Source organism: Aythya fuligula, chromosome 13, assembly GCF_009819795.1.
Source record: "Aythya fuligula isolate bAytFul2 chromosome 13, bAytFul2.pri, whole genome shotgun sequence".
NCBI classification, from domain to species: Eukaryota; Metazoa; Chordata; class Aves; order Anseriformes; family Anatidae; genus Aythya; species Aythya fuligula.
Genome location: NC_045571.1, coordinates 4,757,352 through 4,879,247, shown reverse-complemented (window position 1 = coordinate 4,879,247; position 121,896 = coordinate 4,757,352). Strand labels below are relative to the sequence as shown.

General features: G+C 42.4%; 4 protein-coding genes across 7 annotated transcripts; 3 read left to right on the top strand and 1 right to left on the bottom strand.

Annotated features, from left to right (window-relative positions):
• The first annotated feature begins 3,374 nt into the window (after nucleotides 1-3,374).
• Nucleotides 3,375-11,672, top strand: LOC116494491 (homeobox protein CDX-4-like). Its single transcript, XM_032196406.1, has 3 exons — nucleotides 3,375-3,807; nucleotides 8,668-8,813; nucleotides 11,466-11,672. Exons 1-3 carry the CDS (start codon nucleotides 3,375-3,377, stop codon nucleotides 11,670-11,672), a joined length of 786 nt encoding a protein of 261 aa, XP_032052297.1.
• Nucleotides 11,673-22,046: 10,374 nt separating this feature from the next.
• CHIC1 (cysteine rich hydrophobic domain 1) lies at nucleotides 22,047-44,207 on the top strand. 2 transcript variants are annotated; one of them, XM_032196327.1, is made up of 6 exons: nucleotides 22,047-22,228; nucleotides 29,052-29,106; nucleotides 35,882-36,037; nucleotides 39,218-39,274; nucleotides 39,507-39,566; nucleotides 40,323-44,207. In XM_032196327.1, the coding sequence occupies exons 1-6, from the start codon at nucleotides 22,047-22,049 to the stop codon at nucleotides 40,371-40,373; spliced, it is 561 nt and encodes a 186-aa protein (XP_032052218.1). In that variant the 3' UTR covers nucleotides 40,374-44,207. The 2 variants fall into 2 exon arrangements, with proteins under 2 accessions (XP_032052218.1, XP_032052219.1); XM_032196328.1 differs by lacking the exon at nucleotides 39,507-39,566.
• Nucleotides 44,208-47,467: 3,260 nt separating this feature from the next.
• Nucleotides 47,468-74,007, top strand: LOC116494380 (pre-mRNA 3'-end-processing factor FIP1-like). The gene is made up of 16 exons (XM_032196251.1): nucleotides 47,468-47,661; nucleotides 47,978-48,017; nucleotides 50,994-51,078; nucleotides 52,368-52,474; nucleotides 53,795-53,853; nucleotides 54,922-55,032; nucleotides 57,582-57,712; nucleotides 58,509-58,633; nucleotides 59,609-59,714; nucleotides 61,139-61,337; nucleotides 63,037-63,063; nucleotides 65,607-65,664; nucleotides 66,277-66,332; nucleotides 67,679-67,877; nucleotides 69,799-69,957; nucleotides 72,422-74,007. The coding sequence occupies exons 1-16, from the start codon at nucleotides 47,568-47,570 to the stop codon at nucleotides 72,552-72,554; spliced, it is 1,689 nt and encodes a 562-aa protein (XP_032052142.1). The 5' UTR covers nucleotides 47,468-47,567; the 3' UTR covers nucleotides 72,555-74,007.
• A 2,272-nt stretch (nucleotides 74,008-76,279) lies between these two features.
• On the bottom strand, nucleotides 76,280-108,105 carry LOC116494390 (ligand of Numb protein X 2-like). 3 transcript variants are annotated; one of them, XM_032196262.1, is made up of 10 exons: nucleotides 107,819-108,105; nucleotides 95,239-95,701; nucleotides 92,458-92,684; nucleotides 90,859-91,055; nucleotides 89,258-89,626; nucleotides 86,557-86,739; nucleotides 84,889-85,063; nucleotides 84,516-84,726; nucleotides 79,722-79,880; nucleotides 76,280-78,443 (listed from the first exon to the last, which is right to left on the bottom strand). In XM_032196262.1, exons 2-10 carry the CDS (start codon nucleotides 95,625-95,627, stop codon nucleotides 78,308-78,310), a joined length of 2,046 nt encoding a protein of 681 aa, XP_032052153.1. In that variant the 5' UTR covers nucleotides 95,628-95,701; nucleotides 107,819-108,105; the 3' UTR covers nucleotides 76,280-78,307. The 3 variants fall into 3 exon arrangements, with proteins under 3 accessions (XP_032052153.1, XP_032052154.1, XP_032052155.1); XM_032196263.1 differs by having other exon boundaries at nucleotides 107,992-108,105; XM_032196264.1 differs by lacking the exon at nucleotides 107,819-108,105 and adding an exon at nucleotides 107,408-107,546.
• Between the last annotated feature and the right edge of the window lie 13,791 nt (nucleotides 108,106-121,896).

Here is a 121,896-nt window from a genome sequence, read left to right as displayed (position 1 = left end):
AATTGCAGCTATAATAGCTGTCATTAAAACACTCAACGGCATGTTTGTGGTTATACTGTTATTACCAGGTTTGGAAATGCTCTTGAGAACACCACACATACTAGAGTATACCATCTACACTGTCTGTACAAACAAAACTTTCATAGTTTCAATAGTTCTCACCACGCTTGTTATTACTACTGCATTTCATTAACCACTTGTTAGCAAACTAGGCAATCTTCCTTAAACATCTTCCCCAAAGATTAAACGCACATAAAGTATGTTTAATTTTACATGCACACCCCTTCACCCCAACGAAAGGGTGAGGCAACTCCTGTGGCTGCTACATAGATAAATTTTAACAGTTGGAGAAAAATGGAACATCATAACCTTGGAGCTCAGTTATCAATCAATCTCTCTGAAGTACGCCAAACAGCGCTGCGATCCTGCTGCCAATACCTTACGGACCTTTCCTATCCTGTCTCTACCCCCTCAGCTGAAAGTCTCCTAAGTACAAGCCTCCACGTGGATGACATTTCTGGACTTCCTGCCCCTTTCCCACCATCCCAGAAAGTCAAAGAGGGACCATGGTGACACGACAGCTCCACAATTGCATTAAGCAGTCATAAACCCATAACAGTCCTCCCTGTCCCACCAACAACTCATTACCATCCCCTCACCATGCCCCCCCGCCTCACAGGGGAAGGCCAGTGATCTCCCTCGCATTTGACAGCGATGCCCACGAGAAATCTTCCCAGAACTACAGGGTAAGTTACTGATACACACTGAAGAAGCAGCGAGGCTCTGAAGCTACTGACATGCTGGATTTGAGCAGAATGACACACGTATGGCTGAGAAGCAACTCTTGGGAAGGCAGACTTGGATTAACAGTCAATTAGCTCTCAAAAATCATCAGTCCCAAAACTTACGGTACCCTCAAACCACTAGCCTACATGAAGAGATACGGGTCCTTCCTAATAATCCACACAGTTCTGCTACACTAAATGGAAGGCATAAGAGTGAGGGTGCAGCAAATCATTTCTATGCTGTCATTTTAGTTATCTTATTCTCACTCTGGTGTTAAAAATCTGCAGTCTTACTGAGCAATCTTATCCTCCTATGTAAATTTTTTTTTTTTTTTAAAAAAAAACAAACTGCCTTATTCAAAGCTTACTATTGTTAGCCGATATCAAATCAGTACAGCAATTCACCATCAGTGTATCTTGATCTAATTATGTTCTGGAAAGAATCGAAATAGATCTAAAGAAAATTCAGATAATGGAACAGGCAAAACAAGAAAGGGAAAGGAGGAACATAAACAAAAGATAAAAGAACAGAGAATGAAGGATAAAGCTCTGAGATACAAAAAATGGGATTAGGTGATAGTGAAATTGTGGGGGGTAGGAACAGAGGCATCCCACAAAGGAAGAGAATTAAAAATTAAAAATGCTACCACCATCTAACATATGCTATGAAATTAAATGTCATTCACTGAGATGTGAAAATGGTATGCATAGTCAAAAAACATGCTTGATCTAGAAGCTATGAGCAACCAGTGCTCATTTGTAATATGTCGATGGCTTGCAGATAGTTGATGGAACTGAAACTTCACCCTCCCATTGATCTGCCTCTGACAGATCTGCATTCTGTATTTAGCAATATATAGAAATTGAGCTGCTGGCATCATGCTCACAAATAGGCAAAAATGCCAGCGATGCTTCCAGTATAGGAAACAACCTTGTTCAATCTGAATGACACTCAGTGGAGTCCAGAGATGTTTTGTTAGTGGTTTTGGTTTGTTTTTTGAATAAGGGGCACACCTATTACAGGAGCCTTACTTTTTCCATGTCCTATCCTGTGATGCAAATTTCTTCAACATTCTCAAGATCCTTTGGGATTAAGAAATGAAGAAATCTGCAAATATAAAAAGTGGCCTTAAAATCTTTGCTACAGTTATTGACATAAAGTCTTTCCTCAAAAAAAAATCTTTCTGAAGTACACACTTAGAATCCTTTAGTGCTGGAATTAGAAGGGACGTGTGAATATGAGTAGTGTCAAAATACAAAGGATGCTGAATGAAAATCCACACCTTTGTAAAGGGAAACAACTCATTATAATTTGCACCTCTTTTGCAAGCATACCCCTTGACAAATAGCTCATTGCAAAGAAATTTATCCAAGATAAAAAAAACTGGTATCAAATACACTCTACAAATTATAACTAGACAACCATATAGAGGCAATTCCCTAGTCATAAGGTATGGCTTCATTCTCCCATGTTAATATCACGCTCTTAAAAATAAGATAAAACCAACTTTAGAATCATTTCTCTCAGTGTGGAGGCTTACCTACCCAGTACCTGTGTGTCAGGCACTTCACAAACAAGCATCAGGGCAGTTCTGATCCACTACACTGATATTCCAGACATTTCTTGTTGCCCATTTCACTTAATTGCCACCACCAAAAACAGTCTGCTATAAAGGAGTTTCAGAGGAAGGCCTTTCAGGTGCATAAAAGCCATCTTCAGTTTGAAACTGAAGCCAACAATATTGCTGGGCTTGATCAAAGAATTTCTTTGCTATTTTTTTCAGTCATTTTGCTTGTTCTTCTGCCACCATCTTCGTTAAGAGGATTTATTGTCTACTTCTTAAAATTTATTGGTTTGCAACAGCCAACAAATGAAGAGATCTCTTTAAAGCACGCCATATGGGGAGAGCATGAACATGTTCATTACAGATAGAGCCGTAATTTCTCCCATGCTGGAAAATCACTTATAAACATCAAGAACAAGGGGGAAATTCTTGAGACACGTGTATTATTCAAACTGACTGTATCCATTAATTTCAAAAATTTTAATTAGATTTTTTTTTTTTTAGCATCTGAGAAATTAAGAGAGTAAAAGATTTACTTGTTGGTTGACAATACATCCTAAAATAGTCTGGACAAGAATCATTTAAACATTGAACATTTTTGTTACAACTTAACACTTTCCTTTTTCTTTTTTTCTTGTTTTTTAAAGGTCTATATACTAGGTTTTAAATGCAAGCAACAATTGCATCACATTACAGCAGTGGAATCACTGTTGAGTATCAGTGAAGGGTAACAGGATAGATAAAAGCTCTGTAAAAAGAGAAAGCACCAGAACTAGCAGAAAGGTGGGGTTGGTCAGCCCTTCATTTGAATGTAAATGTAATTATGAGGCAGGCAGTTTGGCTGACGTCAGACAAGATCTTGGTAAACCATTACCACCAGCACCTGGTAACACAGTTGATAATAAAAGAGGATGAAGTAGTAGATTCCAGGCAGAGTGGCATTATTAGGGAAAAAATCAAGCAATTATTTTAAACGGCGAAAGAAAAGGATGTTGTGACAACACATTTACGATCTGTGACCATCATGTACGTGAGCTCTCTCTTGGATAAAGAGAACAGCATGTATCCAGGACCTGCAAGGGGTAGCAACAACAACCTGCCAGTGCAAAACTTCGCGTCCGCTCCCCCCTACTCAGACTACATGGGCTATCACCATGTGCCAGCCCTGGACAACCACGGACAGCCTGCGGGAACCTGGGGATCCCACTATGGCCCACAGAGGGAGGACTGGAATGCTTATGGCCCAGGACCTTCCAGCACCGTGGCTGCTGCACAGATCAATGGCTCGTCTCCTGGGCAGGTCTCCTACAGCTCTGCTGATTACAGCTCCCTCCATCCTGCTGGATCCGGGGGGTTACCTCCTGTAGATACAATTAATGCACAGCAAATCTCTCCCAACAGCCAAAGGCACAGCTCTTATGAATGGATGAGGAAAACGGTGCAAACCAACACTACTGGTAAGCGTATGCTACATTATTTTTGTTTACCTCAGAAAGCATTTTTCTGCTATCTCTGATCTCATAAATAATTAACTTTACTTAAAGCACATAGGTTGGTGGGTCATTTAGGACATTTATTTAACCTACTCTTGTTTAATGCAATTTTAACTGAATTTGCACTAGTTTCACTTTCATCCCATTAAGGTTTTATGTGACTGTAGCAGAATGGCTGTTGTGTCTAGATATGGCTGCATCTCACTCAAGCCCAGGTATCTTTGTTCTAACATTGCGTAAAGTATTTCTGATGAAAAATATGACACTCCTGAAAATGTTGCTTTTAACAGTTGCACACAAAAACATGGAAATTATTCTGCATCACAAGGTAAAGATAAATTTTATACTGAGCTGTTTTATGTATTTAAACCTTTAAAGACTTTTCAGCAATTTTAAAGAAAATTACGCTATGATCAAGCTGTATCAATTACGCGATTTCCTCCTGATTTGCCTGTTTTTCATTATTCTCACGTAATAAATCTACATAGAAGAAATGCCCCCAGACAAATAATCTGACTCAAATTATCATTGTAAACAATTTTGTTTGCAGACCATGTCTCATCAGCTTTTGCTTCATTTGGTTTCAAACCATATTTTTCAGTATTTTCATGTACCAGAATTCTGCAGTTTGCTACAGTTAGACAATTAAAATTCACTTTCTCCCAAGTGTCACTCATTGATGTGCCCGTTTTTGTCACAAGCTGCATGCCAGAACTTTTCTGTGTATATTCCCAAGGTGTAAATTGTGTGTAACAATAGATTTAGCAAACCTTGCTAAGGTTAAAAGTAGTAAGTGTGTGTTAGAGAGCATCAAAGAAAATGCTCTAAAGAAAGAAGGGCAATTACATCTGGAGCAATCCTAGCAGACACGGAAAATCAGCACCACCACTTCAGTAACAATCCTTCAAATGGTTATCCCTCAAGAACAAAATTAGTCTAGTAATTGTTTCTTAGTTATAAAGTAGATACAGACTGTTTTCCCATTGTTACTAAGGATAAAATGCCTAGTGCACATTAAGATACCACAATGCCACCCTTCCACTTGGGGTCTTCACAAAGGCCTTCAAAGCCAGGCAGATTTAGAGTCTGTTCCTCCCCCCACCCCGTCCTTATGTATACTCATGTAAATCAGCAGTAACTTCATTAACATCACTGGAGTTTTCCAGGTGTAAAAGTGATGCAAGACCCGAGCACAGACCAGAATCAGTTCCAACTACTGAATGTCAGTGAGGCAACCCTGTCGCTGTCACAGCACTGAGGTTTAAATGCATTAGTATTTCCAAAATCTAATTCCTTGTTTTACACTAATTGCACAGACAAGGCAGACACCGCAAAGTTTCACACATGCGTGCTCAACTTCATAAAATGTATATGCAATGCAGAAAAGCACTCATCTCTGGTCTGAAAAACACAGTTTACACTCATGCTGAAATGCTTTATGAACAATTCTGGACAGGTGAATCAGGGCCTGTCCACAGATAAATGTCCTGAGGCTTTACATTCCTAGAGCCCAATGCTTTGAAGTGTTAAAAACAGCTCAAGACTTCACTGAATTTGGCCGAAGACATCAATCCCGCTTAATAAAAAGGGCTTGGGAAAGTAAAACAAAAATGTGATGTATTTAAAACAAGGGAAGTACCAAACCACATTTGGCTTTTTGTCAGTGTCTTTAAAATAATATTAAGTGTAAGAACTGGAAAACTTTAATACTGACACAAAAAAGTTATAGGGAATGAAATTCAAACATAATTGCAAGAGTAAAATTAGGCATGTAACTACACGTTAACAATATTTTCTCTAGAATGTAAGAAAACCTACTTGACATCATTATAGCCACTCTTCAAAGCAGAATTGTTTTGTTTTTCCTTTTGCCCAGATTATTATGCATGCTATAAAGTAGCTACCAGCTCCTCCCCTTCGATACTATTGAAGACTAATACAGTCCATTGGTCCAAAATTTCAGAACTATACAGCCCTGAACTTCACAAATACATTTACATACATATATACATGTATACCCTGAGCAGCATGGAGTAACAGAAATCAAAACACTTCTAGTTAAATGAAGGAGCCTACTAAAATACTGACAATGGAAATTATTTGGGAGAAAGGGGTGTTAACGTCTATTTACTCTGTTTCAATATATTTTCATTTTATACAAACTTCAGGAAAACTGAAATGAAAATTTACCTGACAAAGACAAGCCTTAGGATGGAAAAAAAAAAAAAAACTATCTGCTTTCAACAGCTCAAATTTGGTTTGAAATTTTATACTTTGTATCTTCTAATTAAAAAACCATTACTGCATATTTGGAACAACCCTTTTTGTCAAATATACAGACATTGTAGACATATTAGGCAATAAGAATTTTTTAAAAACAGAAACCCAAAGTGGGCTTGGTAAAGTTATCTTCCCAGATGAGCTACAAAAACAAGAAAAAGAACACTTGCAGTATGCCTTACAGTCTGATCCTGTTCTCACTAAAATCAATGTAAAAATGCCCTTCCAACTTCAGTTACGAAGACTAAAACTCCAAACCATTTCTAAAACCTGCAATATTATGTGCAAAATATGTAATTCTATGAAAGTGAGTCTTCAATGAATGAAACTTAGCAAAGAGAAAATCTCTAAACAAGGGTCTAGAACCTAAAGTCTTATAAATCTTTTTGTGAAACTTCAGCTGGGAATGACCTTTCTCAAAAAACAGGATGGACTTTAAGGAGACTACACAAAAGGAAAAGATTTATATATACACACACACATTATATATATATATATATATATAAATAATGTGTGTGTATATATATACATATTGCAAGGTCAGCTTTAGCTTTTTTTTTTTATTATTATACTCAACACATCTGATGTCATCACAAGCAATGATGTCCAAGTAATTCATATCACATCACAGCAGAAACACAGCTAGAAAACAAAATAGAAAAACAGGGAAAAGGGCCAGGTCTCTGCTTTCATGCTAATTTATTTTGCTTTGTAAACTAGTTGTGACATCTATTTTCCACTGGCCTACATTGTTTTCAGTTTTGAGGCCTATCTGTCATATTGAGGCAACAGACCCTTTCAACACTTCTCTTTGCTTTGATATGCAGTCTTGTCTTTTCCTTCTCCCTTTTTTCTTCAGGAGTTATATTGCCGGAAAGGGTGATGATTTTCACAGCAAATAAAGAGGCCTTCTCCTAGCTTTATTGTCTTCAGAAGAAATGCTCTGTGAATTTTATGACCAAGGGGAATGGGGAAGACTGCTCCTTTTCTCCACCCCCTTAAATCGTGGCTATATTTGCTGATTATATTGAAGCCGGAATAACCCTGTTGAATTTTAACTTCTTTTCAAAGATTAACTTCTAAGCCTTCAGTTTACAAGGAACCTGAATATCTATACTATTGTTAACATTATAACTATCATCCAGAGCAAATATTTCAAAGCCAACAATTTGTAACTTGAAAAAAATGATGAACTTAAGTTTGATGAATGTTGTAGTCCTGCAAATTTAACCAGGAAAACCTCATACACTAGAAGTCAAAGGGGAAGAGAATTGAGGAAAACATTCTTAATTTTGTGTATTTCAAAAAATCTAGCTTCAGATAAAAATACCTCAGTCTATCCTCAATGTTGGCCCAAAATTGAAGAAAACTGAAGAAAAATATTCCTTCATTTATTTCTGTCCTTTTTTCCTCTGCTAAGATGAAAGAGTCTGACATTTGTTTAGGGCTTGTAAATTCCAAACCAATTGGCTTGTGTTTCTGAATGTAAAAGGGGTTCTTGATAAGATCTCCTTGTCGCTCTTTTGTGTGGCGTGTGCTTCATCTTAACACCTCAATGGATTTTAGGGAACCACTTTAAAGGAGTCTTTGTCTTACAGTTTGTCCCAGAAAACTCACATCAAAAAAAAAAACTAAAACTGGGAAGATCAGACGAAAAAGGAAAACTATCTAGTTGGGCTGTTGGAAGTGCAAAAGAGAAAAAATAAGCTTAAAAGTGATCTCCGTATTATTATTTAAAAAAAAAATTGTTGGAAAAAGTCTAAGAAATGAAAGATATGTTCTAAACATTATGTTACATTTCTCTTAAGTAAAAGAAGTATTCTTAGATGAATCTGTTGTTAGAGATCCTTTTATAAGTATTTTATTGTCTAGGTTTATAAGATGCGAAGTGCCTTCAATTCCAAATGGAAACTCAGCTCACTGAGTACCCCCAGCACCTTGCAAGACCTTTTTGGAAAAAAATACATATATATTTAGTATATATGTATATAATATATATAATTATTGAACTTATAAGCTTGACCAAACACAGACTGTAAACAGATTGCTAGTTGACATTTCTTTGTGTTGGAGAACTGATCTGAAAAGCCCAAATACAAAATTAGTACAATTAGTCACAATTAAAATTGTGACTGAAAGTCAGTCTTGAGAGCCTGTGATATTTATGTCCACGTATACACAAGTCATTTAAATGAACACTGTAATGAAATTCCCTTTGAGGTCAAATATATTCAGTACCAATTATGTATGCTATGAATTATTTAACATGCTTCAGGGTATTCTGCACTTAAGCTTTATATTTAAACATGTATTTACAGAGAGATAAAGAGGGAGAGAGAGAAGTTTGATAGCCAAATGTTATAAGAGCATATTGGTTATCTACTTATTCACTCTGTACCTCATATTCCTTCTCTGTAACAGAAGAAAACAATCCTTTGCAAGTACTCTGCAGCTTTATTAATAATGCCTGTAAAATATTTGAGATGTTTGAAAGAAAGATGCTATCAAAAATCAACATATTAATAATATTTCTTTCTCAAACAGGTAAAACAAGAACAAAAGAAAAATACCGAGTTGTTTACACAGACCACCAGAGACTAGAATTAGAGAAGGAATTTCACTGCAACAGATACATTACAATAAGGAGAAAGTCAGAACTTGCAGCAAACCTGGGACTATCTGAAAGACAGGTACACAGACTGTCCCCCATACTCACCCATCCACCAGACACTGTGGCTGTCGGAGGGCTCAAGCAGCATTCATGTTCTGTAAGCAAAGTAGTGCCAAGGCAACCAGGACAGTTTGCAAGTGTATTAGGCACAGAGAATACACTACACAGTCACAAATTAATAAGTAAGTTAATTGGACAGAAACCTCCTATTAAGGGAAACTAAACATTAAGACATTCATCTATGATAGAAGTATGGAAAAGTTCTTGTTCTTACTTGCATAAAAGCTTGCTAGACAGCTTGAAATTAAACACTTCAGCTTCACGTTATCTTCACCATCACCATAGTTATGGCATTCTCCATTTTATTTCTTCTTGCAACCACACAAAATGGTGGCCAGTAAAGATGTAAAGCATTGGATACACTACAGCTGTAAGCCAGGAAACTGAAAACTCAACATTCAAAGAACAATCAAATGAGATTATCTGTGTACATCTTGTTACGTATTTGTTACCACTACTGCCACATGCCATATCCTCCCTCAGTGAGGTTTCAGCATGTTTTCAAGGAGCCTTTATAACCTTTGATTTTCAAGTCAGGATTTCTTTTCACTATCATGCTCACAGGTACTAGAAACAACTATTATGTACAGGATGCTTTAGGCTATAAAACTTGTTGCCAAATTTTTATGCCACTTATGCATGTATACATAGCCAATACTATCTGCTCACGAAATTTCCAAGTGCATACTTAGATTCATTGCTTATTTGAAAAGCATCTCTGTGTTCAAGTTACGCACATATTCAAACACTGTCTTGACTACAGTCTCCTGAGCAGGGGCCTAGGTATCCGAGCTGTGTTCATGCAAAGACTAGAGGAATCTGGGATAAAGAATTTCCTAGTCACTGTGTTGGAGAGCACATTTAGGAAACACGGCTCTGCTGAATGCAAGTATAGCAACTGTTGTATCCAGCCCTCTTTATACAACAGAATTTCAATGGCTCTGCTACAGTTGGAAGATAAGGGAAGATTTGGTGATACTGAATAAAGCACCTCATACCTTAGCAACCAGACTTATTGCCCCCAGGTAAATTTAATTTAGAGATCTTTCTTTTTAGAATTTTACAAACGATTGTTCTTTCTGAATATACACATTCAGTTCTCTAAAATATCCTCCTCTTCTTCTGCATTCAATCTGTGAAAGAACATGGAATAGAGAGGGACCAATTGAAGCTGGAAAGTGTAAGGATGCATAGATAAGTAATAATATTTTAGGTTAAAGCACTGGGTCTTTAGAATCATATTGTAGTGCAGCGATGTTCAGTCTCAGACCCCAATAGTACACAGATTACACTTCGTAGACAACAATTTGGGTTGGATATTAGGAAAAGGTTCTTCACTGAGAAGAAGTGAAAGAAAATGGTCACAGCACCAAGCCTGCCAAAGTTTGAGAAGCCATTGGACAATGCTCTCAGGCATATTCATTTAATTATTAGGTAGTCTCCCTTCCAAATTGGGATATTCTATGGTTCTTAAGAGGCTCTGGAACATAACTAAGAAAAACAAGTTGATCATCAACAAATTCCAACGTGTTTTACAGTAGGATGTAGCTCCATTAGAATATTTCCAGGGAATTGCAGTTCTAAAAGATTCAAATTCCTGCTCTGATGTTACGCAACCTAGCTGATTTAGAACACAGCCATACCTGGGTAACTAGTGATGCTGCATAAAACCAGCTGTTAGTTTCTTTTTACATAACTGCTGCTCTTCTCTTAAAGCTATCCAATTTCTGACTCATAAATTTCCTTCAGGCAAAACACAGACAAAATACATACCCTATCTGCATTTCTACATGACTCATAACTGACAAAGCTAAATGCTTCTTATTGTCATTACCTGTAAGATAATAAAGTAAAACCTACTTGAAAAGTAATAGAGATTTTTTTTCCTATATAATATTGTACTCAATATACCTTAAAGGATGTAACAGACTATGAAGTGAGAACACTGAAAAATAATGATAAGGAAAGCACAAATGTGGTTTTCTGCTCATTCACACAAGAAAATTTAGATACCAAAATAGGATTTCAAATAGATAGGGTTCTTTCAATACAAACAATTCACTTTATTGTCATTAAGTAGTGCAGCTGTAGCTATACACCTGACATATATATGCATAATACATATATAAATATATAGCCTAAAACAAAACAAGAATGCAAATACATACACAAATCACTCGATATAAAGAAGGAAATGAACCCTCACCACTTGGGTTTGAATTAACCTCTAACAGAGATGAAAAAGAAAGCTGACAAATTATTCTATAATTGCATGTTCCTTTAAGTATGGCACATACCACTGCCAAAGCTTAGATGATGAACTAGGTGGACTCTGTCTACATGAGAACAGTTGATTCCAATGTTCCTAAATATAACACAAGTTCACTTTAATGCAGGTCTAAGTAAATAACAAGCTTCTGTTGATTATGATACAGAAAATGAGTAACTGAAGAATTTTCTACTGCAGAAGTCCAGTGTTGGTGTGGGTTTGTTTTTTTGAGAGGGGTAGAGGGGATATTTGCTTGCATACATATATTTTTTCATTGCTACTATTGCTGTAAAAAGTTGAGCGCTGCCTTAAACTGATCAGACATAACTTATAACATTGCAGGTGAAAATCTGGTTCCAGAATCGCAGAGCCAAAGAAAGAAAAATGATCAAGAAGAAAATCTCTCAGTTTGATGGCAGCGGGGGCTCAGTTCAGAGTGACTCTGGTTCACTCAGCCCAAATGAAATACCTGGCCCCCTGTTCCCACCACCACACGGAATAAATGGATTACAGTCCACTGACATTCATCAGGTCATAGTTTCTGAATGAACAGTGGGGGAAAATAAAGAAAAAGCAAAAGTAAGAGTGGAAAGTAAGAGTGGATTTTTCCCCTCTTGAAAACTCAACTTTGCAAAGGACCGTTCTTGTTTAACTACCTTCAGAGTGCTGACTTCTATGTACAGGATCTGGGACTATTCTCAAAATACTACAGAAATCTCAGGGAACTCGTGCTGCTAAGATTCGTCGCTCAATCTTTTGAGTAGGAGGTACTGTACTTCACATACTGACCCAAAGAATGATACCACTGAAGATTCAAGTAAACACAGTTCTAGTCTCTTCATATATACACAGAAAATTGTCTGTGAACTGATTATAGAGTACTATTGCAGAAAATGTAAGATGTTGGATGTATTTAGTTTGTTACATTTTATATAATTAGAATAAACTGTAGATGTTTATAAATATTCACACATAAGTGGACTGAAATTTATGGTAGTTTTTGAAAACTTTTAAAACACTTAAACACTCAATAAAAGTTGCTATGACAACATATTAAATATAATAAAATTAATCTTCTTTGTCCTCCATAATTGTATCCAAGCATGCCAATCTCCTCAGTAATAGTTAGAGATAAATAATAGCACCCCAAACTTGCCAAGATTTGTTCAACTGTAAGAAACACAATCTGTTGTGCACATGACTAAATACTAAATAGTATGGAAGATGTAAATATTTCTTTGGTCTTCAACAAATCCATATGTAACTGCTCAAAAATGTGAGGACAAACATAATGGAGCCAGAACTATTACTACTACCAAGCCACCAAAATCAAATATAAAAAAAATTAACATGTCTCCAACTAAGTCAAAGAGCAGTACTGAGCAACCAATTTTGTGTGACACCTAATTCAGGATGAAGGCAAGAAACATCCAAAAGTAAATGAATTTCTACTTCAAAGCTGTTATCAAGCAGCATTCAGAGTCACAGCACGCATATTAACAGAAGTGTCCTCTCCATGTGCACACCTGAAGGAGCACAAATTAGGGATAAATGTGCTCACAGTGAGATTATTTTTTATTACTGTCATGTGAGACAGTATTGATACCTAGAAGTATCCAACTGATGAGGCTGGAAAAAGTACATAAAAAACAAAGTGCTAGAAAACCCCAAACTCCTCAGTAGTCCTATTTATAGGAATTTCATAACATGACCTTTTCTGTTGCATAGAATTAAGTGCTCTAGTGAAAAATTTTAATTTTATTGAAAAGGTCATCAGTAGCAAAGGTAATAAAAAGAGAAAGAGGAAGAAAAACAGAAAATATCATTATCCTGCACGTGAGTCATGCATCGCTCCTTACTTCAATAATGTCAAACTCTCAGTCTCAGCAGCAGCAGATCAAATTCTGCTTTTCTTAGTGTCATGCAGCATTGACAACACACTGAGCAACACAGGCAGAACCTGTCAAAGCATTCGTTGTCTGGATTCAATGCATTAGGCAACTTAAAGTTGAGGATGCGCCTCACTGTTTCCCAGTTATTTAAAAAGAACTCAAGAGTCACTCTATGAAAATAATTCTGGTAGGAGATACTAGAATAACAGTTCATCACGAAGCATTTTATAGGTGTTTCTCCAATATATTTCTAATAATTGCCCATTCATATGATTCAAATAAATGGGCACATATGAATACAAAGAAACTGCAAACAGAAAGCCGCGTGCATGTAAATATTTGTAAAAGTCAGACCTTTTAGAAATTGAGACTATGTTCGGATATCTTTGAGGCATTCAGAATATTCCAAAACTGCGCATAGCTATTAGTGCTTGTACGGACATTTTAGAAAATAGGGCAGCATATTATAGAGCATGCACACAAAACATCTACTTCTGTTTCTATGAATAGAAGCGTATCTGTCCGTAGACAGCCAGAAACACAAATGCTGCTCTGCATTTAAAGAAATACATATTTGCTCTACAACGGATCTGGGAGAGGAGGGTTTCATAGTTCCACTAGCCTCTCTACCTAAGTTGTCTGTTTATACATAAAGGATGTAAATTAACCAAAAAAAAATTCCAAAATGACTCATGAAGAAAAAAGCCATCACACTTTACACATACAAGAAAAAAAATGGAGGAGGACCTTCACCTTGCTGCTCAAATCTCCCATCAAAAGACCTACTTCCACAGAAGAGCAGGTGACACTTTTTGTGAAGGTATTAGTGAAAGAAACAGAGACTGAGAGAATTTTTTTTGTTTCTGGTTTTCAAATGAACAAGGAAGAATGGCAAGAGCAGAGCTATAAACATACAATACATTGTTCATTATATTTGCATGCCAAAAGCGCATGGCCTAGCTTTAAACTTTTCCTTCTAATTTATCTCAAAAGCTTACATGGTTATTTACCAGGGCCACATTCACATAGTCAAAATTATCACCCTGCAATTTTTAAACAAGTTCCAGTCTATCTTTCAGACTTGCCAGGCAGCAAGGAAACACCAAGCTGTTCTGGCAAAGTGGGCAGAAGAGCTGTTGAAGGCAGAACTTCAGAACCACCACTGTTGATAAAGGAAACACCTTATGTAAGATTTTATTTTAGACTTCAAATGAGAGTTTTTGAATGGGATACAAAGCATTTCCTGTAAGATGTTTAAAATTAGCCTTGTCAAAAAAAAAGTGTTCTTTTTCATAAACTCCAGTGCTTTTTTCCAACACATCTACTTTAAATGGCTTCAAAGCATGTCAATAAATATTTGGTGGAGACAGTCTTTCATGCTCTAGATAATGATCTCTATGCCTAAAAACTGTATTATATTATCTTTCCTGGCTACTGCTTAGTCGAGTAAAAACTTATTCCCCCTCTCTTGCACTGTGCAGAACTACCTCCATCTAGATCAGTGTCCCTTTAACCAAGTGTAGTAGCACAGCCATTTCTCAAAACAATCCAGAAAAAAAATTTAAACCCTTTTAGACTAACCCAGATCATTTTCACTAAACCAGATGAGAAAGCAATTAATATGCAGTCCTATTACCAGACGAGGATAGCAAGCAATAAAGAGGGAAGAACTGCAAGCAAACAAAAAAAGAAACTTCTTACTTTGTCTCTGATAGGGCAGCCTGTGCCATTTTTTGCCAAAAAAATGTGATCCTAAGTCAAAATACAATTCAAAATATGCCAGCATGCAGTTCTAATGGTCTGTCACAGACTACATGACAGTCTGCCAAAAGTCCATCCTATATTCTTGTTCTGCCAATACCAACATGGGGACACAGGGATCAAAGTACCCGAATATACATGGGCTGAGGCAACAAAACCATTACAGAGTTCCTACATCGCTACTATTTTCCGGGGAGCTATGTTTGACTCTCGTACATTGCTTACTTAAAGGAAAAGCTTCAGAAGACATCATCCAGTCCTTCAGTTTAATTTTTGTATTTTTGCGGGTGAGAAGAAACACTGAAGGCTATATATAATGTTTTCCAATAATTATCTTTCCACCTTTAAAGACTTCTCCAGGGACTTTAATTAGACACTCCCTTAGCAACATTAGGCAATTAAAATAATAAATCAAACACAATCCTTCTCACCCAGTGGGCATTTTCCCCAAGCTGTTTCCTGCCTTTTTCCCTTCAAGTAAATAGAAAACCACCACACTGTTTTCAAGTCAGCTGTTTGAGTGGTATTTTGAGTTTGCAAAGTAGTGAGCCACTTTAACACCATGCTGGTATCAAAAGAAAATTCTGCATCACACAACTGATTCTAGCAGCCAGCAAAACCCTTCTGACATTTACTTGAATCATCTTTACTCTTATGAGAATACTGTAGAGATGCCAAACCTTTGGGAACAACTGCCTTTCTCAGCCAAACTGTCTATAAATACTTAATCAAGCGGCAAGATTTTCCCTCAAACTGTTCATGCTGAGACTGTACGAAGCACCATAGTGAGCTGGCTACATTAACTAAGTCCTAAATAGTGGTCCAGGGGAGGAAGATACACAGATTTATCTCATTCCTGTAATGACACTGCATTTATAGTAGAAATCAGAAAGGACACTATTAAAATATACTTTTAAAAAAAGTAATTTATAGTCAAGAGCATAATTCAAAACATAATTTGGCTACTAGTAGTAGCAGTAATAATACAGGCGATAAAACTCTGGATCAGTAACTTGACAACCTCCTGAAACTAAGATTACTTGTGCAAATTGCCCTACCTCTACATTAGACATCTTCAGTATAATCCGCAGATGACCAAGCTGTAAACTTGGATCTGAAACCCATTACTAGCCACTGCTTCTCCTGTGCAATTGAGATTAAAAATGTCTGAAATGCCTATCAACTTCATACATTGATTCCTGAACTGAAACTCCCTAAAACCTGATACCTTCCCTAATGTCCCAGATATCAGAAGAGGTGCAAATAAAACACAAAACATCTAATCTTAGGGAAAATTTAGAATACCGCCCATGGGTACCTCATACAGAGGCATATACATAACAGCAGACCAGTAAAAATATGAACATTTCATATGGTGTTTCTCTGCAGGAATCTTCTCTGAAGCCCCTTACTACCAGCTCTCAGGCAGCCAGCGCAACGTTCTCTGAATTATACAGTTCTGCCTCAAGACACTGGGAAGAGCACACAGGGTTTTAGCAGCATGCTTTTTACGTGCTGCCATCTCATAGCTGCAGCTTGGGAAGACGAACATCGCAGCATCTACGGTAACTGGCTACGGTAACGGAGACAGCAGCAAATGTCTTCCCCACCTCAGCGCATGGCTGAACCAAGAGGGAACAACAATGTAGTAAGGATGAGAAGGACAAAGAACAGATTCAGACACATGCTTCACAAAATACTCTTGAACATTTGGTGTTTGACAATCCCAATCTGAGTGATGCAGCCATGCAGGACTCCCAAATATCATTATGTATCTCATGGTTCTCAATGGGAACAGCCCAACTTCTTAAGGCTTCTTCCACTAAACCTGTATCTCTTTTTTCATGGAATAACTTGAATCAGGTTCCTTTCTCCACTTGGGAAATGAACTTGTACTAGTGAGAAAATTCTTCAGCAGTATTTTAGAACTCCAAAATAGCTAAAGACATTTTCAGGGAAAGCTGGGCAGAGCCCTCTTGTACTGCAGAGCTGGTTCATCAACATGAATAATACTTTCTCAGTGCAGAAGCACAGGTCTCACAACTGCATTAGTGAAATTTGTGGAATCATCTCTCTCCTGCGCCAAGGCTCAGAATCAATACACAAAAAGAAAGTAAACCTCTGTGGTATATGAGCTATCATCTTGTTCAAAAGCCATTAAAAAATTTTACAGGAAAAATGGTATTTTGAGTTTTTAATTATAAAGATCATAAACACATGCTTGCAGTCACTTTGTGCGTTAAAATTCAGCATGTAATAGAACCATCCCACGTCCAGTTACTAATAAGCTCGTTTCCATGCTAAAAACTCAACAGTTTGGCATATATCAATATGTTGAAGAAACCTGGCCTAAGTCTTAAGTAAAAGGGCAGCAGAGCAAATTTGTGGTTTATAGCAAGGTTTATGCACCACGTACTGGCAGAGGAATTAGAAGTGTTTGGATATGAAAGAGGAAATGGCGTATACAAGGAAAAGCTGACACACAGAAGAAAAGTCAGAACTTGATTACAAGTACCTGAATACAAATGATCTGGACAGAGAAACACACAACTGCCAGGGGCAGGCTTTGAGTAATGACTCTGTACTGAAGGCGCCAGCACCACAGGGCAGCTGGCAGGTTCAAGACTTGAAGGGGGCAGAAGGCTGCCTGATAAGGTGACACTCTTCCTACAGTAGTCAGTTCAGTTTTAAGGGCTCTCAGCCTCTAGCAAAAGAGAACAGACTCTCGTTCTTTAGCACATAGCTGTGTATAGTCACTGACCTTTGTCCTCTTGATGTCTAGCTCATCACCCACGTCCAGCACAAGCACCCCTTGATATTCTGTCCTGTATAAAGCCTGGCCAGATAGCTGCAGCACAGATAGACTGCAGCTTTCATATTTAACATATTTGCAGATCGCTTTCAGCCTTTGTCCGTGGGCAGTTCTATGTGCATTCCAATACAGATTTACTGTTTACTTCCATGGCAAATTCTTTAAATGTGATGTGAATAATGCACTCAGATGGGACCACTTACTGCATCTTCCCCTCTTGGTACAAGAGAAAGTGCAAAAATCCCTTTGGAAGGTAACAAAAATCACCAGCAGCCCAGCACATGCAGGGAAGTCAAGAAAACAGCTTAGCTGGAACAGGTTTGAAAACAGCACTGCAAGAAAGCGGTTGTTTGCCAAGCACTACAAAGCATAAACACCAATGTTCTGACATTACCACAGCTTAGCTTGCTCCTGTGTCAAGTTAATCCTGACTCCAGCCAGGGTAAATTCTCCACAGCAACTCAAGTGTCACTGAAATGGAAACCATTCTTAGGAAAACTGCTCTTTTTACATCAAACAATAAGGCTTACATTAACGGAAATAGTTTGTACTAAGAAACACCTCATTTCTAACCACCACATCCTACCAGTTGATTTCGTCTACAAGTCTATTTCAGTTTTTCCACAACTTTTCATGCTAGAAACTGAAAAAACATGCTAGGCAAGCAAAGAAATAAAATAAAGCCAACACACACACACACAGCTTTCAAAAGCCTGTACTTTGAACTTGTTCTCCCTCTCAGAAAAAAAAGAGGAATCTAATTTCAATGTCAGATGCGTTAACTGACTAGGAAATGGGGTGCCTTATGGGTGAGGTCTAATACTGTTTATTCTGTTCACTCTTTTTAAAAAGAGTATTTCTGCTGTAGCAGAACGGGGGCATTCTAAACCCCAGTCAGGTCCTCAAGTCCTAAATACATTCTCAAAATTGCAAGCGTATATTCCTATTCTCCAACAACCTCCTCCTTGGCTGAAGCACAGTCTCTGAAATGAGTGAATTATGACAGCATGAGATCATCTGTGGCATATTCTTCCTTCTGAATGATTATGATGAAGTTTTATGAAATAAACAATGAAAATATATATTGAGAGAAGACTCAGTATCTCTCAGGTCCATACTAGCATTCACTTTCCATGTCCTCTCCACAGCACTTTTATTTAATACTGTGCTTTGGTTTAACTCTTACCATTCCTGCACTCTTTTAGTGCTTCATGCCAGACCTAAGAACGCTTTTTCTTCCAAAACAGGGTAGTGATTTGGATAAACATTGCCAGAGACAATCATCTGTCCACAAATTGAGTTTTTGCAGCAAAATTATTTCATCTAATAAATGGCTTCCAAAAAAAGTAGCGAAAGTAAAGCATCTAAATACTTCATCCTGAGAAGCCCTAATTCTTGATAAATCATACTGAAAACATTCCCTAGAGTACTTACATCTGAAGTCCAATATTAAGCATGCATCCTCTAAATACAAAGTACAGTTACAAAACACGTTTTTTTAAAGTGATCTGTTTTTACTTCAGATAGTCATTATTCCTGCTAGGAGTACCCCCACAAAAAAAAAAAAATCTACAGAAGCTTCAGCTGAACTTTGACATTAACCTATTAATTAAGAAGTAAAGTAGTTAAATATGAAGTTAGTATAGCAAAGTATCTTTTGCAATTAAAGAGACTTCCTTTCTTGGTTTGCTAACACCTCAGACGCTCATTATAAAGAGGTCACATAGTATTTTATGCTGAGACTCACGCCGGTAGCGCAGTGTCATGACCATGTGCAGCCCCTGCCTACAACTCTCACAGGTTGACCCTTCTACTCTCAGTTACATCAGCAGGCTGTGCACTACTCTCAGCCAGTTTGAACTGCCTGTGCTCATGGTTTACTTTTGTCCCTAACATTATTTGGTATTATACAGAGCAATGGGCATAAATTTACAAAACGAGGCTGAAATTGGTTTAACTCCCTCACCCTCCTTAGATCCACCCAGCAAGACACATCAGTGGTAAACTTTGACACCCTCCTACTCCCTTTCCTAATTATACATTGACAACATTTGTGGTATTGGACTCCATTACAAATCTTTCCTTGCTGTGAGGACTGTCCTTATTACTGCATTTTCTTTTCTGTTTTCTAACTGGTCATTAAGCTAGCAGACCGCCCTCGTCTCACTTTCAGCAGCAAGACTTTTTATAGAAAACTATTCTGAAATCCAAGTACCTAATATCAGTAAAATCACTGCCAGAGTTCTGCTAGTTTTTTAAAAAATACACACTCAAAAGCACGCGTGATTTAGCAAGTCAGGACAGGATCTTTCAATTTATAAGGTTACCAAGAGGCTGTTCCTTGTGAAAATCAACGTATGTATTTCAAATGCAAGAAATTCTTACTGCTGATATACTCACAATTCCATTAACGGGAGCATTGCAAAGCCACAGTCCAGATGAAATAATTATATCAAGAAGTACAGCAACTATCCTTACAACCATGCCTTAATCTAATTAAGATGATGACACATGATACCCATCTGGGTAAGAGTTTGAAGCCCAATTTGTGACCTGTTGCACTCTATTCAAATTATTACTTTGAGCAGGGAAGCACCTGTAAAAACTCTTCACTTTAAACTTGTCAGTTGAAAAATATTCTAAGAAATAGGAACACTGCTGATATACAAAATCAGTGTAAATACTCATACAAACCCTTGACAAATTAAGTGTTGCATCACCGTGAAGAAAATAAAGCAACTGTTTTCCCTTTTATTTGTTTTAAAGTTCCAGTAGGTATAGTGCTGGAAAATGTTCCCGTAATAAAGACAGCATTTCTAACTGTTCCACAGATTGCTCTGAAATGCTTCCAGGACTGTCTGACTTCTGCTCAGCAACAGCATACAACCTTGAACCCAAGATCCTACATTTAGCTTGCTCTCACAGGAAATACTGGACAAAACGACAGTAGGTTACATTCCCTGCAGTTATATTTTAAACTGCATTACCTTTCTCCTGGACAGTTTGCCAAAGTTGACAAGAACAAAGATAATAGCTAAGTATGAAAAACGTGTAATACCGATGCACTGCATCAAACACATAGTTTCTTACAGTGTGCTCAGCTATGATTAAAAGTTATGTTTTTGACTTTCAGATCAGTTAAGAGTAAACATCCCAACTTTAACTGAGAATAAAATAAAAGCCCGCACATTATTATAACCCGTACAAATCTTTATTTCAGCAGTTTAAAGACTTTCGTTCCATGGATTATGAATGGTAATCTCAAGTATAGAATGGAAGCTGAGTAGAAAAAAGTTTAGATCATCAGTTCAAGTGTTATTTTCACCTTTTCAACTTGTTTCTAAACAGGACAACTTTTTAACACTTGATTAATGACAGCAAAATACCTTCTGCCCCACACTTACTTCTTCTGCAATACATCCGCAATATTAATTACTAATAAATTTACTTTAACTCATATTACTTTTTTACTCATACCATTTAATGAAATCAAAACAGAACATATAATTTCATTGAGAAAAAACAAAAACAAAAACCAAAAAACTTCTACCTCAGTTATGTTTTTTTATTTTCCTCAAGCATCAGAATGTGATTTACCTGCAACTCCATGTAAGTTGTGCAGAATGTTGAAATAGAAGTGTATGGCACAGATAAAGCTCATACGTAGCTCATACAATTTTGATTTTGGAATCAGCAAAGAGTTTCAAAACCAAATCAGCTGCTTTTTGCTACTTTGTAGAAAGTCCTGAAAAACAGCAAAGAGAATTTATGAGGAAAATTCTTTCTCAAGAATAGCAGACAGGCGCAGAAACCCATTCTTCCCCTCAGGTAGGGGATAGGTGAGCTCCCTTCCTCAAAGACGCTCTAAAACAGAAATTCAGATTTGGCCACACACTAAACTAAATACATCACTTCAGAATACCTTCACTAACACAGTAAAAGGAAAAAAAAAAAAAAGTCAGAACTTTATTTCTGATTCCTAGCTTGCCGTTCAAGACACCAATACTTCTCTTTGGCTCACTTCTGACTTACAGGAGGGGACTAATTTAAGTGCTTAAACTTTAAAATTAAACGCTTAAATTGTAGACTTCACAATAATCACCTGCATACAGGTGAGAACAGTCTGAGATGTTCTTTTACTCGCTTCTCAACAAAAATTTAAAAGAAAAAAAAAGAAAAAAGAAAGAGAAAGAGAATCGTTTGAAAATAATATTTGAAAACAGTATTTTCGTCGGCAACCCGCTGAAACGCCTCCGCCGCTCTAACTCCCCCTCAGCCTCACCTCGCGCCCCGCTGCGAAAAGGCGGGAAGGGCGCGCGCCGCCTCACGGCCGCCACCACACCTGAGGCGCCGGGCTCGGCGCCAGTGCGCCTGCGCGCCCGCCTCTCCCCCCCCCCCTCCCGCCCGGAGGAGCACTGCGCATGCGCGCGGCCGGTCCGCGCCGGGGGTGGGCTGGCGATGAGCGTGCTGCTGCCCAACATGGCGGACTTCGACACCATCTACGAGCTGGAGGAGGAGGAGGAGGAGGAGGGGGAGGAAGGAGAGGAGGAGTCCGGGCCCGTGGTGCGCAGCCAGGAGCTGCCCCGGCCCCGCGATGCGCCGGATCCCGTGGCGGTACGGGGCGCCGGGCACATCACCGTGTAAGGAGGGGGGGCGGCCTGAGGGGATGGGGGCAGCCTGAGGGGGCTGTGAGGGGACAGGGGCGGTGTGAGGGGACAGGGGGCAGCCTGAGGGGGCTGTGAGGGGATATGGGGGGTGTGAGGGGACAGGGGGCAGCCTGAGGGGCAGGGGACTGCCTGTGGGGGCTGTGAGGGGACAGGGGCGGTGTGAGGGGACAGGGGGCTGCCTGAGGGGATAGGGGCAAGCCTGAGAAGGCAGGGGCCAGCCTGGGGGGGCAGGGGGTGAGGAGGAGCCGGGCCCCAGCCATGCACCCCCCTGGCTGTGTGAGGGGGGAGCTGTGAGGGGCCGCTGCCCTCCGCCCCGCTGGGCCCAGCCGTGGTGGTCCTGGGGCTCCCTCCTCTGTTTTCTGTCAGAACCAAGGGAAACCCGCACGGTGCTGGGCCCAGCCCAAAGGTTTGTGCGCTGTTGGAGGGATTGTACCGTAACCCTTCTCTGTCACAGCGGAGCCACGGAGTCCCCGTGCTGCACTGCAGAGGAGGCACGTGGCTGTGTTGTAATTTATCTCCAAAGTTAGTTGCGTGTTTTGTTGGGTTTAAGCAGTTTTTGTCATTGGGATGTAACGAGAGCTGCAGTGTGTTCTGCTCACAGAAACTGGTGGGACGCAGGATGAACAAACTGACATAAAGATGCAAAGTTTGCTTAATTTTGGTTTTGTTTTTCTCGCTATTCCTACTCCAACAAGTGGAGGAATTAGTATAACAAAATACAGCCACAACAGCTCAGTGGTGGCTATGTTCCTTTACATGACAAGGAGGGAGGTACCAGAACTTGTATCGCAGACATCCATCAAGCTTGTGTTGCTTTGGGTCTGTCTTTGGACTGCATAAAAGAATGCACATTTCTCTCTGTGAATAGGTGCAGTGTGATCTAGCTTTCTGCAGCAAAGCTCTAGGTGGGGAAGGCTCTCTCATCCTAAGAGAACTAATGTTGGATTTGGTACGGTGTCTGTCATGTAAGTCTAAATCAGGTTTGCATTGAGCTAGTGCCAGTGGGTAGCTGCTGTGCTGCACCGCAGTGTGCTTGCTTGTGTTGATGGAGTTTTCATTCAGACCTGACCCCACAGAGCATGCGGCCTAACTAAAGGAGGGATGTAACAAGCAAAATGCTCAGAATAGCACCTACCCGTTTATTAGCTCTCTGTCTTTGAGCACTAAACAGAAAAACATTACACACCTCTTTGCTTTGTCTTCTGTGATGCTTTTTGTGTATTAGTGATGGTACTTAAAGCTCTTCTGGGGCTCCAGCATCTTTTGGGGATGGGCGGGAGCATCTCCAAGAGCTGTCAACTAATGATATCTACATCAAAAGAAAGTAATAATTTTAAGCGATGGGGGAGACATGAGCTAGAATGTATGCCCTGAATTCTCATCCACCTTACTTTCCCTTTCTTCTACTCCTCCTAGGTTTCTTGTAACAGATATACCTGCCTGCTGGTAGAAGGCAGCTTTTCTTTCATCAGTTCATGGCATCATTTAAAAAAAAAATCTCCTTGAACTAGTAAAAACAGTTAGTGGACATTATCAGTTAAAATGGGAAAAAAAAAAAAAAAAACTGGACACTATAGTATATAATCCTAACCTCCTTAATAAATGGGGAATATTTGGCTTCCTAAAAAGAGTTTCTGGTTATCAGTGTGTACCCGCTCTGAAATTCTGTCACTGTCCGATCACACAGATGCTGCTGCTTTTGAAATCAGTTGGCTTCAGGAGCAACCTGCTCTGCTTGCTGAAGTGAGAGACATGTCGTTCAGTAAAACTTGTGTTTGTTTTCTGAGCCTGTCTAGAATGTTGCTAATAAAAAATTCTGTCCTGACAGAAGTCAGACACTCTTTTTAAATAAAGGGAAAAAAGGGAGAAAGAAAGAAAAGCAGTTACTTAAAGAGAAGACAATGCCGTTGTTTTGTTTCAGATGCCTTCTGTTCCTCATCTGACACTGGCCTGCTTGGATACCCTTGTTCTACGTAGAAGGGATGTTCTCTGATTCCAGGGTCATCTTCTGGTCCAGCTTTCCATGGGCATTCCTCTTAAATACTTCCAAAGTACTAGATTCAAATTATGTACTAGTTTGTTGCATGAGAGTTTTTATTCCTGTAGCCTTGTCAGTGAGCTTCTGACCCTAACACAGTTACACTGCAGTATCCAGCTATTTGAAATATAAATTCCAGGAATCGCTTTAGTAAGATCTTGCTTTTTCCACTGACTGTTTTGCTAACCCTTCACCTCTGTGCATGGTAAGAGTGACTGTGTAAAATGTATTTGTTTTGTTTTTCTCACAGTGTTTGTGAAAGCAGGTAGCAAAACTTATGCTCATCTCGTTCAGTGCTCTTTCACTCTGGAAGATTCTAGCTTTAAAAACAAAAAAAAAACTAAGCATCATAGTTACTGTTTTCAGCAAGCTTTTGAATTTTAGCACAGAGGAATTACTGTGACGTAGTGAATGTCTTTTCTTTGCCACTGAAATTCCGTGCAAGTTTGTTGTTTCTTGCATAGCAGTGTTGCTTTGATGGCGTGTCAGAATATCTCAGCATAAACGTTTTTAGTGAAGACTGAGTCATATGCCCACCAGAGCAGCAGCAGTAACTTCCAAAAACATAGCAGTAAACAAATGCCAACTTAGTTATGAGTTTTATTTTTTCTGACATACTGTTTTTCCACATCATTAAGCATATGGGGAGGGATAGTAATGAGGTAATGAAACAGCCATTAAACATCTTTTTGCCCTTAGCATTCAGCTTGTGATTCCTGCTTAAGTCTGCAAACTTTCAATTGTTGGGTACAAGTTAAGTTTTATTCTTCCATTATGTTTCCTATAGGAGTGCACCAGGGATCCACAGTCAAGGCGCTGATGAAAAGCGTGTTGTCGTGAATTAGGGAAGAGCCAGGTGCATTTAGTTGTGATAAGACATTTGGTTGTTGTCTTCTCTTACTCCCAAGCTACACATCTTCCACGTATTTTAAATACCAAATGACCTCAGCCTACCAGTAGTTACAAGTTAGTTCTCCAGAGTATCATCCCTGAGAAAAGACACCTTTTAGTTGTTGGGTTGGTGGGTTTTTTTTTGGCTTCATAGGACAGGGCCGTAGACTAGACAGAAAAATTTCAGCTGAGGGCTGTTGATGAATGTCATCTTTACTTGTATGGAGTTGTACATGTGATCTGAGTTCATCTGTTCAAGATAAGTTAATCTTAAACTGAATTAGGTGTGGGGAAAGGACCCATGGAGAAAGGAGACTGCAGAGCCTATCCTAGGAGAGTTGATTAAATGGGTTTAGCGTGTGTAGTCTAGTAAAACTGGTAACCATCTGTAAGTAACGAGTGGGACAAACAAGAATGAAGGGCTATTTCTATCAAAATGACCAAAAAAAAAAAAAAAAGTGAAACATCTGTAAATAAAAGAAAGTGCTTTCCTGAATATTTCAGTTGCAGTTCTGGGGACTGAAGACCTCACTTCCTGATAATGCTTTGTGAGGAGCTCTAATGGGATACCTGTTGCAGCTGGGGCTTGCAAGTGATGATTCAGGGTGTTCCTTTCAGGCTTTAATTTGTGAGGGACTTAGGGCAGCTGCCTAGGAGAAGCTGTGTTCCCTCCGCTTTGCAAATGGGGAAAATGATGTGATGGGGCTTTTCTCAGGTGATACTTTTAAACAGGGAAAGAGAGAGAGCATGTGACAGCAGAAACTGATGTCATCCTGGTTCTGTTCCAGCGGTGGTGCCCGTAGGTAGCAATGCCAAACTGCAACTGAAGTATCTGGGTGACTTAGGTGAATTTCTAAACATTGGGTCTTGTGCAGCTTAAATCAAGAACTCAAGAGAGCGTACCCAGGAATAAATATGATGCCTTAAATACTTGAAAGGGCAGGCACTGCCCTTCATTTTGCATAGTAATTTGTAAACATACTGAATTTTAGAAGACATATAGGCAAAGTCCTGCTAGATCAATCTTTGCTGTGCATTAATCTGTTGTAGAACGTCTATGTTATCTCTTAATCAAGACTTTGTCTTTTATTAAACATTAATGTGAAAAAAAACTTTAGTACTTTTTCATAGATGCTCACAAAGCTCTAGAACTGTGTAATGTTCTGCTTTTACCATTGCTCTAAGAAAAGCTATTTTTTATTTGGCTCTTGAGTCTTTGCCCCCCGTCTAATATGAGTTTAATCCTTCTCAACTATGTGGTAAATCATCAAGACGCTTAGCTTGTAAAACCTCTGGAAATACTTCAGTAAATCTGTGTTAAAGCCGTCAGTGATGCTGCCTAAATGTGATATAGGGTAGCATAATTCTGTCTTCAGTATGCTCCAGGCCTTTGATACTCTTCTAGCCACTTGCGGGTGTCAGTGTAAAATAGATGCATTTCTGTAACTGAGGTTTCTTGGTTGTGTTATAACTGAATGGAATATTTTGCAACTGATAAAAGGGTTGCTGTTTTTATATGGTTCAGGACATTATCAGCCTTCAAATTTAACCCAATAAAATCCTCTGTGCTATAATGTTCTTAATAGATCTAAACCAGAAAGCACTAACCTATTTTATTCTAGGGGGAAATTGGTAGTGCAGTGGCAATCTTATTGAGTGTATCTGTGACAGTGAGATGAAAGATGCTGCCTATGGCTCGGAAAGTTTTTGAACCGTTTGAAGGCCTGAAGGCTGTTCTGGGGAAATGGCATGGTGGACCTTTGGCATGATCTTGTGGAATTAGCCTGCTATATGGGTAAATAATTCTACAGTCTTACCTGAACTTTCCAGTAGTTCATTTATTATATAGTTACTCCATTGCTAATTGCTAAAACTTCATCATTTCAGGTAGTTTCACTGCCAATAAACAGAAAAGTCAGTATTCCTCAAGAAGAAGCTCATGTATATGCTTCATATAGTTGTTAGTGTTTTCTGTATTTTTTTAAAACTGAAAAGACTTCCTTACTAGATTAACTCAGAAGATTTCATCCTAAAAAAAAAAAAGACAACAAAAAAAAAAACTACAAAATGTGGAAGCCAACCTGCAGATGATATTGACAGAAAATGGAAATGTGCTTATACTAGTAACCTTTGTGCATGCCTAAAACCTTTGTGTTTTTACTGCTTGCATTTGTAGCACTAGTTTAAAATCACAGCTTTAGCGTTCGCTTGGATGTGCTGTGCTGGTGTTCAGTTCAGGCACGTTGACTTCTAGAAAATTTGTGATGAAGACATTGAATAAAAGCAACACAAATGGATGGTGATTGGTTGTAGTGCTTAGGGCAGCTTAGGAGACAAAGGCTGATGAATGCTTTAGTGAAGGTCTCAGCTTTGTGTTTTTTTAATGTTTCCACAAATAGTGCTCCAATGTGCTGTTTTTTCCAAGTGTCAAGGCTCTAGCTTAAATTAGCCATTGAAGATCTCTGTTAGATGTCACTAGCATCATTGATGAACATTTTAGTTAGCTTTACTGGGTTTCTATAGACAGCACAACTTACCGTGCTTCTCTCTTCTTGAAGGTTTATTTTTCATGTCATTGCAAAGCAAGTTACATTGCCAGGCCTAGGTATCTGAATTATTTCTGGGTGCGCATGAGTACGTATGTATCAGGTAATGGCAGAGGACTGACGTTTGGCATCCTTACTGGTGACCAGTAAAAAGCAATTAAGGTGTCAGTTTGCCTCTAAACACTCTCCCCAGAAGGTTTGGTTCTACAGTAATTACTACAGTACCAAACATATTCATGCTTTTCTTTTTGGCTGTGATCTTTTTTTTTTTTTTTTTTTTTTTTTTAACAAAAATATTCAGGAAATGATTTAGCAAGGTTGACAGAACTTGGTGTACAATGTATTTAACTTTTATGGACTTGACAGTAAGCTTTGCTCAAATATAGAGATAGCTGAGAGGCTAGGTGTTGTTATTCTGTTAAACTTCTGAATTGCAAAGGTTAAAAACTTCCAAGGAGATGGAGAGAATGGGTGATTTTCGTTCCAGAGCAGCTAGCAGGTATGGCATCAGAGCTTAGTTAATTTCTTGCTTCCATGCATGCTTCAAATACAGTAAAAAAGCCAGGTCAGCCATCAGTATCCTGCTGACCTACAAAAGGAGCTTTTGGAAATATCAGATGGTTTGGTAGATGTGTGAAGTTCCTAAACTCTGGAAAAAAGTTCATAAATTCTGGAAAACTTTGGTCTAGCTGTCTGTCACTCGTCACCAGGAAGCCTTACCTCATGCTCAGTAACAGCGCTTCACTGGAGAAGAGCCACCATTAACAGTGTTGCCTAAGATTTAATTTTCTTGAAGTTCATAGTTGGTTTTAAACTGCTCGATGTGTAGACCCTTGCATATTTTGCATGAGAGTTTAACTCAGAGCAAACCCTTTTTTTTAATTGTACAATTGTAAACTTTCTAAGAAGGGTTCCTTTATAACTAGCTTTATCTGTTGCATGTGAATAAATTGCATGAATTAAAAAATAGCAGTAGAAGGATTATCAAACCTAGTAAAAGTGGAATTTAATAGGTGGAGGTTTTTGCTTCCTTTCTTTAAGGAAGCAAAAATGGAAACTTACTGCCATCAATTGTAAAAGAACTTTTCTGCTTTTAGTGGCTTGAAGGTTTTAAAGTAAAGCTCCGAGCTGTATTTCTTTGTCTTATGAATGATATAGAAGATCTGATATAAACATAGATTGAAAGCTCGTGAAATAAAGTAAATGTAAGGGCAAAAGAAATAGTTTTTCTTTTTAAAATGCAACATCTATTACATTTTTTATTAAGGGAACCAAAATAAGTTAGGTGGAATATATTTTGTTTGTCTCTTTTGTTTTCAAGGTTTGGCTTGAGCAACAAGTTTGATACAGAATTTCCTTCTGTTCTGACAGGGAAGGTAAGTGTGAGATTAAACTGTTCTTTTAAATGGAAAGATGCAGTGCCTCCAGTGGCTTCTGTGTTACAAATACATGCTCCTGAACCCAGACAAAACTGGTGGCAGGCCAGCACTGCGCTGAGGACTGTTAAATTTAACTTTGTCTTGTATGGAATAGCTGGTCAATGACCAGTCCCTACAGAAAAAAATAACTTGCAATGATTGTTGTCTTTATTGATGATCTAAATATGGCATCATACTGCTTTCATGCAGGCAGTCTGCATGAAAGCAAAACTCTTACCCTTGCTTTATAGGTGCCTGGAGTTTGTGCTGCTTCTGGCAAGTTAAACTAGACCTTTTTACAATGTGTCTGTCAAGCCTTGAGTTCATTTTTAGAGAGATCTCTGGAAGAGAATTTGTTTTATCTGAAGCATAAAGGAACAAAACATGATGGTGTTAAGCATTAAAGGTACAAGTTGAGTAGGTTTTTTAGGACATTTTCAAAAATACACTAATTATTTCATTCTGAAAATTGGTGGTGACAAGTCTCGATTTCTCTGCAGTTTTGTTCTGTTTCTAAATGCAAGTTTAATAGATACTCATTTGTAGCTATTAATGAAATCTTTTAACAAAATTCTCTGCTGTTTTATTTTCATAATTGTGTATTTTTGAGGCTTTTTAATTTTGGAATATTTTTCCTTTTGACTGTTTTAGTCTCTAGTGCTTTTCCTGTGCTTTGTTTTGTGGTCCCCTTGTGCATTTTTTCCAGAATTTGTGAGAAAAAGATACTCAGCTTTTACTGCTTCCTCCAATGACATACCATACAGCTGCAGCTTCACAGTCCCTGCAGCCTAACTTGCAGTAGCTGTTGAGTCACAATACGTTGAAATGCAGCCGGAGGCTGTGGCATCTTCCCTCCTTCGTTGGCATCTCCTGGTGCTGCCAAATCCATCTGGGGGTTTCCTCCCTTGTTTTCACCCCTGAGCCTAACAAGTAAAATACTCGTGTTCAGTTTGTCCAACACTTTTGACAGCAGTCCAACTGTTGTTTGAAAAGGTTGTTAAAAGACAACCTGGGAACCCTGGCCGTATTTCAGAACCTCACTGGGCTCAAAAGGATGCATATTCCTGACTTAATAGTGCCTAGTGTGAAGGCCAGTGATAACACCATCTCCGTCTCGATACTTGGCATTTCTAAGGTTTATTTTCCAGAAAGCACTTTCAGGTCACTGAAAAACCATGGAATACTCTGGAAATAAGTTTTCATGTTCTTTTAATCAAGTGGTAGTTTTCCTTAAGTAAGCACAGCAGGAAAGCAGGAAATGTCAGAATTAGATTGGATGATTATTTCATCTTTTTATTTCTGTTTCTCTCTTAAAATGTGTGTGTATTTAAAAAGAAGAAAAAGGGGGGGGGGGGGGGCGGACATGACCCTCTGCTTTCTAACACAAGCGTCAATGCCTGCCACATTTTCCACTCTGTTGTCTTCCTGTTAAATAAACAGTGAACAATTGACTTTACTACAGGATCTATAACGAAAGTTTAAATTAAAGTTCAGCTGACTGCATGAACTTAATTTAGCAAAGAGAAAAGAGGATGTTCTTTTCTGGGCTTACCTGGGTTTACCCTTCTTGTTCTATAGGTCTAATCAGTGACAGCAGAAATCACATGAGCTTGGTGTATGGAGATCACTTGGTGTGTAGAGATGCTTCTTCTGTTGAGATATCCCGATACCTCTTTTTATATGTGGATTTGAGGGGCTTCTTGAGAAAGATGACTTTGAAAATAATTTGTTTCCATTTTGCAAGGGGAAAGCACCAATCAAATGAGGTAGTAAACAATTTTTTTCCTTAGGGCTTGCCACATGCTCTTGTGAAAGATAATAAAAGCCACAGCTGTGGGTTGTTTGGTTTTTAATACTTTCCTAAATTGCAAAAAAATGAATAATTGCTTCTTCCTCTGGTTATGGCAGTCAATCACCTTTACCACTACTGGAAATGAAAACTCAGATTTTTCCAGTAAGTGTTCTTCAAATACCCTGATTAATAATTCATAGTAATAAGCATTGCGGTCAACTGATGTGTCACTTTAATGTCTTTTCTTTTTCTTAAAGTACAAATGTTTACTTTTTATGAAATAACAATTTATGAATAACATAGTGGCTGTTTATATTAACAATTTTTTCATAAAATGTTTCTGGTAAGCCCACATTAGTACATAGCTAATATAAGGTTATGTCCTACTGTATTCACAATGTCCATGTAACATTCAGTTTAATGACTTTGTTGTCCACTGTGAATTGATACTAATAATATACCCCTAGCTGCTAATAACGTGTACATGGAGCCATTAGGCACAGTTGATAGACTTCCCTATGATGCTGTTTTTCTTGTAGATTTTCATCTTCTATTTAACAGATTTTTAAACAAGGGATGGAAATTTTATCCTATGCGGGTTAAAAATCCTAAATAGATAAAACTGCCTGGCTAAACTTTTTTTCCAGAAACACTGCTTAGATTTACGCCACTGTGTAGTCTTAAGAATTTACTTGTTTCATGACTCTCAGTTTGCCCTTTAATGTAATGATGATAGTAAACCTCACACTATTTTTTAAATTTATTTATTTATTTTAATATGAAATACCCCTTCTTCTTCACCCATCTTCCCTTCTTACTCCTTCTCATCTTTTACAAATTTTGGATAGTTATAAATTAGCCTAGAACTAAGATTTATGCAAGTACATCCTGAGTGTTTGAGTAGATGTATATATTTGAGGAAAATATACCTGGAAATATACCTGGAAAGTTAAACAATAAAGAAAATACCAAGTAGGTCAAATATTGGATCTTGCTAATTCAACTTGAATGACTTGCTTCTTATCCTGTTAGGTAAATATGTATTGGTTTATAAATACAGAGCTGGGCTTTCAGAGAGTGCATTCTTTTTAACAAAATCTTGTAAGAAAAGTTCTAATTTACTCAATACAGAGGTAATATTTAACTTGTAATAATGTGGTTGGACTTTGGCCTAAATTTAAATTCTGGCTAAATTCAAATTCAGTGTGCTACGATTTTATAGAGTTGCAAATTCTTTTAGAACAGGCTTTTAAGTTATGCTTTCAGAGCAGCTTGATTAGTAGCTGTTCCAAAACGAAGCATACCTTCTAGTTCTTAAAGTTTAGATGGTTCCTTTGCTGCCAAGAATTTTAAACCTAGCTTTAAAAAATATTCTTCGTGATATATGGTGTGTTAGTGAACAATGCTCCAGGTGACAAGAAAATGATGGAGCCAGCGAACCTTAAGAAAGCAAGTGGAGCTTCCTGCCCTGATCTTAAAACAATAAGGGTCCTATACAGAGGTAACTGTGCAATGCAGGGAAATGTAAGCCATAAAATGTGCTCTTGGTATTGTGATCCCATTGCAACATGTGATTGATAGGGTTTGTGATCATGGTGATTGAAGGAGAAAGATCAGGCCTGCTGGGCTTTGCTTTCTTCCTGTGTTTGTAGATTCTCTTGCATCCTGTTGTAAAATATTATGACACCCTCTCCTTCCCTTTTATGTTTTTTTTTTTCCCCCTTAAAGACCTAAAAGGAGCTAATGTCTCTTTACAAGGTGTACTGCACAGCCAGGAGCTATGTACTTATCTCGTTCTTTTCAAGACTCAAACAGAAACTTTCCAAGGGACTTCCCAAAAATACTCAAAACTGGACTTTTAGTGGGCTTTCTTTGCACAAGAGGCACTGTTCATTCTGTTTGAAGTAGTTCGGTCATTTCATATTAACCTATATTTGCAAGAAAGACAAAATTTAAAATTATGTCCAAAAATCAACAAAATTCTTCTGTGACAGTTTCATCTGAAAACCATTTTCTTATTAAATTAATACAATGTTATTTTATTTACAGATATTTTACTCTTCATCACTGCATAACAATGCTTAATTGTTACTGAGCTGGAAGCCCAGAGGAACAAAACTGTTTTGCTTTTGTTTATCACAGAATGAAACTTATCATGGTCACTGCTTCCTTTAGCTTCAAATGAAGATGCATTGACAAATGGACAAATATATTTTGTGATTAAGCTTCTTAAAGGAAGTAATAAATCCTGTAGATTAGGTTAGCTGAAGCAGTCTTTATTAATTCCATCTCATGATGCAGCTAAGAGAGTAATTGGCGCATTAGCAGGTAGTAGTGGTGCTTTGATAATACTGTTTTAAGTAAGTAGCACACCGAAGTATCTGAAGTAGAAATCTGTATTTCTTGGAGGCATCTAAAATTGGTTTCTAGTTTAGCCATTTGCAGTGCTGGGTTCTACTGGAACAAGAATACATCAGGAATGTTCTTACTTAGCAGCATCAGGCTGTTACACTGATATGACCAGTGCCTTAGAAGTGGCAGAGAAGTAGAGAACCTCACTGTGGCAGTGTTTTCCTGTTAGGTTCTTAATTTTTCTGCCAGCTGTGATCTGGTTGTCTTCATTTCATGTTGGATGTTATCACTGATGATAAGGTTTCCTGCTGATAAATTGAACTCTGGATTGTGCAAATGCATTCTCTTCAGTAGGTTTGTACAGCTGTATTTGGGGGTGAAATGCGGTGTTGTCAAGGTCCAGTCAACTTTGTGACTGCAAGAAAAGGGAACATTCTCTTTTTGTAGTAAAATTCACTGCACAAGTGCTAAAGGAGTCAAGAAAAAAGTTATCTTTCAAATAAATAGATAGGATGACACATGTACAAATTTCAAGATTTACTAAAGGTGTATATGTTAGGACCATAGTTACATGTAAATTTCCTTAAGAATCAAGGATACCAATTTGTTCAAATGCATCATCTCAGTTTACTTGTAAACAAGTCTGACTGCAGGAGCTGTGCAATGTCACTTGTGCAGCATACAACCAACCCGATAGGACTATGCTACAAAACTTGCTCCCACCTTGAAGGTGAAATGGTCTTACTCACATGTACCCACACCCGTTGGATGTTTGTGGCATCCTGAATATAAGAGCTGCCATTGGCAGAGAGCTGCAAAACCTTTTGTTTCAGATGCTTCAAGCTACGAGCTAAGTTTCTGTATCACAATATGATTTTTTCCTGTTCATTGAAAATGTCCCAATGTATGGGATCACTGCTTGTTTCGCTGATTATTATTTTTTTAAACTAGTACTTTTGTCGCAAATGTATTTAAATATTGATGTTTCTTTTAGGCTAAAGAAAATTTTTGGACTTGCTCCATTTGTTTGTGTAAAAAGAAATAAAATAAAATCTTTTCAATACTGAGGAAAGGAATTAAGTCTGTATAATTGCATAAGAAATAGTTGCTGCGTATTTATTCCTGCTATAAAATAATCACAATGTTAAATGATGTTTGTATGGTACTAGCTGTAGGCCTGGCTAGCGTACAAACCCAGAAGACCTCTGACTCTATACTGCATGGTGATCTGAATGGCTAGGAAACAGATGTTGTATTTACTTACTCCCTTTCCTTCAATGCTTTAATAAATTTAGCTCTTGTGAATAGGCGGAGGTAGCAGAATCAGATCCTCGCCACTTCCTGTCTGCTGGTTTTGCTTCTTTAGTGAAAGGAGTCATTGTCATAAAAGCTTTTTTTTTTTTTTTTTTTTATCCTCCCTGCTCGCAGAATTAAATTGAGCGGAGTTGGGCTTGGTGGTTGGAAGGATTATGCAGAAGTTGAACAGCTTTGTATACAGGCTAATCCCAGGGAGAGGGTTCTTCAGCATGGCAAGTAGTTAGGAAAGAAGTTTTCTTTTGGAGTTGTTGTGCCTGACTGTTCAAGTTTGTTGAAGTTGGATCTGATTATTCTGCTTCGAGCAGCCGAACCCTGGATTGTGTTCTGGTTAAGAGTGTCATCCTGGAGTCAAGTTTGGTCTAATACCATGATCCACGTTTGACTTGTCAGATTGAAGTTATTTAGGTAAGGTAGAGAGATGACAGATGCGGGGCATGTGGGTAGGCGAGTGTTCTCACTTTTAAGATATGCTACCATCAGAGAAAGCTTATTTTTGATAGTTGATGCAGTTTTCCACTGTGACTCTGCAGTGGCAACATACAGAAAATACTCCTCTGAGTAGACTCGGCTGAATATTTCTTAAGTTGTTTTTTCAACAGCTAGGCTTTATTCATAATCACATACAAAATGTGCTTTTTATCCTTGAATGTAATAGGCTACGTGATGTTCTGGGCTTTCCTTCTCAGGGAGAAACCACAAGTAAAGTTGCAGGCCTGTGTCTGTGTGGACCACATCAGAAATTTGTGTTCCACCTTCACCCAGGCACAGTGTAGACTTGCATTGGTATGAAAGTATTTTGGACGATATCATCCTTTTTTCCTGTTTCAAACAACAGTGTTTTTACTACAAAGTAACTACATATTACTACTTGTTCCCTTGGAAACCAGATATCCTTCATTCATTCTTTCTTTTTTTTTTTTTCTCTTTTTTTTTTGTGGTCAGTGTAGCCAGTGCATATGTTGCACACTTTCTTCGGGGCCAACGTGTTATCAAGACAACTGATTTATTAATGGTACAACCAATATGGGTGAGGCTGCTCATCTAAACTATGTTGAGCTTTTTTTAATGTAAGGTTTTGCAAAGCATGCATTGTAAATGAATTGGGTTTTGGAAAGTGACTTTTCATACCCCCTGTGTGACCAGTGTTTTAGAAGATGGGGGTCATACTGCATAACAGCGTTACGTTTCATTTACATTTTAATCTGTACAGACAGTTTTTGAGAAAATACCCATGTAGTGGCTTTCCTCTGAAGTTTAGTGCTTCTGTTGCAGGTTGCTCCAGAAGAATTCAAGACCAGCATCAGTCGTGTAAACGCTTGTTTAAGAAAAAATCTCCCTGTCAATGTAAAATGGCTGCTCTGTGGCTGTCTGTGCTGCTGCTGCACACTGGGCTGTAGCCTGTGGCCTGTAGTCTGTCTTAACAAAAGAGTAAGTACATCTTTCATTTGTCCTATTCTCTTTATTTTGCAATTACTGAGAACATTAAATCATGTTTAATAGTATCATCTCTGTTCCAAACTCCTTTTATCTCACTTGCATTCAAAGCTTATTCCATTTTCCATGCCTTAGAAAATAGAAAAAATACATTTGTTAATGAAGTAAATGATACCAAATTGCTAATAGGATTAGCTACACCTTAGATTACCACATTCAAACTCACTTAAAAGAACAGTGTGTACTATATGGTAACCTAAACTTTCATGATTTTTAAAGCTCTAAAAATTGAATTGTGTGCAAAACTAGACATTGACCCTCAAAGGTTGCATGAACTGGAATGAAAACTTACTTTTCTCTTCTCTCCCCTCTTCCAGATAGTTATTTTTACAATCAAACTAACTTTTTTTATTTGTAATAAATACCATAACATTTCTGAGCTGTGGCTTATTTAACTTACTTTACTGTGCTCTTTCTGTTAAGAATAAACAGAAATTCATTTTCCATTCTGGAAGTTTAAAGAGTTCCTTTTTTTCCTTCAGCAGAACAGCTCCAAAGTAATACACCAAAGTAATGATGCTTCTTAAAAGCACTGTGTCAGTATCAAGCAAGCATGATCCTAATTGCTTCTGTGGTTTACATTTAGAATAGCTTTATCACAGCAACAAATGTTTTGGAAATACATAAATAGGTATAGTGTAATGATATTCTCTGTAGTTGTATACTTTGTAAGACTTGTAAGCCATAAAACTTTATTGTCCACAAATGTGAATTGTGATAGTATGCGGGTGCACTGTGAGGGGAAAAAAAAGCACAACTGCTCACTTTTCAATTTAAATATAGGAAAATATCTGTTAAAATAGATATTTTAACAGTTTAAATATTTTTTTAAACAGTTTCAATTTTTAACTGTTTAAATAACTGTTAAAAAATAGTACTTAATGCTTTTGATACAAATGCAAAGCAAAAACAAGGACTGGATACTGCTTTTCAGAAGTGTTCTGCCAAACTTTCCAATTTTTGATTAAGAAAATAACAGTAGCATTGACTGGCTGAGGTGAAGCATACCTGTATAAGCAAAATGTAATAAATCCCATGTAAAACATTCAGGTTAGATTTTGTAGGATCCTTATATGTCCTATAGCCCTTCTGAGTGGTGAGAACTGGTGGAGGTAACTTTTTCTTTTTAAGTGGACACCAAAATTTTACAAGGGCTTAAGAAACACTTTTTGGCATCAAAAAATGAAATCTTGTCACTGAAGGCATAATATCTTCACTTGATAAACTGCTCATTATTGAATTCTATATCACTGAAAGGTTACAGGACTTAACTTACTTAAACTGCTTTTTTCTACATTGTAGAGATGTGTGCTTGAGAAATAGAGATGGAATATTTGTAGTTTTTAAAACACATTAAATATCTCCGTGGTATTAAAAAATCTAAATAAATGCCCATGTGATATTAAAATATTATTACATATAAAACATTATAAATGTTTTACATGTATAAAACATTAAAATATTTCTCAAGAGTATAAATATGCATAAAGTATATATGATGAAATTACATCACTAAGAATCAAAAGGATAAGGTGGTTCTCAGTTTTCTTTTGTGGTGGTTGAACCAGTAACAGAGCACGCACCAGCCACTCGCTCGCTCACCCCTCCAGAATGATGGGGGACAGAATCTGAAGAGCAAAAGCATCATGGGTCAAGATAAAGACAATTTAATAAGTGAGTAGAGAAACAAAGGGAAGAAAACCCAGAAGATACCAAGGCAAATCTCTTTTCACCTTCCATTCAGTCAGTCTCTTGGCAATGATGATTCCAGTTTTATTGCTGAGTTACCTGTTACCTGGTGCGGAACAGGTCAGCTCTGGTCAGCTGTTCCAGCCTCTTGCCCACCCCTGCCCTACATGCTGGGCAGGCAGAGGGAGAAAGAGAAGTCCTCGATCTGCAAGCACTGTTCAGCAAGAGCAGAACATATACTGGTGTTATCAGCATTGTTTTAGTCAGAGATCTAAAACTCAACACCATACAGGCTGCTGTGAAGAAAATTAACTCCATCGCAGCCAGTCCATGTATACCCATTCAGCAAAATGGAAAAAAAAAAAGTGAAATTCAAAACAATTGGAACAAGACACAGCATGTACTTCTTAACTCTGAGAATAGCTTCATCACTGGAATAATTTGGGTATCTCTGTATCTCTTTTAAGGAGGTGGTGCGGTTCGCATCCATTGTTAGGTTTATCAGTGAAATCAGTGAATGGAATACTATGCAGGAACTACAGTAGGTTGTCACAGTGATCTTTCTGTGACCTTAAAAATCACTGAAACTCCCCAAACATTCCCTTCTCCCCCAGTAAGTGAAATGCCTTGTTACATCTAGAAATGGGTTGCTCTGCTTGAATGAGGTTCTTAGTGTAGATACAGACCGAGGAAGCAGATATATCTTCTATCCAGGGTTTCCCCTTCATGTGTTGATGGTTGCCATGATCTTATGGACTATTGTAAGTATTGTGGAAGCTCTGAATAGAGGTATAGAAGAAGGCTTACAGTCTTCGTAGCTATAAGCCTCACTGTAAACTGGTTTTAATATTAGAGTCAAGCCTGTAATTGGACCATAGTGTAAGAAAGTTTAAAGAGCAGAACGTGAAGGTTGTATGCACTTCGGTGTCTAGGAATTGGAAAATACAGGCTCTATTATGAGCTGGAGTTCTGTGATGCTGAAATTTTTCAGTATTCAGATAACAATTTCATTAACAAAACCTGGAAACTACGTGTCTGTAAACTGTATTGTCGGTAATTGACCTGCAGAGAGTGCGGTATTCGGCCAAGAGAAGATAGGAGATATTGTTTTGTTGGCTATGGTGGACAAAAATATTACATTCAAAAGGCTCTCTTAATAACTAAAAGTGTTTTGGCAAAGTTGTAGTGCAAAGTTAACATAAAAAAAAAAAATCTTTTTTTCTTTTTTCTGAAGATCATCTGATGTTCTGGAATGGGGACTTGAAGTGAAAGGGCTTCCATTTACAATTTTTCTTTTGCTTGGTTCTGCTTCTATGAAACTAACTTACTTTAAACGATTCTTAAGCCAGAAATACAATAGTAAGATTCTTCTGGATGAGGCTGGCTACTGAACCATTCATAATACAGTTCTGACTTACTTTTTAGACTAGAAGATCAATTCAGAAGTTATTAGAATGGGAAAATAACAGACTATATCATAAGGTAAGAAAAGTTAGAGTGCTTGTTTTCTTCATGTTAAAGTAGAGTATGTTTTTTTTTTGCATGATTGACATGTAGGAATTTTACCATCTTATTATAATTCCATACTTTATACCGATCTTGTCAGTGTCTGAAATGTTTCAGATCCTAGTAATTTGATATCGCTAATTTGTGTTACATTATTATGAAAATAATGCTGTGGTATATGTTAATCCTCTAATAATTATTTTCTCAGCTTGGTTTGCACTGGAAGCTGAGTAAAAGGAAATGCGAAACTAGCAATATGATGGAGTATGTAAGTATTATTTCTGTTACTGATTTGGTATTCAATGTTACTTGGATTTTATAGAGAAACTGAAGTTACTAGGCTTTCACCTGAGTGATCTCAGAAAATCTGCAGCTGTTTGACATTTGTGAAGGCCACTTTTAAAGACTAGCCATAGCATAAATGAAGATTAGAAATTGTCACTGCTAACTTTTTCTCTTGATAACAATTCTACCTGCGTGCTGCAGGTACACTTACTTAGATCTGTGGTTTGTAACAAAGGAGACCCACCGGGACTACACACATTGGTATGATTCCCACACCGTTGCATAATTCAGCACCTTTTCTATCACCATTTATGATTACTTTGATTCAGCATTTGGGTGCAGACATGCAGCATTTTTACAGTAGTGTGACTTCTGTCTGGACCGTTGTTTTCTTATTTATTTTTTTTCTGGATCTTAGTCTTATAACGGCTTAACCAAGATAGTCCATTTAAGAGAGGAGAATTTCAAATATTTAGTGATTGTTCTATTCCGTCATCTGCTTTCTTGTGTAACCACGGAGATAGCCTAGCCTAAAGAAAAGGGATGGCTGTCCCCAAAAAGTCAAGCATCTGTAAGCTCTGTATGTCAAAGTGACTGAACCTACAGCTTTGTTACGCTGAGTAATATTCTTTTACAAGTTTAGTTTTATATACTAGCTAATGTTGCATGGAAGGTTGTTCTGAAGGTCTGACCTTGTTGATTACTGTTTTGTTCTTGTCTTTTTTTCCTCCTTCAACAGGTAATATTAATAGAATTCTTACCAAAATATCCCATATTTCGACCTGACTGAAGAACGACATTTGGTCTTTCATGTTACCTGTCATTTTCTACCCTTAGTGCCTTGTAGATGGTTTTGGAAAGAAGATGGTCTACTTTGCTGTGATTTAAAAACTGTTCTTCAGTAGAGTATCTTCCTTGCTATGTTACTTTGTTTTGTTTGAGAAAAATTTGCACATTTTTTATGTTAAAAGAGGCTTCTATGTTGCACTCTGAATTTTTAACATTAACAATAACTGATATAGTTGCCACTAGGGATCTAACATCAGTGCTGCTTAAACTTGTTCTGAGCATGCTGCCTTATTAATTTCTATATTGCTGTCCTCAAAAATGCACCCTAATGCCGTGTCATACTATATTTCATTCTAAACATCACAATCCTATAAATCCTCAGTAGAAATGTCCAGGTAAGCGTCTAGTAGTAAAGACTTTAGTATAACTTGCTTGCATAGGACTTGCAATTAACAGCACTGGTTTTGTCCTGCACTTTGCAAAATCATCATTTACATTAGGGGGTTAATTATTTCACCCACTATGGATTTGTAAATATTGACTCTTTGCATAATGTAAAGTGTGGTATGCCAAGGTTTACAGAATGTAATATAGCTCTTACTATTCTATTGCCAACTGTTTGACAGAGTTTTATTCGTTACATTTCTCATCCCTCTGATTGTACAGACCCATTCGCGTGCTGTTTTTATGGTAAAGCCATAATGAGTTTGTACATACTATCAGATGTGTAGGGCTCAGTTGCACTTTGTTTAGTAAACAGATGAAAAATGCATAGCATTTCTGTTCTGACTTTTTTTTTTGGAAAGTATTTCAGGTGTTATTTGTAGCATCTGAAATTAGAACCTTAAATACTGTTTATCTTTAAAAAAAAAAAAAAGTTGCATTTGTGAGGTAGATGGCAGCTGCTAATAGCAAAATATCCTAAAGCCTGTTCTTAAATTCAGAATACCTGGAATCCATCAATTCTCGTGAGTTTTTTTTATTTTTTTCAAAGCAGGGAAAAGAGTGTTTCATAATTGGAGATGGTCGTTACCGTGGAGAAAAAATTTGGAACAGCCAAATTGAAGATGAAGTGACAATGGTTATTTTTGTAGTGTGATAGTCCTTTCAGTGTTTTAAGGTTTAAATGATATGGCATCCTTTCTAGTGGAAATAAATTTTATCTAAATCAGAGTAGTGCTTCAAAATGTGCTGATGAGAGGAAGTGGATCAGTTGAATGGGTTCACGCATATTGCATTCAAGCACGGTCTGAAGAGCCACAAATGCCTTCACGAGGATTTTTGGACTCTTCCCTGTTTGTCTGATCTCAGGAAAGGACGTAATCATAGAAAAACTTCCTGTAATGCCTGGCCTAAGCATGACCATTTGTTAACAGCAAAGGAAAATGCAATATCACCCCTTTCCTAGATAGAAATGAGAAATAAGAGGAAAAGCAACTGTTTATCTGCAAGTTGCGACAAATACCATAAATGTCCATGCATTTCTTTGCAGCAACTTGATTCCTTGCAACATCATCCCAGGTTTCTTTTTAGTTTCAGGCTGACTTAGGATTTCCTCTGAATGTATTTGCATCTCTTCAGTATGCAATATTGTATTAAAATATAGTATTTGTAAAACCATCACATTCTAATAGCTGTAGTAGGACAGAGTCCTAGTACACAGTGTTTACAAAAGGCCAGTTTTATACGAGTTGCTACTTCAAATCAAATTTCTTGCTATTCTTACTGTACAGCCAGGGAGTATCAGACTCCAGTGCTTGCAGTAGTTTCCAGTTGCAGGCTGATGCTTCAGACTCTGTAATCTGTATACTTAGTGCAGAGGTTTCATTGGACTGGTAGATTGATGACAAACTGTTTAATTGCATTTGTAATATAATTTAATGAATAAACTACTGTGTTGTGTGAATTTAACTCAAGCTGCACCTTGCAACTCAGATTTCTATCACAAAACCATACGAAGTATTCTCTCTACTTTATTTTTTTAGGATGAGTGTTAACTGGAAGTATAGAAAATATTTAATGCCAGAAAACAGTATTGTAACACACCCGATTCTACATGCATTTCCCTTGCTAACGAGTTTTTGTTCAGTAAATGAAGGGAGCTTAGCTTGATGGAACAATGGAAGTTGCTTACTGTTATACCAGAACTTTATTAATTTCCTTTTTATGTAAGAAACTCAAGAAATCACAGCAGGTCCTTAATTTTTTCTTTTATGTGACTATATATTTCAAAATGCTCTTTTCCAACTGAGAGAAGAGGCAAGCCAAATGAGAGTTCTAGTAATTGCCAGTGGTGAATGCTGAGCAGCCTTCAGAAATCCTCTTTAGAGTCTGTGCTGACTTCATCATATTCAGTTCAAAATTTCTCAAACTGATTTGTCTCGTTTCAGTGAAATGCTGTGCCAAGTGGAGAGAATACTGTGAGTTTTCCCACTTAAGCGCGTAATACTAATTTTTAAAGTTTACATTTCAAGTACATTAATTCTGTACACGTTTCTTTGTCCTGAACTGTTAATTATATAATCTTCAAACCATGAAAGGGTCTTTTCCTTTTGTGTTTTAATAGACATTTAAATATGTGGCCATAGAGCAACTAGTAAAGGGGTGTGAGAGCCAAAACAGCAAATAACACAAGCTCCATGTTTTAATAAGATAAATTTGCATTAAAATGCAAAAACAGCACGCAGTATTATATTTGCATCTGAAAGACACAGGTTCAATAGCTCATTTAAAGATGAAGGCAGCTGTAAATACTGCTGTGAACTCTGTGCACTTCTGTTCTGCCTACAGGTTCTCTTTTTTCCTAGGCTGTCCTTTGCTTTAATATAAAAACATTCAGCAGGTAATTATATTTCATAAGACTGAAAAACTCATTTTTGACAATAAGAAGTCAGCATTTTTTGGTAGATGTATGTATGGAGGACCAATGTTAATTGGAGAAAGAACGCTTAGCAATATGAGATTGATGTTAGCAAAGTGTAATGGAAATGGTAAAGAAAGTGTCTTTACTTGTTTTTAAAAAAGGGAAAATATTGTGCAGTGAAAAAGGAGAAAGGGAACTGGTAACAGTATAGAGTGCGAGTTTGCAGCAAATTTTTAGAAGTCATTACAGAAATACTGTCTACCTAATCAGTGTTCAATTTTTCATATCAACATGTTGACACTTGCTTTTCTTTCTAGCTTGTATGTAGGAAGCACTTGGTTTTGTATCTAAGAAGTTTTTGTATGTAAGGAGTATTAAAGTATACTGATAAAGAATCAAAGTTCTTACCTATGACTCCCCACCTGCATCTGTGAAGTTGTTTTACCACAGGAAGAGGAAAGATGTGTTTTAAGGCATGCACAGACGTGTCTAGGAAGCGTGGACTCAGTTGTAGATGCATAAATTTAAAACACAAAACATCTTTGCCAAAATCTTGTGTGTTCTTGATAAATTAGAAAAAAAAAAAAAAAGACCCTATGCTTTTCTTGATAGGTACAAAACTCTGTATGCAAAAACATAGATATATGCATATTAGTGTCCCACTATGACAATTTACTACATTTACTTGTCAACACACTACCCTCAGAGCAATAAAAATGTTAAGCTATTCTCACTGAAAATAAGTTATCATTTTAAGTAACATTATGTGATTCCTCTGCCTTTTCTTGTTTTCTGCTCTTGCTGTTCTTACGATGTTGCAACATTACTTGTATTGCTTTAGGAAAGTGGTTTTGTTTAAGCTGTATGAAACTTTTTTAATTGTTCTTAACATTTTTATTCTGTTTACAAGTGAACAGCCACTTTTTTAATAGGACTTCACACCTTGAGACTTTCTTCTTTTCTTTTTTTTTTTTTTTTTTTTTTAATAAAATTCTGAACTATATTTCTACATTTTACTGCATTGGCTTGTGCCATTAAAAGAAGCTGGAAGTCAGACATGCTTAATCACTTTGAAACATTTTTCTGTAATTAAATTTAAAGATGAAAACCTCTGAGTAGTGCAATGTGTTTATGGAAACAAAATCTTTCGCGTCTCTCCCTGTAGGAGTATCTGATCGGGTGTGAGCGGAATGGCAGGTGGTGGGTTTTGTTTAAATGAGGTGTTTCTGACTTGGCCAGATCGAGTGCTTGCATTGGGGCTCCCGGTATGGTTTGGCTGGTTTAAATGACAAGACTCGGAAAACTTATGAAGGCTTTCCCAAAAAATAAACAGTAGAATGATCATGACATTTAGTCTTCCACGTGGTCTGTAAGCCAACTGAACAACCTCTGTTTTTGTAAAGATTTCTTGCAGGAGTCTCTTGCTGCCGCCTTCCTTTGATATCCAGAGCATCCGCGATACACCGCTGCAGTGTGGTGATGCTGAGCTCAGAGAACTGAGAAGAGCACAGGTTTTTGCTATTGCAGTAGCACTGCAAAGGGAGCCTAACCTGAGCATGGGTAGTGTGTTCAGGAAACAAATCACTGGTTTATGGAGAGGATCGTGAATGCAGGACAATGCAGCCTTTTGTGTGTGTTAACAGGCAAACTTTGTCGCTGTGAAAGCAGGACTTACAATTAAAGCCCTAGGTTCATCCCTGAGGGGAAATGTTGCATTCCCAAAATAGGCACGTGCAACACTTGATGTTGAAAATTGGTGTCCTCAGCTGTTTTGGACAAATACAGGAGCACCTGGGTTTACGTGCTGTTTAGGCATGTAACTGTTATTGAATATTATTTGAGAAATTTGGAGAACGTTCCTTTGTTGCTGTGCCAAATATAGGAATGTTTGGCTGAGCCATGGAGTTGATCCAATTAGGACTTAGGAGCTGTGCTTGCTTAGACTACTGCAAAGGTCCATCTTAAGAACATTTGGGATTTGGCTCCCACTTCTACTATTGGAAGGTAGTTTCAGTCCTTTTCAGTAATGAAGCTTATTATAATGTCCATGCCAATTCATTTAGAATGTTATGCGTCCTTCCTATCAGTATTGGTCATCACAAACTGTTGAAATGTTCCAGCTGAGTTCATTTTTCTAGTTAAGCTTTATAGAGACCCTTAAATCTTCTTAGTCCTCACTTGCTAGACAAAATGCTAATCTGCTTTCAAAAGCAAAATTCTGTTTCTGATCATCCTGCTTTCTTTCCATTTGCTTGCATTTATTCCAGTTCAAATTAATTTTCTTTCAATATGGGTGACTAAAAAGGATCTGGTGTTCCAGATAATGGCTAATGTCTATAGCATGGCTAATGGCACCAGGTATAGTAATGTAATAGTTTTCTCTTCTGTGAGAATAATGTGACTCATTAAACTTAAAGGATCACATTTGTTTCCTTAATGGCTCTATTGTATTTCTGATTTATAACCAGTCTGATAAATTTGGGAGTTTCTCTCTTCAGTCAATTCCAGCTAGGAGCTCCCAACAGACACTCTTGTCACTAGTCCCATCATTTCAGACTCATCGTGTGATATTTCTGTACTGTTGAATTTTGTGATGATGCTTGTTTTACACCAGCCCTCGCAGTCTGGTGGGAGCTTTTGTTGTGGCACTAGGATGCCCAGCGGTTGTGTTGAATGCCCAATTTGAGATGCTTTGAAGCCGTTCCACTTGCAGAATATAGGCTATTAGGACTTTCTGCAAACAATAGCCTTTTTAACATTCCTAAAGTTGAGTGCATAAAGTGGCTGAGAGAACTCAAATCACATATGGGCACGGCTCAGAGAGACTGCAGCGATGTGGGACACTTCAGCAGGGCAGCTCGTGAGCTTAATTCCATGCTGGTCTACATAGCTGAACGCTTCATCCTTTGTCAAAGACAAATTTAGCTTGACCCTAGAATGACTGCCATTGGACCGTGAAATCAGTAGCCACAGAGTGTCACTCCAAATCTTAATCTGAGCAAGTTTATGAAGTGCAAAGGTGTAAAGTGGAAACTGAGGAGTCAGCTGCTCTTTCCATCAAAGTATAAATTAGTTATTTTCAAATTGAATTTAATTTCTATTGAGTTTTATTTTTTAGCTCAAGTGCTGTTTTGGGACTGTCTGGGGGGAAAAAAATACCCTAAACTCTGTTAATAGGCAACAAGAGTTGTTGGCCACTGCACAGGCTGTTTGTGTGAGTGGCAATTTTCCACCAGAACATTTTTCGTTACCGCTGGCCGTGTATCACCAAGGGGCCTCGGGGCTGCTCTCAGGCTCCATGTTTTCCTGTGGAACTGTTGCCTGATTTCCAGCCCCATTGCTGTGGTGAGCATACAGCAGTGTTTCTTTCTGCCCGTAGCAGAAAATGGAGCAAGGAGGAAAGAAGAGCTGGTTAGCCTCCCTCAGACCGCTAGGAGAAGAGATGCTCCTCAGGTACTTTTTTGATGTAATATTTTGTTGTTTTTCAGTGTATGGAAAAGGCAACTTTATCAGTCTTGGATTATGACAAAAGGATAAAAGCAACTTTATCACTCTTGGAATACCATTCGAGTATGGTTGTTTTTGGTAGCATCGGTTAACGCTGGAAATCTCATCGCTGTAAGTTTCTGTGTAGCTGTGGTGGAATTAAGAGCTCTGAGGGCGGCTGATGTGCAGCCTATACCTGAACTGCGTGATTCTGTCAGAAGCTACCCCAGAGCTCAGGGCTGCAGAAGAGCAATTTTGGGGAGCTGTGGCTTGAGCCCGTAACGCGCTGTCCTCAGCTGTGAGGTGCGAAGCCAAAAAACGGGGCATGTGAGCCCCCTCACCACACAGGGAGATGCTCCACAGCCTCCGGTTGGCTTCATGGACACCCCACAACCCCACCACGACCCCCCCACAGCCCCCGTGCGCTGCCCGCTCAGCGCCATCCCCGGCCCGCCCGTGCCTGAGGCGCGGCGACGGGAGGAGGGGAGGTGGGGTGGGGGGGCGGGCTGGCGGCTGCCCGCCATCTTCTCTCAGCGCATGCGCCCCCCGCCCCGCGCATGCGTCCCCCCCCGTTCCCCTTCCCCTCAGCGCCGGACCCCGCTTTTGTGGCGGCGGGCGGGCGGCGCCAGGGCCGGGGCCCGCCGGCCTCCTCCCGCGGCAGGAGCCATGGCGGCGCCGTAGCCCCGCCGCCCGCGGCCCTCCCCGCCCCGCAGCGGGCGCAGCGGATGCGCGGCCTCGCCTCGGGCCGCGGCGGGAGCGTAGCGGGGCCCGGGGGAGGCCGCTGCTCGCCCTCCTCCTCCTCCTCGTCGTCGTCGTCGTCCCGCTCCCCTCAGCCCCCCGGCGGCCATGGCCACCGAGCTGGAGCCGCCGGCGGCCGGCGCGGTGCAGGGCGCGGCGCCGCTGGAGGCGGAGGAGGACGAGGAGCACTGGCTGTACGGGGGTAGGTACCGCCGGGCTGCGGGCGGCTTCCCCGCTTCATCCCTTTATTTCGACCCCCCTCGGCGCCTTACAGCTCCCTAAAGACCCGCCTGAAGCTCCTCGGGCGCTGCTTCCCCGTGTTGGTGCCCGGGCCTGGGGTGCGTGCTTCACACGGGAGCCTCCAGCCGGGCTTTGTTTGCTTCTGGCTGAAATTTATCCCGGGGAGAGCCTGGGGGTTACGCCGCCCTGTCACTCCGTGACGCGTTTCGTGCCTCAGCTCAGCCTCCTTCCCTCCGCGCCACTAACTTTGCTTCTCGTTATTGCTGTTGTTTCCACAGACGACACCACTGGCAAGCAAGAAGATGGACCAATTTCGGGGTAAGTGCAGAGGCTGTTTGCTCATCGTAGGGCTGTGTGTTACACAGAAGGTCGCCTTGTGCTCAGCGTAGCGTGATGAGCGCCTCAGAGCAGAGCCGTTGCCAGAAGCAGCATCCCTTCCCCATCCCACGGGGTCATCCCCAGCTGCCAGCCTTGGCCCAGCGCAGCATTTACACGTCTGGAAGACAATCTGGGTTAGTCCACTGACTTAAGCTAAAGCTAACTCTTTCTCCCCCTTTTTTCCCCAAAATTAGGTTTAAATCAGATCTATTTTCCAGTTTAATTCTCAGGAAAAAGAGGGTGGCTTGGGGGTGGGACTTTGTGCTGGCCTGGTGGTGTTGAAACTGTGGCATGTGCTTTAGCCTGGAAAAGCTAAAAGCTTTGAGCCTTAGGTTAAAATCTTGACACGATCAAATCAATAAATTATTTGAGGTCTCTGAAGTATGTGGTTTGGGACCAAACCATGAAAAAAAATGAAAGCTCTGGGGATAACTGAACGATCAGCATTGCTTTCTGTGTATGGAACTATTTATTGCCTGCTTTTCTCAACCATGACTCCCCTGTAGTTGTGGCAGTGTGTTCTGCACCAGTAGAGTTTTCTCTCATCAGAGATGCTCTGTTTGCTGTTTTTAAATACAAAGTGGTTTTCAGTGGAGTAGATGTCCACTGAGCTTCCTGTGTGCTCAGTACCTTCACAAGTTCAGTGTCATGTTTACTGTCCTTTAAGGTCATTGTAAATCCCATATCTGGAATTTCTGAGATTGTTACAGGTGCTATCCCACTTCTGGAGTAAGAATCCTGTGCCTACGGAATATGACAAATTGTCCAAAAATAAATTTTAGGCAGATGGGGTAAATGTTTACCAAAAACATCAAAATGAGCTTTGTGAGAAGGAACAACCCTAAGTTTAGAAATTTGCTGCTAGCTTGCTTGAAACTATTGTTCCTTGTCCCTTTCTTCTGCATATCATTTTATCTTAAAAACAGGATTTACAATCTGTGTTTCCAGCAACCCCAAGCACTACATCTACAGTAACACTGCAAAACGTGCGAAAGCAAAGAACTGGTGGTCACGCCAGCACGCTCCCCCAACCCTGTCACACAATGTAAATCTTCCTAAACTAAGAGATGTGGGATGCTTTAAGAAAATAACTGTTTGCTGTGCTGCTAGCAGCTATCGTGCACGTCTCTACCCATGAGGCAGAAATTAGTGTAGGGCAGGACCCAGTACCCATGAACAGTCCCTAGCCTAAAAGATGCTCTGAATGCCAGCAGGCTGTGCAGGATGCTGTTATGTCAGCAGTGCACGGGGTTTGTGTTGGCATCCCAAGGAAATTAAACAGCTTTGGCATTTCATGCAGCTGATGGCTGTGGCCCTGTCAGGTTGTTCATTCCTAGGAAGCAAATAGGTTAGGGAATGACTGTTACTTAGCAAATGTTTATTTGAACTCCGATTCATAAATTTTAATGCACACCCACAGATACTTCATGTGACTTGAAGCTGAAGGTAATACTTGTCACTCTTCCTTAATTCAGTCATCTTGGATTCTTAACAAAATTCTGGGGTTGAGGTCAATGTTACAAGTAGCTTGGATGTGGCAAACAAAATGCGAAAGTTTTTGGAACCCATCTGTGAAATTTCCTGCAGTGGTACATCTTCTGGTCCTTGTGCAATAGCCTGTATCTTTGAAATACTCTTAGAAGCTGATTTTTCTCTTAGACATCTTTGCTAATTTTTATAACCAAACGTGTCTTCGACTATCACCTCAGGAACATGGCAAAAATGGGACCTGTGTTTCCTTGGTCAGCTGCTGAACCTTCATCCATCGTCTTTGATCTTGGCTTGATTGTTGCAGTTCTCTGTGCATGTGGCTTTTGTGGTTTGGGAGCTTCAGTGATTGCTCACATTGTTCTTGTCTGTTGTTGTTGTCCTTTTTTATGGTCAATAACTGCTGTCTGAGTTGTGTTACTGTGATCTTTGGCTTACCTGTTTGGTGTCTCCTTTCCTGCAGCCTCTGAAATGGCTTTAATCTGATCAGTGTTTGGATTCTGTTAGGTGTGACATGTTTCTTATTGAAGATAACCTTGTGTATCTTTATTATCCAACATGGGCTTTAAAATTAATAGCAAAGTGTTTTTTTCCCCACAAAGCACTGGTGGCAGAACTGAGTTTCCTGGGCTTGGGCTATTGGAATAGGCTCATGAAAAGCCAGAATTAATTTGAAGTTCTGCTGGGTTTTACTGATGACATGAGAGAACGACCACTCTTCATATTCTGGTTTTGTAGCATTTAGCATACTCTTTTCTAGCATGTGTATGCCAGTTTGACTTTCTTGCTTGGCAAATGTGGTAAACAATGTTAGCGTCGGTACCAGCTATTTAATCAGAGGCAAATCTGAAGCTGGCTGTTGCATTAGGACAAACCTGTAAGGAATGAGGAGGTTGGGTGCAAACTTGTCCATCGTTTCTTCAGTAATGAGTGGTTACAATGCAATGCAAGCAATTTGTTGGAAGGCTAAAACCATTTTCTCTCTAATTTCTACTGGGTAAACGTCCTTATTGCTTACTAGACGCGTATAATTATTAGCAGCCTTAGGACAAGATGAGGTTTTGTTTATGCTGTGGACACTTAGTTATGGTCTCACTCCTCTCAGCTGTGATTGTGCTGAACCAAAACTGAAAGGTATTACAGCTGCCACGTGTATTAGCTGTTGAGTTGTGTTGGGTTAGGCAGGCTTGCTGCCTGTCTGGCGTTCTTTGGAAGCACTAAACTTACTCTTCCCAACAAAAGCAAAGCCAAGCAAGGATGATTATTTTTTTTGTCATGTTTTTTAGCTAACTGCCAGCAGAATAAACACACTACATGAATAAAGCCATTGTATGAAAGTCACTGGGACAAATGCATTAGAAATGTTTGTAGTTAAACCTCTAGATCAGGCTCATGCACTTACTTTTCTGTATCTGTTGCATTTACTAGACACGCAGAATCTTCTCATCCTTTGCAAGATGCTCCTCAGGAGAGCCGGCCTGTCAGCAATGAAGACCGAGAGATGTCACAACATGTAAGTGTTCCACTGCAAACTGGAGACATACTTGTTCTGCTTGTAAATACTCACGGGTGAAAAACTGTGTGTGTGAAGATGCTGCTGCTGCTGCCTGACGCGTGGCAGTGGGAGTGTCCTGATAGTAGATTCTCACAGGTGACTACAGCAGCAGGCTTCTTGCATACAAGAAGCAATATTGCGCAGCAGTACTTGGCCTAAGTGTTGCTTATGCCCCCTGAAGCTGCAAAGGAAGGCTTCTGATGCTGCAGTCTGAAAGGAAAAGCAGAGCATGGTGTTGCCTCCAGCCCAATATTTAATATGACTTTGGGGTGAGTAAAATAGAGAAAACACAGGCATAGAAGGCCCGAAGTCCTGGGATTGCTGGGGTTTTAGACTTTCTTACATTCTTCCTTAGACCTCGGCTCATTGCTGAACGTGTAGGAGCAGTCTTGTTCCTCCACTCCCTTCAGTCTTTTTGGTGGGTTCATTTTCTGCCACTGTGGTGTGTCGAGAGGGCTCGTGGAGAGTTCTGACAACCCTGTGTGCCACGGAAAAGGAGGGAGTGTTGAGAACACCTTTCTCATAACCATTTTGTAGTGGTAAAGTGTTAATTCAGCTCATGAAGCTTACAAAACTGCACTGCTGGGTATCTGGAAGACTTGTGTTGCTCTTGTGCCCCAGAAGTAAGGGTGTTTTCTTGATTGCAGTGGGAGCTGCACTGGATTCAAACCAGCAACTGTGGAGATCTTGTGTAAAGTTAAGGAACTCAACGTGCTGAATAAGCCAAGCAGAGCTCTTCAGCGGCTTCCTGCTGCAAAGGTTTTAGTGAGGGAATATTTGGTCCAAGGTGCTTAGGAGAAGGCTGGTGAATATATTTTGGTGACTTTGTTTGCAATTTTATGCTTTGACCGTGGACCGGTGAAGGAGGTGTGTCAGGACACTGCTAGCTGTTCTGAAGAAAGTAGGGGAAGGGAACTGTGGGATGTGTTGCAGTTCTTTGAACTGAGGTTAAACTGGTGCCACCTTGAGAAATCTTAATTTGGTTCTCATTGAGGGTCACTTCTTCAAAGGACAGCAGTTTTTTCATGGCCACCTGTCTATTTATATTGAAGGTTGGTTACTTCCATGCTTTTTGTGTCCCTCAGCAACTTTATAAAGCCTTGGAGTGCAATAGGAAACGATGTCTTTATATCAGAATCATTCTTTATAACATCATCAGACAAGCATTGTAAGATTTGAATTAATGTCCAGGGAAGCTTCTCAGTTTCATATGTTAATAGGTTCCTGTGTGTTTTTATTATTGCAAGGCCCTTCCGAGTGGTGAAGATGATGAAGAAGACAGTGATAGCGACAGCGATGATGATGACGTGAAGGTTACTATTGGCAATATTAAAACGGGAGCACCATCGTACATGTATGTATTGCGATTATCCTGACAATTTTTGATCCAAAGTAGGTCTAGTGCATTGATTGGGATTGAAAGTAGGGATGAGAACTAACCTGTTTTATGGGAGACATGGGAATAATGGCCAGAATGCAGGACCGGGGTTAGAAGCTGACAGGCAGTTCTGTCCTGGAATTGCTTGTTGGAAAATCAGCCCATAAAATCAGAATGATAACAGCAGAGCTGGTGTTGGAAAACGAGCTAAGTAATTATTATTGCTTGATCAAGCAAAGTCCAAGTTGGAAAGTTACATTTAACTTATCATCTGTGAAAACTTCAAGAAGGAAAGTCTGTGTTGTTAAGACTTTGCAAAAGCTGTGAACTGACTGATTTCAGCTCTCTGGTTTTTCATGATTCAGAAATAGTGAGGCTGAATTTGCAAACCAGGAAATGCTGTCACTGACTTAAAATTATACCTAATTTGCACTCAATAAAAATAATAATACAGCATTTTTGCTTGCTGTTAGCAGCCTTATTCTTAAAGAAACAATTTGCACATGCTTTGCAGCACGTTCTATTTTTTTTTTATTTCATGGATAATTTCCTTCTCTTGTGGTAGAGGTGTTATGAGCCTGGTGGATTACCTGAACAGTAATGCTGCATCCATTCTGGCAGAAGTTCACTAGGTTTTTGCAGACAGCCTTTCTGAAATCTGATTCGTCTACCTGTCTTTCCTCATTCTGTGATAAAAGGTGCAGCTTCAATTTCCGTGTTGTTCTGTTCCATTTGAATAATTCTAGGCAAGTTCCTGAGCAGAAGGTTAACAACCATTCTGTGAAATACCTTTTCGTTCTTAATAAAGAAAACCTGCGTGTATTATGATGTTAGTCACTAGGCATGTTGCCTGAGTTTCAAGCGTTAGCGTTAGGGAGAACCATGGTAAATCATGGAATCATTTAGGTTGGAAAAGACCTCTAAGATCATCAGGTCCAACTATTAACCTAGCACTGCCAAGTCAACCACTAGACCGTGTCCCTAAGCACTACGTCTACAGTCTTTTGAATACCTCCAGGGGTGGTGACTCAACCGTTTCCCTGTGCAGCCTGTTCCAATGCTTCACAACCCTTTCAGTGAAGAAATGTTTCCTAATATCCAACCTAAACCTCCCCTCGTGCAACTTGGGGCCATTTCCGAAGGTGTTCCAACTTAGTATTACAAATCTCAGAGAGGCATGAATAAACCCAAGTGAACAAAGTATCTTCTGAAGGACGTCAGGACTTGAATGTATTTTCTGTGAGAACCTCTAAATAATTTGTTTGAATACCAATCTAGTGATTCTTTTCCATATAGGGGAACTCCTATGAATCTAAACTTAAAAACGGGTAGAGGCTATGGAGCATCAGCTTCAGGTATTGCTCATTTTTATCCTCCACGTTTTTTCAGTATTTCACTTCTCTGGCAGTGACAGCTGGAACAGCTGCGAATCTTGTTCTCTGTTCAGAAGGATATGAAATTAGTGAATCTGATGTAAAGTAGGAATAATAAATAGCTTTCCCTAAAGCTAAGGATTCCTGGGGCAGCCTGGGTGTCCAAGGTGCAATGGATTGATTTGATTAGCGATCGCTGAACCAGCTGACTACAATTCTGTTTAAACTGGAATAATCTACATTGATTACTACTTCTGTTGTCAAAAAACAGAATGTTTCTAAGCTGTGTTGTTGCACTGAGGCCAAACGTGCTATGTTGCCTGAAGAAGAACTTTAACTTTATGGTCAACATACCGTGCTGCCCGCAGCATAAGATATTAAAATACAAAAACAGACTCTGGCCTTGAGTGTTACCTGGAACACTCCATGAATGGAATTTTCCTTACCATTCAGTTTAATTTGTACAGTATATTGGGACCTGGATTCTGTCCTTCCTCGTGTGTAAGACTGTCCTTCTGTGGGCTTCATAAACTTCCTTCCATTAATTTCTTTGTGCAAATGACACATCTGACTGAGGAGACGAGCAAATTCCCCTTGGAGATTCTGAACCCACTGGGTTATTGCTGACTCCAGTGAATACATTGTCGTCTTAAGACTGATCCTGAAAAAGTCTTTTGTTTTAAGAAAATGTGCATGTCTTGGGAGGGAAAAATAAATATTTTGCCTGGGGAGAAGAATAAAGTTTTTTCATTCATTCAGAGTAAATAGCATGCATGCTGTAATAATTTATTCCGTTTGTCTGTTGTACCAGTCTGTGTTGAATTTGCCTCTCTGCTGTGCAACTGCAAGTGCAGTCAGTATACCCTGACCATTTATTTTTAGAGTGACTACAATATTTTTTATTAAAAACCTGATTGCAGTTACCTACGTGTTGTAAAGCCAGCACTGAATTCAGAGTAGTGCTTTTTCTTAACTGGAGTAATTTGTTCAGCAAATTAGTGGATTAAAGGCATTGCATTAAAGGTAGTAACAGTTTTTCTCTCTCCAAAGCCAAGTTGCAGCCCAAAGGTATTGATTTAGATGCCGCAGGGAATATAAATGGATTGCCTGTTATAGAAGTGGATTTAGATTCATTTGAAGACAAACCATGGAGGAAACCAGGTGGGGCCTCACAGTTCTTGTGGTAAATATTTTCCGCAGTTTTAGTTGTCTTTGTAATTGTACATGTAATTCCTGTTCATTTATTGCTGCTAAGGAAGGGGGAAGCCTGAAGAACTTACTTTGCTCAGCCTCTGATGCCTGTCTAGACAACTGGTGTCATTTCCTGATAGATCAGGCCATGCTTTTACCTACAATTGGGTTACATTTACTCTATTAATTTCCGTTCCTAAAGGGAACAATTATTTTTTTTTATTGCTCAATTTCATTAATTCACTAGTTCCAGAAAACATTGTGCTGATATCAGTGCAATAGAATTTGTTGGCCTTAAAGTGGGGTGAAGATTTGGCTGTTGGTTATATGTGGTCACGTCTTCGCATGCAGCAGCTTGCTTATTCTGTCATACCATGGCCAAGCTCACAGCCACCCCCGTGCAACCTTCTCACTTGGGCCCTGGGGAAAGTACCCCAAGAAGAGGGCAGTGGTGGGAATCGCCACACAGCCACAGATAATGGGAAGCAGGCTTTTGCTATTGAATTTTCCTGCTCCAGACCGTTAACTGAAGGAGAAGAAAACACTTTCTACTCTGACAAGGCTAGGATTTTTCTTTCAGAAAAGCAGCAGTGCCTAATTCTTTACCCCCAGGTGTATGACTGTTAGCAAGCAGTCACCATGTCTCCTGTCTACAGCATGATCTAGGCAGCATACAGGCCGGTCTCTTACATACACGGTCTCTTTTGTCTTCCTCATTTGTGTTAGGGAGATTTCTCCTCTTGTATGACAGCTGTAAGATAGTACAAATAATCTCTTAGAGCAAATTCAGAAGAAAAAAAAAAAAAAAGAAACTAAAGAGATCTGAATTTTTGCTATGCTAATGTAATAAAATGTTTAACAAAATGTTAGCCAAAGCATAAAATCCACTCGCCTCTGCTCAGAAATAATCCTTCTCCCCACCAGCCCCTCTACATTATTTGTCTTTCAGAAATACAACTATGGTTAGTAAGTACTACTTTTATAAAGTTGTCTGTGGTATGTTTTTGATATTTCTTGCCGACCTGAATGAAGGGCATCAGAGCATAGCAGTGCAATTACCTACGTTGATGTGTCACGGTATCAAACCAGCAGTAAGCGCTCTGTGATGAATAGTAGCTAGTACAGACATAATAGAAAACGTAGCCTTTCTTCTGCAGGGGATATCCCATTGATTGTGATGTGAGAAAGAGGGGGCTAGGAAGAAAAGAAGTTAGAAGGAAAACAAGGAAGTGAAGTTCAGAGATAAAGCATGGAAATGGTTGTGATCATGCTGACATCCCTGGACCAAAACGGAGCCAGCTAGCCTTAAAACAGTATTGAAGTGTGAATAGAGGGACGATGTCTGCAGAGGTGTGGCCCGTAAGTTTATTTTAGATGGCAAGTAAGTAGCTTGTTACTCAACAGCCTTTCAGGTTTATATCCTTTACACTGAATTGTTCAGCAGGTTGGGATCTGTACGTCAGGGAGAGGAAGAAACACGGCGTGGAAAAACTGATAGAGGGCTGAAATAAAGGCTGATAAAATAGATATGTAAATGTCACACTGCTGAGTCTGTGGTGGTGAAATTTGCATGTTTGGGTGGCACACCAGGAAGAGTGGCCTACTGAGAAAGATAAACTTAAACCTCACTGGATAGATCCAACCTTTGCTTGCCCAGAGTGTTTTGCTTAGCCCTCCTGGATTGGCTGCTTGTTTTAAAATCTGTCTGGCTAGGAGTTTTGCAAGGAGGATGTGTGAAGGACACTCCAACAGGGCTAGGAGGTGCTGCGTAACGCTTCCTGCTGTGAGGGCTGCCTTACAGTCGCAGCTGTGTTTGTCCCTCTACATCTACCTTTTCCTGGCACGCAGTTTGTGGCCACCTCTCTTGCTCAGAAGTGTTGATGCTGAAATGGTCCGTTTTACAGGAGACTGAGTATCAAAGTAAGATAACAATCTTGGAAGGCCATAGTTAGGATTGTGACTGAACTGTAGTTATATGTGTAGTATGAGCTCTATGGATAATAATAATAATAATAATAATAAAACTTTAGTCCCATTTCATCAAATGGCTGAGCCCCGCAGTCTCTGCTCAGATCACCAAGGGCAGTGCTGGCAAAACGTGCTGGCTGAGCTTCACCAAGAAAAGGTTCTGCGGCACCATCCCATGTTCATGGGGGTAGCTGGAATTGTTGTTCCTGTGCTCTCCTAAGACTCAGCTCATTTAGAAATTGCAGGAAACCAGTCTGAAAAAATCCAGTTGATGAATAACTGGTCATAAGCATCTCTTTTAATAACTCGCATAAGTGCTGTATTCTATGTCCCAATTAGTCCCACTGCTGTTTTGGCTGTAGTCCCCCTCATGCCCCAAGATGCAGCAGTCTCAGCTGTGGCACAGCAGCTTTCTGACAGAATGAAATGAAGGGTAAGCTGTAGTCTGTAAATAAAGACATGTTTTCTTAACTTCATTTGAGATGTTAAAGGACAATTTGGGAATGGGAGCCTGCCAGAATCCCAATATTAACCTGTGCTGCCTTTGTCAGGGGCTGATCTCTCTGATTACTTTAATTACGGATTCAATGAAGAAACATGGAAAGCTTATTGTGAGAAGCAGCGACGGCTTCAGCTTGGGCTGGATCCTGCTCCTCCCATCAGCACCGAAAATAAGATCACGGTAGGTGATGGATGTGTTATTCCTGTGCATGGCTACCATAAAACTGGGCCTGAGTTTTTGTAATCACAGAGGTGAGAGTATAACAACACAAGGCAGCTTAACACTGAACTGTTCACCATTTGTTTCAGCAATGAGAAATACAAAAATATATCTTTAAAAATTAGATTTCTCTGCTAAAACTCTTTCCTCTGTGGAACAGACAGCTCCAGCAGCCTGGCAGGTTTGAACCACCAGAGGAGCAGGACTGGAGTGAATTCCTACTTGACTTTGAAGCTACCCAGCCATAGGGGTGTCTGGCTGGGAGATGCTGTGAATAGGAGAGTAGAATTGATGGAACTATGATTTCAAGGTTGGTCTGAGCGAAGCTGGGTATCCATGGCTGTTTTGCTATTGACTGTTGCAGTTGTACAGATTGTTGCAGTTCTGCATTTCATGCTTGGTGGCTGCCTGGGACACCAGCCTTTGAGTCCACCAGCTGGCCAGAAGTTGTTAATCTGAACTTGAACCAGTGAGCTGAGCAAGTATTAGTATTTTCAGTTCTGACTTGAGGACTATGAGAAACAGAACATGAGATTACTAAACTTCTGGACTTCTAATGGGAAAAAGCGGACAAAAGGTTGTCACAGCCAACTAGCTTACAGAAATGTCTGCCTCTTTGACTGTAGAATAGGTTTCTTGTTTGCAAGAGCCCTGTAGTTGTTTCTCGGTGGAGATCTTCAGTGAGACTTCACCTCTGATGTTCTGTTGGGTTGAAAGTAAAGGTATTAACCTGTGTGTTATTTCTTTCCTTCCTTAGGTCCAGCAAGGAAGGACAGGAAATGCTGAAAAAGAGGTGGAAAACAATATAATCAAAACAGAATTCAAAACAGACTTCTTGGCTCTGGTGGGAGGACGCATGAAAGCTGGGCCTCCTCCTAATAGGTAAGAGAGGATGCAGACATAAAGCCTGGGTGCACTGTGTTCTTCACAGAGTTGCTCCTCCCACCTACGAGTAAAGATACCCGTGTTATCCCCAGTTTGGCGTTATATGGGGAGGGACACCTGTATTCCAGCTGAAGAGGCACATCTCTGGGATAGAAAAAAAAACAAGGCAAATCCATCAGCTTTGAGGGCATACCTTGCTTGCTGCTTGTGCTTAGTTGGCTTATTCTTACTCCCACGATGTTAATCTTTGCCTTTAAGTGGAAGTGAATTTACATGTTTGGCAGCTGATGAGAGGAGCTATTGGTTTCTGAACCTGTGCACTGCACTGCTAGATGCGTGCTAATTTGTCTCTTCCTATAATGAGAAGATCCACAAGGCTGGACAAAGCAAAATGATTGAGTCATTTTGATTGGCAGCCTCTGCAGGGAAAATCACTTCGACCTTGTGAGGTGGTGGTTTTTTGTTCTTCGTTTGTTTTTGTTTTGTTTTGTTTTTTAATCAAAAACTTCAGAAAAACAACCAGGAAGTTGTTTTTATGTGAAACCAGGAAGGCAATGGCTTTGAGGTCTCTGTTTCTGTTGTTTTATTCACGTTATGTCTTTTGCAAACTTACCTTGCAGAAATCAGTCTTGTATCCCAGCTTTTTCCAAATAAAGCTTTGCCTGAGAGACAACCAACTAAATGCTTTGAGTACAAGCTTCAAAGCTTTACTTATTCTGTTTGCATATAAGCACTTAGCTAGCATTTCTGTTGCTGTTCATAGTGTCATCAAATTGGCCAGGTTTTTTTCCAGTTGTTGTGCATCTCTCCTAGACTTTCAAAAATCCACACCGCTGTAAAGAAGCTGATGCTATTCGAACTATACAGCATTTTTGTCCATTTCAACTAGCAGAAAGTACTGACACAAGGTTAGTAGAGCCTTTGGTCTTGTAATGTCTTTGAGCCTAAAAAGATGCATCTGCTTTGTACCAGGAAGCTGGGTGGGACAATTGATGTGATCGGTGGCCAGGCAGGCACAATTAGGAGAGTAGAAGGAAGACGTCGTGATAAGCATGCCTCTGAGGAAAACCCAATTCAGGTAAATGTTTTGAGCTGTCTTGACAAATTCCTGATTTTTACCGCACTTCTGGTGAACCCTGAGCAAATGTCTGTGTATTCCTGGCCTCCCCTGTCACTGTTTCCACCTAGAAAGCAGTAGGTAGTGTATCCCTCTTACCTATAGTATACCCCTGTTGCGTGTATTGCTTCGTTCTGCGGGTTGATTTAACTTCTTTGTTAAAAGCTTTACTTTGCTAAGGGCTAGGGTTTGTCCTTTCAAGCACTAGCCTTCCCCCTCGGTAAGGGCTGAGTTCCCTTTCTCATCCTCGGGGTGCGTAGCTGGGAGGCTCTTTTGTGGATTATCCCCTTCCGCTCTGCTGCCCCACCGCTGTTGGGTTGGAATTTCCAGTTCTGCAGTGGAGAACTACATGGGGCTTGCATTTCTTTGTACTTTGAAGTAACATTCAGAGTAAGCATCATGAGACACAGCCCACACTTCAGATGTGGGGTGGGCCAGTGTTACTGGATCTTAAAAGAAATAAAAGCCTGGGGCTTCAGACTGGATCCAATCTTGTGTGTCCAGTGTGTGTCCATCATGTTCTGGTAGGCTTCTTCAGTAAGAACTTGCCTCTTAACCACCTTTCTCCTACTAACCATCCCCAATTCATTTTCTCTTTCTCCATCTCTCAGAACCTTTCCTCTGTCTAGACACAATTCCTGTTCCTGTTTTTACATGTGTTTTTACGGTCAGATTACTTTTAGTGGTCAGTGCTCCAACTTCTACCAACAGTGGCCCAATAAAGAGTTTGTTAAAAGAAAGTTTGCTAGGAAATGGTTGTTGTTGCTCTCACCTACAAGTATTGATACCTGCATGTCCAAGTCATTCTGGTATCTGCATATTGATCATTCCTTCAACCGTAGCTCATGTGTCCCCTACTTTTGTCAGAGATGTGAATCCACATTTCCTCTCACCTACATGGACACAATCTTGAGCAGAATGTGGCCTCTTGTTGCCCTTGTGAAAGACAAGCTGGATTTACAAAAAGAACAAAAAGATGACCAATAGGGAGCACTACAATGTCACCGTGAAAGCTGCCTGCTCTTAAGTTGAAGCCTGTGCAGGGCTGAAGTCCATTTGAGGATTAATTCAGCCACTCAACAGGGGAACAAAAGGTGTTCGTAACACTGAAATGTGCAACCATCTTGCAGTTATGTTATGCATGCAGCTTGAATCTGGTCTTGTTGCTGTTCTGCTTAAGATACTTTTTGAAGCATATTTCTTGCTTTGATCAACCTTCCTTCCTCCCCAGAGGGTGTTACCCCTGTGTCTAGCATAGCCTGACCTTGTTAGATACCACGATGCCTGTTTTGGTGAAATGCTCCCTTTATGCCAGCACAGTGAGGCCCTAGACTGTGGGAGCAAAGAGATTAAAATGCTGTCTTCTCTTTCCTCTGCCTTCCAAGGTTCTAGGAGATCATGGAAGCAAGCCACAGCCCCCACAGCAGCCCCAGCAGCCATCGCAGCCCCAGCAGCCCCCGCAGCAGCAGCCATTTGCACCACCAGCAGGCCCACCGCCGCCCCCACTCGCCGGGCCACCTCCACCACACTTCCTCCACCCTCCTCCACCAGTTACTTCTGTTCCACCTCCACTGCATCCCCCAGGTACGTGTTCACACAGCAGTTTGCAGCAGTCTGAGGCCGCAGGTTAGGACATCCCAGGCGTGCAGCAAATAAGGGTTTAATCAGTAGATGCTGTGAGGCAGTCAGGTAACAGGTCCTTGGACTTGGCCATTGTTCAGCATCTCCATCTGCCTTTTCAGCTGAACATTTAAATATTTATTATTTTTCAGCCATTGAATATTTAAAAAAAAAAAATGACAGCTGTACCTTTAAAAAACTCTAGGCTTAGTTTCTGTGAGGAGCTTTTGGATGCTGTGGATCCTTTAGCTTTATTGATAAAGAAACGGCTTCTTGTTTATCTGTGGAGGAGGCTAAGAAAGCAGGAATTGCTGCCCTGTGCCAGACCAGCAGGCTGTTTAGTACAGGACCCTGTCTGGCTCTGACTGATTCCAAATGCTTCAAGGAAGATGCTGGAGCTGACAGTTCTGCGACAGCATCTCTAATAAAGAATTTTCCTCCTAATCCAGGTCAATTCTTGGTTGGTTTGTGCCTTGAAATACCAAAAAAAAAAAAAAAAAAAAAAAAAAAGTATCTTTTTGTTTCTGTGCATTTTATTGTATCTACAGCTGCTGCATGATGATGCTCCTAGAAGTGTCTCATAAGCGGACACGGTGGTGCTTCATTTAACAGCAAGCTATTAACAATGTAAATGAGGTCTTTACCATGGGTTTTGGCCCAGTGCGTGTGGTCAGTCCTCAGCACTGTCACGTTTGCATGGCCAGATAACCAGATGGGTTTGTGTTAAGCTAAGAGCTTGAGGAGGCACTGAAGGTAAGTCCTGTGTCCCTGCAGTTACAGTCTGAGTGCTAAAACCTGTAGAAATACCTGAGGTAACATTTCTGTGCTTTTTTTTTTTTTTTTTCCTATTTTCTTGTCTTGAACACCAAGTTATAGAACAGTTTCACTGCTTTTTTTTTCTGTACACGTTAATAACTCAGGTTTGCTTCTGGGTTAAATGGTGCAACAGGGGTGAAGCAGAGACCACGTTCTGGGCTTTCTCTGGTCCTGTAGGCAGCAGCCAGTCTATTGAGAAGTCACCAGGAGCACATCCCACAGTAACTTCTACATTCTGCACTGCCTCTGCATGCAGAAAATATGGAATACGGCGTAACAGTTAAAGCCTTTAATCTGAGGCTTGGTAGTGCAGTAGGTGCTTGTGGACCTCAGTGGCTTCTCCTGCTGCCTTTCATTAGAATGATTGTTGAAATCAGGAGGTGGATAAATTTCTCACTTGTTCTTTTGGTTGTTCACTGGTGTGTCTGATTTTGCTATGTAGTGATGATTGACATATAAGAAATGGGTTTTATTTTTTTTAAATATGGCAAAAAGACAAGCACACAAAAAGAAGCAAAAAGACCTGCAGAGTGTTCTCGTCTCTGCTCCTGCGTTTGTTCTGAAGGTCAAATCAATTGTTTGTGTGCTGACATTTAGAAAAAGGAACTCTCCAGTGCATGAAGGCAGCAGCGTTTAAAACTATAACATGAAGGTAAACAGATTGTCATTTGGGAAAATGACAGTTTGTAACCCAGTTACTGCTTAATTGCACCGATTTTTTGGCCGGTCTGTTTGGTCGAATGTGTGAAACTTGTTCAAAAGTGCTTTCAGCTTTAGCATGAGATACACAGGTGACAGGCATTTCCTGCTGTACTCACTGGCTTTGCTTGCTTGTTTATTTCCACAGGTCTGCCACCACCCGGTCCTATTCCAGGTAGGTGTTAACTTGCTCCAGTAACAGCCCTGATTCTGCATGCACAGATGGCCCTAGCTGAGCAGTTGGATTAAGTAACGTGAAATAGGATGACACCAAGACCCATTTTAGAGCACAATTAATCTAAGGCCAATAAATTCCAATGCAGTACTGAACTCCAGCTGCTTATCTTGTCTTCTGGACCTAAATAATAATCTGTAGGGTTTCTTAATCCTTTTTTTTTTTTTTTTTTTTTTTTAACTCAAGACCAATCCAGAAAGTGACATGGAGAACTTTGGGTGGCAAAGACCACCTAATTAGATTTGAAGTAGTTTATTTCTTGTTATGGCATCTTGCACAGCAAAAGTCTGTGATAAATTGATGCTTTGTATAGGAATTTGGACTGTGAAGCTGAGCAGAATGGAAGAATTGCCATTTCTGTCAGAAGCCTTTGCTCCCTGGTGTGCAGTAGAGCTGATGAATGCTAATAGAGAAATGCAACAACCAGTCTCATACATAAATTGGGAACCCTGCTAATTCAAGGCTACCACAAAACTGAGATTCCTCTGATTATAACTACTGTTTTTCTCCTAGAAGTTTTGCCTAGTCCAGGGTAAAAAAAAATGTAGCAACTTGTGTATCAAACTATTTGTACCCGTAGTTCTGACCAGGTGCCAGACAGCTGGGAGTCCCAGGCTGGGGACCACCACAGGCCACTGCTTCTGTGTTATACTGTACACTTGATTCATTTACTTGCAAAAGGTTTGCACCCAAAGCATTTTTGGACATAATGTTCTTGTCCTCACTGTGTGTCAGACATGTTGGACTCGTTGCACAGCTTCTGTGTTCGTGTTTTTGTGTCCGTGCTCTGCCCAGGGCATCCCAAGTAGAGATCTGGAAAACCTGTAGCAGCTGGGCTATTGCTCAGGCTGAGAAAATTTCTGTTAAAAACAACACTCTTCATGCTCCTCCCAATGTACAATAGTATTTCTGAGCTGGTTCTCCTCGTAGTACTTAAAGGAACCTGCCTATGGTAAATTTGGATTTAGAAAGCTTTATTGCAGTGAAACTGGATGCAAATCCTGGTCTTGATTCTAGACACTGCAACATCCACTTGCTAGTCAAGTGCATTTAGATTGAAGTTGTTTGGGAGGAGAAAGACAGAAGAAATGACTAGGCTGCTGCAAAGAACTGACAATTCAGGTAACTGGGTTGGAAAGGGAGAAGAGAGAGAGTACCTGCTAATTATTATAATGATGGTGATCCACCACCATTAGAGCCAGCTATTATAACAGTAGCACTTTGAAGTACTTGTGCTTGGTGAGCAAGTGTGATTGAAATGCTTTAGGCATTGTATTTTACTGGAAGATCTTTCTTTAAAAAAGAAAAAAAATAAGTATCTAAGGGCAAGATGAGTCCTTCGGTGTGTTTGCAGCATCCATACCCACTAGATGAATTGGAGACTTCAGGCTGCTTCTGCTGGCAGTGAGACCCTCTTCTAGAGAGGGGTTCTCCTCACCCATTTTAGGGGCTTACAGAAAGACGTGACAAATTGTCCCAAAGTTTCATCAGGTGTGCTGGCTCTGTTGACTTGAAAAGGAGCCTGGAGCTGCTGGCTTTAACTAAAGGTTTCCAGTTAGTCAGATGACTCCTATCTTTTACATCGGTACAGTGTGCTCTTTTGTTGTTGTTGTTTAATGGTAAACAGGAATTTTTATGCAAAATCAGGCCTCTGGGTGGGTTAGCCTACTTCTGTTGGCATTGGTAACTGCCCATGAAAATCATGGTTGCTCACAGTTACGGACAGAAGTTGAAGAAGTTCCCTTAGGAGCACTCAGCATGTCCTTCTCACTTTCAAGTCAGCCTGAAGGATAGGAGTCTGGCTTCTGAGGCTTATGTCACTTCTGCAAGTGACCTCTGTAGACTTGTGCTTAACTCTCCTTTCTGAAGAAACTGTCTAATGAGTCTGAATTTAAAATCCTCATGTGTTTGAAACTGGGCCCATTTTTAAATGTCAGACCTTTTAGCCAACAATCTCTGCCTTGTTGGTGCTGTCGTCTTATGACTTTTAAGTATGTATGTTCTTAGGAATTTGGCTTTCTTTAAAAACAAAAATGGGTGATTTCTGTGTTACTTTGTCTTTTACAACATTTCATTCATTTTAATCAATTGAGCAATAAAATTTTGCTGTCGTTGCAACATGTCTGCATCCCCCAAAAACACATTTTTCTGTTTCCAACAGGACTGTAGGGGTTGATTTTATGCCTTAATTAATCTTATGTTTATGATGAATAAGCCAAAATAGAAGGTAGGTTTTTGTCTGTGTTTCTTTTGGTAGCCCTACAGAACGAGCACAGCTGCAGAGCTTTAATTTTGGTAGGAGATAGGACCCTGAAGGAAAAATCCTACATTTCAAACAGGGCTTTGTTTGAAGTAAAAAAAAAAAAAAAAAAAAAAAAAAGTGCTTTAACTGCATTTAAGTGTAAACAGCAATGTAGTTTTGTTCCCTGAAGTAAAGCTGTGAGGGCTCTCTGTGATGATTTACGTTTCTGTGCCATGTCCAGGGCTGTTCCCGCCTCCTCTGGCGCCACCACCAGCTCTCCTCATTCCGACGCTGGATGGGTAAGACCACACCTGGGGTGAGCCGTTGGTACAGCACCTCCATAGTGAGCAGCGATGAGGGGTAGATCTAAACTCCCTGCTGGTAATAGATCTAAACTCCCTGCTGGTAATCCTTAGCTAGTCTTGGGCTGGGGCAGGAGATGAGAGCGGAGCCCGTGGGGAACCTCTGTGCAAGGTGCTGATGGATTCTGCTAGCTTGCCCTGATTTGTCATGGTAAGGAAACGGGAAGGAGTCAGTAAAATGTAGGGTGGTGCAGAGGAGTTGGTAACGTGCTATGTTTGCCCAGATGTCTTCTGTAAAAGAGTCTCCAGGTACTTTGTCAGCCCTGGTTATTCCTTCTGTGCCTTATTACAGAAGGGAGGGGTGAAGCAGCACAAGCAGTTGACTTAAAACAGTTTCAGAAGCTGTGACAAAGCACTGTGCCTGTATGTGTTGCTGAGAATTTACAATGCAAAGTGAAACAGTTTCACTGAGCCATGGGCTCCCCATGAGGATGTTCCACAGGGCTTCACAAAAAATGGGGTGAGCTTGCAGCACAGGCATACCTGCGGGCAGTTTAGCCAAGGGGTTGCTGATGGGAGTAACTTGCATCGCTTTCTCTCTTTCCAAAGGCAGCCAGCCAGCTACAACAACAGGCAGCCTCCTCCATTTGGCTACAACTCTGCAGGTGAGCACCCAAGACAATGAAGAGTCACACTGCTTCTCTCTCTGTTTGCTGCTGTTCGGTAGTTGAGGCTTTACTTAATCTCGTGGACATTGTGCTTTTGTTGATTGGAGAACTGCCTGTGCCCCAAACTGTCCCAGTCCCTAGAAAGTCTCAGAGAGTCTGCCTACACCATGAAGTGTTCAGAAAGCTGAGTGTTTGCCTTATTGCAGCCATGATGAATGCAATTTGTTAGCTGAATGCGAAGCGTAAGCTCGCTGCTTTCAGTGCAGGTACCCAGCATCAGAGCAGCTTCCCCACGTGCCTCAGCACCATTTTCTTGTACTTGTTTGCACACATTCTTGCTCACGCTTACTCATGTTCTCTACCTTTTCCCCCAGCCCTCAGGGACAAGCAGAGCCATCAGCTTTACATCTCCTCCCTGAGCTTTTGAATGCCCTCCTCCTCCACTTTATCTTCTTCCTTGCCTACAGGCACACGCAGGCACCCTGCCTACACACACTCGCAAGCATCTGTCTCCTTTTGTTTTGTAAGGCAGAGGCAGTGCCAGGCTTTGAGCACGTTTCCTTCCCTGTCACAGCCCTGCCAGCAGTGCCCAGCCCTGCCAGCAATGCCCGTGTCCTCTCCCATTTTCCCCACCCTGTCTCCTCCGTGGGAGGTTTGAAGAGTGGGCAGTGCGAGGGCTTCCTGAGAAACAGCGGCCTTGAGTGTGTCACGGGCTCAGCTTTTTGTCAGCCAGCACCTCCCTGGTGCAGCCGAGCAGGCCAGCGTGTGGATGGGGACATGCTGGTGGCTCTGGGCTCGTCAGGTGGCATCGTTCATCCACAGCTGCTGTCCCCAGCCTTGGCCCTAGATAGCTGCTGAGAAGCAGGACCTTGGAAGGGTGGCCAGGAGCCTCGGGCCAACTGAACTCAGCTGCTCGCCCACAGGAGATGGATGCCCAGCGCTGCAGGCACCTTTGTCCTCCAAGCCAGGGTGTCTGGGAGGGGCGGCCTGGGGTTTTTCTTGGTGGAGACCCCAGGGCATGCCCTATACAGCAGGGCCTGCAGAGAGCAAGAGATGGGGACGCATAGGCCCTGAGTTCATGCACTGTGTGAGGGACGGGAGGTTTTACAGCAACACCTCTAAATACCTGGTCTTGCTTTCTCAGGCTTTCACGTGTTCTTAGCAAATCGGTGAAGGTAAAAAAGGAGACGTGAGAGCTGGAGGGAGCTGGGCTGTTGCTGTCTCCAAGAAGGGGGCATCGCTTGGGTTCAGCTCTACATCCAGGGGCCTTCTGCGGAGAGGGAGGCATGGGGAGGGCGCTGTTAATGCTTCAGGCAAACAAGGATTCTGCTCTCTCGCTGCAGATTCAGGTTTCATCAGCTACCCGCCCATCTCCACGTCCCACACGCCCTGGGTGACGACGGTGGACAAAGGCACGAGCAGCTCCAGCAGCAGCCACTGGGAGTACTCGGGCTCCAGGCGCGAGAGAGAGAGGGAACGCGAGCGGGAGAGAGAACGGGAGAGAGACAGAGACCGCACGCCGACCACTAGTGAATACAACAAGTGAGTGCTGGCTTTCAGCAGCCCCGTGGGGAGCTCTGGCCTTGCACTGCAGCACAAGGTGGTGTTTGGTCAAGAAATAGGACTATATGCTCAATTTTCTGAGTCGTCTGGCAAAGAGATGCTTTGGATCAATAACTCGAGGCCAGAACTAGGAGCCGGTGTCAGTGTCTGATCTCCTGTCGGTTGTTGTTGTTTAACCCAGCAGAACCAGTTGTGCTCGCTCTCCCTCCTGTAATGGGAGTGCAGTGAATGAAATAGCCCCTCTGTTTACTCGGTATTTCACAGCTCGGTGTGAAACATTGGCCATAGAAGCTGCTGCTTCTTGTCTCCTAACTATAACTGTCAGATCAAAGGGGAAAGCAGCCATGCTTTGCTTGGCTCTCCTGTGGAGGCTTTCAGGGCAAGGAGTGCCGTTCACCAGGAGTCAGCCACAAAACGTAAATCCTTCAGGAGACCAGGCGCTTCTGAGCAGAGCACAGGAGACAGCCTGCTTGCTGGGCTCCCAGGCGGCAGCAGCGCTGCGAGCGCTTGGGAGCGGAGGCTTTCAGCCTCCCGGTGTTGATCTAGAGAGCTAATGTGAAGGCTGGACTGCGAGGACACTTCCTAAACCCCTCACTTTGTGTGCTCTGCCCCGGGCTGCTCGTGGTAGCTCTGTCACAAGCAGCGTCGGTGCTTTGCAGGCTCGGGGCTCAGAAATGCCAATAGTCATTCAAAACACGATCAGAATGTGCATTCCTGGCAAAAGGGTGCTGCCTGCTCAGGGAACTCCCAGGCCCCTGGGGTGAGCAAACAGGGCAACGTTTTCCTAACTTTTTCCTAACTTTTTCCTTTCTTTTAAGCTGGTGGGCACTGTGGGAGGAAGCAGGGAGGAACAGAGCTGAAGACAAACTTAGGGCAGTTGGAGGAGCTCAGACTCCCACACTTCCTGAGTGGGTTCCTGCTGCAGCCAAGCCCTGTGATCAGCACTCCTGAGCGCATTGTTAGCATTGCTGGCTGCTTTCGAGCACGCTGACCTCCGAGATCACGCCTGCCAAGCAGGGCAAGTAGCTGTGCTCAGTAGAGTCATCTGGATTCTCAGATGATTGTAGTGGACATTTATTTGTCTGGCTTGTTTCCACGAGTCTGAGAATGATGCTTCAGACTTCCTTTCCCTCGGAGTCTGAATATTATTTCGCAGTTAACAATTCAGATTTCAGCTTTCAAAATTTGAATAGTGAAAAGGGGCAGTGAATTGTAGAGGAAAAGGGAGCATGGGATGTATCTGAATTTGGGCTGCATCATGCCCAATGGTGATTGAATGAGGTGCCTTGAGCAGAAAGGTGTAGGCAGAAAGACCGTGTTGGTGACATTCACAATTGCAGTATGTGCAATTTGAGCTTTTAAACTCATGGGGGGGGACAAAAAAATAGTCTCCTAACATGTAATTCCTTTGTGTGAGTTAGACTATCCAGAACAATAGTGCTGTGAGGTAAAATCCAGCACCAGGGGAGGCAGAATGATAAGAGGAACGTGTTCCTGTTGGTTTTGAATGAGGTAGCTGGCTGCCTTGGACATATTCCAGCAGGATTGCTAGGGCAAAATCCCCGAGACGTTGGCCACGTGCCTGCAGCTGAGGTACTCCCTTGGCAAATCCAGAGAGCACACTTTGTAAACTGTCAGCCTTCAGAGGCTAGAAGAAATCCACGCCACGCGGGTGTTTGGGCGTATGGGCTGTGGAACAGGCAAGCAGAGCACACTGAGCCACGTTGCTTTACCGGGGCTGGGTTTAGCTCGGGATCGATAAGCAGCAGAGGGTTAGCACTGCAGCTTTGTTCAGGAGCATCACAAACACCTCCGCCTGTTGATAGACTAAGAAGTGACAGATGCTGTCTGGGAGGGTTCTGCTTGTTCCCCTGCCTCACTTCTCCTTCTTCTCCCGAAGTGACGACGAACGATACCGCTACTACAGCCGGGAGCGCAGCTACGACTTCGAGCGCGACTACCGCCGGAGTCGAGATCGCAGCCGGGAGCGGGAGGATCGGCACCGGGAGCGCAGGCACAGGGACAAAGAGGAGAGCAGCAAGCATAAGTCTTCGAGGCGGTAAGAGCCACCTCGGGAGAACCGGGCCGTTAACGGGAGCACACATGGGCTGCAGACAAGCAGCTTGATGTGCTTGGAGTGAACTGCGACCTGCTAAAGCCCTGAGACGTGGTGCCCAGGCAGAGGAACTGCTCTCGGGCGTGTACCTGAGCAGAAAGCAGAGCTGCCCAGCGTAGGGAGAGGATCTCTTGGTGTTTCCAGTAAGGCAGCTGGCAGGATGTCAAATCACTGCCAACAAAAATGCAGCAGTGTGTCACAAAGGAGAAGTTAGTCTGTGCGAGACATCACATCAACTGCTTCATTCTTCCCAGTGTTAAGAACGTGTATACAAAGTGAAGTGCAAAACCCCAGCAGAAGCATCAGATTTTGGTATTACATGTTCTTTTGCTGAAGAGAAGAGGTCTGGGCTCCAGTCTGAGACGATGCTCTATTGCTATATCAGTTTATGTCCTGGTAGCAACTTGAGCAGACTTGCTCATTTTTTTTGGTGCTTCAACTTTCTTCTTCTAGAAGAAATTTATGTCAGCTCTGTAAGTAATTACCTTTTTTCAAAATTAATATCAGAAAAACTCCTACACAGTGACTGGAGGCAAAAGGCTGTTGTCATCCTTAAGGAGATGCATAGGTTTTCAAGAAGAGACAGATTGCTAAAAAGTTGGAAACGGCGATGGAAAGAAAGGCCAGGAGTATAATTAAAATTAAACAGAAAGCAAATGGAAGCTGAGCTGATACCAGCCGAACAGGGCAATAGCTTTAAGGGTAATTTCTCAGCTTCCTGTACTCAGAATTAAAATCTGGTGTTATCTAACTGCATAAGCAGAATGGAATTCACCAAAGTGGTGTCAGAATCTGAGAGTTTGATTTGCAGAACTGGGCTGCTGCACTAAATTGGAAATGAGGTGACTTTTCCTTTGCTTCTTAAACACGTGCAGACACTTTCTGTCTTGTTCAAAGTGGTAGGATGAGAAATGTTTGTTTGCCAAAGCAAATGGAGGAATACTTTTTGCTTAAGCCCACTCCTAGTGCGCGTCAGAGTCCCTGTTTGAGACACTCCAAGGTGATTTGAGTCTGTTTAAGATGTTTGCAGGTGGATGGAAGGGTTTCAGTCTAGTTCCCAGCTTACTGCAGATTGAAGAGTCTGAAGGAAACCACTGACGCTTGTTTACATATTAAAGGACAGTCACATTGTTCAAGCATAAACCACTGCCACATTGCTCTCCGCGAGGTGGCTGAAGATGTGTTGGAGAAGGGGCAACAGCCTCTTGTTTTTTTAATGACTGTAAAACCACTTATTGAACAAGTCAGAAAATCACTTGCAGCCAGAAGCTTTTCAGCCAGAGCTTCAGTGGTTCAGCCAGTTAGGTGTCTCTGCTACTGACCTGGTATCCCAGCCTCTGCACTTGGCTCTGTCCCCACTCATGGAGCTGTGTCCATACTCTATGACAGTCTGTCTTCCCAGGACGAATTTAATTTGCTTTTTCTTGTACTCTGTCCTCTGTTTTAATTCTGCAACCTTCACACCAACTCTGGAGAGCTCACTTGGTTTTCAACCCGTGAGCAGAAATAGTTGCATGCTTGCAAAACAGCAGCAATCCCAGCAGGAGCTCCCACCTGTCCAGTTCCAGGGGTCTCCCACAGGTCTGTGCACGTGTGGGTTGTGTCGGGCGTGCTGTGCCTACGGAGCACCTGGCCGTGGTCACTGGGACGAGGCTCACAGGCACATATGGCCGAGTCAGAGTAGCTTCTGGCTGGGATTTCTCCCAGAAATCCTGTGTAAATGTCTGTAGTTACCCAGCAAACAGTGCTGGTTGAGGAGTTTTAAAGTGTCACGGTAGTGAAGTGCAAGGTCATTTATGAGTAAGCAGAAGTGGAAGCAGGATCTGCCCCCCCGTTAGGATATCCACGTGTCTCCAGCCGCACTGATCCACTTCTTGCTTCTGGTCCAGGGATTTCCCCCGGACGCTCAGAGTGAAAGCTTCCAAACACCTCTCAGGCCTAGGACTCTTCCTTCTCAGAGCAGCGTCAGTGCTTTATAGTGAAGCTTGTGATGTGGCCAGGTTATTAGAGCTCCCTTAGGATTGGGAAGGGCACCGAGATGTTCTTTATGTTAAATAAATAAATAAACGCTCCCCAGAAATGATACTGACAGCAGTCTGTCCAGTGCGCTGCCTGCCTGCATCATGTGCTGATGCAGCATGTGGTGGAAAGCAGCCACCTCAAGCACTTTGCATTCCCTGCCCTCGGTTCAGCTGCACGCGGTATCAGATCGCCCCAGAGAAACCAGAAAGCCTTTCCCTGGCACCGCGGTGCCCTCAGCCTTTCTGGTGCTGATGTTTCTTCTAGATCAAAGCCCTCTGTCCGTGTCCGTGCTGTGGAGTCGGTGTGCTCGGGTCTGTTCTGCGGCGGAGCAGTGCTGATGCAGGCTCTGACAGCTCTTTCCTCTCCCCTTTCCTCCCCACCACAGCAAGCAACATGAGAGCGAGGAGGGGGAGAGTCACCGGCGTCACAAGCACAAAAAGAACAAGCGTAGCAAGGAGGAGAAGGAGGCCAGCGAAGACGGTGCCCAGGAGGGAGAGGAGCAGGATGCCAAGGAGTAACAGCCCTCGGGAGGGATTTGCTCCTTTTGAACCAGCGTGGCATTGGTGATTTTGGTTCTGGTTTTTTTTTTTTTTTTTGGTTCCTTTTTTTTTTTCCAAGGGAAGAGAGGCTGACTCTGGGTGAGCAGTGAAGCATGTCACAGTGGTTTGAGAGTTGAAGCTGCATGTGCAGTTAAACTTAAACTTACATTGTGTTGTTTTTTTTTTTAATTTTTTTTGTGTTTTTTGATACAAGACAAAATACAGCAGTACTAGTATGTAAAGCACTGAGCTACTCTACTCATAAACATCCTTAGGGAGAACTTTGTTGTATCAGATCCTATGGTTTCTGATGGAAGATGGCTTCAGCTGAAACTAACGCATTTAGGTAATAGGTTGTTGTTGTTTTTTTTGTTTTGTTTTTGTTTCTTTTGTGACCATCATTCCTTTTTTTTTTGAAAAAAATAGGACAGTAACTGCAACTTGAAATTTATTGTCCAAAGAAAAACGTGAGTTAGATCCTGAGAGCCAGCTTAGAGCCTGGTTCCTAGTAGTGAAAAGTCTCATCCCCAAATACATTTCTTTAGAGTTACAAAAATATCTTCTCATTTCTCCATGGCCAGGTGGGCAGCATGTGAGAAAACTGCTTTTACTGGTGGGTCACGAGATCTTGCTTTGGCCTGATGGCTTTGAGAAGCTGTTAGGTGTGTTTACACCGGCTACATAAAGACTGAACCTAGGGTGTTTTTTGTTTTTGTTTTAATCTATTACAAATGTAGTTCTGCCATGTGTTACACTCCTAAGTGGAAAATCAATGGAGGACCCATAGTAAGAGCACGAGTTTCTCTTTAATTAGTTCTGACTAACTTTTTTGTTTGTTGTTTTTTTTTTTCCCAACTAAGGGTTGAGCTGAATAACCTAGCACACTAGAGAACGTGAAGTTCCATCTAGCATTTTGCCCTGATGGGGTTGGCTTATTTCTATTTGGATGTCACCAACACTCCTGTGCAATGCATTCCTTCCCCCATAGATCTCTGAATAAATTCAGTCAAATTCCAGAGTTTGCTTGGACTTAGTATTGGTTGAGCAGGGTGGAAGCAGGTATTTCTGGGTGGGAAGAACAAAATAATTTTGAGGGGTTTTGGCATGTCTAGTACTTAAACAGAATGCTGCAGACTACAGAATACTGTTTTTGTGAGTCCACAAGTGTCCCGTTTTAAGTATCTTCCACTATTTTGACTTGATATTTCAAACTGTCTTAAATCCTTGCCCTAAAACAACGTGGTTCTGAAACTTTACATATTTTTTGTATTGTAACCTTGCAAGTTTGAGTATCACGTGAAGCTTAAAATTGTAGAGACTCGAGCTGGTACAGCACTATGATAACAGTTTATATGCTATGACGGTGCGTTTGGTGGGTCATTAACTGCAAAACCTATGGGGAGAAGAATAAAGTGTGGGGTTGGTTTTTTTTTCTGTTTGTTTTGTTTATTTTTAATGTATTTTTTTTTTAATATGCTTTGAGGTCCTGGGAAATGCACGTGCGGTGGGGAGGTGTGTGCAGTGAACCAGAATTAAAGGGCAGGGCCCACAAACAGGCTTCAAAGCGTTCGGCCCTCCGCAGCCAGGTCAGCAGTCTGGCAGAGCACCGTGAGTTAGGAATTGCAGCATCTCCAGGCATTGCAGGAGGTTTGCTGAGAGCTGGGGGAGCTGCAGGAACCCCAGCTCCTGGCCTCAAGCAGGAGGCGTGAGGGGATGTGTCCTGCCGTGCCCCTCCTCTGGCCAGGGCCGGGGGCTGCGTTGTGGCCACCCCATAGCTCTCAGGAGCTCGGGATGGGGCGTGTGGAGGAGAAATCAAAACGAAAGTGGTGAGAAGGATTCAGAATGCTTGGTGCATGCAGTCTGGCAACATACTGCTGTCTCGCATCACTCGTGTGTCAGTGCTGGCTCAGGCCACAGTTCCACCTGTGTTTTGGGCTGGTTGAGGCAGTTTCTGCCTTGCCCCCTGTCCCGTGCCAGCACCGTGTGGTGATACAGAAGCAGGATTTGGCTGAAAGTCGTGCCGGGAGCACACGGCTGTGGTTCAGCAGGGTCCTTTCCTTGGTTCGATTTGTAGCTGCATGAACACTTGTGCTGGCCCAGTGCAGAGGAGTGATGGGAATAAGTGACAGGGAGCACGAGCCAGCCCTGCTGCTGCCACCCCAGCACTGTGCTGCTGAGCGTGCCCCCACCCCTTTGCACTGCTGGGGACTGTCAGGAGGGAAAGGGGCCAGGAATCCTTCCCTTGCCTCCGTGTATTCTGTAATTATGACATTTGATTTTTTTTTTTCCAGAACATGATCTCTGAGATCGCTAGGGCAGCTAGCAGCAAAGGAAGTGCCAGGCAGTGACCCCCAGCCCAGTCTGAGCTGTTTTTTTGCCTGTCTTGAATCAGGGGAAAATGCTTGTCAGTAGAATTTGATGCTAAGGTAAGTGTAGGGTTTGGCCCCCCAGCCAGTTGAGGTCTGTGTGGTGCCTCTCCAGGGGTGGATAGAGCCACCCTGCATCCAGTCCCCTTCTCTCTTGGGGTGTGTGTGGAGGGGACAGAAGCTACTCATCCCCTAAATAAGCATAATTAATAAAGTCACCACATCCAGCCTGCAGCCCTCTGCCTGAGAGAGGGGACAGGATCTCGACTGAAGAGTCACTGCTTCAAGTTCCTTCCATCTGTTTGGGAATGGTTTTTCAGAACTGGACACAAGCCTTTCACTGATGTTAGAAGGGCTGTAAATTTAAGGGAAATAGCCTTATTCTGCTGAAATAAACGGCTGAAATGATTGCCTTTGGGGTATCAGAGATGTATAAATGTGGGGCTCTGGAAATCTTCAGTTAGATCAGGTAATTATTGCAGGCTTCATGATGGTGTTTCCCAGGGATACTGAGAAGTGACTCCAGTAATTTTCACAAACAAGGCCAGTTCTTGGGCTGGTGACATCAGAATTTGGGAGGGACCAAATAGTGAGATGGAAAACAGGCCTCTGCCATACCGCGCGCAGAAGGTACATTGCTGAGAAGGTAAACTTGGGTCAGAGAGGGACACTTGCATGGGTCTTGTCACCCCAAGCCTCAGCCAGCTTACCGTGGTGAGAAGGCAGCTCAGGGAACGCCAGTGAGGTGTTCAGCTCCTGGCAGTGCACAGTGGGCACAACATTAAGGAGGAGAGAGGGCAATCTCAGTTCTGTTGTACAGCTTCTCCTTTCCTTATGGCACTGGCATCTTTCTGCCCTTCGAATCAGGGATGTTTTGCACTGCAGCAGTGGAAATCATGACAAAGCTAACTGCTGCCCCTGGCCCAGGCATGCAGCCCCTCCAGGAGCACCAGCAGCAGCCCCGTAGCTGCTGCGCTGTGCAGCAAGCTGGATCAGGGAGTTAAGCCTCATTAAATAAAGCTTTATTTATTCCCTGGGTTAGCTTTTCAGTCCAGGCGATTCTGAGCCCTGCGGGCAGCAGTGACATAGCTGAGGGAAATGGGTATGTGGGAGTTGGTTTTGTTCTTTTTTGTTGTTTTGTTTTTCTCTAGTCACAGCATATTTCTGGATAGTCGAGCTCCTGTCCTGGGAGAAGCACAAGACAATTGCACTGCTTCCTGCTTGGCAAGGTCAGTTTCTTGAGGCCTCTTGCTGAAGTGACCTATTCTGGGACATTAGCTGATAAGAAAAAAAAGTTTAAAAAAAAATACAGCACACACATACATAATCCACTGTTGGTTTTCAGTAATATTAGAATAATTTATAAAGGCATTAAAACAAATCCAACATTTATTAACAAATTGATCTTGGGAACAGTACTTAATTACTAGGACATTTTGGTGAAGTTGAAGGCACCTTGAAACGAGATGGAATAATAGTAAAAATCATGCTGCCTCCCGCAGCATCCCCTTCATTTACACTGTCTGACCACCTTCTGCGGGGCTTTTTCCTACTGTACTTTATACAAATGACATCTGATACTACTCAGTAGGAACGGCCCTCTTTTCTATCTACATATTTACTGTTCCCTACCAGGCACAGATTCTGTACCATGGTAGGAAAGAGACAAAACCTGCTTCGTGTTCCCTTGTGTCAGACGCAGGTCGAGTGACCGGTTTTCCACAGGCGCATTTCTGACTTCTGAATTATTTCACTCTCACCATTCACTAGGAACAACAGGAAAAAAGACCCCAGAGCCCAGCTGGCCACACACTGTTTCTGCTGTCAAAGTCCATAGCAGTATTTGTCAACCAAACAAAGAGGCCACACTGTGTGCCAGGGAAGCCTTTGTAACAATTGGATTCTAAGCTATTTCTGTATAATAGGCCCTGATAACAGGCCCTGCTATATACTGCCTTCAGCCAACAGCCAGAGGAAGCGAAGTCACTCTGAATGTAAACAGCTAAATCATCTAGCAAGGAACAGCTCTACTCTGCTGTAATAGCTAATTACGAAGTTGCCAGCCCTACAAAAAGCACTGCTTAAGACAATGATGGGCACGTATCCGCAGTCAATTCACTACAAGAAGGAATTATTCATTCTAGATAGCATCTTAGAGGGGGGAGAAGCTCCTTTGATTCTTACAATCTGAGCTGGCCCCATAAAAGGTACAGCAGAAAGAGCATCCGAGGAAAGATCTCTCTTAATTCAACCTGATTTGAGAAAGATCTGTCGTTTCTACTGCTGATTAACAACCTTCTTAAAAAAATAAAGGGAATTGCTTCATGTACAGTTTCCAGGTAGGAAGTTAGCAACATGGCTTCGTTTCTCGCATTCTAAATTTTAACTATACAGTGCATTTAAGCTGAAGCCAAACTGGGCACGCTATCCTGGAGGTAGCTTATTTCATACAGTTGGTACAATGAGGCTGAGGCAGCCTCTGCCCCGCTGCCTCAACTCTGCCTCTGACCACTGGGAAACTCTGATTATAATAAATCGCTTCCTGGGACAGAGGTTTCTCACAAGCAGACCTGTTTACTTAGTCACCTGCTTTCTGTGAGAAAAGCTGGTCGTTTTATCAGGTCTTAAAACCAGGGAAGCCAAGCTGAGAAAGGGGATGAAAATCAAATTCCTCATCTCTGATACCTGGTGATAGGACCTTCATACAAGTCAACACAGCTCTACTGTGCTAATTTGGCAGCTCTTCAGCTACCAGCTGAGTTATGATTTTTTTTTGATGAATAAAAACGTCCATTACATTCCAGTAACATAACACCATTAGGACTGGGGGCAGTAGGATCAGCTTATTTGGTCTGCATCCTTAAAACTTTATTAGTGGCTTTTAAAAACGTCTGAAATCTATGTCCAATAGGGCAGTTAGGGAGAGAGAGACCAGTAGTCGAAGTGTATTCTTAAACTAGCAAGGGAAATAGGACAGTCACATCTGTTTCAACCTGTTCAAAACATTAAATAAAAAGCAGGTCGCTACAACTGAAGAAAATGCCTCAAAGTAAAGATGGCTACTTTGTAGAGAAACACCGAAAAAATGTCTCTCTCTGCAGCACTAGTACTGAGAGGCTTTAACAAGTCCAGGAAGCTACAACTGTTCTGATTTACCGTAACTTTGAATCTAACGCTCAGAGTTGGTGGTAACCTCAGCACAGTAAAGAAATGTTTTCTCCAATAATGAAGTGAAGTCTCCCCTGACAATACACAGTATAGCAAGAGTTCCACATTCCCTCCCTGTGTCACGTTGAGTTTAGCATGATGGTCAACAAATATCTGGTACCCAAGATGATATTTGAAGCTGCTGCATGGTTTGAGCTTTCACACAAGGCTTCCTGGCCAGGATACCACAGTAAGCGTAACTTTATTCCTTTGCTCCTTCAGCATTGGGATTAGTTCCGAGTTGCTCATTCCGATTGCTGGTACTCCATTTACTGCCACTATTTCATCTCCACACCTAATCAGAAGACAGGAAATACGCTTGTCAAGACTTAATTTATTAACATTACACCCCGGGACCCCAAGATCATCTGTCCTACCTTATACCAAGATCATAAACTTGTTGAAGTGACTTCTTAATTATAAAGATAAAAGGTTAGGGGCAGGAAGAGAACGGATGCAAGCACAGTGAGCGGCTGCAGACAGAGGCTCAATTCTGAGTCAGAGGGCAAGAGAAAAGGAGGACAGTGCTGGTACTTGTGTGGCACAGCACTGAAGGGCGTCAGGAGCACAACTGGCTGGCCTGGCAGCAGAGGGAAAAGTTAAAACAAATTTATGTTGATAAACGCATTGACCACCAGGGTCTCTTCCAGCTACCTGACCAGCCCGTGCTAAGGTGAAGTGCTGACAAGGCCAAGGCATTGTCACGCTCCAGCTCAATACAGGAGAGGCTTCCAAGTCTGCCTGCTTTGCCCAGCTCTGCAGCACACCCAGCTATCTCCCACTGGCTTGTGCAGTTCAGCTGCAAGGACATGAGGTGCCAGAGCTAGCCTGGTACCTTCAAGTGTCAGAGGGAAAGAGCCTTGCTCCCATAGCACTCAAACAGCACACCCAGTCCTCCACCAAGGCTCTGAGCCAGCTCTGTTCTTCCATACTCCTCAGGGGAGAAAAGCCTGACTCACTACCCTGAAGCTCTGACCCCTAAAAGAGCCTCTTTTTTTAATTGTACATTATTTACTTATTTAACAGTATGACGTTTGCTGCATGCTTGCAGAGGAGCTGGTTCCTGGAGATAATGCTGCAGTCGAGTTCTCTGGGGGCCTCCAGCTCCGCTACTCACAGCTCCGCTCACTGTGATCACTAACAGGTCAGCAAGGCTAGTTTTAATTTTCTCTACACTTGGAGGGCTTTTGGTGCTTGCATTGAGATCATATCTTCATAGCCCAAAAGCTTTTATACTCAGAAGCCTCCAACATTAAGCTTGAACATCCCCCTTCTAGCTTTATTTAATTACTCAGTTAAAACCTTTACAGTCCTTTAAAATACAAGTTAATTCCTTTTAGTTGGTAGTTGCACTTTTATAGAAAAACCCAAATGCTCATTAAAACAGGACTCTGTTACAACTCTGGTGACAGAATTAACTGCACAAGTGAATGTCTAAGAGCTTGAGGTCATTAACTTTTAGTTCAGCTAGCTGAAAGGGTAAAAGACCCTCAGGAAAACAGTGCATGCTGCCATAAGCACCAGAGCGTTTCTGACTTAAACACCAGAGACCCCGAGGATGGCCCATACGTACTTCAGTCTCCTGTCTCGGAAGGCGGGAGTCCCAGGCACTATGGTTTTGATGAAGAATGGCTGGTTTCCTTTGCTCTCCTCAAAGCCTCCAACAATGCTGAAGCCCCAGCTTTCCAGGTTACCTTTGCTAAGGACAATATCTTGACAGCAGTGAAGGTAGCTGCAAAGATAAGAACGGTCAAAACCAGAGATAGATCGTGTGTGTTTCAGAGAAAGCAGGCTTGTGTTTTCCCTTGCACAAGGTGCAGCTAAGGAACAGCCTCATCTTTTTTTTTTTTTTGTTTTATGGACTACAGGCAACCCCTCTGCAAAGTGCTTTATGGGGTAACTCTCAAATCTGAAGATGCCAATCTTTTAGAGGTCTTTTATCAGTCCTGCCAGTGCTAGTTCAAGAGTTAACAGAAAACAGCAATGCTCTCAAAGGGTTTGTGACCTGAAAAATTCATGAATTCACTTTAGAATAACATCATGAACATCATTTTTCATGAACATGAACAGAATCAGACAAAAGCAAATGAACTGTAAACAGCACTGCTAGACCCCATTCAGTTGATGGGAATTGAGCTTTTTATTCTGCATGTATGCTACGTGCCTGGTACAACAAAGGCAGTCAGCAGCCATATATCACTGATGGAAAGCAAACAAAACGGGGTGAGGCAGCCTTTCTGCTACTGCCTTCCAATCAGAATATGAAAGGTCTTTCCTGCAGGACTCCTGTGTACAGTACCAGGCTCCTTGGGGAGCAACTGCAGATCACTGTATGCTAACCCCAGCCCCGACCTCTGTCTTCTGAGTGAGCCTGGAGTAGGCTGCAGTGCTGAGACCGCCTTGCAGGATGCATTGAATAAGCGCTAACAGCGCTCATTCCCCGAGTTTGCAGCACAAACGCACACAAAGCCTTCATGAGGCGCCTGAAAAGGTGTGTCAGGAGCACAGGCAAACAGCTCCGGTGCTCTGGCTCGCAGTCAGGTTAAGTTCTGGCACCAACGTGCTGCCACACTGTGTGAAACTGCTGTGGATCACCCCACTGAGGTATTCCAGCAGCTAAACTTTTCCTAATAAACGTTTTTGCCTCAAGGGTTTTGCTTGAGCAGTTTGCAGGTGAGTTTCAGATTTCAAAAGCCTTCTCACAGTTAACTTCTCACTGAGAGAAAGATCCAATTATCTACTTTCAAACTGTAATTTACTTTTGTACAAGTTCTTCACACACAAACATGGGACGACCCAGCTGCAGCGTACTGCTACCTCCAGTTTTCTTCTACTGGTATTGTACAACTGTAGTATTGTACAGCTATGACAAATACACATGGCATCTAGTGCAAATAAATAGCCCAGAGTATAAAAGTGCTACTTCAGCATGAAACATAAATGAACATTGGATACATTCACCAAGAGCTGAACAAGGCTTTGCTCAAAATCCACTTTCCATATGAAAAAGGGCTTTTAAGATGAAAAACATTAATTCACCATAGTGGAAAATGACTGTGGGAAAAAAATTTTAGACTTTACAGAAAGTAAAGGTGCAGATTTTATCCTGGCAAGCTCCCTGCTGGATCTGCATCCCTTCCAGAGCTTATGGAATGCGCTGCTCCAGCGGGGCTGCAGCAGCGAGCACCTGAAGGTCATTACAGGGAGAGCTGAGGCTTCGGGGAGACTGACTTCAGATAAACCTCGAGGGAAAGGGCGAGGGGAATACTGCTTTTCCACCCCCTTGGGAATTAAGCCATGCCCAGTGGTTGTGGCTGTTTCAAGAGCCAAAGCTTTTACCGAGAGCGGACAACTCAACCTTAAGGATTCAGTGTGCAGTGAGTTATGCCACCACCCCCCAAACAGTGCTTTGAGATGGTATTTTATGCAGTGAGTATGTGGTGTTTAACGTAACACCATGAAGAAATCGAGTAAAGTCCCTATGCTGTCTTCTGTGACACATACAGTGCTCATGATAAACATTCCACAGCAATAATTAGTAGTGTGTAATTAACTTGAAACGCTCACCACCACCAATTACAAACAAAGCAAAGAATGGAGAAAGAGTAAAAGTTTATAGGGACAGTTGGGCTGCCCACAGTAGTAATACAAGAGAAAAAAAGCCAGAAACACACCAGCCACCTGATTTGGTAGAGCCAGTACTTGTTGCCTGGGGCTAGCGGGAGAATTACCACACTGCCCTCTTACAGCAGGGGATGTTTGTGTCTTCCCCAGGTGTGTGGCCATGGGCAGAGATGGAAGCTTACACACCAAATGCTCTGGTATTGAAGAGTTTTTCCTTTAGGAGCAGCGTGACCAAAATACTTGTGTATTCCCTCTGTTACTCAGGGTCCCAAGAAGGGTGCAGGACCAGGGCTGTAATCTCTCCGAAATCCCTTTGGCACCAGCAGTCTGTCACGTAAGCCAGGTTCTGCAGAACGGGCTACCGGGGCTCTGCAGCTCAGTGACAGCACGGCCCCTGGTGAGCGGGCATCACAGACAGCATTTGATGCAAACAAAACCCAACCACCCAGATCCAAGAATCAAGGCTAGGATTCAGCACCATAGGCTCAAGCGTTGCAACAACCAAACACATTTCTCTAGCCTTGAGCACCAACTTTGACTCCAGCCTTTCAGCGTAAGAGTTTCCTCTAAGGAGGATGAAAGGATTTTTCTGCTGGATCAGAGCAGCAGCTGCAAAAAAAAAAAAAATGCTGAACGAAAAACAAAATCCCACATGCCATCAGCAACAAGCTTTAAGCTTTCACACTGTTTTAGCAAAATGTTGTAGCACACTGAGGCCATGTCTACTTTAGCAGGGCAGCCCAACATGGACAGATCTGAGTGAAACAACTGGTGCATTTCAAGGTCCACTTCTGTAACACTTGGGGGGATTTTCTGTAATCTAGTGTTAATGTGGGACGCAAGGTAAAGGCTCTATTGGTGCCAGAGTGCCAGGCACCAACAGAGGAATAGGAATTGCTCTGAAGCTCTTCTGGTTTAGTCCCATCCAAAAGAAACCCAGTTTGAGTGGGTTGAGACCTGGGCCAACCTAAAATGCTAGCACAGGGGCACCCCGAACATTTCCAGCTGGCAAACAAGGGTGCCACTTCAGTTCCAGCATTCTCAAGTAACAATTCAAAAACAACAAAAAAAACGATTTTGCCAGTCACATGATGTCAAATGGTATCAGTAATTTGCTTAGATTAAAAAAACAGTTCATTTGTAGGGGCTTTTATAAATCATTCTATGGAGGACCAGCTAGTTGCTACCAGGTCTTATAAGAACATGGGAAAATGAGTGAGGAAACACAAGAAAAAATTACAGCCACTTCTATTACTGGAAACAAGAAGGAAAATTTTGTCAGATCCTAAAGGTCAGAACAAGAAAGGAAGACTGAAGAGCAGAAACGGCATCTGAAATCATTGCTCCTTGCTTCAGTAGTGAGACAGTGACAGGCAAAGGAAGGGAAGTCAACGTTGATACCAGCAGCAAAAATTGCTCAGGCAAGGTATTTAATGGCAGGTAACATCAGCCTTGAGACGAAGGCAGGTTACCAACAAGCAAAGAGTGGACTCCAGTCCCTGCAGCGGAAAATGTGTTGAAGCTGTGAGCCAGCAGACATCCAAATACATTGGAGAAGAAATAAGGGAGAAAGTGCAGCCAGTTTTTGCCTCTCTGTACTTCACTGCATAAGCACCCGTGAGGCACAAACATCAGCCAGCATCTGAGGACTTGTACACGGGTTTGGGCTACGCAGGCACAGCTCAAACTAGTTCCTGCTAGGCCTGCACAGAGCAGATCCCTGGGACAGCGGAGGAAGCTGCGAGGATGGTGCTGAGTACGAGCCAAGCTACAAGTGCTTGAGACAGAAAGCTACCTTCCTTGGGCTGTTTTGTTTAGCATTTACAGGCTGCTAAGTAACACAAGGGTAACGTAACTAGAGGCTTTGTCTTTAGAAGAAGGTTAGTCTTTCTTCTTCCAGGTGCCTTAAGAAACAAGGTTGTAAATAACCTGAGCTTCCCACAAAAGGGTTTGGCTTTGCCATTCATCTCCTGCGTGATCCTTCTCCAGTCAGCTGACATGACAACAGATCTTATCTTTTGTGGATGAATGTACTTTCATGAAACTGCAAAAGCGAGCAAATTAGAGGTTCACTTCTCCAGAAAGGAGATAGAAATCCAGGCTTCTAATGCCCCAGCCCTGTCACATGGAATATACCATATTGCTGCTAAAATCTGTGCTAAGTCCACAGTCCAAAGCTTTGTGCAGGAGAACTCAGCCATTCAGAATTGTTTATGCTTCACGCTAAAGATCACACGATTACAACAGCCAAAAAGAATTAGACTGAAAGAATGCCCCTAAATGAGATGACCAGATTAGAGGCTATAAAGCAGCACAGATATCTGCTGGCCTCTAATGCAATCCAGAAAGAGCCACAGTGATTTCAGTTAATGGTATTTTAGCAGGGATTGTTTCTAGGATTACTGTTTCAATCAGTGCCTCAAATGCCAAAATATGTTTCATTTTTTGTGTCAATTCTCTTAGGGGGAGAGAGGGAAAAAAAAAGTATTCAGGAACCTCTGAAAACTGTACTGCGCAAGAGAAGTGGAAGAACAACGGGTCACACTGGAAAAAACAGTTGAACTTCCTTGTGCATTCATTATACTGTGATCTCACTGACGAATGAGGCTTTCCTCTGCCTCAGAGTGAACAAGAATACTGGTAATGCTTCCAAGTCAACCCACAAAGCAATTAATTTCTAGTGTTTGAGTTCAAAGTCAGCTCTGTGATTGAATAACTCTCTACAGTCACCAAACAAACGTACCTAGGCAATCCGAGCCACGTGATCCAGAGGGGAGACCAGCTGAATCCTCGTTCCTTGATGTCCAGAGAGGGATCTGTTGAGTCTGATGCAAGGATTTCCAAGGCTTTCAGTACAACCGAGTGGGAAGCTGCATTAGATTTCAGTGCTGAGACAGCTTCGTAGTAGTTAAGATGAGTCAAATCAATGCCATTTATGCTCAGAAGTATATCTCCTGTTGGGTAAATAAGACAGGATTATTGCAAACCTTTTGCTACGAAGCCCATTTCTACCTCAAGGTCTCATGTGTAACCCTGCTTCCACCTTCACTTTAGGGTGCAAGTCCAACTTTCACTTAAAAATAGGTCCTGAAGTATAAAGATCTGAGTCTCCTTACCTCGCTTGATTTTGCCATCCCTGAAGAGGCACCCAATGGGCTGCACGCTCGTTACATATATAGGGAGCTTGTTTTTGTTATCCCTTCCACCTCCGATTGTTATTCCTAAAGACTCCTTTGGTTCCTTTTTTATTGCAACTGTCTTCTCATGAGTTACATATCCCTGAGGTAAATCCTACAGAGGAATGACGGTACAATATACAGATTCGTTAATGCAATTAACGTGAGAAGCCCAGATCCAGAACAATGACAGAACATCCTGCCTCTTTAATCCAGAGCATTTCAGCAACGTTGCCAGATGGCAAAGGCAGCTTCTCTTGTACTTGCTCTGGGTGGAAACGCTGCTCTGTATTCCCAAAGTGCTACCAGCAGGACTGAGGCACCACTGTTTGGGAAATGAAGCCGCTCCCTGCAGTCCCACATCTGTTTGCTGTAAGGAGGCACTCGATGAGGGGTGGCCTCTCAAGGCCATGTGTATCAAGCCATCAGCCCCTCGCTGGCTACTACTAGATTGGGATCAGTAACTTGTATTATCCACTCTGAGTCACTTTGTTTCTCGTGCATGACTTAAAAGGTTCACGTAAACTCAAGTTTACAGTGTTTACATTAGAATAACCACATACCCTGATTTCTGCTCATCAAGCCAGCATGACACAGATGGATAAAACAGACAAGGAGGAGATATTTTCCAGATCCAGTATACAAAACAGAAATCAAAACTTGAAGATGCTGATGAAGATGGCCAGCATCCTTAGAGAGAACGTCTAGTGATTATAATGGTATTATTTAAAGTTTAAATACCAGGATTTATTGTTTCCCTGTTAGTTTGCACATAGTTGCAGATGCAAAGTGGAGGTAAAATTAGGTTTTTCAGGACAAACAAATCAATATTTTTCAGGACACGCGTTTTTGGACGACACTAGCATCTTTGTTTTTCAGGTTGTAGTGAAGGCACACTCCAGCAGGTGCTGTAGATACAATATGTAAATGGCAGACCGCTGTTTACACCAAGGCACCACACTCCAGCCATCTGTGGCAGCTGCTCACTAACCTCCAGAGGCGTTTAATCACATAAGTCTGGGCGGTTTCAGAACGTCTTCTCACTGAAGTGGTAGCTCTAGACATGGGGCAAACCTCCACGGGGACAACAGACTGGCAACTCTCCCCCTGTGGGGTATTCTTATAACGTGTAAATGGATGGCAGATGCACCACTGAAGTCACACATGCATGTATTACACTGTAGTGCTCCTGTATTTTCTACTTCTATTGCATAGAGCTGTCTAGCTCCTAACCAGAAGCATAACTCAGTATCATTGTGCAGTACTCCAAATGTGTCGTGCTTTATGAATTTCAAGAAGCCCAGTGCTGGCACTGTTAAGTGTCTCACGGATGGTAAATTTCCCGTGGCCCTTTCCAACAAGGAGGGTTTAAACACTTTCTGCATCAACATGAGAGACTTCAGAGGAAATGCTGACATGTTTTTCTTGGTAGATGACAAATACTCAGTTTTCCAGTACTGATAGCCAAAAACCTGCTGCTTTTCAACAGCCCAAGAAGAAAAGGAGCTACTGGTCGGTCTTACGTGACAAATAACTATCACAGAGCTAAAACAACAGACCTACAGTCCAAGAGTAACCAGTGCTTTTGCTGTTATTTACAAAGCTTACTTTCTGGTAGGTAGACTTTCGCCTGTAGTGATTCTGGTCTAGTCTCCTCCGATGGTGCACTGGGCTTCCTCCATTGCTGCTGCTGCTGCTGCTGTTGTTCGACGTGCTGCCATCTTCCCCTGGGTCCAGCAGCTGCACACCTGGCTGCCTCAGGACCACGAAGTTCACTCTTGATTCACTGGTCTGCCAGGAGAAGCAAAGAGAGGGTCTGAAACCATGAGATGGCAAGGTCCCCTCACGGTTTGTGGAGCACCTTGGTTTTGTGACTGTTGGTTTTGAAAACCGTCCACTCTGTGAAAAAGTAAACACCACGTGTCCACACGTATCCATAAACGGAGCTACTTAAAAAAGTGATGCTGGTGATTAAGTTTAACTAACAAACGCAGATGAAGGGCAAAACTCAAGTTCAAAATAAATCAGAAACGAGGGGAGAGCCCCTGTCATTTTCTTGGGAAAAGAGAAGGAGAGGCATCGTTTTCTACAGAGGGTCTGAAACAGATCTATGCAATGTGATGCATAGAAAACTGGGAAGAGCTGCAAAATTCTACCGTGAAAAGAATAAAGGAATTAGAAAATGTTAGAAGGAAAAGGAGCATAGTCAGGCTTCATTCCTGCCTCTGTTCCCCACAGATGCCAAACAAAAGGAGGCAGAAAGGGACCATCACTTCTTCCACTTCAGTACAAGTAACCAGAATGGCGCATTGCAATGCAAAATGAACAGAGCCACAACACTGACTGATCCACACAATGGGCGACCATGATAAAAGTCCTGGACGCTTTTTCTTTTACTGTAAAGAAACTTGTTAAAGCTCTTCCCCTCCCAGCTTATTCGCGATGCCTATTGTTCAACATCTCCCACCCATTTTTCCCCAGAGTACCTGAAGACATTACCTTTTGTCTAAGACTGCTGCCAATTAAACACTAAAGCAGCTGTACGCCTGGCCTTGGCAGAACCACAGGGAAAGCATTCACTATTGTTACTGCTCCTCTGTCTGAAGGAACGAACTAAATTAATCTGACAAAACCTTATTGTGAAGGACTCCATTGGGGTAAAGCCTATGTGCTCGCTTGGGACGTTTCCTGCAGCAGATGAGTGAAGTGGAGTTGCTGCTCCCACTTTTCCACACGGGATCCTGCTCCCCTGGTGCCACAGCACCACACAACAGTGAATTCCCTGGCCTGGGAAGAGGCACTGGATCAGCTGCTCTGGTTTTGTTGTTGTTTTGGATGGTTGGGGTGTTTGTAGAGTAAAGATGAGGGTTTTTTGAAATGAAGTTTTAAGGAGTCTCTCCAAAATCATTTCAGGGTGCAATTTCTTCCAGACAAGTTGGCACACATCTGTGTCTCCGTGAAAGATACTGTAAATATTGCATCCTGAGCTGGGGATGTGCCCTCCCCTTCACCTCAGAGTACCAGACTATGTACAGTGCATATTATATATATTATAGGTGCAAATAGTATTTTACAATATGGGTGGAAGGACTCTTTTCTCCAAATGGTTTGCAATCAAAATTAAAAAGAAGTTTAACCCATACTTTTAATTAGCTCTCAGGAGAACAGATGTTTGGAAGACTCGCAGTTTTACAGAACGTCACTTCAAAAGGAATTCAGCCCCCAAGCCCACTGAAGCCAGTTGTGGGACTTTTGTTACTAATTTCAGTGGGATCAGAAGAGGGTCCCTCATGCAGGAGTTATGCTTGCACACTACTACAGAAATACAGCAGCACTTGGGATGCGAGCAAAATTCTCATGGGCCATTGTATGGAATCATATCAATAACATAAAAAAGGATCTCAGAACTGGAACCCTGCTGTTTCTCTTCTATTCTCCCACTCCACTGTGCTCTCCTTTGCTGACTACCAGGAAGAGAACTGGCTCTCCCTTACCCAGCTGACCTCAGATCCTTCCCGGGACATAAACAGTGTGGGATCAGATGTATTGTGTCAGGATCTCCAGATAAAAACAAACGAGGTCACCGCCTAGGAAGATAAAGAATTTTAAAACTGACCTACTTGACATTGGCTGCACACGTAGCAGTCCCTATTCCTGAACCAAAATTCCTTGCCAGCTCTGTTCACCGAAACATTTGGCATGCTGCAATAACAACAAACTCCTGTTGTGCAGGAAAAGACCACCTCTCTGCCACCATTTTAAGTACTGTAGGAGGTTTTTAGTCTGTGATGCCCCATGTTGTTTTCTAGACTCCCTTCCCAAATACAGGTAAAATGGGGAATCCTACAGAGAATTTCAAATCAATCAAAATGGTTCTGCCCTGTGTGGGCAGCCTGTCACATTCCCCAGCAGACGTCTTCAGTTGGATTGCTAGAAGGACAAGAGGCTATCCTGATCTTTGCTGGTCCCTACAGATGATGTACATGGCCATTCTGCAAGAAGGGCTCCACGCCACCACGCCACAGGGGCGATCCCATTGCCTCAGCTGAACTGAAGTGCCACAAGCAGCCGCCTCGCTTCAGACTCATCAGAGGTGACTCACGGTGTGTTCCTACTCTTCATGTTTATCCCATTTGGAAGCAGTGCTTCCCACACATCTGCAGGGAAGCCGCTTTCCCAGAGGGATCTCAGGGAAGGCAGGTCGCTCCCGCGTGTTCTGTTAGCCCTTGGGTCAGAGCAGGAGCCCTGCCATCAGTGCAGGCAGCTGCAGTGTCATTAGCCACACAACTTCAGCCGCGTTATCAATTACCTGGATTATCTGTGCTGCAGTCTCCGGCGTTCCTTGCCTCAAATCCTGTCCGTTTATAGACAGGACTCTGTCATTCCGACTCAGCTTTCCATTTTTGGCTGCCAAACCTCCCTCTAACAAATCTAGAATAAAAATCCCTGCCTCATCCGTCTTCCTGATCAGTTTGATTCCCAAGGGTTCGGACCGGTCTCTCTTGACCAAGGTGACGTGGATCACTTCCCGGTTGGTAGCAGAAGTGGAATCCTGCTGTGCAGTCTTGTTGGAAAAACCCTTCTCCTGCAGGACCATGAGGTGGAGAACAGGACCTGGGTGGCGCAGGAAGGAGACAGCCTGGCAGTGAGTCACACTGCTGATGTTGACACCATTCACCTAGAAAGACAAACAAAGCAGAGTCCCTCATCAGAAGCTCCATAATTTAGGCATTCTCTGCAGCATAGAACAGCACAGAGCTGGAGGCAGGATGTACAACTCCCTGTGCGGTGCCGCGACTGAAGCATCTGCTGCGAGCACGCATTAGAGAGCAGAGCTTTCTAAAACAGAATGCAGAAGAAAGCAGATGAAATAAGGCCATCGGTGATGGCAAACAGCTGAGTAGTGGTGAGACCAAACAACACAGCTAACAAATCTGAAACTGCAAAATATGAAGTGATGGCATCTATGAACTGCTTTCCGCTAACTTCCAGCATTCAGTGCACACTTGGAGGAGAAAAGCCAAATGGGAGACTGCCCATCCTCACTCGAAGAGTGGCCCACCATCTGCACAACAGCTGGAATCATCACCCTAACCACGCTGTTACCAAGGTAACCCTGAGAAGCTAGTGTTCACTTTGTTGTCACATGAGACTCTGTAGGGTCCCTTTAGGATATTGGTCAGGCTGCCAAGTGTGGGGAGCTGCCCTGTGTACAGCCCAGTCAGGATGGAGAGGTGTGCAGGTAGACTGGCCAACGTGCAAGGTGCGCTGCTGGGCTGAGACAGGAACCAGCTGGGAGATCGCATCAGCCACTCGTGCGTGAGGCTGCCAGTCATTACTGATGCCCGCGGTCCAGCAGGGTAATTAGGTCTTTATGGCTCGCCAAATGATTGGGCAGCCGCAGCCGGGAGGCACTAACAGTTTTCACTGCTTGTAGCCAAGCTGCTGCAGCCTCAGTTAGCATGCTACAACACAGCACAACGCAGTCAGGTTAATCTCAGTGGGGCAGCAGGGTACAGGGCTGGTGCTCCTCATTATCCACCTTCTATACGTGATGCTGACTTCAAGTTATTAAGCAAATGCAGCTTAAGCAACATAGCAGAGCAAGTAGCTAAGACTTCCTAGCTAGAGCACAGTCCACTGGAGAAAAATGGTGCTACTGGGTGAAGTTTATCAGGTAAAGATCTTTTTCCTTGATCCAAAATGGTCTGAATTCCAAAAACTCAAGGGAACAGAAGGACCCGCAAATCTACTTCTGAGCCCCAGGAGAAACACAATGCTACCAATAATGTCTGATCAGTGCTTTAAAAACCCTATCTGTAGAGATTTCCCAATTTTCTAGGCAACTCTGCCTGCTGACCCCTTATCTCAAGTCAAGAGAAGCACTGGGACGATCGGGGGGTTGCGTACCTCCAGAATGTGGTCCCCAGGCGCTATCCTTCCATCTGCAGCAACGAGAGAATCCCGCAAGACTTCCTGAACAACGATGTTTCCTAGCGGGGTGTCCTTACCCCCAACTATCCTCATGCCCAGCTCTTCCTCTGGGTCTTCTCGGTGAATCTCAATTGTGCTCGTTTCAGCCACGAGACTCGCTCTCTGAGGAAGGTCTGGTTGGGGAAATTGAAGAGAAAAAACAACACATGAGCAGGGTCTTACCCACATACCACAAGATCTGTAATACTGGCAGGTTGTGTTCAAAAGTAGCATCTGGATGGAAAGGAAGAGCAAGCAGCTATCAGGAGAGGAAAGGCTAGGTCAGACAGAGCTAAAAAGCTCCTATTTTTCTGGTTTCTCCAGAGTGTTTCTCCTGTTCTAGCTTATGGCAAAGTTAGACTGACTGCTATTTCTTGCATTTTATTAAAGGGCATTCAGAGCGTTTCACTTAGCATTCAGACATTTATTTTTCCTGCTGTGACAGCTGGACTACACACAACTAATCCCCAATTCCACCACACCCATTGGGAAGGGGCACTGCTGAGCTGTAATTACCGGCCTGCCATCGCGGTGACTCTACCACAGGCAGCTCACTGCCATTTCCCTCCTCTAATTTCCTTTCCTCCTTTTTTTTTCCCATCCTCCCATACACCAGGAGTCATGTTTACCTATTTCACAGCCTCCTGCAGCCTAAGCAATGCTTCTCAGACACTTTGAAGATGAAAGTTGTCAGCAAGTCATTTTAAATCTACCAGCGCCACGGCATTTAGGCAGGCCCAACGCTAAAGGAGCCAAGTAGACTGTGAGGGTGAGCCGCTGCTGTCACACAGGAGGTGCAAAACCTGCTCCAGTGTATTTGGGGAAAAGGCCAACGGAGAACTAAACTGACCTCTGCGTCTGCACAGCAGCAAAGTTCTCAGCTCCAGCCTCTGCACGCTTGGAAACAGCAAACTTTGAGACAAGGCACCCCGACTTCATGCTCCTGCCTTCTAACAGGGACGGAGACAAAGGGTCAATAGTGAAAGGGAGGTGGTTCCCTTTATCTGCAGGGCTTTTCATAGCCAACTGCTGATCCAAAACCAGGCTAGGTTATAAAAACACCTTTGCTTTGTACTGTTAGAGAGGTACTGACCACTCCAGGATATCAACTGTATGTTTAACTTTCTTACCAAGATTAAGAAGCCGGAGCATTTCCTAATGGCTAATTATTTGGCTTCTACAAATGCTTTAAATGCTGCGTGTTGCCACTGAGCAGGACTGCATTTGTTTTGCAAAGAATCCTGGAAATAGGATTCAGACTCACGGCATTCTGAGATTCTCTGAATTGTTTCGCACCGATGGGTTTTGTGCTTGTGAGCAGAGCTTTCTGTGCCTGACACGCACGAATGCACCTCCCTTCTCCTCAAGGACACGCGCGGGAAAGAGATTATTCCTACAGCTACTGGCGGCTGAACAGCAGTGAGGATAGCTAAGGATGTTGGGGACATCTTCGAAATTGAAGTGTCCGAAGTAGCTACCTCATTTTTATATTGTAGAAGGTAATTACATAATTACACTTCTTTATCAAAGTCTCACCTTCTTCGGTCTCCTCAAAAGCTGGATTAACCAGCCCAGGCTCCGCAGTCCCTAGTGACACCACAGCAGCTGCAGAGCTTTCTGCTACCAGCGATGATCCTGCGCTTGGTACGTCTGGATCCTTGGGTGTGTTCGTCTCCACCTTGACAGGGGGATCCTCCTTCCCTTTGGAAACGGGATTCTTTTTCCGTTGCAGTTCAGATTTGTATTTCTTGAAGCCAGGACACCTGGAGAGAGATTGTCAGTGACTCTGAGTGGCTCATCTCTGCCTGCACGGCTAACCCAGCACACACAGGCTCTGACCGGCAAAGAACTACATTCATGAGCCCATCACCTGCAGAGCTTCTATCGCAGACACTAAAAGTCATTCTCATTTTACTTTCAGCTTCTACTTGTGTAGAAGAGTGGGCTTCTTATTCCCTTACTTTCAAAATTATTAAGCGTTATATTTTAAGAAGGAGAATGCAATGGGAACTGGACTTTCCCTTGCTAAATATTTACCTGGCAAACTCTCCGTGAAGACAACAATACCTCTTTTAAAATGTAAGCAAATACTTCACTCTGCACTTCTAGAGATGACGACAAACTGTATCTGTATGCAAAGGAAGCGTCTCAAGTTTCAAGCTCAGCCCTGAATTAGGCTTTGTTTTTAATGAGTTGGTAACATGGGAGAGCAGCGAGCAAGGCTTGCTTGCTTCTTTTTCTCTGAATGAGACCTGGTCAGACAGCTCTGCACCTCCAGCCCCTGCAGGTGACAGCTCCGCTTGAAGGATTCAGAGCAGTTTGTGCTCCCGCCGACCACTCCCCAGACGGAGGCTCGAGGAGTAATTCTGCACTCAAGAAAATGTGCTCTGTATGCATCCGCAGCACAGCTAGCCTGCCTCAGCAAAAACGGGTGAGGAAAAACAAGCTTTTATCAAGGGTACTTATAAAAAGGTAGCAGGTAAGGAGGGTGATGAATTCAAAAGCATCACTTTCAGAGACATGAGTAGTACTGGGTGTTTACCAGAGTCACTTTCCAAATTAAACTTGACTATTTACATTCTGGCTAAACAAGTCTCATCCTGGTATTACTTCCTCTGGTTGTTCCTGGTCATTTATTCCCCAAGCAAGAAGATGACCCTAAAACTTAAAGACAGAAGCTGGTTGATCCACTTGTGCGTGTCCCTCTTAAGATGCTGAGAAATAAATTTACTTTGCAAAGGGCAGAGGAATCCACCCAAAAAACAAGTTGCTAGATGCTTCTTACCCCGTAAGTCTCCTACTATCAGTTAATCTCATTAAAAAAAAAAAGAACACCCAAATCCCAGTGTAATTTTTTCCTTTTTTTTCCTCATTTTTCAATCTAGCCATGCTCACAGCACATATCCTTGATCTCTTCAGAGCACTCCATCCCTACAGGAGATGCTGAGAACTCTGAAAGGCATACAGGAATGATACAGTTTTCAGCCAGGTCTTTAACGTAAACATTTAAGGGCGCCTCCCTCTTCCATGTTTAACTCGTGCGTCAGAGGGATTAGCAAGTGGCACAAGTTTTCTGATACCCAGACAGATTTATGGAGTGGAGGGGAAGGCTCTGACCCTGCTTGTTTCTGTAGCCCAGCCCAGTTCTGGGCCATGCCCTGCATGACAGCGGCTGCCAGGCAGCCCCATCCCCACAGCCGAAGCATTCGGCCCTGCTGGGCAATGAGAAAGCTCAATTAGAAAAAAAATAAAAGCTCATTACTGCAAGGACACCGGGAGCTTGCAGGAATGGAACATCTTCCGTCACATCCCCTGGCTCTAACACCGCCTCTCAGCTCGTGGGTACCACAGATGGGCAGCCGCAAGGGTACGTGCTTGGCCCGAACCGTGACGTGTCCCACGTGCTAACGTTCCCCGTGCGCTCGGTGACCTGTTTATAAAACACAGCGCTGCCACAAAAAGCTACAGCACAGCTGAAGGGAAGCAAGCCAGTTGCGTTTCCAGTGCCCACTGAGAGAATGCACCTTGCCAACGAAGGTCTGCTTCCGCCTGCACTACAGCTTGCACTTAGCTCCCTTTCCTGCAATCATTAACTAGGAACAAATGTTCTTCCAGCGCCGTGGCAAGAGCTCTTTGTCACCAGCCCTTCTTTTAAAGCTACAAAATTCTGCCTGCCACCAGCTCAGCCAGCAGTGGAACCACCAAAACACGTCTGCTGAGAAGCAGAGGAAAAAAAAAGCCTTCCTCTGCACAAGGGAAAAAAAGAAATGTATTTTTCATTTGCGTCTCTTTCTCAGTAAAAGAAAGAGAGAAGGTAATGGAATTCTAAGTAGGTGATTCAGCAACTGCATAATGTGCAGCTTGGAGGGACTTACATTATTTGGATCAAAGACATATTGCGCATCTTAATTGGACCAATTAAACTGGCAACACTGCATGATCCCTTGCCTCCACAGTGTTGACTTCGTGCCTGTTTTTCTCCTCTGCTCAGTAAAAGAAGGAATAACCGTGTTTGTTCTAATTGCCAGAGCCAGCTGCCCCAGCTCAGGACACAGAAATTTATGCACGTTTAATAGGATATGGGTCTGCAGACAGCTCGCCTGCAAGGTAAGGCCCTCAGCCTTCCCGGCACACGGGAGCTGCCCTCCCTACCCCACAATTACACCGTCTTCACCCACCCACCTCTCCAGCCTCACCCTCTGCCATCTCTGCTGTCCCACCTTGTCCCAGTTTAGGGACTGTTCTGAGCACGGATCTCTCAGGTCAGAAGCACGAGAGGCAGACGGCATTACACAAACACTGCAAGTGGGTATGCACCTGTTCTGCAGGTGAGCCTCCAGTTCGCAGCGCTGCATCGTCTGCTGGCACTCCGCCTTGAAAGGACAGCTGACAACCAGCTTATCCAGCAGGTTTCGTACCAGCAGGCTGGACTTGTGGCACTGCTGGAAAGAGAGTTTTTTCCGATCCATGGGACAAAAGTTGTACTCCTGCATGAAGTTTTCGAGGCACTTGAAACAGTACGTGTGGCCGCAGGGGGTGTCCATGGGCTGCAGCAGGGGCTGAAGGCAGATGTGGCAAATGAGTTCGTCGTCCACCTCGTCCTGGAAGTTGTAGAGGTGATTGTCCGGCAAGAGGTGGAACTGGCCGCACTCACAGCAGAGCTCGCCAGCCTGGTAGCCCTGCTCTTCTGCTGCGGGGTCAGCCATGATAGCCAGGATGCCGCTCTCCCAAGCCAGCAGGAAGGAAACTTGTCACGCAGCAGCCGTCTGACAGAGTTCCTCTGATGAAAAGAAAAGAAAGAGAGATTTGCAGCCACCGGCAGCTCTCCACATAGCCAACTGAAAATTAAATAGCACTCCTGCCTTGAACTCCCCCTGGTATCTTCACAGCCACCTCTTAGGGTTCTTCCTTCCAGAGTGACCCTGTGAATGATCAACCCTGGGATCAGAGAATACAGGGACCTGACTCAGCAAAATGCTTAAGTTTCAATTACTTTGCATGCAACAGTGACACAGGATAGGTAAAACATTGCTAACCCCAGGAACTGGAAAAGCTGAGACAAACACTGCCTGTTCTTGAGGGAGAACACCACAGAGAGAGAAGAAAGGGAAAGAGAATGACGGACTGCTGTTTAAACTGACAAATTTTCTGTAGAGCTTCCCAGATGACACTGAGTATTATTAATTTAAAAGATATGTATGGCAAAATATCCCTTCAGGCACTTCTGGTTGTCTGGTTTTATGGTCTGGGTTTTTTGGGGGGTTGGGGATGAGGAAAAAGAAGAGGAAGAAATTTCAAAAGAAAAAAAAATCTACCCGTTTCCTTCCTCTCAAGCCCACTCCCTCCAAAAATGTTAGCATTAACAAAGACTGCATTGTTCCCTACTCATCCGTGCCTGTGTGCGCACTGAAACATATTTCCTATGGAAAGAGGCAAGCTTTCTACAGGGGAAAAGCAAAACAGACAGCCCATGTCATAGCTAGTCATGACATGACCCAAAGGCTTGAGCTTCAGCTTCCTACAGGTGGGAAGAACCAAGTCAGGGACAAACTGAGTTCTTTGCAGCTGCTGTGTTACTGATTTTAAGAACGGTATCTCCAGTCACATTCATTGCCAATCTTGCCTATTGTAATTACATTTTTTTTTTAATATAAAATTCACCTGTGTTTGCTAGCAGATTACCTATAGGCAGAGACACTGCAGGAAGGATTCCTGCTAACCTAGCTGTGACTTTAATGAAAGAGGCAGTGTGCAGCTAGATGAAGCTAACACTCACTGCTATGCTGCTGTTGTTTTTTTTGTGGTCGTGATGGCGATTATTTTGTTTAAGTTCATTAAAAATCCCACAGCCAAACCCAAAAATAAATCAATAAATAAGTAGGACTGTGATGAAATGGAAAAAAAAAAAATGAAAGACATGGAAAATATCTGAAAAGAGTTGCTTTTTCTGGAACAGGTAACAGCTGAAGCAAGAGCCAACAGCGAGCGCTGGTCTGCACCGGTGCCTGGAGGACACGGCTGGCGTGCAGCAGGAGCTTTGGAGGAGGGTAGGCAAGAACAATAAGATAGCAAGAAGGGCAAGAAAAAATTAGTCATGGGTTTCTAATAAAAACCATACATCATTCCGCTTCAATTAACTGTCAAGCGTAAACCAGGTAGTTAATTACAAGGATAACACATCACCAGCAGAATCAAGCCACTTTACGGGCAAATTTTCCTAGCCACAGAAAGCTGTTCAGTTTGGAAGATGACAACATTACTGTCACGGCTCCAGGTGGGCACAGCGCATGTGCTGTGTGCTTCTCCTGTGGCCACAGGGAAAGGAAGCATCTTCCCCTCGAGGAAGGCACTTACACTGCCCAGTCCAAGCTCTTCTCTTTGCAGTTACTCCTTAACCCTTGCACGCACAAAGCAGATGTGCCCTGCCCCTTCAGAAACACCTCTGCTCTTGGGTACTCACCTCCGTCTGACACAGTCAGATCCCTCTCCTCTCTTCCTTCCAGTAAGTCTCCATCTGATCCTAAATTATCTCACGAGCGAAAAGGAAACGTTCCCGACAGCAGACAATCACTTCCCATCACCTACCAATTGTAATCAATCAGCTCAGCACCAGCAGTTAAGCGCCAGGCTTCCAAGGCAAACCCCTACCAATACGAAATACCTGCGCTTCGGGTTGTCGCATTTGCATAAAATTTTGGCAGGTGATGAAACAAATCTGCTCTCTCGGCGAAAACAAGCTCCTTGGTAATTTTGCTGATAAACTACTTCTGAATGGGGGGGCTTTCCACATTATTTACCAAATTCATTCTCTGCTTTCTGTGTTTGTTATAGGTTATACGCGATGAATCCCATTTATGAGTCACTTCAAAACCCGGGGAAGATAAAAGCATCACCACAACTTTGTAGCGTTTTTCTTCCCTGTAACTGTTCTGCCCTCTCCGTTCCCCTCAAAAAAAAGGCGTGAAGATTTCACTCGAAAGCACCAGAGCAATTTCTTCTTTCACACTGCTGTCCTTTCAGCAAAGAGGACACTCCTGCAGACACCGGGGAACCAAAGCCTGACACCTCAGTGCCGAAACCCATCCCACAGCCTTCGGCAAGGCAGGAGTCAGTGAGCAGCACGGGGAGGACAGCAGGCTCAAACAAGCCTGCCGCTTGTTCGGTGATTCAGTCAGAAAGCAGATGTTCTGTAAGAGGAAAATTGCTAACATCTTATTCAGCAAAGATGACTACTTCGGCACAACAAGGCAGGTTTGAAGCGTCTGGAAACTGCGCTGTTTGGGCACAACAGGCACAGCTGCCGTCTGCTCAGACAGACCCAGCTCCACGAGCCCGTCTCGCGCTGTGCCACAGCCAGGCCCCAGGATTCTAGCTCTGGAGGTGAAGTCTGAGGTTCACCCCACCTTTGGCAGTTTCCATCAAGTTTCAGCTACTCACTGCAGCCTCTGAAGGCTGGACCGTGCCCAGCAATCCCCTTTGGTGCAGCTTGCTGGTACGCCGCTCCCCCCTTCTCTAGTACTCGTGCCTCTCCCCAGGTACACTAATTCCAGGAGAGGTGCATTTGAGCTTGCACACAGCGTATGTAATAAGAGGGGGTCACAAAATAAGGACCTAACTTAGTCCCAAGTCGCTACTTACTGACCACGTGAAGCCCGACATAGTTTATGCTGCTGCTCTGGCAGGCTCCGCAGTTTTAGAAGCGAAACACTACAAATACATGCCAAGACAAAGTTATCAAAAAAGTTACACAGCCCACTCCTATACCTGATAAAGACCTGAGGACAATAAGCCTACACAAATTTCTCTACATTTCCCCCTTTTTACCACATGTAGATGGAGAAAAGATTTCTTTGAGATCATTTTTACCGCACAACAAGAACAAAAGCAGTGTTTTTTAAAGGAGGATTTCTTATACTGTAACCCTAACTCAAAGAATAGCTTTTTTTTTTTTTTTAAAAAAGGACGACTTATCAGCTTGTCTAATCTATCTCCCTGCCAAGCAAGACTATTCCTGACAATAGCAGCACGTTGCCTTTTCTTGTTTTAGCCCTGCCGGGGCACAGCCCCCTCTGCACATCTGCATGGCGGGGAGCACGCGGCACCCAGCCGCTCGGCACCACTCCTGCTGGATGGACAAACCCTGTCCAGAACTGGCCTCCCCTGCACCCCAGCCTGGCAACAGAGCTGGTGAATTAGTTATGCAGATGTTCAAAAAGGCCTCTTTTTTAAAAAAAAAAAGCAAAGTACCCTACAAAAATCGTTCCAATGTTGTGGCTCTGCTTGCACTAGAATGGCTGAAAAGGAAGGGCGGCTGTCGCAGCTGGCTGCCCCGTGAGCAGCATCCCTGCTTCCAACCTGGTCGCTTTAAGGGCTCAGCATTTCCAAACGCAGCCCTCACTCCTTTGTCAGGCATTTCACTCTGCCACTGGTTAGTGGGGAGCACAAACAGGCACCGTTCAGCCCAGGCCTGTCTCTTCATACAGCTCCAGCATGAGTTGCTTTCAGGCACGGAGATGTTTACCTTCCTGACGTCTTTCTGAGGTATGATCTTGCTGCTATTCCAATTTATGAGCTTGCATCACGAGAGGCTACATTAAGACCCACAGAACCACAACACGTGGGAATTGAACGCTGTTATGTGATCCTGCATCTGATTCTAAGTACTTACCTCACCTCACGGAGGGACCTCCTAGGAAAGCAATGCACACCAAACCCGCGCATCCAAAACGATATTCCATCCCTCCCCCCAAAAAGACTGCTTCTGTTAACTAATTGATTTATAAAACCACAAGTATGGCAAATGACCCAGAGCACATTCCATGCTGCAAAATAAGAAAGCGTGCAGCCAGTCTGCTGCAAGGCGAGGATGTGGAACAGAAGCGTAAAGATTCTTCCAGCAGACCAGGATCACTACAGGAACGCCTCGTACTGACAGAGTTAAAAAATAATAATAATTAGACATTTAAAAGGCATCTGTCAGGTAGCTAATTCTCAATAAATTATTTGTGCCATGGAAAGCATCTTGGGATTACAAGGGCTTTCCGCGTTAACACTTACACACTGCTATGGATGGATGGTACTGAAAACCCAGCTATAAACGCTGGCGTTGAGGCTACAGGGCGCATGCCCCACGTATACTGCTATGTAATACTTTACTGCGATAATTATGCTAGTTATTATATTTATGACTACATTTCCCTGGGAGACTGGAAATGCAACATTCCAAGTAAAGGCTCCACAATTAATTTTTTTTTTGGGGTGGACAAAACAAAGCCAGCACATTCTGGATTAAGATGACTGAGGGCACTAACCCCAAAACAATCTGCTTACATAAAAGCAAAGCAACAAGTTCAAGATGGATCCTAACATAGCAAACCCAGTGCTCTAGCAATGAACCATGAGAAAAATTGAAAAAAAAAAAAAAAAGAAAAACTTTCTTCAAATAGTTTTCCCTTAGTTCAGAAGCCTTCTGTTTCACTGAATGGGATTTTTTTTTTTTTTTAAATGAGAGAGAAAGATTGCGAAAGTGTGCTGTAGCAGGTTTTTTTGCTGAATTTCAGCTCTATGTTGAAGGAGGATTTCTCACACGTGAAAAGGGACAGGTTTTGTACGAAACACACCAGTGTCCTGCCTGAACACTTCTCCAGTGTGCTGCTGCAGTCTTTCACAACCATGACTGAACTGTCCTTAGTTTACAGTAGTAGCACAGAAACTAGTGTCGAAACATCGTATTTTTATAAGCAATGCTTACAGCAGGTCAGTTTTTCCAAAAACCACAACACTGAGCTCCAGAATACCTTCAGGTGGTGATACAATTCGGTGCCCTATTGCCTTTCTTTTTCCTTTCTGATATTGCTAAAGATTAGGCCACTGGATGTTTGAGTGTGAAGTCAAAGCTTCTGTAGATGGTATGTTTGTTTGTGCAGCGCTATAAGAAGTAGCCCTTTCAATGATTAACTTTGCCTTCAAGCCAAAGAGTTTCTAATAAGCCACCTCGGGGGGTCACTGCTCAGTGTCTATTGCAATGCTTCGATTGAGAAACTTGACATCCGAGCTGCTTTACTGTGCTCAGTCTAAACAGAGACTGCTAAACAGAGACTGCTAACTTAGATCTTGCTGTCCCCCTTCGTTTTTGACCATTCTTTAACCACAAACTTGAAGACGAGTTTTATTCTAAAGCCCTCGCATTTTTGTGCTCATTGGACAATTTTGTATTTAATTGGCTTGAGCTTCTGGGCAAGTATCCGTTTTCTCAACCAGAAAAACAGATAGCCAATTGTATTTTCATGAATTTGAACCAGAATCATTATCATCTTAGACTAGAAAAGATGTATTATCCCAGGAAACCCTATGTGCTACAAGACTTGGTTGAGAAGAGCAAGACTACCCCAAGGAATATTCTCCTCAGCAACTTTTGCAGTATCAGCTCTGAGCATGGTACGTGGATTTCAATTTCCTTTTTTTTTTTTTTTTTTTTTTTAAATTTATTGGAAGATTCAACAAAAACATCTTAGCTTTATATTACTTAATTTTTTCAATCTTACTAGAAATCAGCAGCAAACTTGCATCTCATTTTATGAGAAAGAGAAGCTCCATAAAAAACCTCAGAACCTGGTCCTTCTGGTCCCCTCCTGGCACCACCCCGTGTGCCGTGCGTTTGGTTCTCAGCCCACTGCACAACTGCAGCGGTCTCACCAGGGACCCTGCGGGCTCTGAACCAGCAGGACTGCACAGATGTAATTCAGAGACTCTTCCTACAGAGCAGGAGAGGCTGCTGTTATCCTTCAGTTAACATTATCTGGGTAACAACACCAGTAAGTTTCCCGTCTCTTCCCTTTTCTATTAAGGTATTAAACTGGGGTGTAAAATGTTTTCCACCTCCACTTTTCTTCCAAGGGGATTAGACAGTGACTATTTAAATACACTGCTCTGAAAAACTGATAAATTTAATCCCAGCAAATAAAAGTGAAGACAAGTGCTGCAAGAGAAGCTGTTTTATTTATTTCTTCGTGCTTTCTCACCTTTGCTAGACGTTTCCACTTCATTTCACCTTCCTTTCTATACCTTTATTCCCCACAAATGTACATGATGTTGCCTGTTTTATGGTCACAGAAACACAAAGCTTATGCAGAGTCTTCTGTTTTACCAATTAAATCAATTTGCTTCTTTGCAGAACATGATCTGGACTCCTATGGAAGTATCACAGCCAGCACCACGTGTATGTATACATTTTCTTTGTGTGTTCTTTATTTTTTGCTATTGCAACTAATGATACCTGTCTCGGAAGTTAAATACCCCTACCTCCACCCCCGGCTCACTTTGACATGTGCAATCACCTGCAACTCCATCCCTAAAAATCAGTCTGACAGTTGTGAATGAGGTTTCCTGCAAAGAAAGGAGGAATCCAATACTATAATTTAAGGATAAATGGCCTAATCTGTAATTAATAACCAAAAATTTCTCCCGCAATTGAAGCAAAAAGTCCCAAACCAAAGCAACGAGGGATAAGGAGATGATGTTAAGATTTAGGATTATCTAGATAGCTGGTAGAACAGATGCTTTCCTAAATGCTGGGTTTTGAGGACAGGAGGTAAAAATCACATCTATTAGCTATATCTGAATACCAGACACACTTACCACATCACTGTCTGCGTCTACCTGTAAATTCCTTGTTTATGGAAAGAAAATAGCACCATGGTTTACAGCAGATGAAATAAGCATGTAATGTGCAGGAGCTTGTCTCTGGTGGCTGTTATTCTTGCAGCAGCCTGATAAAACCCCATACCTGTTAGCCACTTGTGATCTGGGTCTCATATTTAACACACAGGTCAGAAAAGAGTGGACATCTGCTATCACAATTTCCAAGGCCCATAAGGGAAGAAGAAGCAGCCTGTGCATTATCCAACTGCAAGTTTTTAAAAATTCGTGTTTAAATATCCTCACCAGGGCAATCACTACCGTATGTGATTAACAGTAATGCGAGGGGGCAGGGAGAGAGTGACTGGTGCTCTGGGTGTAGACATACAGCGTTTGGTATTTCTGTAGTCCTAGGCCTTGCCTGTCTCGTGAGAAAGTCCCACACAGCATTCATCTCTATCACACTTGCAGTTGTTGCCATCAGAAACACCCGGGTTTTATTGCAGGATAAAGTATCAGAGCTTTCAGTCACCCACAACAAGTCAAATCTTGGGCTCAGGTACCTAGCACTGATTTTTTTTTTTTTTTTATGATACTTTTAAAAGCTTGGAGCAGTCTATGAAAGAATCCCTTTATATCACCAGGCATTTGGAATCTAACTCCACCAAATAACACAGGTTATCAGTGACAAACAGGCAGCACAGATGAGGTGGTTGTTCTGCAAGGGAGATCAAACTTCCCGTGGCCCAGGCTCTTCTCCCGGTGGCTCCAGACTGCCCAGCCCACGCTCGGTGCCAGCAGCACCACCAGCAGCAGCAGGGTGCTTTGCCCTGCTCAGTACACAACACCCCAGACTTCCTTTCACAGCATACAAGGGCATTTTATCAAAAGCAGTGCAAAGTACTTTCTAGCCCAAGCTTGTTCCACCTAACTAAAAAAGCTGAATTAAAAGATAATTAAATCTGAAACTCCCTTTGTATCTCTTCAGATCATGGTAAAGGGGAAAGAAAACAAGTTATCTTCTTTTAAAAAAAAATATAAAGAAATCCGCACTAATTCCCTAGCCCACGTGTTCTCAAACTGCAGCTCCTCGGGGTGTGCAGCGAGGTTTGAAGTCAGCTCCAACTCCCGCCAGCGCCCGTGGGCAGGCAGAACGCAGCCAGGAGCTGAAGTGGCCTGCCCCACAGCTGGCAGCACAAGTGGGAAATAAACTGAAGCCTCTCTGTTAAGGATTACAGCCCTCTACAGACTCGCAGAGTGGAATTACAGCTCATTTTAAACAGACAGGCCACTGCTTAGGACGTCTGTATTATGGGCGCGTGAGCTGAAGTATGGCTGCACATGTCATTTACGATGCCTTTTTGTCGTACCATTTCTCCTGGTGGATCTGGTTGACTTTAGGCTTAACTCTCACAGCTGGGGGAGGAGGGAGAGACTTTTTTTTTCCCCACCCCCAAATCTTAACCTGATTTAAAGCTGTGTCCGAGCTGGTATCAGAGGCAGGTCTTTCAGAACCGCTGTTATCTTATTACACATACATTTACAGTATGAGTAAATTGTTATCCATGTTGTACTTTCCCTTGTTCTAAAAAGTAATTAAAAAAACCAACCTGGCGTGGCCTTCTCACCAGTTAGAAGAGCTAGAACAAGAGCCCTGCTGACCAAAGTCCTCCCATTTCTCCCCAAGCAAGACAGCAGCACCATTCCTCCCTACTCACCAGCAAACACGCCGCAGGACGACCTTGAGTTGGGATATACGTAGGAGCAGGGAGGCCACCTCCTCGCCCTGCTCAGTTCTCAGCCCGTTGAGATTGCTGGCAGGGCAGCCAAGTAGCCAGGTGTTAACCTCACAGGGGAGCTTTTTTTTTTTTTTTCCAGTCATAACACAAAAAGGCCCAAAAGACCCATTATGTTTATTTTTAGGTATCCTACTTGAAATAGTCATAGGACAATTTTTGTTCACTACCAATTGAGACCATTTAATAGAGGATATCCTCAGTTCTAAGGCTCACAAGGCAGGGACTGATTTTTTTTTCTTTTTTCCCTTTCTATTTAGAGACCTGCAGTAATGCTTTACTAGATGAGAAGAAATTATCTTTATTTATTAGTCTAGAGGTGGGAGGTTAATAAGTCTGAGAACTTTACAAATAGGGCTGATGGCGATTTACTGGACTTTCAACAACTGCAGAATAACTAATGGCACAGATGAGCCCCATAAACTCTGAAAAGAGCGGGTTAAGTTTTATCTCAAACCTTTTTTTAACTGCTGTGTAATCAGCTTTTAATGAGAAGGTCTGCCCCAGCTGTTTACAAAGCTCACATGAGTTAAGGCCCAGGCAAAGAGTAGACAATGACTGACACTTTAAAAAAAAAATACAAAATCCCTTGCTGTACTTCCCTTCCACAGATGATTCCAAATAAGGAGCAGTATGGTCTTCAAAAAATTTGCACAGAGACCCTCTAGGCTCAGGGGAACATTGTATATACGTAAAACCAGCCCTCATCTGCAAGCTGCTGATTGTCTCTCCAAATTCCTCCAGATTCATTCCATTTCCCTCCTTTCAGCCTCAAGAGATTTGAGGCCTGGACCAGCCTAGCAATTCCTACTGTTTGCGTTCATCTAAATCCCCTCTAACACTTCGGATGTTAGACGACACAAATGGCTCGTGAACAATTTCCTATCCAAATTATCAAAAGGTTTCCCAGGTATTTGCATATGTTTAAGCTCAATTCATTTCAAGAAATTTCTACAGCAAGTTTCAGCCTACAGCAACATTGTGTGTGTTATATATCAGGAAATATAAACTGAGGAGAGACTGTCAAATACAATTCCTAACAACTGTACGAACAGCACCACTAAAGTAAGCTGAGAAGAGAAAGCCAAACAAGAGGGTTTTGTAATATATCAGCAAAACATACTCGAGCCTGTAAGACAACAGCTGCAACCACTCTAGCAAGATATACACAGTCAGAATGAAACGATACAGCTAAATTTTCAAAGTGAAATTGATATAGCAGTTTCAGCAAGATTTTTTTTTTTTTAAATGAAAAAAAGTGCATGGCAATGCACAATGAAGAGTTAAAAGTACAGCAGGGAGCACTTCGTGAACCACAGATACCTTACTCTGCTCACCGCCTATTTCTAGGATTCTACAATTTCATGCATGGGTAAATTCATCCAGTAACTATGTTTAGGGAAGCATGGAGTTATCATTGTTTAAGAAACCATTAATTACAAGTGCTAATTGAAGTTACTGGAATCGCCATTCATCTAGCATTAATGCTATCCGGAACAACCCTCAACCTGTTCCATCAGGCATCTTTGAACCTCATGGTTTTCTGGAGCAGAGGAAGGTCATGTAGCCACCAGATCCCTTCTGGAGCTCTTTCTTCCATTTCTTACAGCTTGTTCCCCAGACCAAGTGGTTGGGTCTGTGTATTATCTCTACCTCACTTCCCTCACTATTCGTTTGGTAAGAAACTTTCAAAGAAACTTGGTTTTCAACAAGAAAAGCTTTCCTTCTGCTGCACACTGCAGGTCCCTCTCTCCATTTCATTTGGATTTTATGCCATTATTTAAACGAGTTACATACGCACCGAGATTTTGTACGATTACAGGCACAGTAAGGGAGGTGAGCGAAGGCGGGAGTTTCCAACACAGCTCAGTTTTCTAAGAGCTTGCTAACCTCACAGAAGGTCGACCTCCTGTTTATCATTTCTCTGCTCTACCCCCAGCCACAGGACCCCTTTGTTTTTCCCCGCACAAGCACTGTTGCCCTTCTGACTTCATGAGCTGCCTTAGGCAGCAAATCCCTTTGGGGGAGGGAATAAATATGACCACTGAGTTACCCCTTTCAGCAGCAGACATGCTACATCTGCTCAGCTATATTGTAAAAGAACAGTTTGAGTGTAACAGTTTGAGCTTGCAGCTTAAGAGAAAGAAGTTTTGTTTTGAAGGAGCCATGTGCACGATCTGCTTTCCCTTTACTGGAGACCTGCCAAAGAGCTCTGGCCTTCAAGCACCAAGGACAAATGTCAGCGCCGTCCCTCAGAGGCACGGCACAGAACTGACATTGCTGCAGGAGGATAACTACAGTTCCTTAAACTACATCGTGCCACCTAAACCCTGGGCTACTCCGGAGCCTCCAGAGGCTACGGGATTAGGCTGGACACTTCTGGGGCTGCATGACAGCGACAGAAACTTCCCTGGGCTGACTCGTGGGCTGTCAGCCTGCCCCAGCTTACCCTTGACACAGGAGAGGCCTCTCACAGCACCTACTGTCTGCATTTGGGCTGGAATAGCGTTTTCCACAGAGAGCCTTTACACTGTTCTGCTCCTTGGCGGTAAAACCAGCGCAGAAAGTGAAAATACGACCCTACTTGTTTTTTTGGTTTGGCAAGCAACAGGGAGGTACTCCTTTTTGCATCCCTTACTGTACAAAGATAAAACGGGACCAATAAAACTGCTCGAGGGACTGGAAGTGCCTTTTGGGCAGAGCTGGCAGCAACCCGAGCCTGCAGTGCCACCGAAAGGGGCAGCCCTGCTCTCCCAGCCACCTTCGGGGCTGGCACCAGCCCCTTGCTGCCCAGGCTCTTAATTTCCCATCAGATAACGAGGCTAATGGCAGCCCCAGAGAGACGTCAAGCACGCACAACCGGGACACGAAGCGCAGGGTGCCTGTCCCTGTTGGTATTACACAGCCTTAAACCCCTCATTAACTCCGTATTGTTAACTAAAATAAAACAGCAGCGTTCCAGTCCCATGGCATCCCTCACACACCTCCTTCCCAGCCTTTTACAAACCTTTCCAGCACATTACCTCACCTGCACCATCCCATGTATTCCTTACCTCCGAGGCACTTCCAAAACGTCCACGCCACCACGCTGCTCTCCTCGCCTCCTATTTATAGGCTTCTCCGCATCAGTTACCAGCGCGGCATCCCAAATTCGCCGACTTAACCCCCGTACACCCTCCGACCCGACAAATTTTGCCTCACGACCTCCCTTCGAGGGTCCTGTGGCACCGAGCTCCGGGGTCCCCTCACGGAGCCGAGCCCCGGGGGCGGCCGGGCGCCCCCCCCCCCTTGTCGCCAAGCCCCGGACGGCGACAAAAGCCGCTCGTTCAGCCCCCCCCAGCCCTACCTGGCCCCACAGGGAGCTGAGGGGAGGCTGGAGCACGGCCCTCGCCCCGCTCCTCGCACCTCAGGGCGGCCGCAGCCCTTCGAGGAGCGGGGTCCCCCCCTCGCCCCCCGCCGCTCACCTGGAGGAAGGGGACGGCAGCGGGGCTCGCTCGCCCCCCGGGAAGAGCGAGGGCCGGGGAGGGAGGAGGAGAAGGAGGAAAGGGAAGCCCGGCGCCAACTCGGCCCTGCAGCCGGCGGGGCGAACGCGGCTCCTCCACCAAGTTTCCGGGCGGGGATGAAAGTCGAAACCTACGTGAGAGGAGGAGGCAGCGCAGCCGCCCAGGTGTCTCCCGCCCGGCACGGTTCAGCCCGGCACGGCCCTCCCTTAGCCGCCGCCGTGCTCTCCTCCTCCTCCTCTTCTTCCTCCTCCTCCTGACGGATCGTGCTGAACCGAGCCGGGCCGAGCCGGGCCGCCCACCCCGCCGGCAGCCCTGCCCCTACCCCTGCCCCTGCCGCTCCCGCCCCGCGGAGGGCGCCGCGGCGTCGCGGGCACCATTTTGTGCGCCGCCCCCTCAGGGCTCCGCCGCCCTCACCTCCTCTCCCCAGCCACCCCAGGCTCCTTCGTGAGGGCTTTCCTCCCCCCAAAAAAATACGGAGTTTTCCTCAGTTTTCCTCAGCAGGACGCCCTGTGGGGAGAGGTCCCGCTCCCTAGGCAGAGGGATGTGTTTGGGGGTATCCCCGGGGGCTCCCTGAGGTGATTCTGCGCTGGTGCTGCACCCACCATGGGGGTGTTGGTACTCCCTCCTGCCGCTGCCTTACCCCAAATCCCTGTAAAATAGAAGATGGGGTAACCTGGTGGGTCTGAGGCTGTTGGGAGAGCAGGGAATGAATTACAGTTCAGCCTGTGACGCGGCTGGCAGAAAAAATAATAAATAGCATGGGGCAGGGGGAGACACGACTGTTCTTGAAATTTACATTTTGCCTTCTGGCAGAAATACTGTCCATCTGAAAGTATTTGGCTCGTTCTTCATCTGTTAGGAAGGCAAATTGTGAGAGCCCCTGTCAGCCCCAGTGAGCCAAGAGCCATGGGGTACCTGCTGCTGCTGGGTGCTGATAGCAGATGGCAGTGCTGGTTGCTGTGCTGTTTCTATTAACTGTAAATTTGGCTGCCTTCCCGTGTTCAGGTGTGGGCATTTCACTGTAATTTATGTGCTTTGAACTAGCAAAACATGGAACCAAGAGGGATCCGAAAGTTACCAGATTGTGCTGGCCCAGCACTATGTCCGAGCTAGTAACTCCTCCGAGAGGGAGAGAAGTTGCTGGCCATGTCCTGTGCCTTTCCCTGTGCCAGAACATATTCAGGTCCCCATAGAGAACTAGAATCCTTTCAGGCAAATAATATTAATAATAACCATAATATCTTATGGATTATCATTGCTCTCAGCCTTGGAAATCCTCATATTGCATATGAGAGGGCAGTGCAGTGACATAACAAAGAAGACTGCTTAAACAAGCAGTTCAGTGAATAATAATAAAAGCAGAACATCAAACCATAGTTTTAGAGGATTTATTAGCAATGAAGTCTTTGTATATTAATGTAATATGCAGTGCAGGTGGAACTAGCACACACCTGTCTCCAAGTTGTCATTAGGCCTGTCCCATAGCTGCTGAACTAAACCTGAATAAAAAGAGGAGTGAGTGCTTTTGAGGCCTTGAAAACACCTCCTCTGTGTGAGCAGGCACTAGTAGTTTGTTGTTTGGGTAAGACTATTGGAATGATGCTGGTCCAGAGAGAATAGTTAGCTTTTTATCTTAGTCATGGACCAATCTGGTTCAATTTCTTAATCCCGCTTTAAATTTTCTGTATTATTTTTTTGGGGGCCTGTTTAGCCTAGAGAAGAGGCGACTGAGAGGGGATTTTATCAACCTCTATAAATACCTGTTCAAAACCCACCTGGATGCCATCCTGTTGAACATGTTCTAGGTGACCCTGCTTGAGCAGGGGGTTGGACTAGATGGACCCTGGTGGTCCCTTCCAACCTCAACCATTCTGTGAGATTCTTTACAGCATAGAAAATCTGTTTCCTCTTTTTGTATATTGAAGTCATCAATGGAGGAGCTGTGAGCCATGTTAGCTTATGAGAGGATACTTGTTTTGCAAAGGTGAGCCCATAGTACATGCACCATATTTAATAAAAATGTAACAAGGCCCTTTATTTATTTATTTATTTTATTATTTAGGTTGGGAATCCAGTGGAGCCAAGGTACCCCATCAAGGTGTCCTCTTTCCATGAGACCCATCTTACCATGGGATGCAGACTGAAAGGTATTTTTTGTAGGGTTCGACTGAGAATTGTGATCTAGATTAGCAAAGACTCTGGGTCAGCTACGTTAATTGTTTGTTAGGATTTTCTCTGAAGCACCAAGCCGGACATGGCTAGGAAGGATGGGAGGTGTTATATCCTCAGACCATTCAGAATAAAAAATACTCTGGCAGTGTAGTGTCTGACTGCTCTGAGACTATGCAATTAAGCTCCTGGTTAGGGAGGGAGCAGGAGCCAGCGGCAGGCTGGAGCTGTGTAACTGCTGGGGGTGCTTTGCCAGCTCACTCTGGAGCACCAGAGCCTGGTGTAGGGGCATCAGACTGTGCCTGCATGTCAGCCAGCCTCTCAGAGCCTGCATTCATTAAGCCAGGACTCATGTGTATTGAATGCTGGCTCGCACGCAGACAGGCAAATGCTTAAGCTGTGCTTTGTGGAGCAGAGATTTAAGCCTCAGTGCAGAACCAGTCTCTCCTTCATGCAGCCTACAGCTTGGTTGGTGAGGACAGGAAATGTGTGGGTGAGCTTGGGGTATTGGGAAGGCAAACCCCAGGGAAATTTCAAATGGGTGCAAGCCTTTAAAATTAGGAGCTCTGTCTAGTTAGCACTCGCTGGAGATTTTTATCACGTCTGATGACCTGTTTTTCTGAGTGGACAATGTGCCCACATGTAATTAAGATATGGTGAAAGTTTATTGTATAAGTGTGCTGGAATTTTGGTTTGGCTTTGCAATAAAGGAATCACTGAGTCACGGTTACTAAATAGACTCGTGGAGGATACAGGTCCCTGCTGCAGAGCTAACACAAATGTAAGGAACTGAAATTAATTTCTTCCCTAGTCCAGGCAAAAGCAGCCACGCTGTAAATAATGCTGTGGCTTGATGACATGAAGCCTTTGCAGTATTACTGGTTCCTAGCAGCTCCTTGTTCCTACCCTTGCTATGCAGCATACCATCCCTTAGTTGCGTCTGCAGCTTTTTGTGTGGCTGAACCATGAACCAGATCAAAACACTCATGCATCTGAACAATAATCCAGGTGAAAATATTTAAATATATTTTAAGTTATATAAACATATTTAAAATATATTCATGTTTGTTTTCGTAAGCCAGATAGATCAGTTCTCCAGTCATCTAATTTACAACTTTGAGGTTATGGATTAATTTTGTTCTTCTCTACTGGTACAGAGACAAGCAATAGTGGAGTAAAGTGGCTAAATAAGAAACTGATCCTAGTGAAAAAGGATTTGTACCTCAAACCACATCTGAATATTCAGTCTGCAAAGCATAAATTGATTGCTTTACTGGATTGTTGTGCTAGCAGTTAATGTGTTGTGTGACTGAATAGCAGCTCAAGCTGTTTCAGATGTAAACAGTTGCATTAAGAACATCTCAATGATTGGGAGAGAAATAGTTTCTCTGGGAACACTCAAATTATAACTTAAGTTAACCTTACATTGAAGAGAAGGTCAATGTGCTGTCTCTTTCCTGGCATCTCTTGCAAACCCCATGGTTCATCTCTACTCTCCAGTGCTGTTGTTTTTAAAATACTAAAGTCATCCTGGGGAACTCGAGGGCTTTTTTTATTAGCAGTTCTGTTAATTTACTTGTGATTATTTATTTATTTATTGATAACTGAGAAGACTCCCTGTGAAAAAAAATACAGCAGTCTCAGTTCCAGCTTTCATCTGCTCTGACTGCTGATAATTCCCTGCCTGTGATGGCATAATTGGTACAGTAACCACTGTGATGCTATGTTCAGGAAGATGATGTACCTGTGCAATGCATACATCATGGTTGAAATGATACCTTCTGATGAACAGAACTACATATACTCTGTAAACATGCAAGTATATTTAGTTAATATTATTTTTTTTTTTATTTCATGTCAAGATCTAGAAAGCATTTTTTGCAAGTCTGAAGACAGAAAATCCATATGCTAATAACAGGAAAAGTAATAGTAGGAAAATTGAACTGAGAAGCAAAATCCTGTCACGCAGAGGTTTAAAGGTTAGTTTAATCCCATTACTGTTGCATAAAGCTTGGTAATCTTGTGTGTTTTTATCGTCCTCTTGTGGGAAGGTACAAAGAATAAATGACTGCACAGGATTAATTTGAGACCCAACTTTGATGTTTCATCACAAGCAAACCTAAATTCCCAACCCACACACAAGAATGTAAACACAATTTAAAAAAAAAAAAAAAAAACACATCCCACAAACAAGGAGAGGGAATCATCCCAGGAATTTATGATTAAAAGGCATGGAATCTCCCTTTTGTGGAAAGCAGACCAAGAGAGGTATGCATGCAAGAAGGCACGGTGGATTCTGGTAAATCCAAGGTGCTGAACATATTACTTGCATTTGTCCCCCTGGTTCTATAGTGCCTGAGTGCCTTTTGCTCTCTTTTATTTGTTTGCTCTAAACTATCCTTACGTATGCATTGTACATGCCCAGGTAGTAGTTAGTGTCCCATTGTTTGAACTCTACACATGGGAACAAGTGGAGTACTAAGAAATGTAGCATAAATGTCTTGTATTTGTTATCACTAACTTAGGGCTACTTTATATTACTTTGTGGTGTTTTATTAACAGTGGCTAGTTATTAACACTGTCAGGTTGCTTTATCTGATGATTCTGTAAAATGTTTTTACTAAAAGTAAGCAGATTGATTCCTCGCTTACAGAAAAGTGTCTGTTGGCAGATATAAAGAGGACATCTGACTTTTCTTAGGACAGGAGTAGCCCAGCTAGCTTTTAACAGTGGAACAGCTAATGTAACACATGCACAAGGTACATGAAACAAACAGCTTTCCTAATTTACTGTTTTGAATAATGTTGATGGCTATTTCATAATCTTTAAAGAATATTGTTGAAATGTTGCGTCTGCTTTTTAACCAACATATATTTGTTTCATCACAATGTTTCTCTTGCAACGTTTTAAATAATACTTCAGAAACGTAGCTTTTATCAAGAAAGATACTGTAGCAATAAGTAAAATAGCATTTCATTACACCAATTTTCAGGTCCCACTGAATTTTCCATTATTACTTCACATGACTAATTTGATATTTTGTAGTGCTGAGCCCCCCTGTTTTGACTCTCTTGTCTTATTAACTTCTTGGAGGGGGGTAAAAAGAGATAAGGTACCATCAAGCTTCTAGCAATTATTTTTATAAAGCAAATACGGTGCTCAATTTTCTTCATAGCCCCTAATTTGGACACTGTTCTTTTAAAACTGATAACAAATACTAATTAGACTTGCTCCAATTCAAGAACATTATCTGTATAATTGCTTGCCTGGGAGGTACTGCTGCTCTCTGATAAAGCATTGGTATTAACTAAAAAGTGTGTTTCTGTCAAATTTAGAATTTGACCTCTAGCCACTTTTGTTCTGTTAACTGTTTAAAAACAACCGCTGACTTTCTGCTGCCTGTGTTTATGAAAGCTGTTTGCTGCTTGGACAGTTGGGTCAGAGGAAAAGGCTGTGTATGTCAAGGGGTATTATCCTGTCCACTAACAGGAAACTCTTCCCCTCCAAGTCCCAGGCGAGGCCGTGGCTTGCTGCGGTTTTCCTGCAGGAGCAGGAGTTGCAGGAAGTCTGCAGCACCGCTCCTAAGTGCATGCAAATCCCCCGCCACTGTGGTTTGGTTGTAGCAAGAATGAGAGTGTCTGACTTGAGGAGTACGGAGCATAGAGTGATATTTTGGGAACATGTTTGGGTCTTGCTCTTTAATTATTTCCAGGTAACAGAGCATCTTTAATTCTCCAGAGTAAGTGTGAAATAATCTCTAGATAGGAGTTCTGGGGATTTTAATCACAATTCATTTTGAATTCTCTGCTAGTGGGTGTGCTCTGGATAACCACAGCACCATCCTGCAAGGTTATTTCTAGGACAGAGCCTGTTTGTGTTCTGCTTGGCCGTGCAGTGTTCTCTGCTAGGAAGGCATCTACATGTGGAAAACCAAACCAGAGATCCCCTTGGTTCATGCCCCAAAAATGTATTTTGGGAGCATTACCTCTCCAAGTGTTTTGTAGTCTATTTTTGATGGTATTTCATGCAGCTGTACAGATGCAGCCTGCACCTGGATTCAAGAAATTACTGCAAGTCCTACGTGTGAAATTAGGCATCATCGGTGGGACAATGTACTTTGGTACTTTAATAGCTATGCAAAGTATGTTAAGGAACAAAAATTATGGACCTAAAGCCCATGAAAACTGGCAGGTTACATTCATCAATTTGCTATCAAGAGCTTACTGCAAACACAGCAAAAGCGATGTAAGGATTTATGTAGAAGATAACTCCATAGCAATTCCTCCATCGCTGCCTGACTTGCACCTACTTCTGCAATGGAAGAGGAGACTCGGTGTCTTCTGTTTAACAGCACATAGCACCATCCTTCAGGAGAGCAGAGCAGCATCTTAACATCTGGCTGTTAGACACACACAATGTACTGGGACACCTTGGAATTTGTTTTCTCCCTGGAGCGTTCGGTTTGCAAAATTGCCCCCAGAATACCTTTGATATTTACAGCAATCAATTTTTAATAACAACAGTATACACCTGAAAGGCTTGAAAAGAAGAATGTGGGATGGCTGCAAGTCTCATCAAGATCTAACACAGATCTAGACCCATACTAGTTAAACAAACTTGTTCTTCAAAACTCTGTTCAGGCAGTGTGACATATTTCTAACGAGATTGTTCTGACTACACCAGGAAAAAGCCATGTCCTGGGGAAAAACAAGATACATCCAAAAGTAATTGGTATGTGCTGCAGCTGTAGCTCTGTTTCAAGAAAAGCAGCTAAATATAAACATTCCTAACTGAATGGGTGGGAAGCCAAGACTGCCTTGCAGCAAAGATACCCACTAAATAGGATTACTTATTAACAAGATAATCCACAAAAAATCATTTTGCCACAGCGCCTAGAAAAAGATCAGAGAAATAAGCAACATAGCCACTTAAAGTACAATTATACCATTAAATGGACTTTTCAGAAAATGCCCTTGTGGCAGCTGGTGCGAGTTCTCTCTCTCTCTCACTCCTCGACCAAGCTATTCCATATACAAATCATGAGGTTACTTTTTTTTTTTTTTCTAGCTGAAAGTCAGGGACTCTACAGGCTCTTTCAGGGGACCTGCAACTTCAGCTGTTTTTTATTGCTCCTTGCAGGGCCGCTGGAGATGATGTGAGAGGAAAGCTCGTGGTCAGCACATACAACTTCAGGGGCTGTGTCCAAGATGCTAGCTTAGAAAGGACACTGCAAACCTGACTACAGTTTCCCATAATCTTTGCACTTGTAGATTGCTTTACATTTCCATTGCAAAGTTTGCTTTAAAGTATTCTGATGATAATACAGCTGGGAAAAATAGTATGAACCTTTCCTAGGAATACCTTAATTTTTAAAACAGTTCCGTCACAACCTGGTGCTGTTACCGGGCTGGTTTTTAACAGACCAAGTTGTCAAGTCCCACGTGCTTCTATAGCATGCACTTCCAGGTTCTTCTCTGGAGAAATTTAATTCTGCAGGATTGCTACCTTAAATTCTGCACAAGATGCCTTGGATTTTCTGAGTTTTTGCATGTTCTTTTAGGTTACCAAGATTTTGAACCCTCTGGCTGTTTCTTTAAGTCCCAATGCAGAAGTATGAAGACAGGAAAATGGATTTACTACATGAGTTTCTTGATGATAGTTACAAATCTTTGCAGAGTGATGGATGTCCTCTGTTGTGCTCTCCCATTAAGCTGAATTCTCATGTGGGAGATGATGATAAGTTCAAAAAAAATTTGGTCTCTTCATTTTAACGTGCAATATTCTAATGCTAATTCTCTTCCAGCCTTTTGAGTATGCTGTCCCTGAACACTCAAGTCATTGCTTGCAGAAACCAACTCTTGTATTTCTGTACTCAAGAATACTGACCAACGTTTCAGAGGCTTATCTGATTGCACGGTGTAGCAGCTCTGTGCGACTGTTCTGACCAGTTTTAGCAGCCTGGTTAGAGCTTAAGCTATGCATGACTTAGGAAGAAGGACTTTGTTAAATACATTCCAGTGTTGAGGTAACATGAGGAAACACACATCTTCGATAGATTGAGAGCAAAAAAAGCTACAAAGTCAGTTGAGCTTGCTGGGCTCAAGTTATTAAGATTCTTTATTCTGAACATAATAAACATTTTTGGGTAAGGCATGACTCTAGCTCAGTCATGTGTACTTGTAGGAGCTTTGAAATACTGAAAGGAGTAAGAATATTTTTACCAAGAGTGTAGGGATTTGACTTTGATATGAAGCAGTTACTTTAAGGAGTTTAATGTCTCTGTGACTACTGTCAGATATTTTCAGTGGACCTTCACTGGAAAAACTTCCACTTGTATTTTGAGTACAATGTTCCTATGAGGGACCTAATTCTGAAAGGAGGCTGTTCTATGCTAATTGATGCTATCGGTCCTTCTCTCCTGAATTAGGTACATTAGTGCACACAGTAAGACAAATCTTACTGCTTGTACTCAAGAAATACCTTTAATTGTTTTTATAAAAAACATAAGAGATACCAGGTAAAGCTGAACACAGATCCATTATATAGTATTCATTTAAGTAAATACCTTGCACCCAAATTAAAACTGCTCTTTTGGTCTTAGTCTGTTTTAACATTCAGTTGTGTTTGAAGTCTGGAGACATACTCTGAATTCATAACAAATGCAGCAGTCACATGGTTGGCTCTCCTCAGAGATGTATGTAAGAGCCAGCTACTCTGGGAATATTGTTCAGCTTATTCTAGTGTGTCTTCTGATGTGAAGGGAGTTGATATTAAATCTAATCAACTATCGAGACCAGGAATCAGCCCTTACTTCTAGTACTGTCCTCTTTACATTTTTTTTCAGAAGGTATAATGGTCAAAGTAATTAAAATACAAAAACAGACAAAAATAAATAAATAAATGCTGCATCCCTGCTTGAGTGAGGAACATCTGAACTATTTATCTGTGTAACAAGGGTTAGCTAGTTAAGGAGAATTTCTTCAACTGTAGGACTGAAATATATCTTAGAAAATGAATTACCAGAAGTAATGTTTTCAACTAACAGCTCCTTCTCATGGATATGGCAGCATGTTCTCTCCTGTGAATGAAGATGCTTTTCTTTCAGTTTTGCAGCTCGTGACATCTTCAGATTTCTGGTCAAACTACATTCCTCATCCCCATCTTCCATGAAAGCTCCCCTCTGCTGACGAGTTCACTAGCAAGTTTGCCTTCTTTGCTCAGAACACTTGGTCCTTCTCCATTTTGTTTTACCTAATCACCAAAAAACAGTCTGTAGATGTTAATTTGCAGATTTGCCTCCTGCTTTGGTCCCTCTAGCACCACAAAGAATATCTGTGATAGAGGGTTAAATAGAACTCAAAGAGCTGCTCCCATTCTTATTTACAATGGCTTATGTATTTCTTTATTCTTTTGATAGTTATGAAAATTGGTCTAGCAGTCATATTGCTTTCTACAAAAAAAAAAAAAAAAAAAAAAAAAAAAGGAAGGCTGGAAGGCTTCCTGACTCATATAATCTCTGTGGGGAAGAGGAAAGCTTGTGTTTAGAATTTTTTGAAGAGTTTGCCAGATAAGGCTCCAAATCAAAGGCAGACATGTTGTATTTATCTCTGATATTACTCTAATTTGCAGCACAGGTGGTATATCAGCAGTTAATTTGGTGTTTAGGGTTCAAAACGAAGTAAAAGACAACTCGGTACTCAGTAACTTTATATTATTAAATATTGGTTATGGAATTTCCCTTCCTAAAAGGTTATCTTGTAAAGCCATCGCAGGGAAACTGCATTTTTTTCTGGGGATTTGTGGTGTCAGGATGTTGCTTCTGTTACCTTAGCACGGAGCAGCATGCATCTGATATGTTTTTTCCTATCCAAAGTAAAAACGAAGAGGGTGGGGGGAGGAATCCTAGTAGTATTTTGGCTCCAGTAAGATGGTAAAATAAAAAAGGGACAGATATATTAATTACCGCTTTTTTGTCTGTGCACAAACAAAAATGCTGATACTAGTACGCTTCCTTGCTCTTCTTTCCAATGCTGGATGTTCAAACAAGTTCTGCCACTCGTCACTCAGAATTTGCTGAGCTGTTCAATACAGCACTGCCTCTGCAATAGGATGTTCCCTGCTCGACTAAAACCACTGCAGGTAAGTCTGGGTAGCAGGTTAAGGGGCAGGTGACCTATCTTAATAAAACACCAAGCTAAGAAAAAAAAAGAATCCTCAATAGCTCCTAGCTCGTGTGGTCAGACTGTGCTACTGCCAGCTACTTTCTGTGAGTAGGACTCGATGATCCTTATGGGTCCCTCCCAACCTGTGCAGTCTGTGCTACAACATTAAGATTTCTCTAAATCTGGCAGCAAAAGTCCAAGTTGGTCTTCAAGATACAGGTCATGTGAAAGTGGAAGCACAAACTTTTCTCATTGCTCTCTGCTCTCCAGTTGCCTTTATAATATATATATTTTTTTTTAATTGTAAAGGCAAAAAAAAAAAAAACTAACCTCAGTGATTAATTCCCCTCTTCCCCCAGGGAATGTCTGGCTTTTGGCTGCTTCTAGACCAGTGCCCACCCTTGTGGCAGAAGTTAGTGTCCCATAGAGAATGAACTGGGAGCAAAACTCAGGTGTCATGGTACTGTCATCTCTTCTGCAAAGAGAGATATATATATATTTTTTTCTCAGTCAAAGCATACAAGCACATCCATGTAAAATGTACTTTTATTCTATTTTTTTTCCCCATATGGGAAAAATGTGAAAATATGTATTGTTATGAGAACATACACACTGATCATATTACTTACACTTAGCTGCAACATCTGACTACCCAGGTATAACAGATGTTTATGATAGTTTCATCAAGGTAGCTGCTTTGTAATAGTTAGGACCTTCTCCTTTATCCTACAAGACCAAGAGTTAAAGATTTTTTTGATTTTTTTTTTTTTTTAAAACAAGCTATAAATCAATGTCTTTGGCAACATTTTCGAAGTTTAATTGATGTTCTTTTCTTGCTCCTAGTGAAGCTCTGTAGTGGCAGGAAGGTGGTGAGCAGCTCGGGGCATTCTTTCATTCATTTCAGTACTTTGCTCACTCTTGAAGATTGCTTGTGCTGTCCCTCCATTACAGTGCACGCCCACGCTGGGATGCTCAAAGTATGAGTACCCTCTGCTGGCATGTTTTTGTACTGGGCTCTGTCCTGCTGCTCCCATCTGGCTGTCTTAACGTGTAGTATGTTGCCCAGTTATCCTTGTCTCCACGTGTTAATTTTGGTAATCTATTTTAGTAACAGAATTTTGTCTTTACTTAAGGTATTTGCAAGGAGATGCTATTGTCTTGTGTCATTTCTCCTAATTAAAATAGAATATATTTAATGACATTAGTTCAAAAGTCTGTTGATGTCTTACTGTGTTATGAAATATGCCATTCCAAATAAAATTAGTGTTTCCACAAGGAGAGAAGTTAGGGATAGATGTCCCTTCAGAGGCATTTTCATAGTTTAATAATTCTTACTATTCTACCTAAACTTTATTTTCACCGTAGTGTGGTTTTACACCCGCATAGATCACTGCAAGTCATTCCTTTCCCTGCTTGGTGTTTACATTCTTGGCATAAGATATCGGCTGTTGGAGAATATTTAAGTGCTGATACACTCGACACCATGCATGTTGCACGCAACACTGAAGGTTTGCAGGGACTGCAGAACAACAGAGAGCCTTGAGCACAAATTTGGCAACTGAAATGTAAGAGGGAGTAGGATAAGCAGTGTTGTACTTCCTAGCAAGAAAGAAAATAGCAGAGGAGAATTGGTTTTCTGGGCAAGAGATTGGGAAGAAAAATTGTCACGGCCTCTGGGTAATAATTGGCTGCTACATCCAGGTCCTGTTTAGTAGCTCTTAGCTGGAATTCGGGGAGGGGTCCCTGGTACCCATGTCTTTTTGTGAGAGTAGGTCTGGAATACAGTAGAAGAAAGCCAGCATGGCTGGAAGAAAGGAGTAGCTGCAGATCGAGATGAGAAATCCCCTGCAGAGCAAGGGAAAAGGAGATGGGGATTGTGCTAGCTGCAGTTTGCACTGTATCTGGTTCTGACCATTCCCTCTCCTAAACATCTCTAGGAAAGAAAAGCCCAAGTTCCCTTTGGCCCCTAATTGTCCTGCAGTGTTTAACTCGCCTGCTGTCTAGGCATCTGTGGCACATAGGAACCAACTGTCTTCTCTGGGGCCTCTCACAGATGTTTTGTAGGCTGCTTTATAACTGGACAGCTGTTGTAAGTTTGTGGAAACCCACATAAAACCACGACAGCTGCTTGTAAGGCTTCTTTAGGGGCAGTTGTCTAAAGCAAAACCTGATACCTCTGGCTTCTGTAGAACATCAGACCCATCTAGAATGATAAAGCTGTTACTGAGCCAGCAACACATAAGAGATTCTGAAATACCACTTCAGGCTGGACAGAAAATAGAAAATTAATGTCTTTATTTTCTGTGCATCTCAAATAGTCCTTTGGAGGTCTGAACCAAAGGCAAGAGCGTGCCTGATGGGTGCCGGTCCTTCAGGACTCATTCCGAAGCCTCACCATCACATCCATCAATTAGGTAATGACTGAACTAAGAGCAAAACAACACAACTCGATTTCCTCTCCCGTCCTTGACACCTGGGGCCCTGCTTGGATGCATCATGTTATGAGACAGCAGCTCTTGAGTTCGTCACCCTCCAGAGGGCCTTGCATCTAAGAGGAATTCAGTTCTGAATGTCTGTGTTTCTGCTGGCTGCTGTTGGTTATGGTTGTCAAACAATAGCTTTGTAATTTATACTGTAACCCAAAACCTGCATTGTATGCCCAATCCTGGCAACAAAAAGCATTTCAAAATGCTTTGACATCTCCTTAACTGGAGAATTGAGATCTGTGTTCTTCTTGCTCTGTCAGACTGTAAAATGCAGCTGTGAAATACCTGGCAATTTGCAAACTCTTAGTACTGTGTCAGATTTGTAAGTCTACAGCTGTGAGATCGTTGCAGATAGAGTATTCTGTTAAGCTAATAGATTTGGATTTTCTTTTCTCTTTCTTGGAGGGAAGCTGTATCATTTGGTTTGCTTTGCCTTGCTGCTCTGATTCATATTTAGAGCCAGATATCAAGTGTAGCTTGCCTCAGCCCCTTCTTTCAAAGGTGATGTTGGGATTCAAAATCTTAGGCATCGAAATTGCAGTTTTCTGATTGTAAATCCTTGGGCTTCTTTTTCAGAGTCTTCTGCTTTGAATGATTTGTTTTCAAGAGGCTTTATCTGTCTTTAATTGCACTTTGTAAACGGAGTGGTCAGATCCTGCTGAGATCAAAAGGTTGCCATCAGATTAAGGGAGGTAGGTAAATAGCTATTCTGGGGCCCTTTCAAAATTCAGAGACACAGACAAAGCTGTGTCATTAGCAAAGCAGACAGTCGCTATGATTTCTCTTCTGCAGCCCTAACTCAGCCCCTTTCACACTCACATGCAGTTATCCAACAGGGGCCTTGTACTGTATTATGATGCTAATACCTGTCCAGTATCCTGCTGTCACTGCGGGTGGACAATTGCAGGCTACGTGGAGTACATTCAGCTGACGTGCAGTGGATAGAGATGGGAAATATCTGTGAAGGTATTGGTCCAACAACATGTTCGTTACCTGGTTTTCAGATGAGGTTGTACGAAATTTGGTGTGTCTTGACTTGATGCTTCCTAAAAGCTTCTCTCATCTCCTCCTTCCTTCTCCCCCCTCAAAAGACAAGCCTCACATCAAAGTGCTTTGACTGCCAGAATGTGCAGCCTGAAATAGGATTCCATGATTGGTACATCTCTGAAAATCTTATCTGGATCACTGGAGCTTTTTATCAAGCATGTGCAGCTCCCCTTAA

Excerpts from the sequence above, each read along its gene's own strand:
- LOC116494491 (XM_032196406.1), top strand. The coding sequence starts at position 3,375 with ATGTACGTGAGCTCTCTCTTGGATAAAGAGAACAGCATGTATCCAGGA. Across the intron at positions 3,808-8,667 it reads GGTGCAAACCAACACTACTG|GTAAAACAAGAACAAAAGAA; the intron begins GTAAGCGTATGC and ends TTTCTCAAACAG. Across the intron at positions 8,814-11,465 it reads TGGGACTATCTGAAAGACAG|GTGAAAATCTGGTTCCAGAA; the intron begins GTACACAGACTG and ends ATAACATTGCAG.
- CHIC1 (XM_032196327.1), top strand. The coding sequence starts at position 22,047 with ATGAGCGTGCTGCTGCCCAACATGGCGGACTTCGACACCATCTACGAG. Across the intron at positions 22,229-29,051 it reads GGCGCCGGGCACATCACCGT|GTTTGGCTTGAGCAACAAGT; the intron begins GTAAGGAGGGGG and ends TTTGTTTTCAAG. Across the intron at positions 39,275-39,506 it reads ATAACAGACTATATCATAAG|CTTGGTTTGCACTGGAAGCT; the intron begins GTAAGAAAAGTT and ends TTATTTTCTCAG.
- LOC116494380 (XM_032196251.1), top strand. The coding sequence starts at position 47,568 with ATGGCCACCGAGCTGGAGCCGCCGGCGGCCGGCGCGGTGCAGGGCGCG. Across the intron at positions 52,475-53,794 it reads ACGGGAGCACCATCGTACAT|GGGAACTCCTATGAATCTAA; the intron begins GTATGTATTGCG and ends TTTTCCATATAG. Across the intron at positions 59,715-61,138 it reads CTGAGGAAAACCCAATTCAG|GTTCTAGGAGATCATGGAAG; the intron begins GTAAATGTTTTG and ends CTGCCTTCCAAG.
- LOC116494390 (XM_032196262.1), bottom strand. The coding sequence starts at position 95,627 with ATGGCTGACCCCGCAGCAGAAGAGCAGGGCTACCAGGCTGGCGAGCTC. Across the intron at positions 91,056-92,457 it reads TTTTGAGGAGACCGAAGAAG|ACCTTCCTCAGAGAGCGAGT; the intron begins GTGAGACTTTGA and ends TTCCCCAACCAG. Across the intron at positions 79,881-84,515 it reads ACGTGGCTCGGATTGCCTAG|CTACCTTCACTGCTGTCAAG; the intron begins GTACGTTTGTTT and ends TTATCTTTGCAG.